The sequence below is a fragment of the Molothrus ater genome, chromosome 1 (assembly GCF_012460135.2).
Source record: "Molothrus ater isolate BHLD 08-10-18 breed brown headed cowbird chromosome 1, BPBGC_Mater_1.1, whole genome shotgun sequence".
In the NCBI taxonomy this organism is placed as follows: domain Eukaryota; kingdom Metazoa; phylum Chordata; class Aves; order Passeriformes; family Icteridae; genus Molothrus; species Molothrus ater.
The window spans coordinates 1,497,451-1,639,319 of record NC_050478.2 but is presented as its reverse complement, the minus strand read 5'-3'; the positions used below and the strand labels follow the sequence as shown (position 1 = coordinate 1,639,319).

The window sequence follows — 141,869 nt, the reverse complement described above, 5'->3', positions numbered from 1 at the left end:
AGATGCCCGAGAACATGGAAAAGGTGGGTGAGAACATGGAGGAGATCCCAGAACCACAGAATCGTTTCAATTGGAAAAGACCTCCAGGATCTTGGAGTCCAAAACTCTGACAGGACAGAGGAGAACATGGAGAAGGTGGATGAGAACTTTGAGGAGATCACAGAATCACAGGATCACTTCAGTTGGAAAAGATGTCCAAGATCATGGAATCCAACCTGTGACAGAAGATGGATGAGAACGTGGAGAAAGTGGCTAGAGAAATTTGAGGAAATCACAGAATCATTTTGGTTAGAAAAGATCTCCAGGATCATGGAGTCCAACCCGTGACCAAAGATGGCTGAGAACATGGAAAAAGTGGATGAGAACATGGAGATCACAGAATCACAGGATCAAAGGATCATTTTAGTTGGAAAAGAGCTCCATGAAGTCCCATCTGTGACGAAGATGCCTGAGAACATGGAAAAGGTGGATGAGAACATGAGGAGATCCCAGAACCACAGAATCGTTTCAGTTGGAAAAGACCTCCGGGATCCTGGAGTCCAAACTCTGACAGGACAGATGAGAACATGGAGAAGGTGGATGAGAACTTTGAGGAGATCACAGAATCACAGGATCACTTCAGTTGGAAAATACGTCCAAGATCATGGAATCCAACCTGTGACCGAAGATGGATGAGAACATGGAGAAGGCAGCTGAGAACATGGAGGAGGTGGCTGGGAACATGGAAAAATCGGCTCTTCTGCTGCCAAACCCAGTCTTGGTGTCACTCCTACACCTCAAGACCATGGAGATGCCTTTCCAGAACATTCCCCCAGGCAGGGCCATTTTCCAGCCAGGAAATTCAACTCCCAGCACTGCCAGTTTGAGTGAGCTCCTCCAAAGCCACCCAGGCGTCCCTACTCCAAATGCCAGAGGAATTTGGACACCAGCTCCAGGAAAAGTCACTCCGGGATCCCTGCTCTTCAGTGGACTGGGAAGGAGCTATCCCAGGAGCTGGGACAGATCCCACTGGCTGTGGATCTGCCTGGAGCTAAAGGGAAGTGTCTGCTGCCTTTGGGAAGGGCCTAATCCTGAAATTCCTGTCAGAGGCCTCATTCCCTGTGTGCTTGGGGCCTGTCAGAGAATCGGGGAGTACAGCTGCTCTGAGAGCTCCGATGAGGGGAGAGAGAATGATGCATCTGACTCCGTGGATATCAGAAGGATAATTAATTACTTTATTATACTATGTTATTCTATACATCTAAAACTGGATCTGCCAAGCGCTCAACCCTGCGCACCCTGCACAGAATCTCGTGGCTGTCACTGACAGTCCCAACTCACACACACACAGACCTGGGCCTGACAGGCCAAGGAACCCAAACACCCAAATCACTGCGGGTGAACAATCTCCACATTGCATTCTGCTTTGGCACAAACGCAGGCACAGCAAATGAGATAAGAATTGTGTTTCCTTTCTCTGAGGTTCGGAGAAGGTGAAAGCCAGAAATATTCTTGGGAAGAATTGTGCCTTGCTTTTCTCTGTGAAGAGAAATGTGGGGCTGCAATGGAATATCCTGAGTGGGAAGGGACCCGCAAGGATCATCCAGAACACAGACACAACAATCCCACCCTGTGCATCCCTGGCCGTGCTATCCAAATGCTCCTGGAGCAGCATTGGGAATGTGCCCCGGGGAACCTGGGCAGTGCCCAGCACCCTCTGGGGGAAGAACCTTTCCCTAAGCCTGGAGCTAAAGGGAAGTGTCTGTTGTCTTTGGGAAGGGCCTAATCCTGAAATTCCTGTCAGAGGCCTCATTCCCGTGTGCTTGGGGTCTGTCAGAGAATCATGGAATATCCTGAGCGGGAAGGGACCCACAAGGATCCTCCAGAACACAGACACGCCAACATTCCCACCCTGTGCATCCCATTTATCCAAATGCTCCTGGAGCAGCCTTGGGAATCTGCCCATTCCCTGGGGAACCTGGGAATTTCTGGAGTGCCCAGCACCCTCTGGGGGAAGAACCTTCCCCTAAAACCCAACCTAAATCTGGCACAGTTTGGTAACAAGATGTGGGACCTCGATCTTGGCTGGTCCTTGAACAGCATCTGCATCTGGCTTGGATGCATGGATTGGCTCCAAGGAGTTTTGATGCCATTCCTGCAGGACGGGTGCTGGGGTGTTCATGGACTGTTGGAGCTGCTGCTCCCCAGGCTTGGCTCTTCCAGGGACAGCTGGCTCCTGGAATGTTGTCACCAGGCCATGGAGCCAGCAGGGCTCAGCTGAGGGAGGTTTGCCACCACCTGGTGAAGGAACCTCACCTCATCCTTCCTTTGTTCTCTGCAGGGAGTGACAGCTTGGAGATTCCCTTCTCCCTGACAATTCCAGACACTGGGAAAGACTCGAAGGAAAATCAGAAAACTCAGAGGGAGCCCAAAGGAAGAGCCAGCCACGTTCTTCCCACTCGATGTGTGAACCTCAACAAATCCACCTTGGATAATCATTCCATTTGCTCCCGCACCCAGCACACCCCAATTCCAAGCCTTTCCCAGCGGCAGGAATGTGCTGTGATCCTCTTTAGGACCAATCAGGGACGGAAACAAAGCTGAAATCCCATTTTCCAAGGGATGGGGACCTACCTTTTGAAAATTCCCAAGGTCAGCCGGACAGCCAGAGTCGAGGATAAGGAGGTGGAACCCAGAGGGAAAGAGGGAATTCCTGCAGGAGTGAACTCACGGGCTGTAAAGCAGCAAGTGCTTAAGGCCAGACCCCATAAATCCCCTAAATGAGATGCTGGTGACATTATAGACCCGGCCTGTTGGTTTTTCCAGCTGAGCTGCAGACCACAGCAAGTGATTTATATTCCAGGAGTTGGGATGGGGGGAAAGCGAGAGCAGGAGGAGGGAAGGGGAAAAGGGGAGTGACTGGTGGTGGTTAAATTCCTAATTGATTCTTTTCTTCAGAAGGAGGAGAAAAAGGAAAGAGTGACTTGGGTCTTGGTGCCGGAAGTGAAAATTGCAAACTGGGGATGAGAGGGGGAAAAAAGAGCTACAAATCCTCTTTTCCAAGCTGCATCCAAAGGGGAGAGAGGCACCAGCTCCTGTGGGAGGGGTAGAGCACAAACTGGGAAGGAGAATGGAAAGAGAATGGGAATATGTGTGAAAGGCTGGGAAATTTGGGATTCTTCAACCTGGAGAGAGCTCCAGGAGAGCTGGAGAGGGACTGGGGACAAGGCACGGAGGGACAGGAGCCAGGGAATGGCTCCCAGTGCCAGAGGGCAGGGATGGATGGGAGATTGGCAATTGGGAATTCCTGGCTGGGCTGGAATTGCCAGAGCAGCTGTGGCTGCCCCTGGATCCCTGGACAGTGCCCAGGGCCAGGCTGGACACTGGGACTGGAGCAGCCTGGGACAGTGGGAGGTGTCCCTGCCATGGCAGGGGTGGGATGGGATGAGCTTGAAGGTCCCTTCCAATTCCTCCTCCTTATCCCAAAACCTGGGAACAGTGGTGGGTATGGAGAAGATTCTGGAAGGGGAAAAAAAACCCTTGGGTTAAACTTGACCAGAAAACCGAACTCTTTACAAAAAGCAACGGTTTGAGAAGAACTCCAGAAATTCATCTGAGCACTTTCTCCGGGATTTGATGGACAACAAAGGATTCGATGATCTTGGAGTCTTTTCCAACCTTAGGATTTGATTTTAGGATCAATGGGCTCATTCCTAAATCATTCCATTTTAGGATGGATGGGATTCTACTCATCCTGAGGCCACACTGACAGGGAAGAAAACAGATTATTAGGAAAATGTAGATGTCTGTATTTAATCCGATCCCTTTCATGCTGGAATTCTGATCCATTTCATGCTGGAATTCTGATCCTGACAGTTGCAAAGAGGGAAAATATATTTAGGAATATTATGGAAAATATATTTAGGAATATTATGGAAAATATACTCAGGAATATTATGGAAAATATATTTGGGAATATTATGGAAAAACATCCTTAGGAATATTCTGAACTGTATTTATTTATATCCTCTGATGCACACAGAGAAATGGAACATGAAAATGGCCAAACCAGAGCCAAAAATCACTGAGATTTCCTCATGGAATTCCCAGAAACTTCCATAAATTTTTTTGAAATCCAAGGAATTGTCCTTGTGACTGAAATTTGCCTGGATGACAAGGAAGAACAAACAGAATTTGAAAGGTGGGGTTTTCCTTGACAGAGGAAAGGGAACAGCATTGAAAGGAAAGGAAATATTTCCCTCCTGGCTGTTTGTAAATATCCCAAGGGAACATTTTGCCCTGATTTGAAGGATTCTGACGAGCTGGGGTCGGGTTTTCCAGCGATACCAATCCATACATGGAATTAGGTGGGATCCTGCTCCGGGAACACCTCCAGGTGGAAATCTGGGCTGTATCCTGTGCCCAATCCAGACTCAATGGATTTTGTAGATCCAGGAAGAAGCACTGGCTTTTATGAGGTGAAATATTTAATCCCAGGGCTTCAAACAGGAAATATCATTTTAAAAATGGCTTTTAATTGTTATTTGTCCAATGATTTACAGCTCATTTCACCAGGAAAAAGTTTATCCCTGCTGTCACCAACTGAAATATTCCTTGGATGTCACCAGGGTCCCCATTTTCCTCTTTTCCCTCCTTTGTTCCTTACCTTGGATCTTCTCTTTAGGTTCTTCTTTTAGGATCTTCCCCCTCACTGCAGCAATCCAAGGATTTCCACATCGATTCCATGCCCGCTTTTCCAATCATTCCACCCACCAGGGTGGCTTTCCAGGGATTACAAGCTCAAATTTGGATGAGACACCAGTGGAAAAGAGGAGAGATGGAATTACAGAGTGAAGGTTCCAGGCTCTTCCCCAAATTTTGGGAATCACCCCAGGATCGGCTTTTAAAGTTGATCCCAGCATTCACAGGCTGTAAAAGTATAAATCCAGAGGGATGGATCCCTATGGGATTTGGGACAGAAACCCAGGAATGGGATAGGGAAAAGAGCTGCTAGAGCAGGTGGAAGGTCCCGGTGTTTTTACAGCTGGAGAACCAGGATGCTCCCACTTTTCCCCGGCTTCGAGGCAGAATTCAGATTTAATAATTCCACAACTGCTCTGGAGGGCCCACAGCTCCAGGAGATTCTCCCAAGATCCATCTTTGCTGCCAGAGTTGGACTTTTCCAGAACTTCAGAGCAGGGAAAAGGATTTTCCTGGTACAGCACCCGAGAGGAGATTTAGGGGGAGAAGTGGGAACGTTGAGCGCTTTTCTGAGCACAATATTCCCATCTCACCCCCACTTCTCATTCCAAGGCAGTGCTAATTCCCACATTCTGGAATTCCTGAGCACAATATTCCCATCTCATCCCCCTGTTTGCTCCAAGGCAGAGCTAATTCCCACATTTTATGATTCCTGAGTGCAATATTCCCATCTCATCCCCTGCTCACGCCAAGGCAGAGCTAATTCCCAAATCCCGGGATTTCTGAGCACAATATTCCCATCTCACCCCCACTTCTCATTCCAAGGTAGTGCTAATTCCCACGTTCTGGAATTCCTGAGGACAGTATTCCCATCTCATACCCCTGTTTGCTCCAAGGCAGAGTTAATTCCCACATTCTGGAATTCCTGAGCACAACATTCCCGTCTCATCCCCTGCTCATGCCAAGGCTGATTCCCACATCCTGGGATTTCTGAACACAATGTTCCCACCTTGTACCCCTACTCGCTCCAAGGCTGATTCCCATATTCTGGGATTTCCAAGCACAATTCCCATCTCATCCCCCTGTTTCCCTCCAAGGTTAATTCCCAGGAATTTGAGGTCAGCTGAGTTCCCACTTGCACTGAGCTCGGCTTCACCTGAGGCTGCAGCTGCTCCTGCTATTCCCAGATTTTACCCATCCAGGCACTGTGTTTCCCTTCGGAAGAGTTAGGTAATTCCCCACAAATCCTTGGGAAAGACTGACCCCTTCTGGGAAACCAACCCACAGCTGCTCAGGGAATCTGGAAACTGCTTCTGTGCCCTGGGATTTCCCCAGGAATTTTGGGCAGCAAAGCCTCTGCATTGGCCATGAAACCTTCCCAAGGAATTTTCTGGAGATGTTTCCCTAAGGATGCTTTTTCCTGCTGGCTTCCACCAGTTGATTTCATATTCTCCCTCACATTCCCGGATTTTTAAGCTCAGTGATGTCCCCTCAAATTATCCAATTCTGCATCACCCTTCAGCCTCTCCCTCCTGCTTCTTCCCTAACATTCCAACCCTTTTTCCTAGTGTTATTTGGCATAATCCCACATGTCCCATGGGATTTCCCCCATGTTCCCGTCTCCAGGGCAGCCAGATCTGGGATAGAGCTGGGGGATGGTGTGGGATTTGTGTGGGATCAGGTCCTTGGCCACACCAGTGACTGGGAATTGTCCTTTCCACCCCCTTTGGAGATGATCTCATAGCTCAGGCTGAGCAGGAGCAGGATTTAGAGTTCATATCCAGCTCCAGGATTATTGGGCAGATATTTAGGGATATTAAAATCCACTGGTGAATTCCTGGCCTTGGGAGTTGTCCTGCGAAGGATTCCCAAGCAGGGATTTTAGGAAAGACTCAGATTCTTTGTGGATTTTCCTTTGCAGGATTGACCACCAAAATCAAAGAATTTTAGGATAATTTAGTTTGAAAAAGACCCTTCAAATCCTCAACTCAACATTCCCAAGGGCCTGAAGGATGTTTGGGAATCAAAGTGTCCCCCTGACCCTCCAGAACCTCCAGATTTTTGCTCTCCAATACAATGAGGAGAAAATCCCGAGTGCTGCATAAATTCCCAGACATGACTTGAAATGATTTCACACCTCATGGATTTTAAGCGCCCAGATTTGATGTTCCATTGTCCCTTTTGGACACAGACTCTGCAGGGGGACAAATGTCTGCTCTGGGAATGTGCTCCCTCTCCAACTGGGAGAGGAGCAGTGCCAGCTCTTCCAGACATTATGGAAAAATCCATGACCTCCGAAGGCTTCTCCCAGGCTGCTCGTGGATGAAGATTCCCTCAATCCTAAAGCCTTTCAGTCCGCTCGTATTTAGTGATGGAGTGGCTCTTTTTGCTGGACAGGGAAAATCCCATTCCTCGAATGCTGTGGCATTCCTGTGGTGGTGCTCTCCATGCCCTGCTTCCATAGGGTGTGGAAATGCTTTTCCCTCTCTCAGGGTTTCATTTCCCCACCGTTCCATTTGCGGTGTCCTTGCCGCGGGTCAAGCGCGAGTGGTGTGTCCAGAATATTCCCTGACTCAGGCATTTCACTCCTTGTCCTAGAATCACCAAATCCCAGGTCGGTTTGGGTTGGAAGGGACCCTAAGGATCATCTCATTCCAACCCTGACACCTTCCACTGTCCCAGGCTGCTCCAAGCCTCGTCCAGCCTGGCCTTGGACACTTCCAGGGGTATCCAGGGGCAGCCACAGCTTTTCCAGAGCCTCACGAGGAGGAATTTCCCCCGAACTTCCAATCTAAATCTTTTAATTTAAAACCATTCCCATTTTTCCTATCACCACCTGCCCGTGTAAAAAAAATCCCTCTCCCTGTTTTTTACAAGCCTCCTTTAAGCACTTCCTTAAGACCACAAATCTCCCTGGAGACTCCTAATTCCATCTGTTCCCTCCAGCTCTCAAATCCACTGAGATCCTTAAATCCAACTGGAATTTTTGTCCCAGCGAGGAATTATCACCCACTGGAATCAAAAATCAAAGGGGCGGGGGGGGGGCTTTGCAGTGGATCCAAGGGGAATAGGAGGAGGGGGAACTGGCCAGGATCATCTCCGTGATCCCTCCAGGGGCACTGGGAATTCCAGTGGCATTGGACCAAGCCCCTCAGAGGCTGCAGGTGATGGGATGGGATAAATGGAATGCAATTTTTCCCTGTATGGAAAACAAACCTCCATGAAAAGCTGCTTTTTCCACATTATTGATATGAAACTCCCAGAAGTTAATTAAAACCAAAGGTAATTAAAGCCAGATGCAAGAAAGGATTTTTGTTCCCAAGACTCCCTGCATGACTCCCAGTGAGTCCAGGTGACTGGGAACAATCCCAAAGATTTTCTGGGATCATTAGTGGGGCTGGAGGGCCACAGCCATAAACTGGGAGCAGGTTCTGATGAGGAGCACAGCCCTTAACACCTCTGGAAGGCAATGGGAGCTGTAAACCTCTGTATTCCCGGGAATGCCAGGGGGATCCAGCCAGCATCCCTTCAATCCATGACATCAAGGGAAGAGGAGGGGGATCCATCCCATCCTGGAAGACCCGAGCCTCATGAAATGGGAATTCTGTGCAGGAATGAGAGAGCTGAAAAGTCAGATTCCGGTGTGAAGAATAGTAGTGGGAACCTTGAGGGATGGCACAGCATTCCAGGGATTTGCACCTCCCAGAGCAGAGCCTGGAATTTCCTGTCTCCAATGCCTGAACTTGTCCACAGCTGTCTCCTTTCCTTTCTGGACATTCCGAGTGCTCCAGAGAGGAGATGGGATGTCCATAGGGAGCCACGGTACTGGGCCGGCCTGCGGTGATCCAGGTGTCAAATCCAAGGCTGGAATGACCTCTCCAAGCAGCGATTCCCTTCCAGGTATGTGAAGATCCAGGTGTCAAATCCATGTCTGGAATGACTTCCATGAGCAATAATTCCCTTCCACGTCTTGGCCATCCAGGTAGGAAATCCTTGGCCAAGATGGTCTCCGTGTGCAGTGATTCCCATTCCCAGGTCTGTGGTGATCCAGGCAGGAAATCCCCAGGTGTGAAATCCATGTCTGGAATGACCTCCACGTGCAGTGATTCCCATTCCAGATCTGTGGTGGTCCAGGCAGGAAATCCAAGGCTGGAATGACTTCTCCATGCGGTGATCTCCTTCCAGGTCTGTGTGATCCAGGTAGGAAATCTTTGGCTGAGATGGTCTCCATGTGCAACGATTCCAGGTCTGTGGTGATCCAGGCAGGAAATCCATGTCTGGAATGACCTCCATGAGCAATGTTCCCCTTCCAGGTCTTGACCATCCAGGTAGGAAATCCTTGGCTGGGATGTGCAATGATTCCCATTCCAGGTCTGTGGTGATCCAGGTGGGAAATCCAAGGCTGGAATAATCTCCATGTGCAGTGATTCCCATTCCAGGTTTGTGCTGACCCAGGCAGGAAATCCATGTCTGGAATGACTTCCATGAGCAATGATCCCCTTCTAGGTCTTGACCATCCAGGTAGGAAATCCTTGGCTGGGATGTGCAATGATTCCCATTCCAGGTCTGTGGTGATCCAGGTGGGAAATCCATGTCTGGAATGACCTCCATGTGCAGTGATTCCCATTCCAGGTCTGTGGTGATCCAGCCTCAACCTCCCTGACTTCTAATTAGGGCTGCTCCTCTTCTCTGGGAGGGGGTGGATCATGAATATTAATTAAAATACGGTTAGTTTTCCCGAATATAAATTAAAGTTTCCCTAAGTTAAATTGCTCAGGGATGAAAAGCAGGAAGCAACCAGGAGTCAGGAATTGTTCATGGACCCTTTCCACTCTCTCTCCGAGCTATTTTGGCTTAAATCTATTTTAATTCTTGAAAATCCTGCTTTAGGCATTTCTGCAGTTATTTAAAAGCTCATTTCAGCCCAAATTAATTAGGTTAATTTAGGCAGCTAACTTGGCTCACTTAGGAGCAGCTTAAGGACGAGTTTTGCAATGCCATCCATTTGGCTGGGCACCGGGATTTCCATTTGCCTGGAGCTTTGGAATTGTTTAAAACCCCCAAATTTGAGACCTTGTGGAATTTTCCACTTTTTCCGGTCAAGCATCCCTACCCATTCCTGGTGTAGCAGCTCCTGCCTCTGGCAAGAGGAGAATTCCTGAGATTTCCTCCAAATCGTTGGTTTCAAACAGAGAACATCCCCGGAAGGGATTTCCAGCTTTTCTGGGCATGGAGCAGCAGGTCCAGAGCCATCAGCAAATCCAGGCTGGTTATGAGCTCACCACCTCTCCGAGCAATCTCCATCTAATTCCCAGACTTCTTCCCACTCCTGGAATTACCCACATTCCCCCAGTATCCACTTCCGTGAGCCATAAATCAGTTTTGTGCCTCCCTTTGTTTTCTCTGTGCCCCAAATTGTCCTGATTGAGGCCAATATCCATTTTTATCCATCCTTTATTAAACATTGATCTCCCAAGATTTTAATCTCACAAAATTCCCTTCTACGCTCAAGCCCAAATAAAAAATTCCACATAATCTTTCTCCCTCCAAAATTTTCCAGGCCACTTTCCCATTTTATCCATATTCCTTACCAAACAGAGTGAATTATTTTTCATTAAAACCTCAGACACAGTGGGTCAGTCTTGATAAACCTCAAATTTCTTCAGTTCTTTCAAGGAGCAAAAAAAACCCTTTTTTTTTTTTTTTTCTCTCTTTCTTTTGAATATTCCCAGAATATTCCCGTGATCAGGAATTGGGAAGTTCCAAAGTGATTTTGTGAAGTTTTTTATTATTTCCAAGCCCCCCTCGGTTTGCAGGATAAATAGATAATTGATTATCATGGCTCTCCCCTGCTGGCTCCCATTGGAATTGTTTTGCTTCCTGCAAAGCTCAAGGCTCTTTCCCTCAGAGTTTTAATCCTCTTTTATAAAGGTTTGGATGTTTTCACATTCCAGGAGTCGCACCAGTATTTCCTCCTTGGAGAACAAGCCACACTTTCCCTCTTTGGACCCCGCCAGTGGCAACCCTGGAATCTGTCACGCTGAGAGAGCAGCCAGGATTTGGGATTTGGAGAAAGGAGCATCAGGGACTGCGAGGATGAGATTTGTGAGTGGATAAATTCCACTAAAATTCCAGTGTGGCAGCAAAAAAATTCCTTTTCCATGTTCAAAATCTCTTCTCTCCTTTATGTTTTTGGGTTGTTTTGGGGTTTTTTTTTCCCCATTTCCTTGGCATTCCTGAATCCACCCCTTCATTCCTAATTCCACACAAACCCAACCCTGTTCAAACTTCGTTCACTTCTGCCTTAAAAAGGGGGGCTCGGATGTTCCATCCTTTCTGCTGGAAAGAAATTTCCTGGATATTCCTGGAATTCATCCCAAAAGATTGGTGAGTTTCCCTAAAAATATTGTCATGCCATGAGAGTGGCTGATGGAATTAAGGTGTCAGGCCTGAACGTGGAAAAAAATCATGGAATTGTTGGGGTTGGAAAACCCATTTTGCGTCAAACTACCCAGCACTGCCCAGGCCACCACAAAGTCCCCACAAAGTGCCACATCCACATGGATTTTCAATCCTTCCAGGAATGGGGATTCCACCACTGCCAGGGCTGGCCAACCCTTTCCATGAGAATATTCCCAGAAATCCAAACCTCCCCTTGAGGCATTTCCCTGGGAGCAGAGCCCCCAGGGGAGGCTCGGGGGTGGCTGTGCCCAGGAATTGGGATTTAGAAACGGAACAGGAGCAGGATTGTCATGGAATCATGGAACCGTGGGATTTCCTGAGCTGGAGGAGGGACCCACGGGGATCATCCAGTCCCAATCCTGGCCCTGCACAGACACCCCAACAATCCCACCCTGAGGGCATTGTCCAAATATTCCTGTAGTTCTGGCAGCCTTGGGAATGTCCCAGTTCCCTGGGGAATCCCTTCCCGTGCCTCACCACCCTCTCCCAGACATCAGGGGCTAAACCTAATCCAAACCTTTCTCAAGCGCATTTTGCTTCAGCTTCCTTAGAACAAAAAATTGGGAAGGATGTTCCTGAAGTCGGGCCTTCATCCATAAAAACTCCTGAAGTTTAACATGATTTAAAGAAATAAAAAAAAAAAAATAAATTTTTTTAAAATAGGACAAAAGCCAAAAGAAAATTTCCTTCAATTTTGGCAGAGGAAAAGGAGACAAAATGTAGAAAAAGAGACTGAAAGTTTTTGTTTCAGTGGACACGTGGGTGGCACGGGGCGGAAGGTTCTGAAATCCTTTTCAGACAGCAGAATTTATCCTCAGGTAATTTGATTTTTCCCTTTATCTTCGTTCAACAAAGCTTTTCCAAGCACGTGTGAGAGCATCAGCGTTCCCACAGAAATCCCTGGGACCACATGTTCCCAGATAAGCGAGGGTTGGAGCACTTCAAACACTCGGGATTCCAAACAGAGCAGGGACAACAAAGCAAACACAAAATAAACAGAATTTCACCCTCTTAAAAAAAATATTAAAAAAGAAAGAAAGAAATAAAAAGGTTTGGAATATTTATGTTCGCTTTGTTCTTTTTTCTGGGAGAATTCCAACTCTCAGAATCCAAGGAAAACCTCAGATTTCTTTGGGAGTCCGAAGCGTGTTCCCAGCTGGTGCAACCACCGAGGGAGTTTTGGGAATGCTGCCACCAAAGTTCAAAATCGTGGAATTTTGTTGCTAAAAATTCTGATGGTTTTAAAGACAATCTTAAGAGTTTCTGAAGAGAGGGATAAAGCAACGGAATTCCAGGACATGGAGAAGTGGAATTGGAGATTCCAGCAAACACAGGATGGTTCTTCTCCTTGAGGGAATGAAGGAATGGGAGAGATGGGAAGGAGCAGGACCTCCAGTTTCCACCAGCGTGTCCAGGGAAGAGAAGGGAGCAGGGAAGGGCCTGGGGAATTCCTGAGAAAGCTGGGAATGTTCATCCTGAAGAAGGGAAGGCTCCAGGGAGAGCTCAGAGCCCCTGGCAGGGCCTGGAGGGGCTCCAGGAGAGCTGGAGAGGGACTGGGGACAAGGGATGGAGGGACAGGACACAGGGAATGGCTTTGAGCTGAAAGGAAGGTTTGGATGGGATTTTGGGAAGGAATTCCTGGCTCTGAGGGTGGTGAGGCCCTGGCACAGGTGCCCAGAGCAGCTGTGGCTGCCCCTGGGTCCCTGAAGGTGTCCAAGGCCAGGCTGGATCCCCCTGGGATGGTGGAAGGTGTCTCAGCCCAAGGCAGGAGGCGGGAATGGATGGGATTTAAGGGATGGGATCCAAACTAAACCATTCCAGGATTCCCTGAGCAGGTTAAAGTCTCCCCCGGCTGCCCCTGACTTTATAATCAGATGAAATCTCAAATATTGCTGATCGGGGACATAACCAGCCTTGTCCTCCCCTCACCAAAGGCTCCCTGAGGTATCCACAAGGAACTTTAAGGAAAGAACAGCTGTGCTGCTCATACTCACCAAATGATGGGCCCGAGGAGACGCCGGATCTTTCCCACCCTCGGCCAAAAGTCTGGATGGCTGCACCAATTTTAGCAGATTGTTTGTGCCAAGGAATGTTCCGGACACTCAGCTCCAGCTCCCAGTAAACTGTGAGAACAATCCATGGCACCGCTCTCCCCTTGGTCAATAATCACCTCCACAAAGCGTTCCTGGAAAATCGTTGGGAATTTGTTGCTCCTGCCTCCAGGGGATTCAGGCTTGTGTACAAGCAAAGAAAACAATGGGCTTGATTGGGATGTAACATTTTCATTTAATTAAATTTAATTAAAGGGTGGGGCTTTCTGCCTGCTCCATTAATCTGATTAAAGCAGGCTGGAATTTTGGGAATAGGGGCCAGTGCAGGTGTGAGCGTGTGATGCCGACGTTGGAATGGGATGAGGAAAACATCCCCTTTCCTGTCAGGATATTGCTGCCAAACATTTCTGGTCACAGCAGCTCCAAAAGCCAAACAAGGCCTGAAAACCACAATAAGGATGGAAAAATCCTTTGGGATAGAGGCAAAGATTAAAAAAAAAAAAAAAAAAAAGGAACATGAGGAATGATAACAATGGAAGTATTGAGGATGGATTGATGGGAGAAGATGGAGGGTTACCAAATCCAGGGGAAAAAAACAAAGGGAAAAGGGATTGGTCATTCCTGGTTTCAGTGGAAGAACCAGAGAGGCTCAAATTAAATCACAAGTGGAGTTTCCAGCACAAATTCCTTGCCAGAGAATCCATGGATGCCTGAGACCAGCAGGATTCCAAAAGCAGAGGGATCTCCAGCTCCACCACCTCTGGACACAGGTTAATTGGGGGAAGAGCAATGGACACCTGCCCTGCCCCATTCCCACTTCCAGGAACCAGCAGGGAGGCAAGGAGGGACTTTGGGCCGGCCCAGCGTGGCCATTCCATGGTCAGACATGGATTTGGGGAGAGAAATCCATGCCAGGGACTGACCTGGGACAGGAAATCCCAGTCGCTCATCCTGGGTGCTCCCCACTCCTTGTCCAGGGCTGGAGAGGGGCTGGGGACAAGGGATGGAGGGACGGGACACAGGGAATGGCTCCCAGTGCCAGAGGGCAGGGATGGATGGGAGATTGGGAACTGGGAATTCCTGCCTGGGATGGAATTCCCAGAGCAGCTGTGGCTGCCCCTGGATCCCTGGCAGTGCCCAAGGCCAGGCTGGAGCAGCCTGGGACAGTGGGAGGTTTCCCTGCCCATGGCAGGGGTGGCACTGGATGATCCCTAAATTCCCTTCCTACCCAAACCATTCCATCTACAAACCCACCCATCCCACCCAAGACCTCGGATTTCCTGCAGCTGAGCATCCACCAATGAAACCCAAGAAAAATGACCCCAAAGTTGGGCCAGAATCAGAAAAACAAACATTTGAAGCTCATGAGTCCCTGTCATCCTGAACGTTACAATAAACAGGGATCAGCTTGCTTTTATTCCTAGGGCAGCAGGAATCTTTTCCAAATGGATGAGTTTTAAGCAGCTGTCACCAGCCCAAGGCCAGGCTGGACAGGGCTTGGAGCACCCTGGGACCGGGGAAAGTGTCCCTGGCTGGAGCAGGATGATCCCTAGAGGCCCTTCCAACACCACCCTGGAATTCTGGGATTCTCTGATATCCCAACACCAGCCTGGAATTCTGGGATTCTGGGATATCCCAACACCAGCCTGGGATTCTGGGATTCTCTGATATCCCAACACCAGCCTGGGATTCTCTGATATTCCAACACCAACCTGAATTCTGGGATTCTGTGATTTTCCAACACCAACCTGGAATTCTGGGATTCTCTGATATTCCAACACCAGCCTGGAATTCTGGGATTCTGGAATGTCCCAACACCAGCCTGGAATTCTGGAATTTTCTGATATCCCAACACCAGCCTGGGATTCTGGGATTCTCTGATATCCCAACACCAGCCTGGAATTCTGTGATATCCCAACACCAGCCTGGAATTCTGGGATTCTCTGATATTCCAACACCAGCCTGGAATTCTGGGATTCTGTGATATTCCCCATCCCACCAGGAACGCCATTCCCCACTCATCACCCAACCTCCTGAGCTGCTGTCCTGAGGTGACATCCCAGAGATTCCTGCTCAGCTCCCATTGGCTCCAGATCCTCCATTCCTCCACCTGCAGAGGGACAGGGTGGATCCGATCTCCTGGAAGCGCAGGAGACCCCGGGAATCAGCACCATTGGGATCTTCCCTGTCCGCTGTTTTCCCCCTCTGGATGAAGCTGAAGCCTTGAGGGAAAGGCCCCCCTGCTCCCAGAGCTCTCCATGGAGCCATCCAGCCTTCCCAGGTTTTATTTGGAAAACGTGAGCACTTTGTGGCAAACACCATTTAAAATTTCCCATTTTGTTGTCGTCGTTCCGGCCGACGCAAAAAAAAAAAAATCCCAGGATTTCTAATTCCCATTTATTAAACTCCATTAAAAAGGTAAATATAGCAACTCCCCTTCGGAATGGCTTCCTTTCCCTTTTCCCTTTTAATTGATTATTTCTCCAAGGTAAAACCTTTCATGCAATGGCCAAACATCAGTATTAATTAGATTAATTAGCGGGGGGAGCTGTTAATTATTTTTTTTTTCGAGGGCTGTAAAGCAGAAATGAAACAAAACTCACTTTATATTCCCAGACAAGTGTGTGTGTGTTTACATATTCCCTAATTCCTGCCAGTTTTCCTCCTTTTTTCTCCTTTCAAAGCACTCCAAGCAATAACCCTGGGGATGAGAGAACCCTTTCTGTTTATCCTTGTTTTCCTTCCAATGAGGAATAAGCTCCAAGGGCATTATTTTAACAAGGCCCTCGTAATCCTTTTATGGGGTTTGTTGAAAATAAGACCCAGCACTGCCAGACACCAGGCAGCAAAAAGCTGCTTAGTGCCAAACTCCTTGGCACTGGAGGAGCTGGGAACTGGCAGGGTTCTCCTCCTGTTTTCTGTCGGAATCCGCGCTTTCCTGGGAGCCCGAAAGGAGGGGGAGTTCAGGCAGCACCTGGAGCGTGGTCCCTGTGCTCCAGCAGTGACCAGGATGGAATTCGCTCCGGTTGATTCCAAGACGGGATGAGCCTGAAGGAACTGGAGGGCCTCAGTGCTACAGGCATGGAATTCTTGAAATGCCACCAAGATGTGGGTCCCAGATCCTGGTGGAAAAACTCAAGGTGCCCACGCTGCTCTCCATGGGGAAACACTGGAGAGCACAAAGCCTAAAAATCCTAAACTGGAGAGAAATTAAAAAAACATCAAACTTGATATTAAACACGATCCTAGGAGGGTCTAAGGCAACAGTTTTGTTGGAAAAATGAGGATCCAAAAGAAAGGTGCCCAGGAGATCCAGGGAATGGGGGAATTCTGCCCCTGTCCCCAGGTGAGCCCCACCTGCAGAGCTGCCCCAGCCCTGGCTCCAGCACGGGCAGGAGCTGGAGCTGCTGCAGAGAGCCCAGGGGAGGCTCCAGGGTGATCCCAGGGATGGAGCAGCTCTGCTGGGAGAGCTGGGAATGTTCCCCTGGAGAGAAGCTCTGGGGTGAGCTCAGTGAGGCCTTCCAGGACCTGGAGGAGCTGCAGGAAACGTGGAGAGAGAAAATTTCCAAGGGATGGAGGGACAGGACACAGGGAATGGCTCCCACTGCCAGAGGGGAAATTTGGATGGGATCTTGGGAAGGAATTCCTGGCTGGGAGGGTGGGGAGGGGCTGGGATGGAATTCCCAGAGCGGCTGCCCCTGGACCCCTGGCAGTGTCCAAGGCCAGGCTGGACACTTGGATCACCTGGGATGGTGGGAGGTGTCCCAGTGTGGATTTTCCCCTTTCCCAACAGCTCCAGCAGTTGGTAGCCAATAATTTCCCGGTGATCCTGGATCTTCTTCACCTCCAACCTTCCAAATCTGAGCCAAAAGTCCAAACGTGCCCTCACCTTGCCCTGGCTGCTCCTGGCCCTGATCCAGGGAGCTGCCACCTCCTCCTGATCCTTTCAATCCGAAGGAAAAGTGTCCCCAGGGGTCAGACGAGGCCCTCAGTCAATCACACCCCACACGGATAACGAGGAGCATTGACAAATTTTTACAAAATCCCCATAATCTCCCCTGGCTGCTCCCCCTCTGCCCAGAGCTCATCCCAGCGCTCCCATGTTCCATCAGGAAAAGCCACAAAGGGAAGGAGCCACCCAGGAAAAACAAACAGGGCCTGGAGATAAGAGCAGGTGGGAGAACAGGAGATAAGGGGAAGGATCAGACTCTCTGTCCCTGCTCTTTTCTTCCTCTCTGCTTCCTGCCGGGAGCAGCTCTGCCCTCCCACCTGTACCTCAGGTGACAACACAGTAAAACCACCCTGACTCATGCCAGGGTCAGGTTTTGCCTGAGGTTTTCCAGGTTTTCCAAAGGCACCAGCCCTGAAATCCTAAATTCTCATGTTCTTACCCCATGCTGGAGAGTCCCGGGTTTGTCAGGAGATGCTGCAGGAATTTTGAGCCTCGGGAACAGGTTGGTCCCTCATCCAGCTGACAAGGCCACAAAAAATGCAAATGTTTGAGGTTTTCCATGTTTTCCAAAGGCACCTGCCCTGAAATCCTAAATTCCCATGTTCTTACCCAGTGCTGAAGCTGGAGAGTCCCAGATTTGTCCCAGGAGATGCCACGGGAATTCCAAGCCTCGGGAACAGGTTGGTCCCTGATCCAGCTGACAAGGCCACCAAAAATTCCAAATTTTATCATGCCAGAAGTGAAGTTTTCCAGGTTTTCTGGAGGAACCAGCCCTGAAACCTAAACTGAGAAGTTCTTAACCCAGTGCTGAATCTGGAGAGTCCCAGATTTGTCCCAGGAGATGCCACGGGAATTCCAAGCCTCGGGAACAGGTTGGTCCCTGATCCAGATGACAAGGCCACCAAAAATTCCAAAGTTAATCATGCCAAAAGTGAGGTTTTCCAGGTTTTCCAGAGGCACCAGCCCTGCAATGCCAAATTCTCATGTTCTTATCCACAGCTGAAGGGTTCCAGGTGTGTCAGGAGATGCCGCAGGAATTTTGAGCCTCGGGAACAGGTTGGTCCCTGATCCAGCTGACAAGGCCACAAAAAATGCAAATGTTTGAGGTTTTCCATGTTTTCCAAAGGCACCAGCCCTGAAAACCAAAACTGAGAAGTTTTATCCAGAGCTGAAGCTGGAGAGTCCCAGATTTGTCCCAGGAGATGCCATGGGAATTCCAAGCCTCGGGAATAGGTTGGTCCCTGATCCAGCTGACAAGGCCACCAAAAATTCCGCTGGAAAAGCTGATCCAGGCCTCCAAAAAAAAAACCCCAGAAGAATTTCAAGCCATCCCTGTTCCCTCATTTTCTCCATCTCTCAGGGAATCTCATCATAAAATCCTGGAATTTGAATCGGAAGGGACCAACCAGGATCATAGAAGTCCAAGTCCTGGCCTTGCACTTGGGTTTTCCATCCCAATTCCCACAGCCTGGACTTCAGGAGTCTCAGGGGTGGTTTGGGATTGTCAGGGAGGTGATCCTGGCACTTCCACAGCTCCAGAATGTTCCATCCAGATTCCAAGCCAGAGTCATGAGGGGAAATGGCTCCTCCACCATCCAAATCTCCCCCTTCCTTTGAAATTCCCAGCTTTTGGGACCACAAAACCCAAAACCAGAAAAACTGGCACATCCAGGTGGCTCCAGAAAAGAGGGAATTTGGAGTTGTGACTCTCTGGAAGTGGAGCTGCTTATCCGGAGTTTGGATGAAGCCTGAAATCGATCCCGCACACTGAGACACAACACAAATCATCAAAACCACCAAAAAATGACAAATGAACCCAATTCAGAGCTGCTCCACTTTCCAACAAAGTATTTTCCCTTGGGACAGAGTTTAGGGATACAGGACTTCCCAAAAAGCCTTCCCAAGTCTTTGGAATTACTGGAGATTTTGTGGAGCAAAAAAAAAACCACGTCCCCATCATGGAATGAGGGAATCCCAGGATGGTTTGGGTTGGAAAGGACCTTGAGGATCATCCATGGGCAGGGACACCTCCCACTGTCCCAGGCTGCTCCAAGCCCTGTCCAAGCTGGCCTCGGGATCACAGGAGGGACGTTCCCGGTGGGATTCATCCCACAGAGCTCCAGCCATCAAATCCCACAGGGATACTCCAGGGGCTGGAGCCGGGCTGGGAGAGCTGGGAATGTTCCCCTGGAGAGGAGGAGGCTCCAGGGAGAGCTCAGAGCCCCTGGCAGGGCCTGGAGGGGCTCCAGGAGAGCTGGAGAGGGACTGGGACAAGGCATGGAGGGACAGGACACAGGGAATGGTTCCCAGTGCCAGAGGGCAGGGATGGGTGGGAGATTGGGAATTCCATTCCTTTCCTTTCCTTCCCTTTCCTTTCCTTCCCTTCCCTTCTTTTCCTCTTTAATTTTTTTAAGGAATTTGGCCCAAGGTATTTCCTTGTAAATTGGAACACGATTTTTTCTTTTCATGATTTCCATGGATTAAAAAAAAAAACACCAAACAAACAAACCCCAACCATGGTCACAACCAAGGAGAGAGAGGGGGAGGAAACCTCACCCCATTCTCCAGGGGTGTTTATGAGCTTAAGTCTTCCCAATTTTTTTTTTTTTAATGGAAATGTAGGAAAAAGATGCATTTCAGGAGTTTTTCCCTTTTTTTTTTTTTTCCTGCCCCCCCCCCCCTTCATCCCTCCATCCCTAATGGCTCTCCCAAAAAACATCCCGTGGGCATTTGCTGCAATAAAGCACAAAAACGAGGCCAAACTGCCCGAGAGGAGCCAAACCCAAGCCGGAACGGGATTTTTCTCACTCTGGGAATTTGCTGTGCTTGGAAGCGGCAATCCATAAAAAAAAAAAAAAAAAAAAAAAAAAAAAGTGTGGAAAACCAGGGAGCCCTAAGGACACGGAGAGCAGCTGGCATCGGGATCGAGAGTTTCGCTCCGAGGATACAACAGGGGCGGCTTCCAAGAGGTTTCCTCTCTCTTTTTGGGAAGCGTTTTCCAAGCTTGACTCACCTCCGGGAGCTGGGAAGGCTCTGGAGAGGATGTGGGCGAGGAAGAATTCCCAAATCCAGGAATCTCCTCTGATGATCCATGGGGAGTTTGGAGGTTGTTCCAGAGGGAGCCATCCCTGAGGTCTCCGGAACCTCCATTTTGGGTCCTGTTCCCACATTTGGCACCTGGGACACAGAATTCCCGTTTGGAATCCCTCAAATCCCTCAAATTTTGGGATTCCCCTATGGGATTCCAAGCTGGTGTGGGATTCCAAAGAGTTTGGGATCTACAGCCAGCAATAGGAGTCAGGAATACGGCACAAAAAATCCCAGAGAATCCCAAAGAATCTCAGAATGGTTTGGGATGGAAGGGATCTTAAGGATCATCCCATTCCAATCCACTTCTCATGGAAAAAGGAGCTTGGAGCAACCTGGGACAGTCTCTGGAACCTCCATTTTGGGTCCTGTTCCCACATTTGGCACCTGGGACACGGAATTCCTGTTTGGAATCCCTCAAATCCCTCAAATTTTGGGATTCCTCTATGTGGAATCCCACACCAGCTTGAAATTCCAGAGTTCGGGATCTGGAGCCAGCAAAACGAGCTGGGAATAAAGGGCACAAAGAATCCCAGAAAATCCCAGAATGCTTTGGGGTGGAAGGGACCTTAAGGATCATCCCATTCCAATCCGCCTCTCACGGAAAAAGGGACTTGGAGCAGCCTGGGACAGTGGGAAGTGTCCCTGGGGATGGGGCGGGATGATCCTGAGAAATCCCTTCTGCCCCAATCCATTTGGGAATTCCATCCAGCAGCACCTCCAGCTCCCGTTTTCCAGCTGGGTGTTCCCACCACGTCCAGATTCCTGGGACTGCTCCTCCCCAGGGCAGGATTTCTTCTTGTTAAATCCACGAGGATCCCACCAGCCCATTTTTCCAGGATTTTGAGGCTCCTCTGGAATATCAGCCACTCTTCCCAGCCTTGCTGAAGATCATGGAATTCCAGAATGGTTTGGGTTGGAAGCTTTAAGCTCATCCAGGGCCACCTTCCAGCAGGGAATATTTTCCATATTCTCAATCCCAAAGCCCAACCCCACAGAATCCATGAAATCCCATTCCACAGGAAAACAGGGATGGATTTTTCCCCGCAAATTCCCAGCCAAGTGATGACAGGAGAGAAAAATCACAATTCCAAGAGATTTAATAAGAAGGAATTACAGGTGGAAAATCCTTCTGGCACATGGAATTCAGCCAATGTACAGCTCCAGGATGGGTTTCCCAAGGAATATTCCAAGGTTTTTTGGGATATGTTGGACTCAACACAACCCACAAAATACGGAGTCGGTGCTAAAACCACACGACAATAAAAAATATGGCACAAAGAACACCCAAAAACCGCTCAAATCCGAAAGATTTCCTTTGGGGAATTCTGGGTTGGACTCATCCCCCTCCCAGATCCCATCCCAGCCTCAACAAACACGGATTTGGCGCAAAATCCACTCGGAAATCCATGGAAAAATGAGATGCAGGACGTTCCTTCTCCTCTCACGACAAACCAGCAGCGATTTGGGGGTGGGGAACAACAGGAGGAGCTCCAAGAGGATTTTATTCCCAGGAAATAACTGATGGATATGGAATTATCACCGGATTTTCCAATAAAGTGCATGCCAGGAAAAACTTGGAATAAATCTTACTCCAGTCCTAACTAAGCTGAAGGAATACGAACCTTGCAAACAACACCCTCGACAGGTTTCGGTGTCTTTTTCTCCCCAAAATTAGGCTGGATTCCAAAAAAATGGGAAAAATTCCCACGGAATCCAAGGATTTGAAGCTTCACTGTTTAAAAATATTGCACTGAAAGTGTCGGATTTGAAAGCAACACCAAAAATACTTAAATTAAAATAAAAAAATAATTAAAAAATAAATATTTAACAGCAGCTCCTTGGAGGTAAAGGAGCTGGAAAAGGTAGGGATTGATGAAATGGGAATTTTTCCTGTGGAATATCAAAAATTTCAGAGGGGAATCTGCTCTCAACGGAGCCAAGTGTAAACTTCAGACTTTAATTGAAAATATTCCCTTTTTTTTTAGGAATTCTGGAAAAGCCTTGAAATATTTCATCACCACTGAGTGCAAATAAATAAAAAAATCAGGATCAGCTCCAAAGGGTTTTAGGGAAAGAGCTGGAGAGGGAATTCATGGGTGGGAAAGCAGCAAAATGAAAAAGCACATTAATGAACAAATTAATTATTAATTAATTAAGTCAGGTTTTGTCACATCCCCTCCTATTTACAGGGTCTGGCAGTGGAGAATCCACGAGTTCTGTTTCATCCCAATTGGAAATTTGGATCTTTCCACCCAAAAAAAGCTTCCAAACCTCATCCAAGATCCAAACCTTCTCCAAGATCTAAAACTCATCCAAGGTCCAACCATCATCCAACACGCAAACCTCATCCAAGATCCAAACATTATCCAAGGTCCAACCATCATCCAAGATCCAACCGTTATCCAAGATCAAAGTGTGATCCAAGGCCCTCATCTAAGATCCAATCATCCAAGATCCACCCATCATCCAACATCCAAACCTCATCCAAGATCCAACTGCCATCCAAGATCCAAACATTACCCAAAATCCAAACACTGTCCAAGGTCCAAACCTCGTCCAAGGTCCAGCTGTGATCCAAGGTCCAAACACTGTCCAAGATCCAAGCTTCATCCAAGATCCAGCCATCGTCCAACACGCAAACCTCATCCAAGATCCAAACAGTGTCCAAGGTCCAACCATCATCCAAGATCCAACCGTGGTCCAAATTCCAATCATTATCCAAGATCCAAAGACTGTCCAAGATCCAACCCTCATCCAAGATCCAAACACTGTCCAAGGTCCAACCATCATCCAAGATCCAACCATCCAAGATCCAATCATTCTCCGAGATCCAACCATCATTCAAAATCCAAACACTGTCCAAGGTCCAAACCTCATCCAAGGTCCAGCAGTGATCTAAGGTCCAAACACTGTCCAAGATCCAAACTTCATCCAAGATCCAACCATCGTCCAACATGCAAACCTCATCCAAGATCCGAACATTATCCCAGGTTCAACCCTCATCTAAGATCCAACCATCCAAGATCATTATCCAAGATCCAACCATCATCCAAGATCCAAATCTCATCCAAGGTCCAACCATCACGCACAATCCAACCATGATCCAAGATCCAACGCTCATCCAAGGTCCAACCATCATTCAACATCCAAACCTTATCCAAGGTCCAACCCTCATCCAAGACCCAATCATTCTCCAAGATCCAACCATCATCCAAGGTCCAACTGTGATCCAAGGTCCAAACACTGTCCAAGATCCAAAACTCATCCAAGATCCAGCCACCATCTAAGTCCAGGAACCGCTTCAGGAACTCACTCCCAGCAGCACCATTTTCCAAACCTCATCCCAAACCCCTCCCAAAGCGTCTCTGGAAAAACCAGTCCTGAACATCCCGGCTCCCCCACCCTCCTGCTCCGGCCGGGAAGCTACGTCAGCTTCCTCATCCTGCGGTTCTGCCGCTCGATGGTGAGCGTGGCGCGATCCACGGAGCTGCCGATGGAATCCAGGGCCTCGTCCTGCCGCTCCAGCTCCGCCTCCGTCTCCAGGGCCAGGCCCTTGAGCTTCTTCAGGATCTGCCAGCGGGAAACGCGGAGAGCTCGCGGTGAGGGGTTGGGAGCAATGGGATAATTCATGGAATGACATCCCAGAATCCCGGAATTTGGGGGCTTGGGAGCAATGGGAAAATTCATGGATGACATCCCAGAATCCCGGAATTTGGGGGCTTGGGAGCAATGGGAAAATTCATGGATTGACATCCCAGAATCCCAGAATCTGGGTGGGAAGGGACCTTAAGGATGATCCAGTTCCAAGCAGGGACACCTCCCACCATCCCAGGTGGATCCAACCTGGCCTTGGACATTCCAGGGATCCAGGGGCAGCCACAGCTGCTCTGGGAATTCCCTCCCAGCCCCTCCCCAGCCTCCCAGCCAGGAATTCCTTCCCAGCATCCCATCCATCCCTGCCCTCTGGCAGGATCTTTTTCCCATTAGAAAAAAATAAAACTAAATAAATTAAAATCAAATAAAATCAAAGAAATAAAGTGTAAAAGAAAGAATAACATTTTAAAAATTAAAATAATTAAATTCGAAAAAATAAAATAACATAAATAAAATAAATAAAAATCAAACAAATGCAATTTAAAAAGAATAAAATCAAAAATTTGAAACAATTATATTTTAAAAATAAATAACATAACATAAATAACAAAAATAATAGAAATAAAATTAAAATAAAAATAAACTAAAATAAAACAAAATAAAATAAAATAAAATTTAAAATAAAAATTGGAAAATAATTATATAAAAAATAAAATAACATAACATAAATTTAAAAAATAAAAATAGTATAAAAATAAAACAAAAATTGAAATATAAATAAAATGAAATAAAATGAAATAACATTAAATAACATAAATTTAAAAATAATTTAAAAATAAAAAATAATATTAAATTAAATTAAATAAAGCCAAAATAAATTCCTGTAAAATACCATAAAATACCATCCAATAAAATAGCTGGAAAACTGCAGGCAAATGAATTAGCAAAGAATTCCAAAAAAATAAAAAGTCAAAGGGAAAAAAATAAAAAGAGGCCCCTCAGCTTGGGAAGGACCTTGGGACACTGAGCACATCCAGAGGGGACAAGGAGGCTGGAGAGGGGCTGGGAACACAAACCCTGTGAGGAAGCCCTGAGGGAGCTGGGGGTGCTCAGCCTGGAGCAAAGGAGACTCAGGGCTGCCCCCATCACTCTCTGCAGCTCCTGAAAGGGGCCTGTGCTCAGCTGGCCCTGGGCTCTTTCTGCAGCAGCACTGACACAACCAGAGCACACAGCCTCGAGCTGCACCAGGGGAAGTTTAGGTTGGTGTGGAAACCCAGGGCACTGGGAATGTTTCTGTGTCTGCTCTGGGGTGCCCTGACCCCCAGGGCAGCACTGACTCTGACCCTCATTCATGGAGAAAGTTCCCCAGACTTCAAGATAGACTGGAACCCACAAAAGTGTGAAATAGATTCTAGAGAGCAGTGCAGGTGTGTCACTGGGTGAGAAATTGAGGTTTTGGGGTTTTTAGTGTGTTGTGGATGGCAGCAAGATGGAGGGCACAGGGTGTCACCCTGGGTTTCTGCTCCATGCTTCTTCTTCCTCCTTCTCCATGGGTTTGGGTGGCATTTTGTAATTGGGCAGAAAAGTCCCCATTGCAGCTCTGTGGGATCAGTGATTGGGTTCAAAGGGAAAATAATCCAGGTGTCAGCTCTTCATTGGACAGTTTAGTCTGAGAAGGCCTTGGAACAAGAGCTTGTGGCCATTTTGTGCCTTCTAATGAAAAGCTGCTGAACTCCCAGCAGTGAGGCTGTTTTACTGATAAGAGATAATAAACACCTGAGTGTGAACATGAACTACTGTCTCAAGTGCCTTCAACCCAGACCCAGAGAAACCCACAACTGGAACCACCACAGGCTGGATAGCAGGGAAAAGTTTTTCACAGGAAGAGTGAGAAAGTTCTGGAATGGCTGCCCGGGGAGGTGGTGGAGTCCCCATCCCTGGGTGTGTTTAACAAAGCCTGGATGTGGCACTGGGGGCCAGGGTTTGGTTGAGCTGTCGGGGCTGGGTTGGACTCGATGACCTTGAAGGTCTCTCCCAACCTGGTCATTCTGGGAATTCTGGGAATTCTGGGAATTCCATCCCCATTTTTACCTGTCGGAGCTCCTTGGCTTCCTCCTGGGATATTTTCTGCAGCTGCACCTGCTCCTTGTCCGGCCCTTCGGCGCTTCCCGCCAGCAATCCGGGATTCACCGCGGCTCCCAGGAATCCCGTGGCTGCCAGAGAAATTTCACATTAAGGAAAAATTCCTGCCTGGAAAGGAGGGGGAGCTTCAGGAACTCCCAGAGAAGCTGGGGAATCCCTGGGAATGTCCAAGGGTAGCTTGGAATAATGGAATTGCTGCTCCTGGAATCCTTAAGGATCGTTCTGGAATTCTGGGATAAAAGCGGCTGAGCTGTGCTTTGCTCCATGGGAATTTGGGAATGCCCAGGATCCAATTTTTCCCATTAAATTCTGGTTTTCTGGGAATATTCAAACTGTATTCCTTACAATTTCTCTTCATTTTTCTCTTTTTAAAATTTTCTCTTTATTTTTTCTTCATTTAATTGTATTTCATTTTATTTATGTTTTGTTATTTTTATTTTTATGCTATTTATGTTATTTTATTTTCTTTTTTAAATAATTATTTTTAAATTTTATTTCTTACTTAGGGAGCCTTTGGAAAATGGGATTATTTGGAATGTGGGGATTCATGGGAATTCTCAGCTGTTTTTTGGGATAAAATTGGATCAAAGCTGTTCCAAAATTTCAGTGTTTATCCCCCAAAAAAAAAACACTGGGAAAAAGTGTAAAGCAGCTAAAAAAAATCCAGATTGTTGTTGTTGTTACTATTATTAACATTAATAAATAATTAATAATATTTTAAATAAAAATAATTCCCTAAATTACTTTTCCACACAGAAGGAAGCCAAAATGGACTTTTTTGAGAATTTCTATAAATTCAGGCATAAGCTGAAGGCAGGGTTGGTGTAAACAAAAGGTGCAAGGATCGTGGCAGTTTTGAGGGAAAATTCAGAATTTTCCCAGAGATTTCCATGCCCTGCAGGGTTATTTATCCCAAAAATCCTTGGATCAATTCCCTATTGGTAAACACAGAGAGGGGAACAGAAAAAAACTATTTTTTCCCCCTCCTGATTTGAGAAAAAGGTAAAAAATAAGGAAAAAAATCAGTTTTCCATGGAAGAATCCCAAAGGCTCCCACACAGTCCGTGAGCGCCACCTTGTGACGGAATGGGAACGGTGACAAATCCAAGGAAAACAGAGGAAAACCTGGAAAATCAGGATTTCCATCAGCTCCCCTTGCTTCCCAAGGTTTTCTAAATTAACCAGGGAAGGAGAACAAAATCCAGCTGGAAAACAGCAGGAAAACCTCTGGAAAAGGGCTGGAGATCCAATTATTTCCTGGAATTCCATCAGGAACTGGGAATTTTTTGGGGTAACAGGAAATTACAGAGGCCAGAATTTACTTCCTTAAAAATCCAACAGCTTTTCCAAGCTGGAATATTGCTCAAAACCAGGATATTCCCCTTCCCTGCTGGAATTCCAACCAGAAATTGGTGGATTTATGAATTTATCCCAATTTTCCAGTTGTTTTTGGCTGTGGATCCATCTTCTCTTTGCTCCTTTGGGATTAAAAATTAGGAAAAAAAAAAGGATTCAGGGATGTTGGGAGGAATAAATTCCAAGCTGTTGAAAATTCCAAGGCTGGGTTAAAAAAACCCCATCCTGGAATTTTAGGATTAATAGTAGGGAATATCAAATTTCTTGTTGGGAATTTTCAGTCTCCAAAGTTTTCTTAAAATTACTCCAAAATCTCAGGAATTCCCACACCTGGACTTGTCTAATATCAAAATCCTGGGGGTTTTAATATGGGAAAATCAGGTTTATCCCATGTTTTAATTCAAGATTCCAGGATATCTGGGAAAAGTGTTCAGGATTTAAGGGAATTAAAGGTTTAATATAAATATTGGATATTGTACATGAGATATTGGATATTAAATATGGGATATTGGAAATTGGATATTTGGTATGGAATATGGGATATGGAATATGGGATACTGGACATGGGATACTGGATATAGGATATTGAATATGGGATATTTGATATGGGATATTGGATATGGGATATTAGAAATAGGATGTGAGATATCAAATATTGTATATTTGATATGGGATATTAAACATTGACTATGGAATATTAGATATTACACACTGAATATTGGATATTGACTACTGGATATGGGATATTGGATATTGGATATTAAATACTGGGTATTATTTATTGGGTATTGGATATGGAATATTGGATATTAAACTTTGGCTACAGAACATGGAATATCCATTATTAAATGCTGAATACCAGATATGAAATATTGGCTATGGGATATTAAATAGGGGATACTGAATATTGGATATTGGATATTAAATACTGGATATGGAATATTGGATATAGAATATTGGATACTGGCTTTTGGATATTGAACACTGACTAGTGGATACGGGATATTGGATATTAAATACTGGGTATTATTTATTGGATATTAATTATTGGCTATTGGATATGGAATACTGGATATTAAACATTGGCTACAGAACATGGAATATCCACTGTGAAATACTGGATACCAGATATGGAACACTGGATATGGGATATTAAATATGAGATACTGAATATTGAATATCGGATGTTGGACATGGGTTACTGGATATTAAATATTGGATATGGAATATTGGATACTGGCTTTTGGATATTGAATACTGACTGCCAGATATGGGATACTGGATATTAAATACTGGGTATTAATTATTGGATAGTAATTATTGGGTATTGGATATTAAATACTGGATATTGGATATGGGATATTAAATATGGGATAGTGAATATTGAATGCTGGATGTTGGATATGGGATATTGGATATTAAATACTGGATACTGGATATGGGATACTGGATATTGGCTATTGAATATTGACTACCAGATTTGGGATACTGGATATTAAATAGCAGTTATTATTTATTGGATATTAATTATTGGGTATTGGATAGCAATTATTGGATGTTAATTATTGACCACTGAATATTGGATATTCCCTTCCAGCTGGGAATTAACTCCAGGAAAAGCAGCAGCAGTGCCAAAGGCTCTGAAGCCCCCTGCAGTTTATTCCTTGGATTTATCATGGACTCGCTCACCATGGCCTCTGGAATATTCCTTGGAAAAACCTTTGGAGCCTGGAACCCCCTGGCACTCACCTGCCTGCCAGATGGACGTTCCCAAATCCGCCTGACATTGAACATTGGATACTGGATATTAAACACTGGATATTGGACATTAAACTCTGGATATTGGACATTAAACTCTGGATATTGGACATTAGATAAGGGATACTGGATACTAATTATTGGGTATTGGATAGCAATTATTGGATGTTAATTATTGACCACTGAATATTGGATATTCCCTTCCAGCTGGGAATTAACTCCAGGAAAAGCAGCAGCAGTGCCAAAGGCTCTGAAGCCCCCTGCAGTTTATTCCTTGGATTTATCGTGGACTCGCTCACCATGGCCTCTGGAATACTCCTTGGAAAAACCTTTGGAGCCTGGAACCCCCTGGCACCCACCTGCCTGACAGATGGACGTTCCCAAATCCACCTGACATTGAACATTGGATACTGGACATTAAACACTGGATATTGGACATTAAACTCTGGATATTGGACATTAGGTAAGGGATACTGGATACTAATTATTGGGTATTGGATAGCAATTATTGGATGTTAATTATTGGCTACTGAATATTGGATATTCCCTTCCAGCTGGGAATTAACTCCAGGAAAAGCAGCAGCAGTGCCAAAGGCTCTGAAGCCCACTGCAGTTTATTCCTTGGATTTATCATGGACTCGCTCACCATGGCCTCTGGAATACTCCTTGGAAAAACCTTTGGAGCCTGGAACCCCCTGGCACTCACCTGCCTGCCAGATGGATGCTCTCAAATCCACCTGACATTGAACATTGGATACTGGATATGGGATACTGGATATCAAACACTGGATACTGGACATTAAACACTGGATACTGGACATTAAACACTACTCACTGGACATTAAACACTGGATATTGGATATTAGATAAGGGACACTGGATATTAATTATTGGGTATTCATTATTGGCTATTGAATATTCCCTTCCAGCTGGGAATTAACTCCAGAAAAAAAGGCTCTGAAGGTACCCGGAGTTTATTCCTTGGATTTACCCTCACCATGGACAAATCCACCATGCCCTGAGTCACGCACCATGACTCACTGCAGGGCCAGTTTGCCTCTGGGAATACTCCTCGGATAAAAACCTTTGGAGCCCGGAACCCCCCGGCACCCACCTGCCTGCCAGATGGACGTCCCCAGATCCGCCTGAGGGGACTTCCTGGCTCCGGCAAATCCAAGAGCATCCTCCAAGAACTGGATTTTCTTGCTGAACTGCATCTGGAGGACGGGGATGGCCTCGGGCATGCGCGCGGCCAGGAGCCGGTAGGAGGTGTCGGGTTTGCCGATGAACCTCTGCCGGACGCTGATCTCGTAGGGAGTGTGCACCCAGATGTCATCCACGTCCCGGGCCTCGAAGCGGTGCAGGAGCTGGGAATTGCAATCCTGGATCTCCAGGCCCGAGGGAAGCACCGTGAGTTTGCCGGGTTTGGCGCTGGAGTCTGTCCTGTGGGTGATGATCACGGGGATTCGCAGCAGGATTCCCTCCTGGCTTTTGGGATCCGCAGCCGCGGGGGTTTCCTTGGGCTTCGCTTCCACGGGCGTTTTCCAGAGTTTGGTGCTGAAGGGCCACCAGGAGGGAGATTCCAGCTCTGTTAACAGCCTGGAAGAGGGAAGGGAGGGTTGGGAGAGGGAAAAGCTCTGGATATCCCAGCAGCTCCAAGAAAATCCCCACAGACACGGGAATTCCTTAATCCCTCCTCAAACGCATCCACAATTTCCCAGGATGCAGGCGGTTCAAACGCCACCTTCTCCTCATAATCCATTGGAAAAACTCCCAGAATCCCAGCTGGGAATTAAGAAATGGAAGTGGATTTTTCCAGGTCCCTTTCCATGTGTGTGTTCCTCAATATTCCCACTCCGGCCCATCCATCACCACTTCCAAGGCCTTTTCCTGCTCCTTTTCCTCCAGCCCCTTAGCCTGATGCCACTTTTTCCTTTGCTCCTTACCCAAATCCCCAGATAAAACACTAAAAATTCCAGCTTGAGGCTCCAAATTCCAGCAGAAACTTCCCAGAAGTGTCCAGACCCCACCTTTCCATCAGTTTTGGGGCAGCTCCCTATGGAAAACATTCCCAGCGAACAGGGAAGGGAGCCAGGGCTGGAACTGTTCAGGTTCAGCTCCTGCACCAAGGAGAAGGAAAATATTCCCCTTTTTTTCAAAGGAAAACCGACAATAATCATCCCAAAAATCCCAATTTAATCCCCTTTTCATTCCCTGTTTTAAGTCCATTAAAACTTTGGGATACTCCCAGGAATTCCCTGCTCCTTAAATTCAATAAAACTGGGAAGAGCCCTCTGGAATTCCCTGCTGCAGCTCCGAGCTGGGTAATGTTTGGCCACCCTTGAATCCGTGGAATTCCAAGTCTCTTCCCACTCCTCTCCTCTCCTCGTGCTCCAGAGCTGCATTCCCCTCACTCCTGCTGGAATTTTATCCAGAGGGCTCCAAGATATGGAAACACTTGGCACAAATATTCCCAGGGAGCCCTGGCTGCTCCCTGGCTGTTGGAATATTGGATATTCCAATCCTGCCACGAGCTCGCCCAAAATTCCCAATTTTGGCTTCTTTCCTTCCTTCCCATTCAATCCAAGGTGTTTTAAAGGCTTGGAGATATTCCTAGAAAATCTAAGCAAAGGATTTCCAGGGAAGCTGTGGGGGAAAAGGGAGGGAAGAAAAGAGGGTGGGAAAAGGGAAAAAAGGCAGGAGAGGAAAAAAGGGAGGGAAAAAACAGAGGGAAACAAAAATGGTGGGGGAAAATCATGAGGGACAAAAATGGTGAGGGAAAAAGGGCAGGAAAGAAAAAAAGAGCAGGAAGATAGGGAAGGGAAAAAACAGAGGGAAACAAAAATGGCAGGGAAAAAATCGTGAGGGAAAAACGGCGGGGAAAAAAGGGCGGGAAGGAAAAGGCAGGAAAGAAGCTGGCACAGCTCTGGATTTCCCAGGAATGGCAGCAGGGATGGGCACTGCAGACACTGCTCTTATCCCAGTTTTATTATTCTGGAGCAGGGCACGGGCAGGAGGAAGGAGATTGGGGCACTCCTGAATTCCCAGAGCTGAATTCCCAACATCTCCTGAGCCCACGGGCACAAAGGCTTGGACTGGAAGGGATCCTAAGGATGATCCCAGTCCATGGGCAGGGAATTCCCACTGTCCCAGGCTGCTCCAGCCTGGCCTTGGGCACTGCCAGGGATCCAGGGGCAGCCACAGCTGCTCTGGGAATTCCATCCCAGCCAGGAATTCCCAATTCCCAATCTCCCATCCATCCCTGCCCTCTGGCACTGGGAGCCATTCCCTGTGTCCTGTCCCTCCATGCCTTGTCCCCAGTCCCTCTCCAGCTCTCCTGGAGCCCCTCCAGGCCCTGCCAGGGGCTCTGAGCTCTCCCTGGATTTTTCCCTCCTCCAGGTGAGCATTCCCAACTCCCTCAGTGCTTCCTCATGGAGCTGCTCCATCCTTCCAATGAAAAATCCACAGTTTCATTTCCCAAAGCCCTCCCCCAGAAATTCCAGGCCCCCCAAACCATTCCCAGCTCCGGGAACGCTCCCATTCCAAACCTGTCAGCCACATCCATGTCCCCCTCGATCTTGTGGAGTCCCCTCATGATGTTGTCGAACTGTTCCCCCTGGGAATGCAGCACCTTGGCCGTGTCCTCCAGGCGTTTCTGCGACCCCTCCAACATTCCCGTTAATTCCTTGCCCTTGCTGGATTCCAAGGCCGCTCCCGCTCCGGCCTCCTGGCTGGACAGCAGCTGCTCCCTCCAGAAATGCTCCAGGATGTTGAACACCACATTCCTGTTGGGATGCAGGGAGCTGAACCAGTGCTTGGTGCCTTTCTCCAGGATGGTGAGGGAGCTGAAGATTAAATGGGAAGATTCCTTCTTGATCTCGCCGATCCCGGAAAGATGGAAATCCACCAGGAGCTCTCCCGTTTTGTCAGCCGTGAATTTGATGGAAGCGGGAGTCAGGGAGAGCTTCCCAGGGATCCATTGTTTGCTGGTGTCCAGGTAGTAGGAGCAAGGCCAGGAGTGGATCCGGATGTCCTCGTTCATCAGCTCGCTCTTCCCGGCCTCCTCTCCCAGGGAAACGCTCTCCAATCCAGCAGGAGACACTAAAATCCAAGGGGGAAAAGCAGGAATCCTGAATAAACACACATGAATCGATCCTGGCTCTTTTCAGCTGGATGTCCAAGGAATTTGGGAAGCATTTCTAACCACAGGAATATTCCCTCTGGAAAAGCCCATCATGCATTTTCTCAGTAATTCCATTCATATCCCGGAATATTCCCATTCCTATCTCATCTCAGCTTCCCACAGATCAACAGGCACTGAGGAAAATCCACAATATCCCAAAATTCCAGATTTCCTCTGGAAAACCCCATCAACATCACCGGCTATGCATTTTCCCAATAATTTCATCCATATCCTGGAATATTCCCATTCCTCTTACCTCGGTTTACCACAGGCCAGCAAGTACTAAGGGAAATCCCGGATATCCCAAAATTCCAGATTTCCTCTGGAAAGGGCTGTCAACATCACTCGCCACAACACGTTCCCGAGAATTCCATCCATATCCTGGAATATTCCCATTCCCAGCTCCTCTCGGTTTCCCACGGACCAACAGACACAGATGAAAATCCAGGATATCCCAAAATTCCAGATTTCCTCTGGAAAGGGCTGTCAACATCACTGCCCACCCCATGTTCCCAATAATTCCATTCATATCCTGGAATATTCCCATTCCCAGCTCATCTCGGCTTCCCACAGACCAACGAGCACCGAGGAAAATCCAGGATATCCCAAAATTCCAGCTCACCCATATTTACAAATCCCCGCTCTTTCCCCTTCCCCTCTGGCATCTCAAATCCAGGCACATTAAACACACTGCAGGAATTCTCCTGGAACTGTCAATATTCCTTACAAATTCCCAGTATTCTCCAGGAATTCCCAGTATTCTCTGGGATTTGTCAATCTTCTCCAGGAAATCCCAGCATTCTCCAGGATTTGTAAATATTCCCCGCAAATTCCCAGTATTCTCTGCTAATTCCCAGTCTTGCTCAGGATCTGTCAATATTCTCCAGGAAATCCCAATATTCTCTAGGAAATCCCAAAATTCCCCAGGAATTCGCACTATTTTCTGCAAATTCCCAGTATTCCGTAGGAAATCCCAGTATTCTCAAGGATTTGTCAATATTCTCCAGGAAATTCCAGTATTCCCCGGGAAATCCCAGTATTCTCTGTCAATTCCCAGTATTCTCCCAGAATTGCCAGTATTCTCCAGGAATTCCCAGTATTCTCTGGGATTTGTCAATATTCTCCAGGAAATCCCAATATTCTCCAGGAATTCCCAATGTTCCCCAGCAATTCGCACTATTCTCTGCAAATTCCCAGTATTCCGTAGGAAATCCCAGTATTCTCAAGGATTTGTCAATATTCTCCAGGAAATTCCAGTATTCCCCGGGAAATCCCAGTATTCTCTGTCAATTCCCAGTATTCTCCAGGAATTGCCAGTATTCTCCAGGAAATCCCAGTATTCTCTGGGATTTGTCAATATTCTCCAGGAAATCCCAATATTCTCCAGGAATTCCCAATGTTCCCCAGCAATTCGCACTATTCTCTGCAAATTCCCAGTATTCCGTAGGAAATCCCAGTATTCTCAAGGATTTGTCAATATTCTCCAGGAAATCCCAGAATTCCCCGGGAAATCCCAGAATTCTCTGCTAATTCCCAGTATTGTCCAGGAAATCCCAATATTCTCCAGGAAATCCCAGTATTCCCCAGCAATTCCCAAAATTCCTCATGAATTCCCAGTATTTTCCAGGATTTGTCAATATTCTCCAGGAAATCCCAATATTCTCCAGGAATTCCCAGTATTCTTCAGGAATTCCCAGTATTTTCTGGGAATTCCCAAAATTCTCCAGGAATTCCTTCTGTCCAAACAATCCCAACTTTGGAATGGGCAATTCCACCCCTGGAATGGCTTCTCTCCACCCTTCCAGAGGTTTCTTGGGTCCAAGGGTTGGAATTTTCCTGGAATATCTTCCTCATGGCTGTGGTTTCCAGCACCAAGGCCTGCTTCCATCCCATAATTAATTTGGGAATGCTGATGACATCACTGGGAATTCATCCATGATCCGTCATCTTCTCCAAGGCTTGGATATTCCAGGAGCTCTGGAATTCTGCTGCGCCATTAATGAGATTCCCACTCATTGCCCTCCTTAATTCCACCCCAATCCTCCAAGAAAAGTTGAGGAATTCTCAGGAAAACAAAAAAATTCCTTCTGCAGGAATGCTGAATTCCTGATCCCACCCCGAGATCTCCCAGTGTTTTCAGGCTGCTCCATCCTTAATTCCTTAAAAAGTTCAGTTCCAGAGATTTTTTTTAAATTATTGTTTTTAATAAATAATTTTTAATTATTATTTTTAATAACTATTTTAAAGTTAAATAATTTTAAAATAATTGTTTATTTAAATTAAATACATTCAATATTCCCATATAATTAAGATAAATATTAGTCCATGCTATATCCCAAAAAAATCCTTTATTTGGTTTCCATCCCTTATTTCCGTGGATTTTTAAGAACTTTTTTTTTCATTATCAATGTCAGAGATGAAATGGAAAAAAAGAAATCAGCCATAAATTGGTAAAAAAATTGGAATTTAAAGTGAAAATTCTCCACCTCTTTTGATCCAATAAATCCACAACCCTCAAGAAAACTGCAGGAAAAGAGGGAGCAAAATCCCAGGAAAATTTGATTTCAAGGAGTGGTTGCAGCCAAGTTTTCAGCAAGGAAAAAAATTCCAAAGGAAAACACAATCAAGGCTGTTCCCAGCATGAAAATTCCTTTAATAATAAAGGATTTATATTTAATAAATTAAAATAAGTTCTTCCTGAGCCTTATCCCAAGTTTCTTATCTGGATTTGCATCCAGGGAATTTTCAGGGAGGAATTTTCTCCCTCAGGGATTTTTTCCGTAGTTTTCACCAAGGAAAAATTTCTAAAGACAAATACAACTGAGGCTATTCCCAAAATGAAAATTCCTTAAAATATAATGGATTTATTTAATAATAAATTAAAATAAGCTCTTCTTGATCCTTAATCCAAGCTTCTTACCTGGATTTGGATCCATGGAATTCTCAAGGAGGAATTTTTTCCCAAGTTTTCACCAAGGAAAAAAATTCTAAAGGAAAATTCAACTGAGGCTGTTCCCAAAATGAAATTCCTTAAAAAAAAAAATCAAGGATTTGTATCTCATTATAAATCAAAAAGAAGCTCTTCCTGAGCCTCATCCCAAGTTTCTTACCTGGATTTGGATCCATGGAATTCTCCAGGAGCATTTTTTCCCCCCTCAGGGAGGAATTTTTTCCCCCTCGGGGATTTTTCTTTTTTTTTCTCTTCAAGTTTTGAGAAAAACAAACTTGGAACTAAAGGAAAACACAGCGGAGGCTGTTCCCAGAATGAGAATTCCTTTAGAAATCCAGGATTTGTACAGAGTAAGGAAGGAATGCCAGGGCAGCACAGGCAGAGCCGTCACTGCCCGGGGTTTTTGTACCTGGATTTGTCTCTGGTCCTGTGACTCCTGACTCACCTGGCAGCCCCAAGCTTCACTCAGCTCCTTGCTGGGCCCCAGGGCAAATTCCCAAGGAAAAATCCAGCTGGGATTTAAATCCTTTTTTTCCCAAGGAAAAATCCAGTTGGGAACAAAATCCTTTATTTCCCAAGGAAAAATCCAGTGGGGAACAAAATCCTTTTTTTCTTTTCCAAGGAAAAATCCAGTTGGGAATTAAATCCTTTTTTTTTCTTTTCCAAGGAAAAATCCAGTTGGGAACGAAATCCTTTTTATTTTTCCCCAAGAAAAAAAAAGCAATTGGGAATTAAACCCTTTTTTTTTTCCCTTTCTCCCAAGGAAAAATCCAGTTGGAAATTAAATTATTTTTTTCTTTTCCAAGGAAAAATCCAGTTGGGAATTTAATCCTGGTTTTTTTTCCACAAGAAAAAAAAGCAATTGGGAATTAAACCCTTTTTTTTTTTTTCCCTTTTTCCCAAGGAAAAATCCAGTTGGAAATGAAATTCTTTTTTCTTTTTTCAAGGAAAAATTCAGTTGGGAAAGAAATCCTTTATTTCCCAAGGAAAAATCCAGTTGGGAACAAAATCCTTTTTTTCTTTTCCAAGGAAAAATCCAGTTGGGAACGAAATCCTTTTTATTTTTCCCCAAGAAAAAAAAAGCAATTGGGAATTAAACCCTTTTTTTTTTCCCTTTCTCCCAAGGAAAAATCCAGTTGGAAATTAAATTATTTTTTCTTTTCCAAGGAAAAATCCAGTTGGGAAAGAAATCCTTTTTGTTTACAAGGAAAAATCCAGATGAGAATGGAACCTTTTTTTTATTGCAAGGAAAAATCGAGTTGGGAATTAAATCCTTTTTTTTTTCCCCAAGGAAAAATCCAGCTGGGATTTAAATCCTTTTTTCCCAAGGAAAAATCCAGTGGGAAACGAAATCCTTTTTTTCTTTTCCAAGGAAAAATCCAGCTGAAAATGAAATCCTTTTTTTTTTCCCCCAAGAAAGAATCCAATTGAGAATGAAACCCTTTTTTTTCTTTTTTTTTTTTTCCCAAGGAAAAATCCAGCTGGAAATTAAATTCTTTTTTTTTTTTTTTTCCCAAGGAAAAATCCAGCTGGGAATGAAATCCTTTTTTTTTTTTGTCCAATTAAATGATATTTAATTGCAACAGTTCTGAAAAAGTCTTCTCTCTCCGAGAAGAAATTTAAATTTCCAATGAAAAGACAAAAGAATTTTTTTTCCAACATAAAGCAAAAGAAATGGTTGGAATTCCTGGAAAACCAAGGGGCAGGATTGTCCTGGATTTCAGGATAAGAACCAGGGAATGGTTTGGGGAGGGATCTTAAAGATGATGCAGTTCCAGCTGCCATGGGAACACCTTCCACTGTCCCAAATATTCCACAAGAAATTCCATTTTTTTCCCCCAAATGTTTCCTCACCATTTCCTCTCAGATCAGATCTGGACTCTCCCATTATCCACACTCTCTTTTTTTTTAGGTAATAATTGGATTTTTGGCCATATCTGCCCCAAAATCCTGGAATTCCATCCACAGCAACCCCTGGCAGCAAATCCATGGAATGATCAGGATTGGTGGGAAAATAAAACAAAAAAAAATCAAATTGCTTCTGAATTCTTTGTAAATTCAGGAATAGATTTGGAAAGTTGGGAATGTCACAATCCTTCACCCAGGAGACACCTGAGGGATTCCACAAGAAATTCCTTCAGCTTCTTCCCAAAATATTCCCTCACAACTTGTTCCCAGATCAGTCTTTTCCTATGGAGACTCTTCCATTATCCACACTCTTTTTTTTTAGGAAATAATCGGATTTTTGGCCAAATCTGCCCCCAAGTCCTGGAATTCCATGCCCAGCAAGGCCTGGATCAGCAGCAGGGAGATGTGGATTTAACATCTGGCAGCAAATCCATGGAAAAACTGGGATTGGTGGGAAAATAAAACAAAAAAAAATCAAATTGCTTCTGAATTCTTTGTAAACTCAGAAATAGTTTGGAAACTTGGGAATGTCACAGGTTTAGGAACTTGGGAATGTCACAATCCTTCATCCAGGAGACACCTGAGGGATTCCACAAGAAATTCCTTCAGCTTCTTCCCAAAACGTTCCCTCACAATTTTTTCTCAGCTCAAATGGGAACTCTTCCATTATCCACACTCTTTTTTTTAGGGAGTAATTGGATTTTGGCCACATCTGCCCCAAAATCCTGGAATTCCATCCACAGCAACCCCTGGGATTCATAACAGGGAGATGTGGATTTGACATCCATGGAAAGGTTGGGATCAGGGGAAAAACAAAACAAAAAAAAAATCAAATTGCTTCTGAATTCTTTGTAAATTCAGGAATAGGTTTGGAAACTTGGGAATGTCACAATCCTTCATCCAGGAGACACCCGAGGGATTCCACAAGAAATTCCTTCAGCTTCTTCCAAAACGTTCCCTCACAATTTGTTCCCAGAACAAATGGGAACTCTCCCATTATCCACACTCTTTTCTTTAGGAAATAATCGGATTTTTGGCCCCATCTGCCCCCAAATCCTGGCATTCCATGCCCAGCAAGGCCTGGATCAGCAGCAGGGAGATGAGGATTTGGTATCCAGCAGTGTCACGGGGATTTTGCAGGAATTTTTTTCCTGGAACATCATCCAGTGGCTGCTCCCATAAAAAGGAGCTGATTCACCTTTGGTGAGATCACCCAATTAACCAGGAGCGTTACTAATTAGTTAATTAGGGGGAGGAGCTGGCACCATCCCTGGGTGATGTTCCCATCAACATTTCATTCCCAGGTTTTTTGGGAATGATGGCCAGAACATTCCTGCACTTTTTGTTGTTTATTTTCTCTCCTCCTGCTCAGCTGAGGATTCCACAGGGTGGTTTATTCCCAAGAAATAAATCTGGGAAATGCTGACCTTCAAACTCCTGAGAGCTACAATCAAGAAATGAGTTTATAAATCCTACCCAGGCACTCTCCCTCTTTTTTTTTTAATTAAGACTCAATTCCAGGATTAATAAATCCACAAATTCCAAATTTAGGATTTTCCAAGCTGTGAAGTATCCAGGCCTGACCTCATTCCTTCATTCCCAAGCCTCACTGCTGTTTCCTCACCCCAAGCTGGAATTCCTCCCTCCTGCCAAGGATTTCCATCCCTTCCTCTTCCTTTTTTTCCAGGAGTTTTCCTCCTCCCCACCCCAATGGAGCAGAGAATTCCAGCGGTTTGGGATGGGAGGGACCTTGAGGATGATCCCATTAATGGATCCTCCACTATCCCAGGCGGATCCAAGCTGACCTTGGACATTTCCATGAAGGAATTTTCCAAATATCCAACCAAAAGCTCCCTCTGCTCCTTGTCCCCGTTCCCTGGCAGCAGAGCCAGACCCCAGAAGTTCCCCCTGAGCCTCCTTTTCCTCAGGCTGAACATTCCCAGCTCCCTCAGGATTCCCCAGCCCACGCTCCCACACAACTCAGCGTCACCTGCTGGGGAGGATGAAACAGGAAAGCCTTGTAAATGTGATTGTCTGGCAAAAGATTTTGAGAATATGGAAACTATCAGTGAGATTGAAATGAAAGCAAGCTTTGAGACACCTCAGTTAGTGAACAACTGGAAAACAATGGTGTGGCTGGACTGAAGGCAATCAAACAACACCCTCTGCCTGCAGACAGCTCCAAGGGTCAGAGCAGACCCTACAGCTTGGCAGAAGGGACCCAAAGAGGAGTTTTTAGGGTCTAAGATGTAACACAGGATGGTAATGTAGGAATGTGCCCCCTGATGACAGTGACAAAACTCTGTCCTTTGTCCCCTTAGAAGGAAATGAGCCCAGAAGTTTCTGTGGGAGCCCAGGGAATTCCTCTGGCTGCCCTGGAGGACTCGAGCTCCTGCCCAGGGGGCTCAGAGACCCTGGCACAGAGCCCAAGACCCCTGTGCCTTTGATTGAGCCCTTGGAAAAAACAATTACCAACCTTTATATGCAGAATTACAAGCCAGTAGAATGATAGTGAATTTATCACAAGGTGAAAAATAGATTTTTGGGGTTTTTAGAATGGGGGTTCAGGGGGCAAGATGGAGGAATCTGGGCGTGTCCAGCCTTTCTCCTTCTCCTTCTTGGCCTCCATCTCCTGCTGTGGTGGTGGCACTTTTGGGTTGGTTTAGAGCAGAAGCTCAGTGTCTAACACAGGTGATGGGTATTGGGAAGGAACTGTAAATATTGCACAGGTAGTTTTTAGTATAAAAAGATAACACAGCCCTGGGGCAGGCAGAGTGCCTCTGTCTGTGCTGCTGAGCGGAGCTGGGCTGGACAGGAGAAAGAATTTTATAGATAAGGAACAATAAACAACCTTGAGACTGAGAAATGCAGAGCTCTGACTCCTTCAACTGCTGGGCTGGGAAAAGAGACTTTCCAACACATCTCAGGGTCACTGTGAGCAGCCAGAGAACCAGAGAAGTTTCTCTCATTGATTAAGTGAAAAGGCACCTCATAGGACCTGGGGGATTGCATCTCAAACCTAAGGACAGCTAATTAGACAGAAGCCAAAAAGTCCTGCCTGAGCAATTAACTAGAAAAAGAGTGAACAAAGAAACTAATGGCTTTTGTGAGAAGCAAAAACCTCTGGCACCTGGCTCAGTTTTTCTCTGTTTGTTATTTTTGCCTTTTATTAAACCTCTTTGTTTCCAACACTGCAACAGAAGCCATCCTGCTGATTTTTATGCCTCCAAAGGTGGCTGAGCTATCTCGGGTGTGTCACAGGCCTCCTGGAGCTCATTACACCTGGCTCAAAGAAAACACTCTAACATGGATTGTACTGATTCTTACAGGCTGTATGGAAATGCTGTAGGATTTGTAGGCTGCATTAGACTGGTTAGTGAGAATTAGAATATTCAACACAGAAGATTTATTGTATTGTAACAGGAACCTCACTCTCTCATCCTCTTTTACTCTCTTCTCTCTCTGTCTCATCCTCTCTCCCCCTCTCTTCTCTTGTGCCTGCTCTGAGCTGTGCCTGGCAGCTCCCAGCAGGCCCCTGCACCCAGGCCCTTTGCAATAAACCCCAAATCCCAAAAGGCCCCTGCACCCTGGCCCTTTGCAATAAACCCCAAATCCCAAAAGGCCCCTGCACCCAGGCCCTTTGCAATAAACCCCAAATCCCAAAAGGCCCCTGCACCCAGGCCCTTGGCAATAAACCCCAAATCCCAAAAGGCCCCTGCACCCAGGCCCTTTGCAATAAACCCCAAACTCCAAAAGGCCCGTGCACCCAGGCCCTTGGCAATAAACCCCAAATCCCAAGCCCTGGCTCCAGAGATCTTGTCTCTGTCCATCCCCACTGTCCTACCTCACTTTGCTTCTACAGTTATCCAGGAATTTATTGATCTCCCCCAATCCCCTCACCCAGGTCCCTTCCCTACCCATCAATTCCCTCTCCAAATCTCTGCCCCGCTCGAGCCTTCCCCGGGTGCCAGCTCAGCCCAGGATCCAACTCATGGAGCCTCCCAGCCCCATCCCGAGCCCCTCAATTCCCGGCCCCCCCTCCAAGCCCCGGCTCGGAGCCGCCGTCGCTCCCCGGTTCCCGGTGTGGAACCTCCCCAGCCCCGGTCTGAGCCCAACCCAAGCCCCGACACAAAACCCCCGATCCGAGACCACACCGACCATGGATCAGAGCCCCCTCAAGCCCCATTTCCAACCCCGAGCTCCACCTCGAGCCCTTCTCACCCCTTTTGGAGCCAATTCCAGTCCCTCCCACCTCAGCCAGGCCCCCCGGCCCAAGACCACACCAGCCATGTTGTGTGACTCCCCCCAGCCCCATTTCCAACCCCAAACTCCACCTCGAGCTTCTCCCGTCCCATTTCGAGTCCCTCCAGCCCCATCCGGACGCTCCCGGTCCAAGACCACACCGACCACGGACTGGAGCCCCCCCAGCCCCATTTCCAGCCCCTCTCCACCTCCAGCCCCTCCCGTCGCATTTCGAGTCTCCCAGGCCCAGCCGGACCTCCCTGCCTCGGTCCAAGATCACTGCGGCGATAGATCGGAGACCCCTTTCCCTGTCCGGAGCCCCCCCCAAGCCCCAATTTGGGACTCCTCCAGCCCCATTTCCAGCCCCAAGTTCCACGCCCAGCCCCTCCCGCGCCATTTCCAGTCCCTCCAGCCCCATCCAGACCTCCCTGTCCCGGTCCGAGACCACCGCGGCCATGGATCGGAGCCCCTCATTCCCTGTCCGGAGCTCTCCCAAGCCCCAGTTTGTGACCCCCCTAGCCCCATTTCCAACCCCAAGCCCCACGTCCAGCGCCTCCCGCCCCATCTGGAGCCCCCCCAGCCCCATTTGGAGCCCCCCGGGCCCGTCGGAGCCCCCCCACGGCTCCCCACGCACCTCCCTCAGTGCGGCACCGACCCCGCTCCGCGCCTGCGCCCTCCGCGCGCTCTTATTGGCTGAGCCCCGCACAGCTGAGCGTTTCTATTGGCTAAACCCCGCGCCGCTGCGCTCCGCTTTTCACCTCCCCCCCGGCCCCCACCCCCCCGACGCAGAGGTTCCGGCGGCACCCGCCATAGCCATTCATTGTCGCTGCAGACGCCGCCATTCGCGCCGCGGGGCTGCCCTAAGGGGAGCGGAGGTGAGTGTGGCTCCCTCGGGGTGCTCCCGCTTCCTGCGGGCAGCTACGGTGCGGGTGGGACGGGAGGGCGGGGCGGGGATGGCGTGTGCGACGCCCTGTGGTGTCCGGGTCCTCCCCCCAACACTGGGGATGGCCGTGGGGGGAATCCCCTCATGGAGGTTCCCTAATCCCGGTGTTCCCATGGAAATCTCTGAGGGGGGATTTCCCTCATGGATGTCCCTTTAATCCTGGTGTTCCCTTGGAGATCTCTGAGGGAGGAATTCCCACATGGAAATTCTTTATTCCCACTGTGATATCCCAGTGCTTCCTTGGACCTCCATGAGGGAGGAATTCCCTCATGCATTTCCCTTAATTCCTATATTCTCTTGGAGATCTCTGAGGAGGGAATTCCCTCCTGGATGTTCTTTAATTTTGATATTCCCTTGTTGCTCTGTGAGAGAGGAATTCCCTCATGGAAATCCTTTAATCCCACTGCCATATCCCTTGGAGATCCCTGAGGGAGGAATTCCCACATGGAAATTCTTTATTCCCACTGTGATATCCCAGTGTTTCCTGGACCTCATGGGTATCCCATAAATCCAATATTCCCTTGGAGATCTCTCAGGGAAAATTTCCTCATGGAGGTTCCTTAATTTCAATATTCCCTTGGAGCTCCATGAGGGGAGAATTCCCTCATGGAAATCATTTTATCCCACTGCCATATCCCAGTGTTCCCTTGGAGCTCTGTGAGGGAGGAATTCCCTCAGGGATTTCCATTCATTCCAATATTTTCTTGGAACTCTGTGAAGGAAAATTCTCTCATGGATTTCCCTTAATCCCAGTGTTCCCTTGGAGATTTCTGAGGGAGGAATTCCCACATGGAAATCCTTTATTCCCACTGTGATATCCCAGTGTTTCCTTGGAGCTCTGTGAGGGAGGAATTCCCTCATGGATTTCCCTTCATTCTGATATTCTCTTGGAGATCTCAGAGGGAGAAATTCCCTCATGGATGTTCCTTAATCCTGGTGTTCCCATGGAGATCTCTGAAGGAAGAATTCCTTCATGGATGTTCCTTAATTTCAATATTCCCTTGGCACTCTGTGAGAGAGGAATTCCCTCATGTATGTCCCTTAATCCCAATATTTCCTTGGAGCTCTGTGAGGGAAAATTCTCTCATGGATTTCCCTTAATCCCTGTGTTCCCTTGGAGACCTCTGAGGGATGAATTCCCTCATGGATGTCTCATAATTCCGACACTCCCTTGGAGCTCCATAAGGGAAAATTCCTTCGTGGAGGTTCCTCAATCCCAATATGCCATTGGAGCTCTGTGAGAAGGGAATTCCCTCCTGGAGATCCCTAAATCCCCTTTTCCCTCAGCGTTTCCCAAGTCCCATCCCTGCAGCCTCTTTGCTTTATTCCCTCTGTGCTCAGCCTTCCCCTTCCCTCTTTTTTTGGTTTCTTTTCCATTTTTTTCCCCTATTTTTATTCTGCAATTGCTCCAAATCCTTGGGAAAAGCTCTGTAGTAAGTGGGAGGTGCCAGATCTGGGAACAAAGGGGTGATCCCAGAGCTTTCCCAAATATTTCAGGAATTTCTTTCCCTCCACCCCTTCAATTCATTAATTCCTTGGGAATATCCCACTGAAATTTTCTTTTCCTGCTTTTTTAGGAGGGAACCAGCTCTGACAAGAGGAAAAAACATCCATAAAAAACATCCATTTCCCAGCTATCCCAAAAACCATGAAAAATCCAAATTATCCCAACACTCATTCCCCCTCAATCTCCCCATGATTTTCCACACTTTTAAATCCTCAAATCCCATTTTTAGCAGGGATTTTTTTTGGGATTCTTTTTCCAAATTCCTTGGCTCAGCCAGGAATTTTTTCCAGCCTGCATGGACAGAGCAACCTTTGCCTGTTCCACCGCTTTTTTCCGGGATTTTGGGAATTCTTCTCCGGGTGCTCTCCCCGGGGGCCACGTGGATTTTATTGACAAAGCCGATTCCTTCACTTACTCCGATTTTTTCCGGGATTATCTCATTCCCAACCATCCCTGCATTTTCTCGGCCAAGTTCACCGAGGATTGGGGCAGCAGGAAAAATTGGGTGACGTGGGATGGGAAACCCAACTTTGAGCATCTCCTGCAGAAGTTTGGTAAGTCCTGGGATTTTTTCCAAATCCTAAAGAATTCAGTATTTTAGGACTGCATTTTAGTGATAAAAGCACTAAAAAAACCAAAATTCCATGATTTTCCTAAACTAATACAGGGGTTTTTTTTTCCATTTATACACGCCCAAATTTTATTTTTTATTTATATTTAAATAAATTTTAAATATTGGAGAATTTAATTATTCCAAATCCTAAAGGATTCAGCTTTATAGGATTGAATTTTAGGGATAAAAGCACTTTAAAAACCCTAAATTCCAAGTTTTCATCCTAAATTAATCCATGGATTTTTTTTCCATGGGAAACCCAACTCTGAGCATCTCCTGCAGAAGTTTGGTAAATCCTGGGATTTTTTTCCTAATCCTAAATGATTCGGCTTTTTAGGATTGAATTTTAGGGATAAAAGCACTTTAAAAACCCAAAGTTCCAAGCTTTTGTCCAAAATTAATCCATGGATTTTTCCCATTTCTTCACAGTCTGGTTTGCAGATTCCAAGTTGAAATTTACTCCCCCGTTTTCTTTATAATTAATTATTCAAATAAATTCAAAATCTTGGATCATTTAATTATTCCAAATCCTAAAGAATTCAGTCCTAATCAATACCTCCCTCTTAATGGATTTAAGGGGAAAATTCCCTTTAAAATAAAAAGCTGGAAAATTCAGGTCACAGCAAAGAAAAACCAGGAAAATTTGGGGCACATGGAATAAACAGCAGGAAAATCCAGGTCACTTAAAATAAACAGCTCTGGATTTGGAAGGTGTTTCCCTGGAATATTGGGATGGTTCCTTTGGAATATTTGAAGCCCGAAATTCCATGGGGATGCGCTTGAGGGAGGTGATTTGGTGAATCCTCCTCATTCCCAACGAAAATTCCTGGGGGATTTGCAATTCCTGGATTGTGTTCCCTCTGAACGATGGTTCTGGGATTGGGATGGTTCCTTTGGAATACCTAAAGGCCAGGATTCCACATGGATGAACTTTAGGGAGGTGATTTGATGGGTCCTCCTAATTCCCAAGGGATTTGTAATTTCTGGATCATTTTTTCCCTGGAATGATGGTTCTGGAATATTGGGATGGTTCCTTTGGAATATTTATAAAGTCCAGAATTCTGCAGGGATGAACTTGAGGGGGAAGTGATTTGATGGATCCTCCTCATTCCTGCAGAGGATTCCCGAGGGATTTGTAGTTCCTGGATCATTTTCCCCTGGAATGATGGTTCTGGGATTGGGATGGTTCCTTTGGGATATTTGAAGCCTGGAATTCCGCGGGGATGAGACTGAGTTGGAGATGATTTGATGGGTCCTCCTCATTCCTGAGGAAAATTCCTGAGGGATTTGTAATTCCTGGATTTTGTTAGCTTGGAGTGATGGTTCTGGGATTGGGATGGTTCCTTTGGAATATTTGAAGCCCGGAATTCCACAGGGATGAACTTTAGGGAGGTGATCTGATGGGTCCTCCTCATTCCCAAGGGATTTGTAATTCCTGGGTGGTGTTCCCCTGGAATGATGGTTCTGGGATTGGGATGGTTCCTCTGGAATATTTAAAGCCTGGAATTCTGCAGGGATGAGTTTGAGAGAGGTGATTTGATGGGTCGTCCTCATTCCCAAGGGATTTGTAATTCTTGGATCCTGTTCCCGTGTTATGATGGTTCTGGAACATTGGGCTGGGTCCTTTGGAATATTTGAAGCCTGGAATTCCGCAGGGATGAGATTGAGTCGGAGGTGATTTGATGGGTCCTCCTCATTCCTGAGGAAAATTCCTGAGGGATTTGTAATTCCTGGATTGTATTTCCCTGGAATGATGGTTCCAGGATATAGAATATTCCTGTGGAATATTTGAAGCCCAGAATTCCGCAGGGATGAACTTTAGGGAGGTGATTTGATGGGTCCTCCTCATTCCCAAGGGATTTGTAATTCCTGGATGGTGTTCCCCTGGAATGATGGTTCTGGGATTGGGATGGTTCCTTTGGAATATTTAAAGCCCGGAATTCTGCAGGGATGAACTTTAGGGAGGTGATCTGATGGGTCTTCCTCATTCCCAAGGGGTTTGTAATTCCTGGGTGGTGTTTCCCTGGAGTGATGGTTCTGGGATTGGGATGGTTCCTTTGGAATATTTAAAGCCCGGAATTCTGCAGGGATGAACTTTAGGGAGGTGATCTGATGGGTCCTCCTCATTCCCAAGGGGTTTGTAATTCCTGGGTGGTGTTTCCCTGGAATGATGGCTCCATGATTGGGGTGCTTCCTTTGGAATATTTAAAGCCTGGAACTCTGCGGGGCTGAGCTTGACGTGGAGATGATTTGATGGATCCTCCTCGTTCCTCCGGAGAATTCCTGAGGGATTTGTAATTCCAGGAGAAGCCGTGGTGCCCGTTGCCAACTGCGATGTCAAGGAATACAATTCCAACCCCAAGGAGCAGCTGCCCTTCAAGGAATACGTGGAATATTGGCGGGAATACATCAGGAACGGCTACCGCTCCTCCCGGGGCTGCCTCTACCTCAAGGACTGGCACCTGAGCAGGTCAGGGCTCATTCCCAACACTCCAGCACTGGGAATGTCCCTCTGGAGAAGGGAAGGATCCATGGAATCCTCAGAGCCTAAGGGTGCTCCAGGAAAGCTGGAGAGGGATTTGGGACAAGCATGGAATGACAGGAGCCAGGGAATGGCGGCTTCCCACTTAATTTGGGAAGGAATTCCGGGTTGGGATGGATTTTTCTGAGAAGCTGCTCCATCCCTGGAAGTGCCCAAAGCCAGCTTGGAGCAGCCTGGGACAGTGGGAGGTGTCCCTGGCATGAAGTTGGAACTGGATGTTCTTTAGGATCCCATCCAACCCTAAAAATTCCATGATTCCATGATTTTCAGTTGTGGAAAATATTCCAGCATTCCCTGAGGGAATCCAAAGTCTTGGCCCCCAGCTCCAAATAGAGCTCTGAATTCCTAAAATCCCCCCTATTCCCTCAGCCTAATTCCCAGCTTTTATTCCAAGCTCAAGATCCTTTTCAACTCAGTTTGGGAAGGAATTCCTGGCTGGGAGAGGCTGGGATGGAATTCCCAGAGCGGCTGTGGCTGCCCCTGGATCCCTGGCAGTGCCCAAGGCCAGGCTGGAGCTGCCTGGGACGGTGGGAATTGTCCTTGGCCATGGAATGGGATGATCCTTAAGGTCCCTTCCCAGCCAAACCATTCCATGTTCTCTCCCTATGGAAAGGGGCACTGGAACATCTCCTACAGCCAGACCTGGAGTGGGATTTGAGTTGGGATTATTCCATGGCCATGTTGGATTTAGGATCCTTTAGTATCCATTGGCTTTTCTGGGAGCATTCCCACTCCTTCAAGTTACCTTCCCCCAGCTCTGGAAAAGAACCTTGGGAAGGAATTTTCCCTGTGGGAATGGGGAGGGGCTGGGATGGAATTCCCAGAGAAGCCGTGGCTGCCGCTGAATCCCTGGAAATGCCCAAGACCAGCTTGGAACAATCTGGGACAGTGAAAATTTGGGATAAGCTGCTCCTTCAACTCCCTTCCACCCCAAACCCCTGGAATTCCATCCTTAAGGATCCACCTTGCCCTTCCCACTGCATTTGGGGCATCCTGTTTTCCTGAGCTGCTTTTCCAAGTGCTTTTGTTTTCCAGAGCTTTTCCAGAGCAGGATGTTTACACCACTCCCGTGTATTTTTCCTCGGATTGGCTCAACGAATATTGGGATGCCGTGGCCGTGGATGATTTTAGGTTCGTCTACATGGGACCCAAGGGATCCTGGTAAGGCTCTCATCCCAAAAAAACTCCTTTTCCAGCTGAATATCCCAGGAAATTATCCCACTATCCATCAGGAATAACCAGGCAGGTCTCCTGGTGTCCCAGCTGGCTCTGGATGGGAGGAAAACCCCAAATTGTGCCCACAAAAAAAAAAAAAAAAAAAAAAAAAAAAGGATCTGGGAGATTAGGGGAGAAATTCCCTTGGGATCAGCCACTTGGAATGTGCAGGGATAACTCCAGTGTTTTCCAGGGGAAAATTCCAGGTGAAATTTCCAGCCCGGTGTTGGTTGTAAAGCTGCATTTTGGGGTGTTTTTATCAGAACTTCCTGCCCTTAAAGGGATTTTTGGGGTAAATTAAGGAGGAGAAGCGCAGAGGATGTAAAACACTCCATTATCCAGCCAGAATTCCATCAGGAGTTTTGGGATCAGCATCTATATAAAATGGCCTTTTAATAGCCAAAACTCCATCACCCAACCAAAGTTCCATGAGGAATTTTGGGATCAGGATGGATACAGTGATTTTTTAATAACCAAAACTCCATAATCAAACTGAAATTCCATGAGGAATTTTGGGATCTGTATGGATACAGTGGCCTTTTAATAGCAAAAACTCCATAATCCAGCTGAAATTCCATGAGGAATTTTGGGATCAGTATGGATACGGTGGCCTTTTAATATCCAAAACTCCCATCATCCATCCAAAATTCCACGAGGAATTTCGACATCGGTATCCACGTCATGCCCTATTAATAACCAAAACTCCCATCATCCAACCAAAATTCCATGAGGAATTTTGGGATCAGTATGGATACAGTGGCCTTTTAATAGCCAAAACTCCCATCATCCAACTGAAATTCCATGAAGAATTTTGGGATCAGTATGGATACAGTGGCCTTTTAATAGCCAAAACTCCCATCATCCAACCAAAATTCCGTGAGGAATTTCAGGATCGGTATCCACATAATGGCCTTTTAATAACCAAAACCCCATAATCCAACTGAAATTCCACAGGGGGAATTTTGGGATCAGTATCCATATATTGGCCTTTTGACTTAGCCAAAGTCCATAATCCAACTGAAATTCCATAAGGGATTTTGGGATCAGCACCTCGGCTTCTCAGCGACTCGGATCCCTGTTGGAATTTTTTGGGATTGATTGCCGCCCATCCCTGATTTTTCCCAGGACGCCGTTCCACGCCGACGTCTTCCGCTCCTACAGCTGGTCAGCCAACGTCTGCGGCAGGAAGAAATGGCTCCTGTATCCCGCAGGACAGGAGGAATTCCTCAAGGATCGCCACGGGAATCTCCCCTTCGACGTGACGGCTCCGGATCTTCAGGATAAGAGGATTTATCCGCGCTACAGCCAGAGCCAGCCCCCTCTGGAAATTCTCCAGGAAGCCGGAGAGATCGTCTTCATTCCCAGCGGGTGGCACCACCAGGTTCATAACCTGGTGAGGGCATAGATCCCGCTGGGAATTGCTCTTGGATCGGGAAATGGGATCCCAAAGGTTTTGTTGGGATGGATGGAAATTGGGACTTCCAAGGGAAAAGGTCGATTTGTTCTCCTGGGTGATGTTGGGAAGGAATGGTTTGGAATGGTTTTCCCAGAGAAGCTCCATCCCTGGAAGCATCCAAGGATAGCTTGGATGAGGCTTGGAGCACCCTGTAAGAGTGGGAATGGGATGATCCCTAAGGTCCTTTCCCACCCAAACCATTCCAGGAACTCCGTGGCATGGAATTGGGGTGAGGAGGAGGAGGAAGATCCCAGGGAAAAGGAAGAGGAAAGGATGGAAGAAGGAGGAATTCCAGCTTGGAGCACCCTGGGATGGTGGGAATGGGATGACCCCAAAGGTCCTTTCCCATCCAAACCATTCCAGGAATTCCGTGGGATAGAATTGGGGTGAGGAGGAGGAGGAGGAAGATCCTGGGAAAGAGGAAACAGTGGAAATCCTTCCCAGGAAGGAGGAATTCCAGCTTGGAGCACCATGCACCATGGATAGTGGGAAGTGCCCTTGCCCATGGAATGGGATGATCCTTGAGATCCCTTAAGATGGGATTTTTGGAGTGGCACATTCCATATTATCATCCCTAATAACTTAATTAGTTGCTAATTACTAATTATCTATGGATTATCCAAAATTTTTCCCTCAGGAAAACACCATTTCCATCAACCACAGCCGGGTCAGCGGCTGCATTTTGGGAATTGGGTTTCTAAAGAAGGAATCAGGTTTTTGGAGTGGCAAATTCCATATTATCATCCCTAAAAATTAATTTCATGACTAATTACTAATTATCCATGGATTATCCCAAACTTTTCCCTCAGGTAGACACCATTTCCATCAACCACAGCTGGGTCAGCGGCCGCATTTTGGGAATCGGGGACATTCTGGTTTGCTCAGGAATAGGATTTTTGGAGTGGCACATTCCATATTATCATCCCTAATAACTTAATTAGTGACTAATTACTAATTGTCTATGGATTATCCCAAATTTTTCCCTCAGGAAGGCACCATCTCCATCAGTCACAGCCGGGTCAATGGCTGCATTTTGGGCGTTAGGGACATTTTGGGTTTCTAAAGAAGGAATCAGGTTTTTGGAGCAGAGCAAATTCCATATTATCATCCCTAATAACTAATTTATTGACTAATCACTAATTATCCATGGATTATCCCAAACTTTTCCCTCAGGTAGACACCATTTCCATCAACCACAGCTGGGTCAGTGGCCGCATTTTGGGAATTAGGGACATTCTGGTTTGCTCAGGAATAGGATTTTTGGAGCGGCAAATTCCATATTATCATCCCTAATCACTTAATTAGTGACTAATCACTAATTATCTATGGATTATCCCAAATTTTTCCCTCAGGAAGACACCATCTCCATCAACCACAGCCGGGTCAATGGCTGCATTTTGGGCGTTAGGGACATTTTGGGTTGCTCAGGATTTTTGGAGCAGCACATTCCATATTATCATCCCTAATCACTTAATTAGTGATTTATTACTAATTATCTATGGATTATCCAAAATTTTTCCCTCAGGAAGGCACCATTTGCATCAATCACAGCCGGGTCAGCGGCTGCATTTTGGGAATTAGGGACATTCTGGTTTGCTCAGGAATAGGATTTTTGGAGCGGCAAATTCCATATTATCATTCCTATTACCTTAATTAGTCACTAATTTATCTACGGATTATCCCAAATTTGTCTTTCATGAAGAGACAATTTCCATCAGTCACAGCCGGGTCAGCAGCTGCACTTTGGGAATTAGGGACATTTTGGGTTTCTAAAGAAGGAATCAGGTTTTTGGAGCAGAGCAAATTCCATATTATCATCCCTAATAACTAATTTATTGACTAATCACTAATTATCCATGGATTATTATCATCCCTAATAACTAATTTATTGACTATTCACTAATTATCCATGGATTATCCCAAACTTTTCCCTCAGGAAGGCACCATCTCCATCAACCACAGCCGGGTCAGCGGCCGCATTTTGGGAATCGGGGACGTTTTGGAGCAGCACATTCCATATTATCATCCCTAATCACTTAATTTGTGACTAATCACTAATTATCCACGGATTATCCCAAACTTTTCCCTCAGGAAGACACCATCTCCATCAACCACAACTGGGTCAACGGGTGCAACGTGGCCGTCATGTGGAGCTTCCTGCAGGACGAGCTGGCGGCCGTCCAGAGGGAGATCAGCCAATGGAAAGATCCCATGGACGACTGGCACCTCCAGTGCCAGGTACTGCCCAGTCCCGGATCACCCGGGGAGCCGGAATTCCGGGATTCCTGGAGTAGCTCGCAGCGGAATTTCCGTGGGTTTTTGAGGAAGCAGGAGTTGGGGACGGCTTTGTTTTGTTGGGAAATGCTCCCCCGTAAAAGTTTGGGAATGTTCCCTGTGAAAGTCCGGGAATTGCTTCTGGTTATTGGCTGTGTCCAGGTTGGAATGTTGGTTGGAAAGATGGAGAACTTCAGGATCAGAGCTGGGAATGTTCACCTGGAGAAGGGAAAATTCCAGGGGGAGACCTCAGAGCCCCTTCCAGAGCCTAAAGAGGTCCCAGAAAAGCTGGAGAGGGATTTGGGATAAGCGTGGAATGACAGGAGACTGGGAATGGCTTCCCATTGGGAAAATGGGGATTTAGGTGGGATTTTGGGAAGGAATTCCTGGCCGGGATAGAATTCCCCGAGAAGCTGTGGCTGCCCCTGTATCCCTGGAGCTGGGAAAGAATCCAGAAGACCAAACTCCATAATCCAACCAAAGTTCCATGAGGAAGAGGATGGGTGGGATTCCTTCCAATATCTTCTGGGTGAACCAAATTCCAAGTTTATATCTGGAAGCTGTTCCCTCTCCTTGGGTTGATTTCCTTCCAAAAACGAGTATTTGGGAAAACTCCCACAAATAATACTTGGAAAAAGAACTCAGTGTCTTTGGATCCAGAAGCAATTCCAATGAAAAAAATTATTAACCATAATTACTTATGATTCCAAAGAATTCCCAACTTCGTCAAATCCGATGTTAGGGATTTTTTCCTGCCGCCATTCCCATTCTCACTCCATTTCCCCCTTCAGCTGATCATGAAATCCTGCACGGGCATCGACTACAAGGAATTCTACAACTTCCTCAAAGTCATCGCGGAGAACCGGATTTCCATCCTGGAGAAGGGCCTGGATGAGGAATCCTCATCCCGGAACGATTCCAGAGCTGCCATCTCCACCCTGGGAATGCTGCACGCCGTCTTCGACCTCAAGAGGACGGTGAAGGTGCTGAGCTCGTTAAGCGCTAACGAGGATTTCCGGAAGCTGGACCTGACTGCCCTGTCCCCTCCTCCGGAGGCGCTGCTCCAGCACCTGGAGTCTGCCATCGACACGGCCCTGCTCTGAATTCCCGCTTTTCCAAGGTGTTTTCCAAAGGGTTTGGGGGAAATGGACTTGGACGTCCAAGAGCTTTACTCCAGTGGGAGGGAGGGAGAACGGAAGGAGGGAGAGCGTTTGGGAAGGAGGGACAACATCCCCAAAGATTCTCAGTGGTTTGCAGGAATTAAGGGAAAAACCACCCCAGCCAAAGGAAAATCCCAAACTTCCTTAGGATTCTGAGCATCACTCAGGGCAAAAATTCCCTATGGATCAAGTGTGGAAGTGGAATGAAGCAAATTCCCCGTGCTTAAGCTCAGCTTTGTTAAAACCTCTCCTCTTCCAGGTGCGGCTCAGGTTTTCCATCCCTTTTTCAGGGAATTCCAGCTGCTGAATTCCTTGGAAGCCTGAGCTGGAGCCCTCACCTGGAGTCAGCCATAGGCACGGCCCTGCTCTGAATTCCCGCTTTTCCAAGGTGTTTTCCAAAGGGTTTGGGGGAAATGGACTTGGACAAGAGCTTTACTCCAGTGGGAACAGGAAGAATGGAAGGAGGGAGAGCATTCCCAAACATTCTGAGTGGTTTGGAGGAATTAAGGGAAAAACCACCCCAGCCAAAGGAAAATCCCAAACTTCCTTAGGATTCTGAGCATCACTCAGGGCAAAAATTCCCTGTGGATCATCTGGTGTTGGAATGATGCAAATTCCCTGTGCTTAAGCTCAGCTTTGTTAAAACCCCTCCTCTTCCAGGTGCAGCTCAGCTTTTCCATCCCTTTTTCAGGGAATTCCAGCTGCTGAATTCCATGGAAGCCTGAGCTGGAGCCAGGATTTGGGAATGTTGATTCCGTGTCTTCCAAAGTGGGATTTCCAAAGCTGAGACGCTCAGGATTAAATTTAATTTAATTCAACTCCAAGCAAAACCTGCTTTGACTCAATCCCAATAAAAACCAGGAATGGGAATATGCTCCCAAAATCCCACGCTCTATCCCAAGCCCCAGAATTCCCTCCAGGAAAGATCAGGAAAGTTCTGAGTGGTTTGGAGGAATTGGGGAAAAAAAACGATCCCAGCTAAATGAAAATCCCACATTTTTTAGGATTCTGAGCAGGCACTCAGGGAAAAAAATTCCTTGTGGAATTTTTTTGTGGATCCAGCACCTCCTGCACGCTTCCACAGCACAATTCCCACCCAGAATATTCCCGGTGGAACCTCCCCCTCCTGCTTTTCCTTGGAAAAATCCAAAACCTGGAAGCACAAATGGCTGCACACTGTTAACCTTCAGGCCTCGCTTGAATCCTTCCCGAAATCAAAGCCAAGAAAAACTTGGAATTTCGAGAAGTTTTAGGAAGTCAAACTGAAGATCCACCTCGTTTTTCCTTGAATTCCTTGGAATTTTTACCCCCCTGCACTTTGCATGTCCTTTTGCAGTAGGAATTTTGCTTTTTTTTCCCTTCATTCTCAAAAATATCAAGGAGCCGTTTTTCCTCAATTTAGGAAATTCCTGGATTCTTGAAGATGACAAAGATTGGAATAAGGAGCACGCAGAGCCTGGAATCTTCAAAATTCCAAAGTTTTATTTAAATAAAAATTCCTGGCAAACTTCCAGTGAGATTCTCTCGTTAATATATTAATTCTGAATTAGTTAACATAGTAATGAATCTGTTATTTATTAAAGGATAAAATCTGGGGAAAATGGGAGGAAAAAAGCTGGAGGGTTTCGTTTTCCCAGAGTCACCTGGATAAGGCAAAAAAATTCCTTGGAAAAATGAAGAAATTCCTGGGAAAAATGACAAAACTCCCATTTATTTAAAAAAAAAAAAAAATCCCGTTTATTTGGACTTCCAATTCTTCATTCCCAAAAATTATCAGGGATCCACTTTTCCTTCATTTAGAAAATTCCCAAATTCCTGAAAACAAAGAAGATTGGAAGAAGGAGGACGTGGATCTTGGAAGTTCTTCAAAATTCCCATAATTTTATTAAAATAAAAATTCCTGGCAGTCTTCCCATGGGATTCTCTCATTAACACAGTAATCCTTGTAATTAATCTGGTTTTTTATTAAATGATAAAATTTGGGGAAAATGGGAGGAAAAAACCTGGGGGATTTTGTTTTCCCAGAGTCGCCTGGATAAGGTAAAAAATTCCTGGGAAAAATGAAGAAATCCCAAGGGAAAAATGACAAAAAATCCCATTTTTAGAAAGCTTTGGATTTCCAATTCTTCATTTCCAAAAGTATCAAGAAGCACTTTCCTTAATTTAGGAAATCAGGAAAACTCGGGAAAAGCAGCTGGAAAAAGCTTGGGGAGTTTTATTTTTCTGGATAAGAAAAAAAAAATCCCAGGAAAAATGAAAAAAAAAAAAAAAAGGATAAAAACTGTCAAAAATAAGATTTTTTTTAGGGCTATTTTTAAATTGTTTTGGGATCCTGGGAAGAGCATCCCAAATACCCATGGGGAATATCCCAAATATTCTTTTTCCAAAGGGAAATTCCAGCTCAGAGCACAAAGCACCTCTGGGGTGGGCAGGGCACAAATCCAGCTGGGGTTGGAGTTTTTATTCCATAATTTCTGGTTGTTTTCCCGGAATTGCCCAAAATCCGGGAGAAATCCGTGTTTTTTTTCCAAGCCCTCCAGAATTCCAAGGTGTGGGATCAGCCCTGAGGTCTCCCAAGGACAAATACAAATCTTGGAGCATGGGAAAAGCAGGAAATTTGGGAATAGCAGCTTCCAAATGGAATTGGAAAAGTCCTGAGTTGGGAAAAGTAGGAAAAGGAGTGGTGGGAAAAATCTCCTCTCATTCCAGAAATTTTTTAGGAGTTTTGGGATGAGCTCTCCTTCCCAGTCCAAGAAATCCCATTAAAAATTGGGTTTTCCCAAAGAAATTCTTTCTTTTTCTGGGAATTCTCCAGTGCAAAAAGACAAACCCCATCCTGAGCAGGGAAAGGAGATTTTTCCCGGGAATTATTTGCAGGAAAAGGGGATAAAACTCAAAAAAAAAAAAAAAAAAACCAAAAAAACCCAAAAAAACTTGGAGATGGAAATTCCAGCCCTTCCAGTGTTCTTGGGATCAGGAAAACCTCGGCTGGGGAGGAATTCTTCCCTTTGAAGGCAGCCAGGGATAAAATTCCCGCTTTTTCAAGTGGGGTTTGGTCCGGAAAATTCAGGAAAATTCAGATTTTCCCCATGGATCAGGAGCTGTGGGAGTTTTCCTTTGGATGGAGCCGGATCTTCTGGATGTGTTTGTAGCACGACTGGGGAGGGAATAGAGCAAAAATCAGGGAAAAATTTGGGAATTCTGGGATCGAATCCAAGCTCCTGCAGGCAGAGAATCCCTGCTGATCCCAAGGAGAATTCCAACAGAATCCAATCTGTCCGGAATTAAGGAATTAGGATTTTTTTCCAGCCCAACAAGGGAATAAAATCCTGAAAATTCCAATTCCTGAAAAGCTGGAATTTTGCTGGAATTCCTGGAAAAATCCCCATACCTCCAGTGCTGTCAGCAGGAAGTCAAACATTCCTCCCTGGTTGGTCGGATCCATCAAATCCCGGATCAGGTGGATTTCAGCTCCCAGGTGTTGGATCCTAGGGAAAAACACATCCCAAAATCCAGGAAAAAATCTCAGGGCATGTGGAGGGGTTGGAATTTTAGAGAGGAGGAGGAAAACTCTGGAATTCCAGTGCTGGTGCATCCGGATCTGCTGGAGGGATTTGGGATCTCCAGAATTCCAGAATCCCAGAGTCCCAGAACTCCAGAATCACAGAACTCCAGGTTTTCAGAATCCCGAAATTCCAGAATCCCGAAATCCCAGAGTCCAGGAACTCCAGATTTCCAGAATCAGAGAATTCCAGAGTCACAGAATCCAAAAATCTCAGAATCACAGAATCCCAGAACTCCAGAATCCCAGAACTCCAGAATCCCAGCATTCCAGAACTCTGGAGTGTTTGGGGTTGGAAAGTTCCTTCAGGATGATCCATGAGCAGGGACTTCCCATTATCCCCATTTTTTTCCCAAGCGCTTCCCACCGGGAACACCTAAAGGGATTCAGGAGCCACAACTGGGGATGCTCCATCCCAAGAAAATTCCAGATCCATCCATAGGAAATTCCAGTTGCTGGATGGAATTTGGGATTCCTCATCTCCCAACAGAATCCCAGTCCCTGCTGAGGGTGGAAAATTTCTGTAGAAATCCCAGAATTCCAGAGTGTTTGGGGTCGGAAAGGTCCTTACAGATGATCCATGGGCAGGGACCTCCCACTGTCCCAATCTTCTGCAGGATAAGAGATGGAGACTCTGGAATTCTGGGATTAAATGAATCTCATTTTCCATGAAAACCCTGGAATATCATCTGGGATAAGAGATGGACACTCTGGAATTCCAGAGTAAAAGGAATCACTTTTTCCATGAAATATTGTCTGGGATAATTCACAGACACTCTGGAATTCTGGGATTTCCATGAAAGCTCTGAAATATCATCTGGGATAAGAGACGGACACTCTGGAATTCCAGGATAAAAGGAATCACTTTTTCCATTAAAACCCTGGAACGTTGTCTGGGATAAAACATGGACATTCTGGAATTCCAGGATAAAAGGAACCCCATTTCCACTGAATATCCTTTGGGATAAAAGGATATCGGACACTCTGGAATTCTGGGATAAAAGGAACCTGATTTTCCATTAAAACCCTTGAATATCCTTTGGGATAAAATAAATGGAATCTGATTTTCCATGAAAACCCTGGAATATCCTTTGGGGTACAGCACAGATACCCTGGAATTCTGGGATAAAAGGAATCTGATTTTCCATGAAATGTTGCCTGGGATAAGACACGGACACTTTGGAATTCTGGGATAAAAGGAATCTGATTTTCCATGAAACGTTGCCTGGGATAAGACACGGACACTTTGGAATTCTGGGATAAAAGGAATCTGATTTTCCATGAAACGTTGCCTGGGATAAGACACGGACACTTTGGAATTCTGGGATAAAAGGAATCTGATTTTCCATGAAATATCCTTTGGGATAAAACACGAACCCTCCAGAATTCCACATTTATATCCCAAAAAACCCAACCGCGCCTCTGGGGGGAAGGAAAACCAAAAAAAAAACCAAAAAAAACCCCACCAAAACAAAACAAAAAAAACAAAACAAAAAAAACCCAAAAAAACCACAAAAACCCGACTCATCCAACCCCCCGAAATCCCAGAAGTTTTCATTGGAATTCTTCCACTTGGAACCATTCCAGAGGGAACAAACTGCGCCCACCTGGCTCGGGACACGACGAACACGAGGAGCGGCAGGAGGTCGTCCATGGGCAGGCGGTAACCGGCGCCCAGCAGCCGCGACACCGTCAGCTCCAGCTCCTCGTAGGTCTGCCGCAGGATCTCCAGCTTCTCCCTGGGATCCACCGTGGTGCTGCCGGGACAAAAGAGACATGGAAAAGAAAAGCTGCACCCGGAAAAACGGGGTTTAAAATGAAAAAAATTAGGGATGAAAGGATTGATGGATTGGGGCCAAAGGGGAGGCACCGAGGTTGGGCCAGGAGATGTTCCAGGGTGGAATGGGACATTCCTGGTGTCTCCCATATGGAAAGGGAAATTCCTGGTGTCTCCCGTATGGAATAGGATATTCCTGGGATCTCTCAAGTGGAATGGAACATTGCTGGGGTCTCTCGTATGGGACGGGACGTTCCTGGTGTCTCCCATATGGAATGGGACATTTCTGGAGATCCTCTTCCGGAGGATCTCCAGCTTCTCCCTGGGATCCACCGTGGTGCTGCCGGGATAAAAGAGCCATGGAAGAGCTGCACCCGGAAAAACGGGGTTTAAAAAGAAAAAAATTAGGGATGAAAGGATTGATGGATTGGGGCCAAAGGGGAGGCACCGAGGCTGGGCCAGGAGATGTTCCAGGGTGGAATGGGACATTCCTGGTGTTTCCAATACGGAATGGGACATTCCTGGTCTCTCATATGGAATGGCACATTCCTGGTGTCTCCCGTATGGAATGGAACATTTCTGGAGATTCTCTTCCGGAGGATCTCCAGCTTTTCCCTGGGATCCACCGTGGTGCTGCCAGGACAAAAGAGCCATGGAAAAGAAAAGCTGCACCCGGAAAAACGGGGTTTAGGAAAAAACATAGGGATGAAAGGATTGATGGATTGGCTCCAAAGGGGAGGCACCGAGGTTGGGCCAGGAGATGTTCCAGGGTGGAATGGGACATTCCTGGTGTCTCCGATATTGGATGGGACATTCCTGGTCTCTCATATGGAAAGGGAAATTCCTGGTGTCTCCCGTATGGAATAGGACATTCCTGGGATCTCTCAAGTGGAATGGAACGTTCATGGTGTCGCCCATTTGGAATGGGACATTCCTGGGCTTTCCCGTATGGAATGGGACATTCCTGGAGATCCTCTTCCGGAGGATCTCCAGCTTCTCCCTGGGATCCACCCTAGGGCTGCTGGGACAAAAGAGCCATGGAAGAGCTGCCTCCGGAAAAACGGGATTTAAAAAGAAAAAAATTAGGGATGAAAGGATTGATGGATTGGGGCCAAAGGGTGGAGGAAAGAGGAAGCACCGAGGCTGGGCCAGGGGATGTTCCAGGGTGGAATGGGACATTCCTGGGATCTCCAATATTGGATGGGACATTCCTGGTGTCTCCAGTATGGAATGGGACATTCCCGGGATCTCCCATATGGAATGGGACATTTGACGATGTGAGGAATTTCGGGCTCTTTTGGGAACTGGAGCCCAAGGCTTTGGAATCCCTCAGGGAATGTTGGAATATTTTCCCTCCATGCTGATGCCAAGCTCGTCTGCTTTGCCTCAAGACCCCAACTGGAACAATTCAAAATCATGGAATCATGGAATTTTTGGGGTTGGATGGGATCCTAAAGAACATCCAGTTCCAACCCCATGCCAGGGACACCTCCCACTGTCCCAGGGTGCTCCAAACTGGCTTTGGGCTCTTCCAGGGATCCAGGGGCAGCCACAGCTTCTCTGGGAATTCCATCCACAGAGATGGAATTCCATCCCCACGTTCCCAGCCAGGAGCTCCTTCCCAGGAAATATCTGTGGCAAGTGGAAGACACTGAGCAGGGAACTGCTGGATTTCATTATTGATGTCTCCACGAAATTTTGGAGGGAAAAATTCCATGGAATTCGCTTTGAACCAGAAAGCACATCCCAAACAACTTTTCCTTAAATAATGAACGGAATTGCCCAGGAATGCTTTTGAAACAGGTGCAAATTCCTGGCATTTCCCAAAAATAAAAAAAAATCCCTGGATTTGAGTGGGAAGAGCCAGGCAGGGACTCACATGAGCTTCTGCAGGCACTCGGTGGCAGACAGGAAACATTTATCCTTGATCAGGGAGCGCCTCTGGAAAAGAGACAGGGATACCTTTGGAATGCTGGGGGCAGAGATTCCAGAACCATCCCCCAAGATCTCCATGGAAATCCACAGGCAGCGCCTCTGGATGGGAGCTGATCATGGAGCTCGGATTCCTGGGATTCATTCAGAGAAGCTCTGTCCTCATCCAAGCCCAATTCCATGTCCCATTCCCATTCCCGGCTGGCTCCGAGGGTTTTCCTTACCTGGTTGGAGGTCAGGGTGAGATCTTTGAGAGGCCACAGGTGCCTGGAAAGGGAAAAGCGGGATTTAGGATGGATTCCATCCTGAATCCCGTCGGCTCTTCCATCTCCTCCTCCAAGGTGCTGCCAAAGCCTCGGAGGCTCCACTCGCTCCTCTCCTGGTCCTGCTCCAGGTGGGATTTGCCTCAGGAACCTGGGAGCTCCCATGCCATGGATCCACTTCCCCGGGAGCTTCCATCCAATGGATCCACTTCCCTGGGAGCCTCCATCCCCATGGATCCACTTCCCTCCATCCCATGGATCCACTTCCATTCACAGCTCCCATCCCATGGATCCATTTCCCCGGGAGCTCCCATCACAGTTTGCATTCCTCAGGGATGATCCTGGGATAATCCATGAGAAATTTTGGCACTTTTGGATCCAATTCCTCTCATTTCTTTTGGAAGGAATCCAATTGAGACCCTGGACCTGCTGTGCTCCTGAAATCCCGGAGGAAAATTCCCAAGCTGCTTTCCATCACTTCCAGAGGTGGATCCAGGAGCAGGAATGGAGGAGGGAAACATCTGCTTCCACTTCTTCCATCTTTTCCCATTTCCACATTTTAACAGGGAATACCCTAGAATGAACATTCCTTCTCCAAGACATTTATCAATTCTGGATGATTTGGAGCAAAAAATTTGGGAATTCTCCACACAAAAATGAGGATTAGCAGGGATAACAGCAGCTTTCCAGTACCAATTCTCCTTCCAGCCAAACATTCCCAAGCAGGAATTCTGGGAGAAACTCCAGTGAAAAACTGGGGAAAAACCAACGATGAACCAAAAAACTGCTCAACTCTCCCGGGATTTTCCCTGGGGATGGGAAAATCCCACTTACTTCTGCACATCCAGGAATTCCAGGAGCTGGATATCCGGGAAGAGGCTGAGCTCCACGATTCCCTGGCAGTAGAGCTCGTCCTCCCGCTGGTGCTGGAGCATGTAGAGCATGGAGAGCTCGGGATAGAATCTGGGCAGGATCAGAGGCAGCACCAGCCTGGAGCCCTTCCCGAGACTGGAAAACAGGGGGAAAAAAAAAAAAAAAAGAGATTTTCCAGGGAAATCCATGTGGATATTCCCAAACCTATGGAAGAGGCGTTTCCGAGGGGTTCTCCTTGTTTTCTGCTCTTCCGAGCTTGGCGCGGTTGGGTTGTGGTGGCCACAAGTTGATCCAAGAGGTTCTGGTGCTCCAGGAGATCTCCAGGGAATTCACTGGGAGAAACCTGGAGCTCCAGATCTCCAGAGTCATCAGGAAAAACCGGGAGCTCCAGGAGATCTCTGGGGCCACTGGGAAAAACCTGGAGCAGCAGGAGATCTCCAGGAAATTCACTGGGAGAAACCGGGAGCTCCAGATCTCGGGAGTTAGCAGGAAAAACCGGGAGTTCCAGATCTCCGGAGTCACCAGGAAAAACCTGGAGCTCCAGGAGATCTTTGGAGCCGCTGGGAAAAACCTGGAGCAGCAGCAGATCTCCAGGAAATTCACTGGGAGAAACCAGGAGCTCCAGATCTCCATAGTCACCAGGAAAAACCGGGAGCTCCAGATCTCTGGAGGCACCAGGAAAACCGGGAGCTCCAGATCTCTGGAGTCATCAGGAAAAACATGAAGCTCCAGGAGATCTTTGGAGCCACTGGGTAAAACCTGGAGCAGCAGGAGATCTCCAGGAAATTGGAAATTCACTGGGAGAAACCTGGAGCTCCAGATCTCCGGAGTCACCAGGAAAAACCTGGAGCTCCAGGAGATCTTTGGAGCCACTGGGCTCTGATCCTGGCTCAAGCAGACAAACACAAGCTCAGCACTTCCTGAATTCCAGGACCCCTGGTAAATCCCACCGGGATCTGAACACGGAACCTCTGGAGGCGCCACCAACCTGGGATCCGCATCCTCCGAGGGCGCGCGGCCCCTCCGCTCCAGGGCCACCCGGAGCAAGCCCCTGGAAGAGCAAAAGCAAGGATTAGTTCCTTCCCTGGTTTCATTTAAGGATAATTTGTTCCCAGAGGAAGAGTGGGAGATCAGTGAAAATCCCTGGAATTCTGACGGAGTTGTTGCAGTGCTTCAGGGGTTTCTGCTCGAGCAGCAGAAGCGCCAGGAATGGCTGAGAATTCCAGAATTTCCACGGATTCTAAAGAGCACAGTGGTCACAATTCCTGACCCCACTCTGGATGAGCAGCTGGGCTTTGTCTTGATTTCCCAGAGAATCCTGGAATGGTTCAGGTTGGATTTCGGGAAGGAATTCCTGGATGGGAGGGTGGGGAGGGGCTGGGATGAAATTCCCAGAAAATCTGTGGCTGCCCCTGGATCCCTGGCAGGTTGGACAGGGCTTGGAGCATGTGGGATAGTAGGAAGGGACTGGAGCTGGATGAGATTTCCAACCCAAAGCATTCCATGAACCCGTTTTTCCTTCAGTCATGGATTTCCAGCCACAGGGGTTTGTGCTCTGATTGACGCTGACGCCTCGAGGAAGCAACTCTCCCAGGAACTCCTGGAGACTCTCAAGAATTCCAAAGAATTCCAAAGAACTCCCAAGAATTCCAAAGAACTTCCAAGAAGTCTCAAGAATTCTGAAGAATTCCCAAGAACTCCCAAGAATTCTGAAGAACTCCCAAGAATTCTGAAGAACTCCCAAGAATTCTCCAGAATTCTGAAGATTTCCCAAGAATTACAAAGAGCTCCCAAGAATTCCGAAGAATTCCCATGAATTTCAAAAAATTCCCAAGAATTCCAAAGTACTCCCAAGAATTCCCAAGAATTCCCATGTCCTCCCAAGAACTCCCAAGCACACAGGACCACAACTAAGGCCCAGCTCCCAATCCCAGGGTCCCAAAGATCCATTCCATGCTCCCGCCCCATGGAAAAGCTCCAGCCTGGACTCACTGGTAGAATTCCCAGATTTTCTTGGAGTAGAACTTGACCTCCTCCTGCGCCATGGCCAGCAGGTGCCGGTTGGCCCCGATCCCGGAATACGTCGCCTGGAACGCCACGGCCAGAGCCCTGAGCAGCTTTCCCAAGGGATGCAGGGAAGATTCCAACGCCTGGAAATTCCAATTTCATGGATCAGGAGGAGAGGAAAAGCCCCCAGAGGGCACCTGGATTCCTCCCGGGATTCCCAGCTGGGATTTGGGATCTTCTGGATTCCGTAAATGCTCCCTGCTCCCTTTTCCAGTTGGGATTTGCTGGGATATTCCAGAGGGAACAAAAGGCGCTCCAAGGAAAAGTGGGTGAGGGAAAAATAACCTCGCTATTCATTAGATAAATTCTTGATCAATAATTTTTCTATTCTATAAATTCTCTGTTTTATAAACAAATTCTCTATTTATTACTAAATTCTCTATTTACTAATAAATTCTCTATTTTTAAAATCTCTATTAATTACATGAATTTATTCTTAAATTCTCTGTTAATTACTAAATTCTCTGTTCTTTAATTATCTATTATATAAATTCTTTATTTATTCTTAAATTCTCTATTATATAAATTTTCTATTATTAAATTGTCTATTCATTATTAAATTCTCCATTATTAAATTATCTATTAATTCTCTATTCTTAAATTAGTTATTATAGTAAATTCTCTATTGTTAAATTACCAATTTATTATTTAAATCTCCATAAATAAATTGTCTATTTATTATTAAACTATTTATTATTAAATGCTTTATTCTTAAATTCTCTATTTAATATTAAATTCTCTATTATTAAAGTCATTATTAGTCAATTTATTGATTATATGAATTCCCTATTTATTAATAAAGTCTCTGTTTATTATTAAATTATCCATTATTACATTCCCTGTAATAATGGATAATTTCATAAAAATAATAATGGATAAAATAAATTTCATATAAATAATTAATAATTATTAATTAATAATAATTAATAATTAATGATAACCAATAATTAATAATTTCATATAAATGATTAATTTCATATAAATAATAATTGATAAAATCATATAAATTTCTTATTTCTTATTAAATTCTCCATTATTAAATTCCCTTTTTTAATATAAATTCTTTTATTAGTAAATTCCTTATTTATAATAAAAATTCTTTATTATTCAATTATCTATTTATTTAAAAATTTTCTACTATGAAATTATTTCCTCTATAAATCCTCTGTCATTCGATTATTTATCATAAATCCTGGATTTTGACTGTTTTAATAATGAAAATTTTAATAATTTCTGATAATTTTATTAAACCATTTCAATCCTCACCTTCTCCAAATAACTCTGGAGCGACTCCGTCTCCTGGTGCTCGGTGAGATCTTCCAGGATCTCCTCAATTTTCCAGGAAATCTCCTCAGAGCCTCTGGAAAAGAAACAAGAATTGAGGGAAAACCACCCATGAACAAATCCCAGCTGGAAAATTCCGAAGGGGCATCCAAGTCATTTCAATAAATTCAGTTCCCATGGGCGCGGATCAATCCCAGCAGCAAAAATTCCCGATGAGGTGGGAAATTCCTGCTCCTTTTTCCTGAGCGGGAACAGCTGGAAAATTCTTGGAATTACACAACATTCCTGGGTGGGAATGAGGGCCCGCATTCCCAACAGGAATTCCTGGGATTTTCTCTTGGACAGAGCAGGAATTCCCAGGATTTCCTCAGCAAAAGTTCCCGTTCCTTTGGCAGAACAGGAATTCCCAGGATTTCCTCTTTGGGAGAAAAGGAATTCCTGGGATTCCCTCAGTAAAAGTTCCCGTTCCTTTGGCAGAACAGGAATTCCCAGGATTTCCTCTTTGGGAGAACAGGAATTCCTGGGATTCCCTCGTTGGCAGGACAGGAGTTCCTGGGATCTCCTCAGTACCTTGGGCAGAACAGGAATTCCCAGGATTTCTTCTTCAGCAGAACAGGAATTCCTGGAATTCCCTCAGCAAAAGTTCCCGTTCCTTTGGCAGAACAGGAATTCCCAGGATTTTCTCTTTGGGGGAAAAGGAATTCCTGGGATTCCCTGATTGGCAGAACAGGAGTTCCTGGGATTTCTTCTTCAGCAGAACAGGAATTCCCAGAATTTCCTCGGTAAAAATTCTTGTTCCTTTGGCGGAACAGGAATTCCTGCAATTCCCTCATTGTCAGAACAGGATTTCCCAGGATTCCCACATTGGCAAAACAGAAATTCCCAGGATTCTCTCTTGGCATAACAGGATTTCCCTGGATTTCCTCAGGGATTCCCGGGATCCCCTCATTGGCAGAACAAATATTCCTGGGATTTCCTCAGGAATTCCCAGGATTCTCTTTGGCAGAACAGGAATTCCCTGGTGTTCCTCAGGAATTCCCAGGATTCCCTCAGTACCTCTGGCAGAACAGATATTCCCGGGATTTCCTCAGGAATTCCCGGGATTCCCTCAGTACCTCTGGCAGAACAGATATTCCTGGGATTTCCTCAGCTCCTTGCTGGTTTGGATGTGGAATCCCGTGAAAGATTCCTCCATTTCCTCCTTGCAGCCAGAATGGAGGAATTCCAAGAATTGCTCGAAGATTCCCGTCCATCTCTTCTCCACTGGCAATTCCTTGAGGCCCAGCTGGCTGGAAAACAACACAGGACTGTGATTTCCCATGGTCTTCCCAAATTCTTGTGGATTTCCCCCTCAAATATGGGAATGTTCTCTGGGATTTGATGGAAACACAGGGCTGGGAGAGCTGGGAATGTTTTCCTGGAGAAGGGAAAATTCCAGGGGCTCCAGGAGAGCTGGAGAGGGACTTGGGACAAGGGATGGAGGGAGAGGACACAGGGAATGGCTTCCCATTGGAAAAATGTGGATTTAGATGGGATTTTGGGAAAGAATTCCTGGCTGGGATGGAATTCCCAAAGAATCTGTGGCTGCTCCTGGATCCCTGGAAGTGTCCAAGGTCAGCTTGGATCCGTCTGGGATAGTGGGAGAATCCGTGGAACGGGATCATCCTTAAGCTCCATTCCCACCAAAACCATTCCCAGATAATCCTAAATGGATTCCACGAATGGGAATTCCTAAATGGTAATTCCATAAAAACCCTTCAAGCCTCTTGTCCTGACAACAAAAATCCTTTGGGGGAAAAAAATTCCAGATGCGTGGGACACAAATAATCCGGAATTTTTGATTTCCTGCTCCATTCGCTGCTGGATACTCCTAAATATTCCTATTTAAGATTCGTTATCTCCTCAGAATTCCTGCAGAAAAGCTGGAAAAGAGTTGAGCGACCACTCCCAGGAGCTGCTCCTGCCTGGATAGCTCAGGGAAAAGGAATTTCCATCCCACAGATGCTCTGAGGAACTGGGAGTATTTTAGAGGGGAAAAAAGATGGAATTGAACTGGGATTTGGGAGGGGAACTGGGATTTGGGGGGAATTTGGGCTGGATAGCATCAAAACATCCATTCCTCCTTCCCAATGGGAATTAATTCCACGAAAATCCCAGGACTGCAGTCCAACATCAATTCCCTGCTTCCCTATTGGAATTAACCCCAATTCCAGCATTTCAGTCCAACATCCATCCCTGCTTCTCTATGGAATTAACCCCAATTCCAGGATTTCAGGAAAGCATCCATTCCTGCTTCTCTACGGAATTAACTGCATCAAAATCCCAGGATGGCACTAAAAAAATCCATCCCTGCTTCCCACATGGAATTAATCCCCGGATTGCAGTCCAGCATCCACTCCCTCATTCCCACATGGAATTAATCCCAGGACTTCAGTCCAATATCCATCCCTGCCTCCCACCGCACTGAACCCCCCGGGCTCCATCCCTCCCTGTCTCCCATTGCCCATAAATCCACACGGGGATCAATTCCCAGGAATGCCTGCGGGGCTGGATGCGGAGCATTCCCATGGCCTCCCTTCCCTAGAATCCCATCCCCAGGACCCCATTCCCAAGGCCCCGTTCCCAAGAATCCTCTTCCTGAGGATCCCATCCTGAGGATCCCGTTCCCAAGGACCCCATTCCAAGGACCCTGTTCCCATGGATCCCGTTCCCCAGGATCCCATTATGAGGATCTCAAGGATCCTGTTCCCGAGGACCCCAAGGATCCCGTTCCAAAGGATCCCATTCCCGAGGATCCCACTCCCCAAGATCCTGTTCCCGAGGACGCCTTCCTTAGGATCCCATCCCAAGGACCCTATTCCCCAGGATCCCAAGGATCCCATTCCCAAGAACCCTGTTCCCAAGCATCCCGAGGACCCCATTCCCCAGGATCCCATCCTGAGGACCCCATTCCCCAAGATCCTGAGGATCCCCTTCCCGAGGATCCCATCCTGAGGACCCCATTCCCCAGGACCCCATCCCAAGGATCCCGTTCCCGAGGACCCCAGGAATCCCCTTCCAAAGGATCCCAAGGATCCCCATCCCGAGGACCCCATTCCCCAGGGCCCCATTCCTGAGAATCCGCTTCCCAAGGACCCGGAGGACCCTGTTCCCCAGAACCCAGTTCCCCGGGATGACATCCCAAAAATCTCAAGGATCCCACCCTGAAGATCCCCTTCCAGAGGATCCTGTTGCCCACGACCCTGTTCCCAAGGGTCCCGTTCCTGAGTATCCCCTTCCCCAGGATCCCAAGGATCCCGTTCCCCAGGATCCCATCCCAAGGATCTCATTCCTGAGGACCCCAAGGATCTCCTTCCTGAGGACCCGATTCCCAAGGATCCCATTCCCCATGACCCCGTTGTTCCCCAGGACCCCGTTTCCAAGGATCCCAAGGACCCTGTTCCCCAGAATCCCATTCCCCAGCACCCCAAGGACCCCATTCCCCAGCACCCCATTCCCCAGCACCCCAAGGACCCCCATTCCCAAGGACCCCGTTGTTCCCCATGGTCCCGTTGTTCCCCATGGTCCCGTTGTTCCCCAGGACCCCGTTGTTCCCCACGGTCCCGTTGTTCCCCATGGTCCCGTTGTTCCCCATGGTCCCGTTGTTCCCCAGGACCCCATTGTTCCCCAGGACCCCGCTGTTCCCAAGGACCCCGTTGTTCCCCATGATCCCATTGTTCCCCATGACCCCGTTGTTCCCCATGGTCCCGTTGTTCCCCATGGTCCCGTTGTTCCCCATGACCCCGTTGTTCCCCAGGACCCCGTTGTTCCCCATGGTCCCGTTGTTCCCCATGGTCCCGTTGTTCCCCATGACCCCGTTGTTCCCCAGGACCCCGTTGTTCCCCATGGTCCCCTTGTTCCCCATGGTCCCGTTGTTCCCAAGGACCCCGTTGTTCCCCATGACACTGTTGTTCCCCATGGTCCCGTTGTTCCCAAGGACCCCGTTGTTCCCCAGGACCCCGTTGTTCCCCATGGTCCCGTTGTTCCCAAGGACCCCGTTGTTCCCAAGGACCCCGTTGTTCCCCATGGTCCCGTTGTTCCCAAGGACCCCGTTGTTCCCCATGACCCCGTTGTTCCCCATGGTCCCGTTGTTCCCAAGGACCCCGTTGTTCCCCAGGACCCCGTTGTTCCCCATGGTCCCGTTGTTCCCAAGGACCCCGTTGTTCCCCATGGTCCCGTTGTTCCCCATGGTTCCGTTGTTCCCCATGGTCCCGTTGTTCCCAAGGACCCCGTTGTTCCCCATGGTTCCGTTGTTCCCCATGGTCCCGTTGTTCCCCATGGTCCCATTGTTCCCCATGGTCCCGTTGTTCCCCAGGACCCCTTTGTTCCCCATGGTCCCGTTGTTCCCCATGGTCCCGTTGTTCCCCATGATCCCCTTGTTCCCAAGGACCCCGTTGTTCCCCAGGACCCCGTTGTTCCCCATGGTCCCGTTGTTCCCCAGGACCCCGTTGTTCCCCAGGACCCCGTTGTTCCCCATGGTCTCGTTGTTCCCCATGATCCCGTTGTTCCCCATGACCCCGTTGTTCCCCGTGGTCCCGTTGTTCCCCATGGTCCCGTTGTTCCCGCTCTCACTCCGGCTGCCTGTGGGGCTCGGGGGCCGTGCTGAGCACGCCGTGGGTGCTGAGCCCGCGGCCGCCCCGCGAGCTGAACGTCCCCTGCAGCACGAAGCCGTTGGCCAGGGACAGCTTCCCCTGCAGAAAGAGTCGCAAATTTAATCAGAATTGTGCATTCCACGCATTTTTAATCAAAAATTAAATTATTTATTTCTATTTCTCAATTATTATTAAATTCCCTTTTATTATTGAATTCTCGATTTATTATTGAATTCTCTATTATTAAATCCCCTTTTTGTTGTTAAATTCTCTATTAATTGTGAAATTCCCTTTTTATTATTAAATTCCAGAGAGCCTTCTCTGAGGAAAAAATTCAGAATTATAAATTAAATTAAAAACTATGAATTTTATTAATTTTTAAATTAAAAAAATTACTTAGTTCAATTTCTCTGTATCAATTCTCTATTCATTTCTCAATCATTATTTCTTTGTTGTTAAATTCTCTATTTGTTATTAAACTTTCTATTATTAAATTCCCATCTATTATTAAACTCTCTATCATTAAATTCCATTTTTATTATTGAATTCTCTATTTATTATTAAATTCTCTTTTATTGTTAAATTTTGGAGCACTTTCCCTGCAGAAAAATCTGGAATTAAAAATTAAGTTAAAATTTTTAATTAAAAAAAATACTTATTTCAATTTCTTAACATCAATTCTCTATTATTATTAAATTGTTTGTTATTAAATTCTCTATTATATAAATTTTCTATCATTAAATTCTCTATTGATTATATAAATTCTCTGTTGATCATTAAATTCTCTATTATATGAATTCACTATTATATAAATTCTTTATTATTAAATTCTCTATTTACTATTAAATATTCTACTCATTATTAAATTCTTTATTATTAAACTATCATTAAATTCTCTATTATTACATAAATTCTTTATTATTAAATTTTCTACTTATTTTTAAATTCTGTTATTAAATTCTTTATTTATTAAATTTAGTTATTAAATTTAGTTATTAAATTTTATATCCTTAAATTCTTTATTTATTATATAAATTCTTTATTATTTAATTCTCTATTTATTAAATAATTCTTTGTTATTAAATTCTCTATTAATAAAGTCTCAATTATTAATTCTTTCATTTTAAATTCTTTACTATTAAATTCTCTATTTATAATTAAATTCTCAATTATTATTCCACTCTCCATCATTCAATTCTCTATGAATTATTCCAATCCCAAACATGAAATCCAACTCAATATCCCAAATCTGGCTTGGAATTCCAGCCAGAAATGGACGCACATTCCAGCTGCACCTAAATCCCGGATTTCTCTGGATTTGCCACGAAATCCAAACAGGAATTTTGGAGGGAGAATATCCCAGCACTGGAATCAACCCCTCAAAATCCACCCCAGAGATTTCCCAGGGATTCCCAGATTTTCCCCATCTCGGGGATTCCCAGATTCCAAGGAATTCTTGGATTCTCCACCATTTTCTCAGCCTGGAATGTCCTTGGAGGAGGAAGATGATGACAAATTCTTCCTCGGCTGCCAAAGCTCGTTAGCATTAATTAACGAGCATTAATTGTGCCATCTCCCAGAATTCCTGCCAGGCTCATCCCAGATTTCTGGAAAACTCGTTTTCCCTGCCCTGGGGATTTTCTCAACCCTTTGGAGCAGGAATTTCTGTTGGAATCCAACCACAAAAGCTGGGACGTGCCAGGGCAGGGCCCGGATTGCGAAATCCCAAATTTCCGCTGCCTCGGTCTCGGCAGCTCCGGGTTCTGCATCATTTCCTGTGGCCCCAGCTCCTGGAATGGTTTTGTTTTAAAAATAAAAAAGGGATCTCAGGTGCAGCTGCAAAGCACAGCCAAAAATCCCAAAAAAACCTGATAAAAACACTCAAAAAAAAAAAAAAAGAAAAAGAAAAAAAAGTACCCAAAAACTCAACCAAAAATGTCCCATAAAACCCAACTAAAACCCCCCCAAACCCCCCCCAAAAATCCCAAAAACTCAACTAAAAATGTCCCTTAAAACCCAATCAAAACCCAATTAAAAAAAACTCCAATAGCTCAATCAAAAATATCCCATAAAGCCCAACAAAACCCCCAAAAAAAGAAAAAAAAAAATCCCAAAACCTCAACCAAATATGTCTCGTAACACCCTAATAAAACCCAAGGGAAAAAAAAAACCACAAAAAACAAAAACTCAACCAAAAATGTCCCGTAAAACCCAATGAAAACCCAACCAAAAAACCCCACTAACTCAATCAAAAATGTCCTTTTAAAACCCAATTTAAAAACCCAAAAAAAAGAGAGAAAAAACCCCAAAACCTCAACCAGAAATGTCCCATAAAACCCCTTCAAAAAATCCCATAAACTCAACCAAAAATGTCCCACAAAACCCAAAAAAAAATCCAACAAAAAACCCCAGAAAACTCAAATAAATGTGTCCCATAAACCCAATTTAAAAAAAAATCAAAAAAGAGTAAAAAATATCCCAAAATCTCAAGCAGAAGTGTCCTGAAAAACCCAAGAAAATAAACCCCAAAAACTCAACCCAAAAAACCCAAACCAACCAAACCTGAAGTAAACAAAACATGAAAATGCCAAATTATTCTCAAAATTCCCAAAATCTCCAGCTGCAGCTTTCCTTCTGTGCTAAACACTCCAGAAATTTGGAAAATGGGGTTTTTATGGAAGCTGGGGGAAGCGGAGCAGGAAGGAATAAAGTTGGGAGATGAATCCATGGAAAATTCCGGGAGAAGAGGGAGGAAATTCCAACCTTTCCAACAAATGTCAGCTCCTCCGTGAAGTTCCCTTCGTAGACGGAGTCGTCTTCCAGGAGCAAAATTCCTGAGCCCTTGGGATGAAAAGAAAGGTCAGGAATCTGTGGAATTAACTTCCCACCCGGTCCAATTGATCCCAGAAAAATTAATGGGATGCAGACTCCAAGATTTTTTTTTTTTTTTAAGCCAAACATCATCTTTCGATGTCTGGGGGAAGCTCCAGGGAAAACCCACAGAGAAGGAGGTCAGGAAACTCGGAACAATAAAATTATTCCATGGATTTTCCATGGAAAAGGAACGAAAAAACCAGGAAAAGACACCAAGGATTGTCACAGAGTCAAACTCGTGGTGCTCCCAATCCTGGGATATTTTAGGGAATTCTTTGGGAAATGATTCCGAGAAAACGGCAACTGTGTGGAATTCCCTGTGGGAAAGGGATCCAGAAGGATCAAAATCCAACTCCTGGCACAGGAGGCAACCCAAGAATCCCTGGAAAATCCCAGAGCTTTGGCAGTGTTGGGAATAGGCCCATTCCATGGGAAATTATTCCAGGGAATAATTCCTGTCCATAGGGAATTTTCTGCCCAATGGGATTTATTCCATAGTTTAAACCCAAAGGTTTCTTCATCCCCAAACCAACTGGGATCTCTTCCAGAGCTGGAATATTTTCCTCTGGAATGAAAATACCCCAAAACACTCAACCAAAAATGTCCCATAAAGCCCAATAAATAACCCAAAAAAAAAGGAGAAAAAAAAATCCCAAAAACTCCATTAAAATGTTCCATAAAACCCAATAAAAACCTCCCAAAAAGGAAAATAAAAAAATCCCAAAACATCAATCAAAAATGTCTAATAAAACCCAATAAAAATCATTTTTCCCTGATTCGGGAAGTGGGAATGGGGTTGTTGGGTTTTTCTTTAAGGATGGATTTTTTTTAGGGTTGGTTTTTCTTAAGGATGTTTTTATTCCAGTACCAATTCCCTTTGCTTTCCCCACCAAATTCCCAGCGTCCCATGGACTGGACAGGTGAATTGCCACTGGAAAAGTAAGGGTTTCGTGATTTCCAGGAAATAGGGAATGTTATGGAATTCTTGGAATGGCTTGGGTTAGAAGGGACTTTCAGGATCCATGGGCAGGGATCTCCCAATATCCCAGGGTGCTCCAACCTGTCCTTGGAGACTTCCAGGGACCCAGGGGCTGCCACAAATCTCTGGGAATTCCATCCCAACCCCTCCAATCCAGGAATTCCTCCCCAATATCCCAAAAATCCCTCTGGAAGGGGAGAATGAAACAAGACTTAACCAAGACCTTGCTCTTCCAAACCATGAAAATCATGGAATATCCTGAAGGGCCCACAAGGATCCAAATCCAACCCCTGCCCTGCAGAGAGATCCCAACAATCCCATCCTTTCCTGGAGAGTTTTCCAAACATTCCTGGAGCTCTGGCAGCCTTTGGAATGTGCCCATTCCCTTGGGAATGTCCATCCTGAGCACCCACTGGGAGCAGAACCTTTCCCTGATCTCCAACCCTCCTTGTCCTCCAGGAAGAATTCGGGGATGAAACCTCAGTCTCGCCCTCGGCGGTGGATTCCCCATCCCAGGGGTTCCCAGATTCCACGGGAATCTCGGACTCACCACCATTTTATCCGCATGGAATGTCCTCTGGTAGCAGAGCCCTGACTGGGTCACCACGATGCCTTCTCCATGTCTGTGGTCATCCAACCACATCCCGATGTACCTCTCCCCTCTGGAATGCAAGGAAATCCCAGGTGACGGATTTTTCCCTGTTTTCCCAGCTCTCAATCCATCGGATTTGTCCTGCCCAGGGTGATTTTTCCTGACACAACGCTCCAGGCTGGATGTCCCACACAAACCGAGCTCCGGGAATGTTTTCCAAGGAATTCAAGCCTTACATCCCCCCCCGCCCCCATCCATCCCAAATCTCCAGGGTTTATCCCACCAAACCCAAAGCTGTCTCATGTCACGGACACATTCAATGAAAAATCCTTTCGCCAGGATCTTTTCTCCTGAGAAGCTGGGAAGCTTCAGCTTCTCCACGTTTTGCTGCTTTGGAATGTGACTTGGAGAACCCTTTACCCAGCGTGTGAAACTGTTTTCACCTGACGACCAACGACGGCTGTGGTTATTCTGCTGAAACTATGCTCGTATTTTTGGCAAAACAAAGCTCTCCGCGCATTTGTTAAGGCCAGCGTTATAGCGGGCATTATAGCTCTGTTGGGAGTATTAATTTTGCCGTGCTTTTTGCGCGTGCCTACAGAACACGGCGCAAAGGATGGTATCTGCTGCGTTTAACCAGACCATGCTTGTTCAACAGAAAAACGGGGGAAGTGTGGAGAGCTTTGTGGACAGCTGGCTGGCTGAGAAAGGGCACATTGACATGATACCGCTGGTTAAGCAACAAGGAGACAAGTCTGGGATTCAGCAGTCAGTGTCCAACCACTGACAAGGACATTGTGCCCTTGGTGCAACAACTGGAGAGAGGAGAGGATCTCTTGCCAGGAATATGAGGATAGTTTCAGCAGAATAACCACAAGAATGTAGAAGTAGTAACAGAATAACCATGAGAATATAGAAGTAGGTGTGGTTGGCCGATAAGTAATTAACCAATAATGAGCTCAGCTTTGCAATATGTACGAGCTTCATTAACGCCAATATAAATATGCGTGAACCATCAATAAAGTTTGAGGCTTGCTGATCACGCATATTGAGAGCCGCATTTCCCACAGACAGCCCCACCTGTGCCGAGGCTGCGAGCAGTCACAGGATTTTATTGTCATTCCTTTCTATTCCTTGCCAGCCTTTCTCCTATTCTTTTAGTGTAGTTTTAATACATCATTTTCTTTTAATATATCATTTTCTTTTAATATAATACATATAGATCATAAAATAATAAATCAGCCTTCTGAAACACGGGGAGTCGAGATTCTCGTCTCTTCCCTTGTCGGGGCTGCCTGCAAAGTTCAGCAGTCCCACACCTGAGATCCATCCCACCTTTACCTCTCCTTGTCCTCCCAGACTCCGTATCCGTTCTTTCTGTCGTTTTCCCACTGTCCCGTGTATTTGAAGGGATGCTCAGCCGAGAAGTTCTCCAGGATCCCAAAGCCTTGGCGCATGTTGTCCTTGAAGTAGCCCTTGTAGACCAGGTCATTCCCATACCTGCAGGAAGAGGGATGGAATTACAGCCTGGGAATATCTGACAGCTACTCCTGGAGTAGAAAACCAGGGAAGCAAGGAGATCCGGCTCGTCCATCTCGAAATATTCCAAAGACTTTTCTGACAGCGCTGAATTTGGATCCTTGTTTGCTGTTAGGAATGCGCATCCCCCCAAACCAGACATTCCAGAGCTTCCCAAATTATCCAAGGACTCAACACATGGGCTTGGAGTTGTCCTGGGAGAGGCCACTCAGGCCTTGACCTCTCACCAGCCTGGGCACAGGAAGCTCTGGTGAATCCAGGCTGGAAAATCGGATCCGTAGGAAGGAGGCCAAGCCTGGATCCAGCTCTTTGTGGTGGCCACCAGCCCTTCCCTGGACTGGTCCCTCTGGGAAGAGCAGCTCTGAGATAAACGAAGGAGCAGAACATCCAGGCTGGAGGACAGGCCTATCCCAGCTGGAATGTTGGGTCTGTCCTACTTGGCATGAGAAATCAGGGATAGGGATGAGCAGGAACCAGGGGCAGCCCAGTGTTCCCAGCAGCCAAAGCTGGGATGACTTGGGGTGACTTCGGAGGAGAAAATTCCAGGGAAATCTCAGAGCCCCTGGCAGGGCCTGGAGGGGCTCCAGGAGAGCTGGAGAGGGACTGGGGACAAGGCCTGGAGGGACAGGACACAGGGAATGGCTCCCACTGCCAGAGGGCAGGCATGGATGGGAGATTGGGAATTGGGAATTCCTGGCTGGGATGGAATTCCCAGAGCAGCTGTGGCTGCCCCTGGATCCCTGGAATGCCCAAGGAAAGGCTGGAGCACCCTGGGACAGCAGGAGGTGTCCCTGCCCATGGAATGGCGTCATCCTTAAGCTCCCAAACAATTCTGGAATTCTAAACGCCCACAAAGCGTTTCCAGACCAGGCCGCAAAGATTTCAGGGGACATTTCCCACTCCAAACCCCTGGAGCCCGTCCTGGATTTTACTTACTCACAGATTCCATAGCCCCTCATCTTGCCCTGGTGCCAGTGGCACTTGTAGCAGTCATAGCGATCCTCGGAGCGCCGCGGCACCAGGCAGATCCCAAACCTGCCGGGGGCACATCGGAAAGGTCAGCATGGGAAAAAGAAAAAAAATCAACGTGGAAAAAAAAGTCAACGTGGAAAAAAAAGTCAACGTGGAAAAATGGCAATTCCATTGCAGTGGATGAAGTTTAAAAAACAATTTGAATTCCATGGGATTGGGTTTCTCCTGTAAAACTCCTCATTTAAGTGAGATTTGTTAAAGGATCTAAAAATAACTTTGAGACACTTCCTAGGGATAAATTCCCATGGATTTTGGGATTTGGGATCAGGTTCCAGCTGGATGGAAATGTCTGCACTGAAAGCAGCAACTCCATTGTAGCGGATGAAGTTCAAAAAACCAAGGATTGTCCAAATTCCCAACGTTTATGTGCATGGATCAGCCCTACCTGGGACACTTCTCCCAGGTGCCACTGGGCCAAAGGAAAGCTCATCCCTTTGGGAGCTGCATTCCCAGATCCTGATTGTTCCTTCTCCAGAGTTTCTTTCAGCGCTGTTTTCCCCCTCTTTCCCCCTTTCCCATTTTAGGGGCCGAGTTAAACATTCTGGGATTCCCAACACAAAGTGCTCAGGATATATTTTTTTCTCCCTTGGAAAAATGAGGAATCTTAAAGTCCTATTTCCAATAAAATTGAGATAAATAATAGTTGAATTTCATGGATTGGTTTCTTAAATCATGAGGAAAAACTCATTTAAGGTTTTAAAGAGACCTAAAAATAACTTTAAGACACTCCCTAGGAAAAAAAATCCCACAGATTTTGGAATCCGGGATCAAATTCCAGCCCCGGGATCAGTCAGTGTCAGTCCCCTCCCTCCAGGTTCCAACCTCTGGCAGGAACCATTCCCTGTTTTTCTTTTCAAAACAGGGAATATCCCGTTTTCCAAGGCTTACCCGTGCTCCAGGCCCTCCTGGAAATCCCCCACGTGGTTGCGTCCATCGCTCCACTTCAGCGTCCCCCTGGAACCCAAGGAATTCTCTCACAAGGGACATCACAACATTCCCAGATGGAACAGCACCTGCTAAAGCCCAGCCTAAATATTTAGGCCGCCTTAGATGGAGCTTGGAGTCCTGTGGAAGGTGCCCATGGCAGGGGAGTGGAATTGGATCTTCCCCAAAGTTCTTTCCGACCCAAACCATTTCCAGAATTTATGCCGAATATCCAAAATGTTCCTCGGAGGGCAGAGACACAAAAGGCGCCCCCAGGCCTTGGTTTCCAGCAGGAGGATTTAATCCCATAATGTTTTCCTGCTCTGGGCTGAGTGGGAAGAATCCATTCCATTCCCTAATCCCAAAAGTATTTTCTGGAGGTGCTGCCTCGTGCCTTTAGGACCTTGCACCTGATCCTGAATTAATTACAGGGATTGATCCAACGGGAGCGCCTGCCTGGCCCATCCCCGTGGACACGGTGACACCACAGCCTGGAATTCCAGCGGCTCAGCCACCGGGAAAACACAGAGGAAAACCATTCCCCAGGGATCGATTATCCCGTGTTTTGTGGGGGCTGGAAAAGTGATTCCAGGAGGAGATCCCACGGCAGGGAGAGCCGGGAATGGGCAATGCCAGGGAAATTCCTGCCTGGCCACGCCCGGCTCCGGAGCGATTTCCCTCCCTCCCGGAATCCCACTCCACCCACACCCACTGAGAGCTTTAATTCCGGCCTCATCCCAGAAAATCGCATCCCTGCACATTCCCCAGCCGGACACAATGGAATTACAAAATCCTGGAATGCTTTGGCTTGGAAGGACCTTCAAGATCATCTCATCCCATGGGCAGGGACACCTCCCACTGTCCCAGGTGATCCAAGTGTCCAACCCGGCCTTGGGCACTGCCAGGGATCCAGGGGCAGCCACGGCTGCTCTGGGAATCCCATCCCAGTCCCTCCCCACCCTCCCAGCCAGGAATTCCTTCCCAAATTGAGCTTAAATGGATCTTGAGCTTGAAATTAAAACTGGGAATTAGGTAGAGGAAATATTGGGGATTTGAGGAATTCTGAGCTCTTTCTGGAGCTGGGGGTCAAGGCTTTGGAATCCCTCAGGGAATGTTGGAATATTCTCTCTCCGTGCTGATGCTGAGCTCATCTGTTTTACCTCAAAATCCCAACTGGAACAATTCAAAATCATGGAAACCTGGAATTTTTGGGGTTGGATGGGATCCTAAAGAACATCCAGTTCCAACCCCATGCCAGAGACATTTCCCATTATCCCAGGGTGCTCCAGCCTGGCCTTGGGCACTTCCAGGGATCCAGGGGCAGCCACAGCTGCTCTGGGAGTTCCATCCCAGCCCCTCCCCACCCTCCCAGCCAGGAATTCTTTCCCAACATTTAATCCAAACCTCCTCTGGGTCGGTTTGCCAGGGGATGGTGCAACACCAAAACCGTGAGGGGGTTGTTTGACTTTCACCCAGGTTGTTGTTTCAAACACCTCCACGAGAGTGGCTCTTTTCCAAGTTTTCCAGAGGATTGGTTGGATGTGTTGGCAATTTCAATATTTTAATTTTAATTTAAATCTCCTTTGGCTCTGTGGGTCTGAGTAGGGAAAGGGGAGCAGCCAAAGGGGGTGAGGGAACAGCTGGAGCTGGCCCAGGTTGAGGTTGGATCTTAGGGAAAAGTTCTTCCCCCCGAGGGTGTCGGGCACTGAACATTCCCCAAGGAATGGGCACATTCCCAAGGCTGCTCCAGGAGTTTGAACAGGGTGGGGTTGTTGGGATCTGTACAGGGCTTGATCCCTGTGAGCCCTTCCCACTCAGGATATTCCATAGTTTCATGTCTGCTCCGGGCACAAGGATGTTTAAGCCACATCTGAGTGGGAGTCTGGCCTTCTCCCAGCCCAGGTCACCTGAAATTCCAGGACAGGCACTGGAGGACTCTGGAATTCCAGGACAGCCAGTGGAGAACACTGGTGTTTTTGCCAAAGAGCCCAAATTCCCACTCCCACAGCTCCGCTCCCGTGCTCCTCCCTCGGAAATCCCAGAGCGGCCACCAAGGCCAGGATGCTGCTCTGGAACCTTCCAGCAATAAAATCACAGCAGAGGAATTCCAGGAGTGGGAAGGGAACTCAAATCCAAGGAATCGAACGCCTGAAGTTCCTGAATTCTGCCAGAAATTTCCTGGGATGCCTCACCCGAGTCACTCCATGGGGCAGGAGAGGTTTGGATTAATTCCAGTTTTCCAGCCCTGAGGCAGGAGAGGACAAAATCCTGGAGATGGTTTTGAGGGAGGGAAGGTGGGGATGACCCAAAGGTCTCCTGCCCTAAACTCTCCTTTGATGCTGTTCCAGGGCACGGCACAATCTCTTCCATGAAATATTCAGGATTCAGTTTTGGACTTGGGGCTGGAACTGGATCCAAATCCCTTCCAAGCCATTTATATTCTGGATTCTTTCATCATTTTAAGGCTCTCTCAAAGTGAGTCTCTCTCCATCCTTTTTGCTTCCAGAGCAAACTGTGTAAAACTCATGGAAAATAAAATTTCCCAATGTTTTTGGTGCTGAGGAGCTTGGTCATATTCCAGGTTTCTTCCCCAACATAACCAGAGTGTTCTCTATCCTATGTCCAAGAAATTTTGGTCGGGAACCTTTGATTTACAGACATCCCCTCGCTTAAACTTGGATTTACTGAACAGTTCCCAATATTCCCATCTGAGCTCCTTTTGGATTTAAGCTTTTCTTAACTCCTGGGATAAAAGTTTGGATGTTTCAAGTTTGGATAAAGTTCAAAGAGATTTTGCTGGCGGAGAATAAAATAAAACAAATATAAATAAAATATATAAATAAAATTCTCCCCAAAGGGTTTTTATTGGGGACTTTCCTCATCACGAGGGTGAGATTTTCATATCCCAGGCTGAGATCTCGATTTTAGGCCAAGCCTAAATCCTAAGTAGAGGCACCAGCTCGTGTAGCTTCAGGGTGACCAAGACCACATTTCTGGGGCAGCCTTTAGGATTTAATCCATAAACCACCAATGAAACGCCCCCAATAAATCCCAAGTTTTAGAACTCAGGCTTTGCTAAACCTGCTCTCCAGGCCAGAATTCCCTCTGGGAATGAGTGAGGCAGGAATCAGAGAGCCGGGCCTGGATTCACATCCACAGCATCATTAAGGATCAAATTTTGACCTTATTCCCACCCTGGAAGTGCCCAAAAAAGGAGCAGACCCGTGGTGAGGTGGTTGAGTGACCTTGGAGATCATTCCCAGCCTTCAGGGAAACTCCAAACCAGCACTTCCAACCTTATTCCCGCTTGGAAAAGGTCCCCAGGAGGTTCCTTACTTGCCATGGAGTTTCCCCAAGAGCCACTCGCCCTCACAGGTGTGGCCACTCTGAGCCTGCCCAGAAAAGGAGCAGCCCCTTCATGATCTGTTTGAGTGACCTGGAGAGGTTTGGGTTGACCTTGGAGATCTTTCCCAACCTTCACAGAAACTCCAAACCAGCACTTCCAACCTTATTCCCGCTTGGAAAAGAGGCCCAAAAGGTTCCTTACTTGCCATGGGGCTTCCCCCAGGGCCATTTGCCCTCGTAGGTGGTTCCCCTGAGCCCCTCCAGAAAAGGAGCAGCCCCTTCATGATCTGTTTGAGTGACCTGGAGAGGTTTGGGCTGACCTTGGAGATCTTTCCCAACTTTCACAAAAACTCCAAACCAGCACTTCCAACCTTATTCCCACTTGGAAAAGAGGCCTAAAAGGTTCCTTGCCAGAGCCACTCGCCCTCATAGGTGGCCCCCCAGAGCCTGCCCAAAAAGGAGCAGCCCCTTCATGAGTGACCTGGAGATCTTTCCCAACCTTCACAGAAATCTCTAAGCCAGCACTTCCATCCTTATTCCCACTTGGAAAAGGGGCCCTAAAGGTGCTTCCAACCTTATTCCCACTTGGAAAAGAGGCCTAAAAGGTTCCTTCCCGGTTCCTTCCCTTGCCCTCGTAGGTGCTTACTCAGAGCCTGCCCAGAAAAGGAGCAGCCCCCTCATGAGTGACCTGGAGATCTCTCCCAGCCTTCACAGAAACTCCAAACCAGCACTTCCCAACCCTCTTCCCCCCGACTTGGAGAAGGAGCCCAGAAGGTTCCTTACTTGCCGTGGGGCTTCCCCCAGAGCCACTCTCCCTCGTAGGTGGCGCCGCGGAGCCGTCCCTCCATGCGGAAGACGTAGGTGAAGAAGCGGCGGGACGGGGCCTCGCTGCCTTCCCCGCTGCGGCCCCAGAGAGGGAAATCCCGCTTCCCGTTCAGCGCCTGGCGCACGGCCTGCTCCAGCTTCCACCTCCACACGGCCTGCGGGCACGGGGAACGGGGAATGAGCACAAACCCCTGGAAAACCAACCGGAGACAGCCCCGGGAAAGCAGCGGGGAGCTTGCGGGTTCCCATCAAAGCCCATCTGCAGCTTCCACAGGGGTTCTCCTCCTGGAAGGTGGATACTGCAGCAAGGCACAACAGCTGTGAGGGAGGAATTTCCACTTGGATGTTAAAACAAGAGGGAAAAATTCCACTTGGATATGAAAAAAAAAAAAAAAAAAAAGAAATACAAATTTCAAGTTGATTTGCCTATGGGATAGGCCTGTCCTTCAGGCAAAGCAGTAAGAAACCGATGGGCTCCCACCAACATTCCTCACCAGCCATCAACCCTGAGCCACCTCTGGCCATCTAATCCAGGATTCTTTTGGAAAAGGGAGACAAAAATCCCAACCCACCCTCACCAGAATTATTTTCCAGTTTTAAATAATAAAGAGATGGGAATATCCCAAAGCCTGACCTTCATCTGAGGGTCCTTGGTGGAGAGGATGAACGTCTCTTCCGGGGTTGTGATGCGTAGGCTGTGCCTGGGAGGGGAAAGAAAAGGATGGAAAACACAATTCCCAATCCATCAGCTCTTCCCATTCCCCTCCTGGAGATCCTGGTGCTTTCCCAGGTGGTTCTTCTGGAGAGATCTCAAGTTCTCCAGGGCTGGATTAAATAATTTTGGGATTCATTGGCAGTGAATAGGATGAGAGGGAACAGCCTCAGGTTGTGCCAGGGGAGGGTCAGATTGGACACCAGCAGGAATTTTTTAATGGAAAACATGGCCAGGCATTGGAATTGCCCAGGGAGGTTTGGAGTGCCCATCCCTGGAGCTGTCCAAGGAATTCTGGGCTGGGAACAAGGTGGGGATGGGACACAGGTTGGATTAGATGATCCCAGACAGCTTTTCCAACCTCAAAAATCCTGGGATTTCAATCAGGTAGCAAATTCCAAGCTGGTGAGATCCCATTATCCTTATCTCAACCCCATGGCTCAGAAAGGACTTGGGACAAAGCTTTGCATCATTTTCCCATCAACCTGAACATTTTTATTCCTTTTTTTTAACTCCCAGCGGGAATCTCTCACTCACAGTCCTGGAGCCGATTTCTCTCCGCAGTTTTCATCCACCCACACCAGCTTCAGGTCAAAACTTTGGAAGCTGTTTCCCTGGGAAAAAAAATGGGAAAAGATGGTCCTGTTATTGCTGGAAACATCCGTGGAATGGCAGAGCTGGAGTGGCAGCACAAATTCCCAACTTTTTGGTCCATCCATCCAACATCAGGAGGAGAGACCTTGGACATGGAAAAGCCACTGGAAAAGGAGGGAAGTTCTCATTTGAACACTCCTAAAGCTCTTCCAAAATTCCATGGCCACATCCAGGAGTAAAACACTCCCACATGACCCTGATCTCCACAGGAATTCCTTCCCTATCACACGGCAACATTCCCAAATCATTCCAGCCAATATTCCCAGAGATTTTTGGTTGCTCATCCCTGGAAGTATCCAAGGAAAGGTTGGACAAGGCTTGAAGCAACCTGGAACCATGGAATGGAGTGGGAACGGATCATCTTTGAGCTCCCTTTCCATCCAATCCATTCTGGGATTGATTTAGGATTTGGACTCCAGGTGGCACCACCAAAAGTATCCCAGAAATCCCAAATTTAAGGAGCCACTTTCAGGATCAGCAGCACCCAAACAAAACAAACTCCAACGATTGGAATAAGAGGAAAATTTTAATTTCTCATCTCCTCTCCCTGCCTCACATCCGGGTGCTCACACAGAGTTGCTGCCTGGAGGGATGGAGTTTTCCAAGGAATTCCACAGTGTTTTCCCAGATATAGGAGACCAGAAAAGGAAGGGACATCAAAATTCCCAACCAGGTCAATCCCAACTCAGTTGGAATTCCCAAACCTCCATAAAGCTCAGCAGCAGCAGGTGAGACACAGATGGAAATCATGGATTGAACATGGAGATGATTCCATGGATTTGCTGATCCCATGTTCCCATCCCAGCCACTGGCACGATCCAAGCTGGAATTCCCTCATGGGAACGCATCTCCACACCCCAAAATTCCTAAAATAGCCCCAAAACCACCTCCAATGTCTGCAGCCATGGCACAAACATGGAAAATCCTGTTTATCCCAACGCGTGGGAGCTCATGGAATGTCATCCTTGATCCATCAAATCCCTTGGGATAACCAAGGGCCAAAATTCCCTGTGGAAAAGGGTGTGGACAACTCAAAAGGTGCCTGTGATGGTGGACAATCCACATTTCCTGGGAAAATGTTCTCCGGATGTCCTTTACTCCTTCCCAGATTTCCTTTATTTTCCAGAGCCAACCACACACAGATGGCCCTGAAACAAAGTTCCCCCAACTTTTCCCAACAGCCAAACTCTGCTGTGCGTTCAACACCAAAAACCTGGAATTTTACCACCATTCCCGTGGGAATTCCTGTCATTTCTGCCATTCCGCTGGAATTTCAGGTCCGTTTGTCTGTGCTCTCTTCCCGGGAGGATCCCAGGCTCACCTGGATGAGCACCAGGACGTCATCGAAGAGCAGGAGCCGCTCGGAGCGGGCGGCGCCGGGCGCGATGGGAAGGTTCCTGCTGTCCTCCAGGAGCCTCCTCTCAGGGACACACAGCACGTCCTGGAGCAGCAGGAAAAAAACAGGACTGGGAGAGGACATGGAATTCCAGGCAGGAGTTCCTGCAGGGATCAGCTGGCTCGGGGCTCCAGTGACAGTGACACACTTGGGGCACAAACTCGGCTTTGGAACCCCGGGGAGCTCCTCCAGCTCTTCCACTCAGCTCTGCCCTGTTGAATTCCAGCCTCAGATTCCTGATCCATATGAAATTCCTGATCCACATTAAACTCCCTCTGACTCAGGGTTTCAGCGGCACCACTGGACACAAAACTCAACACTAAAGTCCCCAGGGAGTTTCTCCAATTCTTCCAGCCAGCTCTGCTACGTCAACTTCAATCCTCAGATCCTTAATCCATACCAAATTCTCAATCAAAATCAAACTCCTGATCCACATCAAAATCAAACTCCGGATCCATATCAAATTCCCAATCCCTATCAAATTCCCTCTGACTCAGGGTTCCAGCGACACCACAGGACACAAAACTCAGCGTTAAAACCCCCAGGGAGTCTCTCCAGCTCTCCCACCCAGCTCTGCTGCCAACTTCAATCCTCAGCTCCTCGATCCACACCAAATCCACATCATCCATATCAAATTCCCCGTCAAAATCAAACTCCTGATCCACATCAAATTCCCAATTCACACCAAATTCCCTCTGGCTCGGGGCTCCAGTGACAGTGACACACCTGGGACACAAACTCGGCTTTGGAACCCCCAGGGAGCTCCTCCAGCTCTTCCACCCAGCTCTGCTCTATTGAATTCCAACTGCAAATTCCCAATCCATATCAAATTCCTCATCCTTATGAAATTTGAGATCCGTACCAAATTGATGATCCATATTAAATTCCCAATCCACTTTGACTTCTTCATCCTTATCAAATTCCTGATTTATATCGAATTCCTCATCCTTATCAAATTCCCGATCCATACTGAATTCCCAATCCACCTGAAATTCCTGATCCATATCTAATTCCTGACTCATACCAAATTCCCAATCCATATCAAATTCCTCATCCTTATCAAATTCCCCATCCACTTCCAATCCCTGGTCCATATCCAATTCCTCATCCTTATCAAATTCCAAGTCCACTTCAAATTCCTAATCCTTATCAAATTCCTGATCCATACCAAATTCCTGATCCATACCAAATTCCTGATCCTTATCAAATTCCCAGACCACTTCAAATTCCCGATCCATACCAAACTCCTCATCCTTACCAAATTCCCAATCCATACCAAATTCGTCATCCTTATCAAACCCCCAGCGCACACCAAATTCCCGATCCCTGTTTCATTCCCTCGGGACTCACGGTGAATTTGTATCCCAGGGATTTCCAGAGCTCCTTGGTGAAGACGGCTTCATCCAGGACCTGGCCGATGAAGGATTCCAGCTTCCCAAATTCCTGCGCCACACTGGCCACCACATCCTGCTCCGAGCCCTGGAAAAGGACAGGAAAACTCCAGGAACGCCGCAAATTTGGGTCAAGGGAGGTCCAGGCTGGATTTTAGGGAATATTTATCCATTTAAACATTAAATTTAAATATTTATTCATTTCATATTTAGCAATGTCCAGGCAGGATTTTTGGGAATATTTAGCATCGTGTCCTTCCTGGAATGAGGGAGATCCAGGCTGGATTTTAGGGAATATTTAGCAAAGGAGTTCCAGGCTGGATTTTGGGGAATATTTAGCAAAGAAGGTCCAGGTTGTATTTTAGCAACCCAAAATACTGGGAATATTTAGCAATGTCCAGGTTGGATTTTAGGGAATATTTAGCAACGTGTCCATTCTGGATCAAAAAAGGTCCAGGCTGGATTTTAGGGAATATTTAGGAAAGGAATCCCAGGTTGGATTTTTGGGAATATTTAGCAACATGTCCACCATGGATCAAAAAAGGTCCAGGCTGGATTTTGGGGAATATTTAGGAAAGGAATCCCAGGTTGGATTTTTGGGAATATTTAGCAACATGTCCACCATGGATCAAAAAAGGTGCAGGCTGGATTTGTGGGAATATTTAGGAAAGGAGTTCCAGGCTGGATTTTAGGGAATATTTAGGAAAGGAGTTCCAGCTTGGATTTTTGGGAATATTCAGCAACACGTCCATCCTGGACTAAACCAAGTTCCAGGCTGGATTTTCAGGAATAATTAGCGAAGGAGAGATCCAGGTTGAATTTTAGGGAATATTTCTTGCCGCAAAACGCATTAAGAAGACCCCCTGAGCATTCCAGGGAATCCCCACCTCCTGGAGCTGCTCCTGGAGCTGCGAGAGGAGCTGCAGGTAGCCCTGGATGTGCTCCCGGAAGGGTTTGTGGAGCACCAGGTGCAGGGCCAGGCCCAGGGAGCTCTCCGAGGTGAAATCCCGCAGGAATTCCTTCAGCACCGCCTTGTGCAGCTTCCAGGCATCGCTGGAAAATTGGGAATGATGGGAAAGGGTCGTTAAATTATCCTGGAATTCCCACTCTTCTGTTTTCCAAACTTTCCGCGTTGGGTGAGGATGGAGAAAGCCGTGAAAAATCTGGGAATGTGCTCCTTAGAAATTCACGTTTGCAGCTGTTGCTTCCGTAAAAAATCTGGGATTAGTGGGAATTCCCAGCCAGATTCCCATCCCTTCCTTAAATCCCCAAATCCTAAATTTCCAGCTCTGGAAGGAGCTGGGGGTGGTTGGAAAGAGGGAATTGGGAAAGAGGGAATCCATCCATGGATAACAGGAGCCATGGAAAAATTGGGAATGTGCTCCTCAGAAATCCATGTTTTCATTCCCTGATTCCACAAAAAGCTGGGATTAGTAGGAATTTCCTGCTAGATTCCCACCCCTTCCCTAAATCCCTACATCCTAAGTTTCCAACTGCAGAAGGAGCCCAGGATGGTTGGAAAGATGAAAATCCAATCCTGGAATTGGACGAGGCTTGGAGCAACCTGGGATAGCGGGAGCCATGGAAAAATTGGGAATGTGCTCCTTAGAAATCCATGCTTTCATTCCCTGCTTCCATAAAAATCTGGCTTAAGTGGGAATTCCCAGCCAAATTCCTCTCTCCAATTCCATCTTTTCCCCAAATCCCAAGCTTCCAGCTCCAGAAGGAGCTGGGGGTGGTTGGGAAGAGGAAAATCCAATCCTGGAATTGTCCAAGGTCGGAAAGGGCTTGGAGCAACCATAGTGGGAGCTGGCCCAGGATAGGATGAGAGGATTTTTTTGGGGGAATTTTCCAAACCATTGTGGAATTCTGAGATTCTCCGGTGTCCCCGTATCCCAAGGATTCCCAAAATTCCCAAGGATTTTCCACCCGCTGACCTCTTGCTCCTGGCGGCCTGCTCGAAGCCCTGGACCACAACAAAGTTGGCGAAGGTGACGAAATACCTGGAAAAAATTCCAAGGAGGAGAGTTTGAGAGGGAAATTCAGGATGAATTTATGGATCCCAGCTTTTTGGGAAGTTCCCTTAATCCCATAAAAGCACCTCTGGAAAAATGCAGGCCCAGACGTTTGATGGATTGGGATCAAAGGCTGGATCAGATCTTGGAATTCTTTCCCAATCTTAATTCCAGGGTTTTTTGGCAGATTTGGATACGGCAAAAGTGCTGATAATCCTGGGATCCGCTTCCATCAGATTTTACAGAACGAAATTCCATAAAGGAATTTTCTGCTCCGAGCTGTTCATTCACAGACTCTTCACCACAGAATTCCCAAGAGAATTGGGAAAATTTGGGAATTCTGGGATGGAAATAATGGAATTGTCACACTCCGGCTCCGAGCTTTATTTTTCCAAGTAAAACTTGGAATTTTCTTTTTCCATCGCATATTTCCCAAGATTTTCTTCCAAGATCTGCATTTTCTGTACCAAAAATTCTCAGGAAATCCTATGTGTTCTCCCAGCAAATCCCATATTTTCCATGTAAATCCCACATTTTCCCAGCATTAAACCTGGGTTTAATTCCAAAAAAAAACCAGGAATAAAATCTCAGGAAAATTCCTCTGGATCATCCAAAACCTCATCCACCTGGAAAATCCCAACTGGGAAATCCCAAACTGGGAACGCTTTGGCCGCTTCCATGGAGAAGCAAAAATGCGAAATTGAAGATTTTTATGGAATTTCAGCTCTCCGTAAAATTTCATTCCCGCTGGGATCTCTGATCCAAATCCAGAAACACAAAATCCTGGAAAAATCACACCCAACCCATTTTCCAAAGATATTTTCTCTCTGTGGGCTCTCATCCCAATTTTTCCCAATATTCCCAATGGGATCAACCCAATCCCAAATATTCCAGCACTCACTGGATGTAGAGGCTGAGGAAAACCTCTCCTTTCCAGAGGATGTAAAAATCCTGGATACAACCGGAATTTTCCAACTGGGATTTCCCCCTCAGGATCCGGGAGTTCTCCTCCGTGAAATTCCAGAGGGTTTGGAAGCGATCATTGAGGAGCACAAAGAGCTGGAAGTTCTCCTTTTCCTTTGGATCCTGCGGCTCTGGGAGGGAAAAATTGGGAAAATCCTGTGGGAAAAGTGGAATTCCAAAGGGATTTTGTGGAATTTTGTTCTTGAGAAATTCTGGGAAATGAGAAATTCCAGGAATTTTCAGAGCTGTTTTGGTTGGAAGGGATGAATTGAATAATTTGGGAATGTAGAGAGACGAAAATATGGGAAAAATGAAAACCGGGGGAAATTCCAGGAATTTTCAGAGGCCAAGGAGCCGTTTTGCTGGAATAAATTGAATAATTCGGGAAAATAAAAGGGAGAAAAATGGGAAAAACGGAAAAAATTGGGATAATTCCAGAAATTTTGGAGCCCATGCAGCCATTTTTCCTGGAGGAAATAAATAATTTGGGAATATAGAGGGGGGGAAAAAAATGGGAAAAAATAGATCTGAAGAAAGGGAAATTCCAGGAATTTTTGAAGCTGTTTTGACTGGAAGGAATTCAATAATTTGGGAAAAAAGAGAGCAGAAAAAAATGGGAAGAATGGGGGAAACTCCAGGAATTTTTGGAGGCCATGGAGCTGTTTTTGCTGGAATGGGACAAACTCTATCCCAAACTCTCTGCACGCTCATCCTGCTGCCCCAGAGGGAAAATTCCCCCCTTTTCCCAAGGAACCATTCCCAGTTTCCTTGGAGTCATCCCAAAAAGAATTGCTGGAAAAGCCCCAGCCAGGAAAATCAGGGCCATGAATTTCCCTGGATCGGGAACGCTGATCCCGATGAAAACACGGATTGATCCCAAAAAACCACCCTGGCCTCGTTCCCCGTTCCCTATCTTAAGGAAAACATTCCCACAAAACATTTCCTCTTCCCAGCAGGAATTCCAGCCAGAAATCCCTTCCCAGATCAATTCCAGGGGGGAATTCCAGAGAAAAATTCCCAGAATTTACCTGCCTGGAGCAGAGGTTTGAGGATGAGGGCGTCGATCCGGGCCAGGCAGGAGGAGAAGTTTTCCTCCAGCTGGAGCAACAATCCCAGAATTCCTGAAATTCCAGCTGTGGACATGGCCTGGAAAACAGCGGGAATGAATCAAATCCCTGTAAATCCATTGGATTCTATCCCCAAGGTTTTTCCTTGGATTTCCAGCAAAGCTTCCCTGCCCTCGGCCCCACTCTGGGGTGGGGCCAATCACAAAAATCCTCAGGAAAAGTCGGAAGAGAAACTGAAACCAAACAGCTCAACCAGAGACAGCCCAGCCCAGTTTTCCTGAACTTTCCCAAATTTTCCCGGATTCCAAATGATCTCAGAGCCGGAAAAGCCTGGGATTAATTCCTTGTGTTAATCTTGATGGGGATTTTCCCATTCCAGAGGGGTTTTTCCAGGAGAAAATCCCAGAAATCCAAAAGATGAAAGAGAAATCTCTTCCCACCACTCTCATTCCTGTCCTGCTCGTTCCCAGCCCTCTTTTCCAAAATTCCCAATAATCAGGAAAAGCCTCAAATTCCTTGCGTTAATCCTGATGAATTCCAGAGGGGTTTTCCCAGGAGAAAATCCTGGAAATCAAGGGATGAAGGAGAACTCTCATCCCCATCCCACCCATTCCCAAATTCCCAATGATCTCAATGCTGGAAAGCCTGGAATTAATTCCTTGTGGTTATCCTGATGCATTCCAGAGGGGAAAATCCCAGAAATCCATGGGATGAAGGAGAAATCTCTTCCCACCCATCTCATTCCCATTCTTCTCCCTCTTTTCCCAAATTCCCAACGATCGATCTCAGGGCCACAAAACATTCAGAAAAACCTGGAATTGATCCCTTCAGGAATTAATGGAATATCCAGCAGGATTATTTGTATTTTCCCAAAGAAAGTTCCCCCAATTCCCAAAGAAAGTCCCCCCAATTCCCAGAAAGAATTCCTACAATTCCTGGATGAATTTCCCACAATTCCCTGAGAAATTCCCCCGGCGCTTTCCTGCCCAAAGCCTTTCCCAAGGGAATTCCAGGTGCTTTGCATGAGGCCTTTTCCAACACCTTTGGAATGTCAACATTCCCAAACAGGTCAGGCCTGTGGCCCAGCTAGGCCGGGATTAACTAGAGCTGGTTTTAGCAACCAGAACTAAACCCGGGAGGCTTCCCTAGGTTTATTTTGCTCCTATTCCCAAAAAAAACCAACTCCGGAATCAGGAATCTCCAAATTACCAACTTTAGTCCCTGTTCCTCCCTGTTATTCTGGAATTCCTCTGGAATTCCCAGATTTTCTGGCCTCCAAAATGCACTCCAGGCTGGATTTTCGGGATAATCCCACCCACATTCCCAAAATTCCCCATTTTCCTGCTCTTTGGGATTGAAGCCACTGCAGGGAGCAGTTGCACATTCCAAAGGGGTTTGCCCTAAACAGCCTCAGCTTTAGGCCAGGCCTACGTAAACCCAATTTAAACCCAGCTCCAAATTATACCCAAATTTAAAACATGCCCCAAACTAAACAAAAGTTGAAACCCAGCCCCAGTTTAAACCACAGTTTAAACCCAGCCCCAAACTAAACCCAAGTTTAAACCCAGCCCCAAACTAAACCCAAGTTTAAACCCAGCCTCAAATGAACCCAAAGTTTAAACCAAAGTTTAAACTGAACCCCAAAATAAACCAAAGTTTAAACCCAACATAAACCCTAGTTTAAACCCAGCCCCAAACTAAACCCAAGTTCAAACCCAGCCCCCAAACGAAACCACAGTTTAAACCACAGACTAAACCCAGCCCCAAAGGAAACCAAAGTTTAAACCCAGCCCCTCCTCTGCCTTTAATTCTTTATTATTTTTTAAAAGCCTCCAAAGCGCCGCTTTGCACCCAAAACCGAGCCTTGGATCCCGACTTCCCATGGAATTCTGGAGTTCTTGGAAGGGTTTTTTTGGGATCACCTCCCCCCGGACAGAAACCTGCTAAACCGAGCTTATCAACCCGGCTTTAATCCTCGATCTCTTGGCACCGCCGCGGCTTCTCCAGCTTTGTTTCATCCGCCCTGGAATTCCAGGCGAGGCTGGAAAATCCCTCCCTGCAGGAGCGGGATCGGGGAGTCCCGCCTGGAAAAGCCGCGGTGGGAGCAAGGACCGGGTTTAGTTCGGGGGTTTCGGTTTCGCCGGGAGTGAAATCCCTTAAAAAGACCTGGAATTCCTTAGGGAAAAGCGGGGTTTTACGGGAAAATCCGCTCCGCGATTTGGAATTTGATCCTGGTTCCACCTGGGGGAAGCATTCTCAAGTTTCCTCCGGACTAAACCAAACTGATCCCAAAACCAAGCAGGAAATCCCAGAATTTGCTGGATTTTGGGGCGACCCACCTGGAATGAGGCAGCGCAGGAAAACTCCCGGCTGGGAAAATCTCCGGGAGGCGCAGAAATCCGGGAATTCTCGGCGTTCCCGAGGCTGGAATTTTTCCCTCCCATATTTCCCTCCCACATTTGGAGGCTGAGCCCCAAATCCCAAACACCCACGGGAGCCGGGATTACAAAATCCCAAATCTTGGCTCCCCAAAGTTCCTGCTCCTCCTCTTCCCCCCGACTTTAATTTTTATTTATTTATTTATTTATTTAAATAATCCCGGATTTTGTCAGGCCGGATTTTGTCAGGCCGGATTTTGTCATCCCGGATTTCGGGGAAGTTGAACTTTCGGGAAGTTGAAATTTCGGGAACTGAAAGGAAAAAAGGGTCAGGAGGGGTTTTGGCCAAGTTTCGTTTCTCAGCCTCGCTCTGTTCCCACAGCGCTTCTCCCCCCTCCCAAAAAACAAAAAAAATTTGGGATTTTTTTTTTTTTTTCCTCCTCCTTCCGGGCTCGCTCCCATTTGCTGGGAACGCCAGGAATTCCTTGGAAAAGGAGATTTTTCCTGCCATTCACAGGCGGCGCATCCCTTCCGCGATAAAACCCCAAAAACAGCCCCAAAGTTCCCGAATCCCCCGGGCAGGAGCTCCCAGAGTTCTCTGCTGCACCCCGACCTTTAACTCTTTCCCTTCCTCCTAAAAAAAAAAAAAAAAATAAAATCCTAAAAATAAATAAAACCCTAAAATTCCCAAATCCATCGGTCAGGAGATCCCAGGCACCTCAGCCACTTTTAACTCTTTCCCCACCTCCTAAAATCCTAAACCCGACCCCAAAATTCCCAAATCCGTCGGTGAGGAGATTCCGGAGTTCTCAGTGTAGCTCAGCCAACTTCAACCATTTCCCTTCCTCCTAAAAAATTCTAAATCCAGCCCTAGAAATCCCAAATCCATCCCGGACACCTCAGCCACCTTTAACTCTTTCCCCTCCTCCTAAAAACCCTAAACCCGACCCCAGAATTCCCAAATCCTTTTCTCAGCGGGTCCCGGAGTTCTCTGCCGCACCAGAAATTATTTTCCGTCCTCCTAAAAATCCTAAATCCAACCCCAAAATTTCCAAATCCATCGGTCAGGAGATCCCAGGCACCTCAGCCACCTTTAACCATTTCCCCTTCTCCTTAAAACCCCAAACCCCGCCCCAAAATCCCTAAAAGCCTTTTCGGGAGATCCCAGACACTTCAGTCCCAGGGATCATTTCCCCGCCTCCTAAAAAAAACCCTAAAACCAGCCCCAAACTCAAATCCTGCTCTCAGGAGCTCCCAGAGTTCTCTGCTGCGCCTTAACCTTTAACTCTTTCTCCTAAAAATCCTAAATCCAACCCCAAAAGTTCCCAAGTCCTTCAGGAGTTCCCATACACCTCAGCCACCTTTAACCATTTACCTTCCTCCTAAAAAATCCTAAATCCAACCCTAAAACTCCCAAATCCATCCCTCAGGAGATCCCACACACTTCAACCCCAGGAACTCTTTCCTCACCTCCTAAAAAAATCCTAAAACCGACCCCAAACCCACAAATCCCTCTGTCAGGCGGTTCTCTGTGCGCCTCAGCCACCTTTAACCATTTCCCTTTCTCCTAAAATCCCTAAATCCGACTCCAAAATTCCTAAAACTTTTTAAGGAGACCCCGGACACCTCAGCCACCTTTAACTCCTTCTGTTTCCCTAAAAACCCTAAATCCGACTCCAAAATTCCCAAATCCATCCCTCGGGAGATCCCAAAGTTCTCTGTGCGCCTCAGCCACCTTTAACCATTTCCCTTCCCCCTAAAAAATCCCAAATGCAACCCTAAAATTCCTAAAACCTTTTCAGGAGATCCCAGACGCCACAGCCCCAGGAACCCGTTCCGCTCCTCCCAAAAAAACCCTAAAAACAACCCCAAGCTCCCAAATCCTTCTCTCAGGAGCTCCCAGAGTTCTCTGCCCCACCTTTAACTCTTTCTCCTCCTCCTAAAAAACCTCAGACCCAACCCCAAAGTTCCTAAAACCTTTTAAGGAGACCCCAGACACCTCAGCCGACTTTAACCATTTCCCTTTCTCCTAAAAACTCTTAAATCCAGCCCTAAAAATCCCAAATCCATCGGTCAGGAAATTCCAGGCACCTCAGCCTTAGGAACTCTTTCCGCTCCTCCTAAAAACCCTAAACCTTGCCCCAAAATTCCCAAATCCATCCCTCAGGAGATCCCGGAGTTCTCTGTGCAGCTCAGCCACCTTTAACCATTTCTCATCCTCCTAAAAATCCTAAATCCAACTCAAAAATTCCTAAAACTTTTTTAAGGAGACCCCAGACACCTCAGCCACCTTTAACTCCTTCCATTTCCTTAAAAACCCTAAATCCGACTCCAAAATTCCCAAATCCATCCCTCAGGAGATCCCAAAGTTCTCTGTGCGCCTCAGCCACCTTTAACCATTTCCCTTCCCCCTAAAAAATCCTAAAACAGCCCCAAGCTCCCAAATCCTTCTCTCAGGAGCTCCCGGAGTTCTCTGCCCCAGCTTTAACTCTTTCTCCTCCTCCTAAAAAACCTCAGACCCAACCCCAAAGTTCCTAAAACCTTTTAAGGAGACCCCAGACACCTCAGCCACCTTGAACTCCTTCCCTTCTTCCTAAAAAATCCTAAATCCAATCCTAAAACACCCAAATCCATTCCTCAGGAGATCCCAGGCACCTCAGCCCCAGGAACTCTTTCCGCTCCTCCTAAAATCCTTAAATCCAACCCCAAACCCACAAATCCATCCCTCAGGAGATCCCAGAGTTCTCTGCTCCCGCTCAGCCACCTTTAACTCTTACCCTCCCTCCTAAAAATCCTAAATCCGACTCCAAAACCCCCAAATTTGTCCCTCAGGATATCCCAGACACCTCAGCCATCTTTAACTCTTTCCCCTCCTCCTAAAATCCCTGAATCCAACCCCAAACCCACAAATCCATCCCTCAGGAGCTCCCGGAGTTCCCTGCTGCACCTCAGCCGCTCTTCACTCCTTCTCCTCCTCCTAAAAAATCCCAAATCCAACCCCAAAATTCCCAAACCCTTTTAAGGAGACTCCAGACACCTCAGCCCCAGAAACCATTTCCCCTCCTCCTAAAAAAATCCTAAATCCAACCCCAAGATTCCCAATTTTTATGCCTTGCAAGTCCAGAATTCCAGGATTTTCATGTTCCTGGAAAACGGGGGATGTGGAGCTGCGATCCCAAAACCCAATCCCGCTCTTTTTCACCGCGACAGCGCAAACCTTTCCCTAAAGGGTGAGGGAGGGATTGGAAAACAAATCCCGAGGAAAAAAAAAACAGGATCAGCAGTGGGAATTTCCTTTGTGGAGCTGTTGGAAACCAGGACAGAATTCCAGGGTTAACTCCAGAAAATTCCCTTTCAGGAAAATCCTGTTGGGATGAGCAGGAGGATTTAGGGAAGAGTGGGATGGGATGGAATGGGCCGGGAGAGGCTGGAATTCCATGGGAATTCCCAGGGCTGTTCCCCCACCTGGCTGCCGCTGGAATTTCTCCAGGAGGTTCCAGAACCGGTCGGGCTCGACCGTCAGGTCCCAGGAATATTTTATTCCCAGGGAATTCTCAGCCCTTGGATCAGGACCAAGGGTTTGTCCCTTCCTTTGGAGGGTTCCAGGCTGGATTCGTCCCGTTCCAGCTTTTCCAAGGGCGTTGTCCAAACATTCCTTGAGTTCCGTCACCACCGGGATGGTTTTTCCTGTGGCCTCAGGGGTTGGTGGCCTTGGAATGACCTTTCCATCCACATCCAACCTTTCCATCCACATCCACCCTTCAGAACCTTTCCCAACCCTTCCCAACCTTCCCATCCGTATCCAACCTTTCCCATCCACATCCAATTTTTGGATATGGAGAAGAGACAGAAGAGATGAAGTCTTGGAATTGGCTGCTCTGGAGAACCTTCGGAGGTGCCTTCCATGCCAAACATTCCAGGACTTTTTTCCTGTGGCCACACATGAGCTGGTGGCCTTGGAGTGACCTTCCCATCCCCATCCAGCCTTACTCATCCACATCCAACCTTTCCCAACTTTTCCATCCCTATCCAACCTTTCCCAGTCAGCTCAAACCTTTGGATATGGAGTGGAGACAGGAGAGACGAGGTTTCGGAATTGGTTGCTCTGGAGAACCTTTGGGTCCCTTCCATCCCAAACATTCCAGGACTTTTCTCCTGTGGCCACACAAGTTGGTGGCCTTGGAGTGACCTTTTCATCCCTAACCAGCGTTTCCCAACCTTCCCATCCACATCCAACCTTTCCCATCCACATCCAACTTTTGAATATGGAGGAGAGACAGAAGAGATGAAGTTTCAGAATTGGTTGCTGTGGAGAACCTGCAGAGGTCCCTTCCATGCCAAACATTCCAAGACTTTTTTCCTGTGGCCACAAGAGTTGGTGGCCTTGGAGTGACCTTCCCATCCCCATCCAGCCTTACTCATCCACATCCAGCCTTTCCCAACTTTTCTATCCCTATCCAATCTTTCCCACTCAGCTCCAGCCTTTGGATATGGAGGAGAGACAGGAGAGACAAAGTTTTGGAATTGGTTGCTCTGGAGAACCTTTGGAGGTCCCTTCCATCCCAAACATTCCAGGACTTTTTTCCTGTGGCCACACAAGTTGGTGGCCTTGGAGTGACCTTTTCATCCCTAACCAGCGTTTCCCAACCTTCCCATCCCTATCCAACCTTTCCCATCCACATCCAACTTTTGAATATGGAGGAGAGACAGAAGAGATGAAGTTTCGGAATCGGTTGCTCTGGAGAACCTGCAGAGGTCCCTTCCATGCCAAACATTCCAGGACTTTTTTCCTGTGGCCACAAGAGTTGGTGGCCTTGGAGTGACCTTCCCATCCCTATCCAACCTTTCCTATCCACATCCAACCTTTCCCAACTTTTCTATCCCTATCCAACCTTTCCCACTCAGCTCCAGCCTTTGGATATGGAGTGGAGACAGGAGAGACAAAGTTTTGGAATTGGTTGCTCTGGAGAACCTTTGGAGGTCCCTTCCATCCCAAACATTCCAGGACTTTTTTCCTTTTTACCTCACAAGTTGGTGGCCTTGGAGTGACCTTCCCATCCCTATCCAACCCTTCCCATCCACATCCAACCTTTGGATATGGAGTGGAGACAGGAGAGACGAGGTTTCAGAATTGGTTGCTCTGGAGAACCTTTGGGTCCCTTCCATCCCAAACATTCCAGGACTTTTTTCCTGTGGCCACAAGAGTTGGTGGCCTTGGAGTGACCTTCCCATCCCTATCCAACCTTTCCCATCCACCTCCAACCTTTCCCATCCACCTCCAACCTTTCCCAACCTTCCCATCCCTATCCAGCCTTTCCCAACCTTTCCATCCCTATCCAGCCTTTCCCAGCCTTTCCCATCCCTATCCAGCCTTTCCCATCCCTATCCAGCCTTTCCCATCCCTATCCAACCTTTCCCAACCTTTCCGTCCCTATCCAGCCTTTCCCAACCTTTCCATCCCTATCCAGCCTTTCCCAGCCTTTCCCATCCCTATCCAGCCTTTCCCATCCCTATCCAACCTTTCCCAACCTTTCCGTCCCTATCCAGCCTTTCCCAACCTTTCCATCCCTATCCAGCCTTTCCCGTCCCTATCCAGCCTTTCCCATCCCTATCCAACCTTTCCCAACCTTTCCATCCCTATCCAGCCTTTCCCAGCCCCATGGGGACAGCCTGGCCCTGTCCCACTGGGCCTGGACGCCACCTCCAAAGGTGAGGGACATCCACCATGATCCACATTCCCAACATTCCTTCCAGCTCAGGGATCTGGGGGAATATTTATCCCACTGTTCTGTTCCGTTCCTGATGTTCCATCCGATTTAGGGGTTTGGGGAATAATTATCCCACTGTTGCATCCCATTCCCAACATTCCATAGGAACCGGCAAGGATCTGGGAATATTTATCCCTCCATTATATCCCGTTCCCAACATTCCTTCCAATGTAGGGATTTAGGGAATATTTATCCCACTATTGGGATGTATATCCCAATATACATCCCATTCCCAACATTCCATCGGGACGGGCAGGGATTTGGGAACATTTATCTCCTTTTCCCAACTTTCCATCCGACTCAGAAATTTTGGGAATATTTATCCCACTGTTCTATCCCATTCCAAACATTCCATAGGAACCAGCAGGGATCCAGCAGGGATTTGGGAATATTTATCCCATTACCAATGCTCCATCCTTGTCCAGGATTTGGGAATATTTATCCTATTCCCAATGTTCAATCACACTCATGGATTTGGGAATATTTATCCCATTTCCAGTGTTCCGTCCAACTCCGGCAATTTGGGAATATTTATCCCATTCCTGATGCTGCATCCATCTCAAGGATTTGGGAATATTTATCCCATTCCCAATGCTCCATCCGTGTCCAGGATTTGGGAATATTTATCCCATTCCCAGTGTTCCATCCATGTCCAGGATCTGGGAATATTTGTAGGAAACGAGGCACAATTCCCATGGATCAGCATTTTCCCAAATTCCCAGCTCCCCATCTTCCCTTGCACCTTCGGATCCCTTCCTAACGCTCCAGAACATCGGCACAGACATTCCCAAATCCCAAAATTCCCGAGCTGGAACCCCTTGATCCCCACAAAATCCCACAGGAACAATTCCAGAGGCATCTCCGGGAGCCAAAAATTCCCTTTTACCTCGGGATCAGCCAGGATCCGGATTCATGGGAACGGGGATTCGGCTCTGGCTCCTTTCCAGCCCCAATTCCAAAGGGAAGGAGGCGAAATTCTTGGAATTCTTTTCTCTCAAGGTGCAGCGCAACATTCCCGGTCTCCATGGAAACCTCGGGCGCTGGAAAATTCCATCGGCTGCAACCCGAGCCGGGAAGGGCTCGGGGAGGATTTAAAGGGAAACGGCACCAAATTCCCGAAGATTTCCCGAATTCCCGAGATTCCTGGGTTTTCCCGGATTTTCCCCGTATTTAATAAAATTAAATAAGAAAATAAAATAAATTAAAATAAATTAAAATTTTAAAATGAAATACAACAAAATTTAATAAAATAATTTAAAGTAAAATTAAAACAAAAGTTTAAAACAAAAATGAAATCTAATTAAAATTTTAAAAAATTAATTTTTGTTTTGCCTCATTGTTGAAATAAAAAATAGAATCAAATCAATTAAAAATGGAATTAAAAGTAAAATAAAATTTAAAGGATAAATAAAAGTTAAAATAATTACATAGAAAGAAAAACAACAATGAAATGAAATGGAAATGAAATAAAATTAAGGAAAAGTTAATAAAAAATAAAGCAAGAATTAAATGAACAAAAATTAAAGTAAAAAAATTAAAGAATTAAAAATTTAAAAATAAAGTTTAAGATAAAATAAATTAAAAGAAAAATATAGAAAAATGTAATAAAAATTAAATAAGAACAGATAAAACAAAATAAAAATTGAATAAATAAAAAAAGAAAAATTAAATAAAAAATATTAAATACGTTAGAAATTTTAAAAATTAAAAATGAAAATAAAAATAAAGTTTAAGATAAATTAAAATAAAAATAGAGGAAAAAATAAAAACTGAATAATTAAAAATAAGAAAAAGTATAAAATAATTTTTAAAAATTAAAATCTATGAAAAAAAATTAGTTTTTAAAAAATAAAATAAATATAAATAAATAAAATTGAAATATGATAAAATTGAAAATAAAACCTCTGGGAATAAAAGGAATGACCTGGAATTCCCATCCCAGACTTCCCAGAGTTGATATTCCAGCACCTGGAATGGATTCCCGGAAAAATTCCAACTTTCATTTCCAGACCTCTGGGAATAAAAGGATGGAAGTTGGAATTCCCAACTGATGGAGAGGAATGACCTGGAATTCCCATCCCAGAATTCCCCGTTGATATTCCAAGGACCTGGAATGGATTCCCAGAAAATTCCCTGAACCAGATCCCAGGATTTCCATAACCTCTTCCCGAAGGATAAAATTCCATTCCCCAAAGCTCTGGGAATAAAAGGAAGGAGCTGAAATTCCCAACTTGTGGATGGGAATGACCTGGAATTCTCATCCCAGAATTCCCAGAGTTGATATTCCAGCACCTGGAATGGATCTCTGAACCAGATCCCGGATTTCCACAGCATTTTCCAGCATTTCATTCCCAAAGCCAAGGGAATGAAAGGATGGAAGTTGGAATTCCCAAGTGACGGATGGGAATGACCTGGAATTCCCATCCCAGAATTCCCAGAGTTGATATTCCAGCACCTGGAGTGAATTCCCAGAAAATCCTCTTATCCACATCCCGGGGTTTTCTTCCCCAAACTTCTGGGAATAAAAGCAAGGAGCTGAAATTCCCATCCCAGAATTCCCATTGGTATTCCAGCACATGGAATGCGTTCCCAGAAAATTCCCTGAACCAGATATACCAGATTTCCACAGAGTTTCCCAGAATTCCCAAAGCCCTGGGAATAAAAGGAAGGAGCTGAAATTCCCAACTCATCGATGAGACACCAGGAATGACCTGGAATTCCCATCCCAGAACTCCCAGATTCGATATTCCGAGCCCATGGGATTCATTCCCAGAAAATTCCCTGAACCACATCCCGGGATTTCCATAACCTCTTCCAAAAGGATAAAATTCCATCCCCAGAGTCCTGGGAATGAAAGGATTGAAGTTGGAATTCCCAGCTCATGGAAGGGAATGACCTGGAATTCCCATCCCAGAATTCCCAGAGTTTAAACTCCCAGCACCTGGAGTGAATTCCCAGAAAATTCTCTCATCCACATCCCGGGAATTTCCATTCCCAAAGCTCCAGGAATAAAAGCAAGGAGCTGAAATTCCCATCCCAGAATTCCCATTGATATTCCGAGCCCATAGGATGCATTCCCAAAAAACCCCCTGAACCAGATCCTGGAGTTTCCATTCCCAAAGTTCCGGGAATCAAATGGACGGACCTGCAATTCCCAACTGATGGATGAGACACCGGGAATGACCCGGAATTCCCATCCCGGAATTCCTGGAGTTTATACCCAGAAAATTCTCTCATCCAGATCCCGGATTTCCACAAAAGTCCATTCCCATTCTCCTTCATTCTGGGAATAAAAGGACGGAACTGGAATTCCCAACTCATGGACAAGGAAGGAGGAATAATTTGGAATTGCCATCCCAGAATTCCCACAATTTATACTCCAAGCCCATGGGATGCATTCCCAGAAAATCTCCTCTGAACCAGATCCCAGGATTTCTGTTCCCAAAGCTCTGGGAATAAAAGGATGAAGCTGGAATTCCCATCCCAGAATTCCCAGATTTGACATTCCAGCACTTGGAATGAATTCCCCAAAAAAATCTTCTTATCCACATCCCAAATTCCCACGGTGTTTTCCAAACGGAGAACTTCTGGAATTCCACTTTGTTGTGGATTTGGGAATTCCAGCTCCCCACGGATTGGCCAGGCCCAGAATTCCCAAACCTCTGGAAATTCAGGATTTCCCCACATTTGATCCCTTTTGCTTCCAGAGGGAATTTTTTAACCAAACCCCAAAATCCTGGGAAATCCTCAAGATCTCCCGGAGTTTTATCCCGATTTTTTGGAAGCCAGGAAATTTGGAAAATGCGGGAAAATAAAGGAGGAGAGAGCGGGAGAGGGACAAGGAAAATCTTGGATGCAGGAGCCTCATTCCAAAAAAAAAAAAGAAATTCGCTGGAAAAGCAGCTCGGGGAAGAATTCCTTAAAATCTTGGAGCGAGCCCCAGCCTGGAATTCCAGAGGAAATTCGGGAAGCGGGAATTCCCTGTCTCGCTGCTGCCACCGCGTGGCTCTTCCCGCATCCCGAATTCCCAAAGATTTCCCCGGGAAAATTCCCCCAAATCCAAAGATTCTGAATTCCTGGAATGTTCCTGGGCTGCTCCGTGATTAAACCTTGGAGCTGCTGGAATTTCCCTTCCCCATGGGAATGGTTTGATCCCGGAATTCTGTGGGATTCCCTAAAAATGTTGGGATGCACCTGGATCCTTTCTTGTGCCGCCTGAAATCCCCAAATCCCGGAAATTCTGAAATCAAGGAAGGTTTTGTGGGATTTTGGGATGGAATTCCCAGAGAAGCTGGAATATCCCTGGAATATCCCGTGGGATCCCACAGGAGCTGCTGCTGCTCATGGAATGGGATGAGCTTTAAACCCCAAAAAATTCAGGAATTCCGCAAAATGCAGGGGCAGGAACGCATCCCTGAAACCCCAGAATTCCAAACGTCCGGCTTGGCTTCAATCCCAGGGATTTGGGGTTTTTTGGGTTTTTTTTAAGGAAAAAAAAAAAATCAAGAATTTCACACCCAAAAGCAACAGGGTTTGGGAAAAAAAACTGAAAAAAACCACCAAAAACTGGGAAAAAATGGGGGAAAATAGGGGGGAAAACTTGGGAAAAAAAAACTGGGAAAAAAAAGGGAAAAAAAAAATGAAAAAAAAAACTGGGAAAAAATGGGGGAAAAATAGGGGAAAAACTTGAAAAAAAAAAAAAGTGGGAAAAAAAAAGGGAAAAAAACCTGAAAAAAAAAACTGGGAAAAAATGGGGGAAAATAGGGGAAAAAATCTGAAAAAAAAAAAACTGGGAAAAAATGGGGGAAAATAGGGGGAAAACTTGACAAAAAAACTGGGAAAAAAAGGGAAAAAAAACTGAAAAAAATGGGGGAAAATAGGGGGGAAAACTTGAAAAAAAAAAACTGGGAAAAAAAAACGACTGGAAAAAACCTGGGGGAAAGGAAGGAAGGGAAAAACCAGAAAAATCCCCCCAAACTGGGAAAAAAAAACTGGGAAAAAAACCTTAAAAAAAGAAAAGACTGGGAAGAAAAAAAATGGGGGGAAAAAAGGGGAAAAAAAAACTTAAAAAAAGAAAACACTGGGAAAAAACAACTGGAAAAAAAACTGGGAGGGGAGGAAAAGGGGGCTGGAAAACCTGAAAAAAAAATCTGGGAGAAAAAAACATTGGGGAAAAAAACCCCACAAAACCAAAAAACCAAACCGAACAAAGCAAAACAAACCAAAACACTGGGAAAAAAAAAGAAGAAGAAAAATCCCCAAAAGAACACCTAGAAAATCCTGCGGGGAAAAAAAATGGAAAAAATCCTGGAAAGAAAAAAGCTGGGAAAAAACCTGGAAAAAAAAAACTGGGGGGAAAACCTAGAAAAAAAACTGGAAAAAAAAAATGGAAAAAATCTAAAAAACAGCTGGGGAAAAAAAACTGGAAAAAATACTGGGACAAAAAAATGGGGGGAAAAAATGGGGGAAAAAGAAAAAGAAATTGGGGAAAAAGAAAATTGGAAAAAAACCCTGGCAAAAAAAAAAAAAAAGCCTGGAAAAAACCAGCAACAAAAAACCTGGGGAAAAAAAAAAGGAAAAAAAAAAACCGGAAAAATCTGGAAAAAAAACCCACAAAAAAAACAAAACCACCAAAAAAACCCCAAACCAACAAACAAAAAATAAATTAAAAAAAAAAAAAAACAACTGAGGGGAAAAAAACTGGGAAAAACCTGAAAAAAATCTAAAAAACACCTGCGGGGGAAAAAATAAAAGAAAATAATACTGGGACAAAAGAAAAGTGGGGGAAAAGAAAACCTTGGGGGAGGGAAAAAAGAAACTGGGAAAAAGAAAATTGGAAAAAAAACCCTGGCAAGAAAAAAGCCTGGAAAAAACCTGCGACAAAAAAACTTGGGGAAAAAAAAAAAAAAAAAGGAAAAAAAACCCGGAAAAATCTGGGAAAAAAAAAAAAAAAAAAAAAAAACCAACAAAAAAAAAAACCAAACCAACAAACAAAAAATACCAAAAAAAAAAAAAAAACTGAAGGGAAAAAAACTGGGAAAAAACTGAAAAAAATCTAAAAAACACCTGAGGAAAAAAAATGGAAAATAATACTGGGACAAAAGAAAAGTAGGAAAAAGAAAACCTTGGGGGAGGGAAAAAAGAAACTGGGAAAAAGAAAATTGGAAAAAAACCCTGGCAAGAAAAAAGCCTGGAAAAAACCTGCGACAAAAAACCTGGGGAAAAAAAAAAAAAAAAAGGAAAAAAAAACCCGGAAAAATCTGGAAAAAAAAAAAAAAAAACAAACACAAAAAAACCCAAAAAAAACCAAAAAAAAACCAAAAAAAAAACCCCAAACCAACAAACAAAAAATACAAAAAAAAAAAAAAACTGAGGGGAAAAACCTGGGAAAAAACCTGAAAAAAATCTAAAAAACACCTGCGGGGGAAAAAAAAAATGGAAAATAATACTGGGACAAAAGAAAAGTAGGAAAAAGAAAACCTTGGGGGAGGGAAAAAAGAAACTGGGAAAAAGAAAAAACTGGGAAAAAAACCCAGAAAAAAAACCCAGTAATGCCTTGGAGCAGCGGGAATCAGGAATTCGTCCCCTTGGAGCAGCGGGAATCGGGAATTCCTCCCCTCGGAGCGGCGGGAATCGGGAATTCCGCCCCTCGGAGCGGCGGGAATCGGGAATTCCTCCCCTCGGAGCGGCGGGAATCGGGAATTCCGCCCCTTGGAGCGGCGGGAATCGGGAATTCCTCCCCTCGGAGCAGCGGGAATCGGGAATTCCGCCCCTTGGAGCGGCGGGAAGCGCTCCCGGTGCTCCCGATCCCCCCTCCCGGGGCTCCGTCATCGACACCGCCTCATTAATTTAATTAATTAATTAACGGCTTCCAGCGCTGCTCCGCTCGGAGGACGCCGCTGGAAAAACCAGGCCGGGACTTTTCCCGAGATCCCAAAAAATTCCAGGCTCGGCAGGAGGGGGGAAAATCCCGGGAGGAGAAGAGAAGAAGAGAAGATGGCGTGGGATCCAAGCTGGGAATTTTTGGGATTTTCCTGCCTCGTCCTGCTCCGATCCCGACTTTCCCTGGCGCAGCTGATCGAGGTGAGGAAAAAAATCCCGCTGGAAAAGTGGGAATGAGGGCCGGGAATGGGGGATTTCCCTGGAAAACAACCAGCCGGGAATTTAAGGTGGATCCAAGGAGGGTTTTTTGGGAATTTTTGCTGCTTCCTGAAAGGCTGGGTTGGGAATTTCGGGTTAGAATCGCGGGTTTTTCCCGGTTTTCCAATGATTTGAGGAGCGGGGCAAAAACGATCCCACAAATTCTATTCCTGATGGATGCTCCCGTGAAAGATTTGGAAAATTTTGGGAATATTTGGGATGGATTTTCCTTCTCCCACCTTCCCTCGTTCCCAGTAATCCTGGATTTCATGGAATTGTGGGATTTCATGGAATTCCTGCCCCTCCACAGGACCTTTTCCCTGAGGATGACTCTGCATTCCCTAATTGATGGAAAACCTGGGAATTATCTGGGAGGGGAGAGCAGCTCCTGAGCCCTGGCTGCAATTCCAGAGGGAAATTCCTGCCTGGAACACAAATCCCAGCTCCCAAAAACTTTCACTTTCCCCTCTGGATCCTTTTCCCTGCTCCACCTGGGAATTCCTGCAGCAGAATCTGCCTGCGATTTTTGGGATTAGAAAATTCCAGCAATTTCCCGGGATTTCAAACTTCTCATCTTTTCCATATTTTTTTTTTTTTCCCAAGGATTTCCAGCCTCTCATCCATTCTCCTGATTTTTTACAGGATTTCCGGCCTCTCATCACTCCCTTCCCATTTTTTCCCAGAATTTCAAACCTCTCATCCCTTTCCCACATTTTTCCCGGATCTCCAGTCTCTCATCCTTTCCCTTATCCTGGTTTTTTTCCAGGATTTCCCTTTCCACATTTTCCCCAGGATTTCCAGCCTCCTCTCCCTCCCTTTCCCATTTTTCCCCCACAATTTCCAACCTCTCACCCCTGCCCTTATCCTGATTTTATTCCAGGATTTCCCTTTCCCGATTTTTCCCAGAATTTCAAACTTCTCATCCCCATCCTTGTCCATATTTTTTCCAGGATTTCTGACCTCTTCTCCCTCCTTTCCCATTTTTTTCCAGGATTTCCCTTTCCTGATTTTTCCCAGGATTTCCAGCCTCTCATCTCTCTCCCTTTCCCATATTTTTTCCCAGGATTTCTGGCCTCTCCTCCTTCCTCTTGTCCTGAGTTTTTTCCATGATTTCCCTTTCCCATTTTTCCCAGGATTTCAATACTCTCACCCCTGCCCTTATCCTGATTTTTTCCCAGGATTTCCCTTTCCCATATTTTTCCCAGGATTTCCAGCCTCTCATCTTTTCCCTTTTCCTGATTTTTTTCCCAGGATTTCCAGCCCCTCATTCCCAACCAAATCCCTGCTTTTCCCCCATCCCATCCTACCTGAGCATTCCATGAATCCAGGAATCCTCTCCAAGGCCAGGCTGCTGCTCCAGGAAGAATTCCAGGTTTTCTGAGCTGTCCAACCATTCCCAAGGGGAGAAATGAGGCAGAACTTCCCCTGACAGTGCAGAATTCCCAAATTATCCTTCCCTGAATCCCAAGGACGACCCAGCCAGCCGGAAAATTTCCCATTTTATTCCAGACGATTCCCAGAAAACAAAAATGAAACATCCAAGCCCCAAAAATCGGGATAAACAGCGAGAATTCCTGGATCTGCTTTGTTTATTCCAGGTTTGTTTTTTTTTTTTTTTCCTGGAAAAGCAAAAGCTCTGTGAGGAGTTTATTCCTGGAAATAATTGGATAATGGAATTACCCTGAAAAATTCGATTCCGGCTCAGCCAGGCTGGAGCAAACAGAGGAGGAAGAAAAAGCTGGAGAGGAAAATAATCCTGGCAGCTGGAAAAATTCCCAAAAAACCCCAAAAATAAGGAAAAATAAAGGGGAAAAAAGGCAGGGGGATATCTGAGAATGAGACAAAAATCCCTTCAGATCTTGGATTTGATTGAGGAAAACTTGTCCGGCTCCCAGGCCTTTGGATAAATTCCCAGAGCTGGAAGTTCTCCCAAAATTTGGGAAGAGAATCAGAAAATCCTGGGATGGGTCAAAATCCCCAAATCCCAGGATTAGCCCTTAAATCCCAAAAAATCCCTAAATCCCAGGATGAGCCCATGATCCCAAAAGTCCTTCCCTGCTCCTGATCCCAGAGGTCAGCAAACAATGGGATATTGAGGGATTTCCCTGGGAATTGGATCCCGGATCTGAGCCAGTCCTGGAGGATAAGTTTGGAATAATCCTTTATTCCCAGTTTGGGATAAAATTCCTGGAGGGATTTCTCAGGAATTCCACTTCTCAAAAAATCAGGATTTTTTTTTGGGCACTGGGTGTATTCCAGCTGTTTTTAAGCTGCTGTTCCAAGATCTTCCCTAAAAATCCCCTGGAATATTTTGTAGGATTTCCGTCCTTTAGGTTTAGGCTGAGTTTATCTTTCTGTTAAAAAATTCCACAACTTTTTATCCCAGAAATTCCTTGTGGTTCCATTCTGCTTCCTTCTGGATCCGCGGCTTTCCCACATCCCGGGGATGTGTTTCCATTAAAATTCATTGGGAAAAATGAATTTTTCCAGGAATTTCCTCATCCAGGCCCTCACTGGCGGAAATCCCAACCCTAAAAATCCGTTGGAAAACGGGAGAAAGGAATTCCAGAGCGAGCCAACGAATGGCCGGGAAAAGGAGATTCCTTAAAAATCCCTGCAACATTCCCAAATCCTTGAGGCCTCCCCATTTCCCGCGCCCTCATCGCCTTCTGGAGTATTTTGTGGGAATTTTTCCGTCCTGATCTGCCTTTTCCCGCCGGATTTTCCCTGTGTTTTTTTTCCCAGGCCACCACGGCGCCGCCCAAGAAGAAGCCGGACCCGGTGACGTCGGAGACCGTGGTGATCTGGGGGCTGCGCCTCTGGCAGGTGGTCGGGATCTTCGCCCTCTTCGTCCTCTCCATCAGTGAGTCCCGCAATTCCCGGGAATTTTCCTCCGGAAGGCTCCCCAGGAGGGCGCTCTCTCTGGAATCCCGGGAACGCGCAAAAGGGGGGGATTCATTGGTGGGAATCGCCAGGGATTCGTCTCGGGAGCACCCGGAGATGTTCCAGGGATGGGAATCAGCTCCAGCACCCGCGTTCCTGCCCCGGTGCAGGATGGAGCCGGGAGCTATGGAATGGTTTGGGCTGGGAATCATGGAACCATTTGAGTTGGGAATCCTGGGATTCTTTGGGTTGGGAATCATGGAACCATTTGAGTTGGGAATCCTGGGATTCTTTGGGTTGGGAATCATGGAATGCTTCAGGTTAGGAATCATGGAATGTCAGGATGGGTCGGGATTTGTGGAATGCTTCAGTTTGGGAATTTTTGAATTCTTTGGGCTGGGAATCATGGAATGATTTGAGTTGGAAATCCTGGGATTCTTTGGGTTGGGAATCATGGAATGCTTCAGTTTGGGAATAATTGAATGATTTGGGTTGGGAATCCTGGAATGTGCTGGGTTGGCATTTGTGGAATGATTCAGGTTGGGAATCATGGAATGATTTGAGTTGGAGATCCTGGGGTTCTTTGGGTTGGGAATCCTGGAATGCTTCGGGTTAGGAATCCTGGAATGTGTTGGGTCAGGATTTGTGGAATGCTTCAGTTTGGGAATCATGAAATTCTTTGGGTTGGGAATCATGGAATGATTTGAGTTGGAGATCCTGGAATTCCTTGGGTTGGGAATCCTGGAATGCTTCATGTTAGGAATCCTGGAATGTGTTGGGTTGGCATTCATGGAATGATTCAGGTTGGGATTCCTGGGATTCTGTGGGTTGGGAATCATGGAATGCTCCAGGTTGGGAATTGTGGATTCTCTTCAGGTGTCCGGGAATTCGGGATTTCCTCTGGGCTGGAATTCCCCACTGAGTGTGGGAATTCCAGAGGGAGGTCCCAGCTCTAAACTGGAAATTCCCACCCGGAATCACTTTCCAAGAAAATTCCATCCCTGGGAGCGATCCCAAAATTTCCTGGATTCCTTTCAGGTTTCCAGGAATTTGGAAATTCAAGGAGGATTCCTGTGGGATGGAATTGAGAATTCCTGAGGGATTTCCCGGCTCCAAACAGGAGATTCCCTTCTGGAATCTCTTCCCAAGATAATTCCATCCCTGGGAGTGATCCCAAAATTTCCTGGATTCCCTTCAGGTGTCCAGGAGTTTGGGAATTCCTCTGGGCCGGAATTCCCAGCTGAGTGTGGGAATTCCGAAGGATTTCTTTCAGGTGTCTGGGAATTCAAGGAGAATTTCTGTGGGATGGAATTGAGAATTCCAGAGGGAATCCAAAATGGAGATTCCCACCTGGAATCTCTTTCCAAGGGAATTCCTTCCCTGGGAGTGATCCCGGAGCTTCCTGGATTCCCTTCAGGTGTCTGGAATTCGGGAATGCTGGAATTCCAGCTGGGAGTGGGAATTCCGGAGGGATTTCTCAGTGGGAATGCGGAGCAGGAATGGCCCAAGCTCCACCCCCATCCCTGCCGGGAATGGGATTTGGGATGGAGAAAATCCATGGAAAACAGGGAACTGGGAAATGGAGTGAAATGGGAAAATAGGGAATTAAAAAATATAAATAAATATAAAAATAGGGAACTAAAAATAGCAATAAATATTAAAGTATAAAATTAAAAAAAATAAAAATAAACAGAAAACCAGAAAATGTTAAAATACAATTAAATAAGAATGAGTAAATACATTATATTGCATTGCAGTGGATGAAATGTGAAAATTGGATATTAAACAATAGAAATAAATAGAAAGGTAAAAATGAAATTAGACATAAAATAGGAAATTAACAAATAGAAATAAATACAAAAATGTAACATTTTAAAACAGAATTCGTATAGAACTATAAAATTCAAAATAGAATTAAATATAAAACATAAATTAAAAAAAGGAAATAATTGTAAAACCAAAACTAAAACAAGAACCAAACATAGATCTAAATAAAATAGAAATACAGGAATTATGCTTTAAAGGTAATTGGATGGTTAATATGATTTTAATTCATATTATTGTATTACTTTATCAATGACCTATTAATTTTAAATAACAATTTTTATTCTTATAAAGTATTTGAGTTAATAAAATTATATTAATGGAATAACATATTTCTATGTTATAAATGATAATAATTTGATTGTAACTGTAGTTGTCACTAAAAGCTTTATTTTCACTGTTATTACAATAAATAAGGAAATAAAATGAACCAATTTAAATTAGATTTGCGGAAAAACATATTAATATTTAACACATATGTTTTATGTTACGAAGAATAATTTCTATAACATTATAATTAATAAGAAATATAATTTTATTAATTGTTCTAATAATATTAATATTAACTTATTAAATATCCAATAAATACGTTTATATTAACGTTAATATTAATAAAATTAAACTAAATAAACCAAATAAATCCAGGAATCTGATCCGAGTGTGGATTCTACCTCCCGGCACATCCCACAAGGCGGCACCATCCCATAAAGAACGGGGGAAATTCCGAATTCCAGGTTTCCCCACTCCCAGGAACTCTCCCAGATTCCCGTGGTTCCTGCTCCCATTCCCAGTAACCAGCCCAAATCCTCATTTCCCGTTCCCGGCAACTCACCCAGAATTCCACATTTCCCACTCTCATTCCCAGTTAAATCCTCCTTTCTCCCTCTCCGTTCCCAGCAAATCCCTCAGATTCCCGTGTTTCCCATTCCCAGTAACTCACCCGGAATTCCACATTTCCCATTCCAAATAACTCCCCCAGAATTCCGTATTTCCCCCTCCCATTCCCAGTTAATTTCTCGTTTCTCCCTCTCCATTCCCAATAATTCACCTGGAATTCCTTTTTTTCCCATTGCCATTCCCAGTTATCCCCAGAATTCCTTGTTTCCCACTCCCATTCCCAGGAACTCCCCCAGATTCCTGTGTTTCCTGCTCCCATTCCCAATAACCAACCCAAATCCTCATTTCCTATTCCCAGAAACTCACACAGAATTGCTTTTTTCCCATTGCCACTCCCACTTATCCTCAGAATTCCTCGTTTCCCTCTCCATTCCCAGTAACACCCCCAGAATTCCATGTTTCCCACTCCCAGTCCCAAGAACTCCCTCAGAATTCCTCACTTCCCTCTCCCAGGAACTCACAAAGAATTCCACATTTCCCTCTCCCATTCCCAGTGACTCACCCAGATTCCCGTGTTTCCTCCTCCCATTCCCAATATCCAACCCAAATCCTCATTTCCCTTTTCCAGGAGCTCACCCAGAACTCCACATTTCTCATTCCCAATGACCGATGCAAACTCTCGTTCCCATCTCCAATTCCCAGGAATTCCCCCCAGATCCTCAATTCCTGTTGCCATTCCTGGGAACTCACCCAGAATTCCATATTTCCCTCTCCCATTCCCAGTTAAATCCCGGTTTCTTCCTCTCCCATTCCCAGTACCTCACCCAGATTTCTTCATTTCTCCCTCCCAGTAACTGACCCAGAGTTCCACATTTCCCATTCCCAAAAACTTCCCGAGAATTCCCGGTCTTCCACATTTCCCACGCCCATTCCCAATTAAATCCTTGTTTCTCCCTGTCCATTCCCAGTAAATCAACCAGTCTCTCATTTCCCTCTCCCATTCCCAGGAACTCCCCCAATATTCCATGTTCTCCATTCCCAGGAACTCACCCAGAATTCCGTATTTCCCACTCCCATTCCCAGCAAACAATGCAAATCTTTGATCCCCTCTCCCATTCTCTGAAACTCACCCAGAATTCCACATTTCCCTCTCTCATTCCCACTTAAACCTTCATTTCTCCCTCACCATTCCTAGTACCTCACCCAGAATTCCACATTTCCCATTTCCAGTACCTCACACAGAATTCCATATTTCCCATTCCCAGTCCCAGTTAAATCCTTGTTTCTCCCTGTCTGTCCCCAGGAACTCACCTGGAATTCCTCTTTTCCCAATAACTCACCTAGAATTCCACATTTCCCCGTCCCTCACACTGAGTTCCACATTTCCCACTCCCAGCCCCTCACCTGGAATTCCACGTTCCCACATTTCTCGTTCCCAATAACTCACCCGGAATTCCACATTTCCCATTTCCAGTAACTCAGCCAGAATTCCACATTTCCCATTCCCAGTAACTCACCCGGAATTCCACATTTCCCACATTTCCCATTCCGAATAACTCACCTGGAATTCCACGTTTCCCATTCCCCGTAACTCACCCAGAATTCCACATTTCCCATTTCCAGTAACTCACCCAGAATTCCGCATTTCCCATTCCCAGTAACTCACCCGGAATTCCACATTTCCCATTCCCAGTAACTCACACGGAATTCCACGTTTCCCACATTTCCCATTCCCAATAACTCACCCGGAATTCCGCATTTCCCATTCCCAATAACTCACCCGGAATTCCACATTTCCCACATTTCCCATTCCCAATAACTCACCCGGAATTCCACGTTTCCCACATTTCCCGTTCCCAGTAACTCACCTGGAATTCCACGTTTCCCGCATTTCCCAGTAACTTGTCAGCTGAGATGGCCGGCACACCCAGAGTGTCCCCGTTCAGCTCCAGAAGGTTCCGCCCCGCTCACGGCGATCCCGCCTCGGGAGGCTCCGGGCCCCTGCGGCTCTCCAGCCCAGCCCTTTATCCCCTCCTGTTCACACCTTGCACCCGCGTGCCCCCTGCTCCCCCTCTGATTGGTCACTCCTGGGCACGCCCTCCATGGCTCAGCTCACCTGGGCACTCACTCCAGCCCCACGGCCAATCATCACAAACTCTGTGCCTGCAGAATTCCACATTTCCCATTCCCAGTGACTCACACAGAATTCCACATTTCCCGTTCCAAATTACGCACCCAGAATTCCATACTTCCCTCTCCCACTCCCAGTTAAATCCTTGTTTCTCCCTGTCCGTTCTCAGGAACTCACCCATACTCGCATTTCCCTCTCCTATTCCCAGTGACTCACCCAGAATTCCACATTTCCCATTCCAAATAACTCCCCCAGAATTCCATATTTCCCCCTCCCATTCCCAGTTAAATTCTCATTTCTCCCTCTCCATTCCCAATAACTCCCCCAGAATTCCTTTTTTCCCGTTGCCATTCCCAGTTATCCCCTGAATTCCTTGTTCTCCACTCCCCGTTCCCATTCCCAGCGACCAACACAAATCCTTGATCCCCTCTCCCATTCCCAGACTCAGAATTCCACATCTCCCATTCTGAATAACTCACCCAGAATTCCACATTTCCCACTCCCAATAACTCCCCCAGAATTCCAGGTTTCCCATTCCCAGTGACTCACCCAGATTCCCTTGTTTCCTGCTCCCATTCCCAATAACCAACCCAAATCCTCATTTCCCATTCCCAGAAACTCAACTGGAATTGCTCTTTTTCCATTGCCATTCTCAGTCATGCCCAGAATTCCTTATTTCTCTCTCCATTCCCAGGAACTCCCAGATTCCCGTGTTTCACACTCCCATTCCCAGGAACTCCCCCAGAATCTCTCACTTCTCTCTCTCTGAGTGACTCATCCTGAATTCCATGTTTTCCATTCCTAGGAACTAACCCAGAATTCCTCATTTCCCACTCCCATTCCCAATTAACTCCTTGTTTCTCCCTGTCCATTCCCAGGAACCTCACCCAGAATTCCATGTTTCCCATTCCCATTCCCATCCCTCACACAGAATTCCACATTTCCCGATCCCATTTCCAATTAATTCCTTGTTTCTCCCTATCCATTCCCAGGAACTCCCCCAAAATTCCTCTTTTCCCATTCCCATAACTCACCCAGAATTCCCTGTTTCCCATTCCCAGTCCCTCACCCAGAATTCCACGTTTCCCACTCCAATTCCCAGTTAATTCCGAATTTCTCCCTATCCATTCCCAGGAACTCCACCATAATTCCAAATTTCCCAATCCCAGTCCCTCACCCAGAATTCCACGTTTCCCATTCCCATCCCTCACCCAGGATTCCACGTTTCCCATTCCCATTCCCAATAACTCCCCCAGAATTCCACGTTTCCCATTCCCATTCCCGTCCCTCACCCAGGATTCCACGTTTCCCATTCCCAATAACTGACCCAGAATTCCACGTTTCCCATTCCCATCCCTCACCCAGAATTCCCAATAACTCCCCCAGGATTCCCCGTTTCCCATTCCCAATAACTCCCCCAGGACTCCCCGTTTCCCGTTTCCCGTCCCTCACCCGGCATTCCCGTTTCCCATATTCCCAGTTATCACCCTGTGCTGCATTTTCAAGTGCCGGATCCCGCGCACGCGGAAGGAGATCGAGGCGCGCTACGCCCAGCGCCAGGCGGCCAAAAACTACGCGGACAAACTGGAGACGGTGCCGCCCCTCGGGGAGCTCACCGAAATCCCCGGAGGTAATTCCCGCTTAATTTTTGGGGATTCTGGGAACACAAAGTTCCTCAATGAACTCAAGAGACATTCCCAGAGGTAATTCCCACTTTTTTTGGGAGGGATTGGGGCAGTGCAAATTCCCTCAATGAGCTCACCGACATTCCTGGAGGTAATTCCCACTTTTCTGGGGATTCTGGGAATGCAAAGTTCCTCAATGAGCTCACCAACATTCCTGGGGGCAATTCCCACTTTTCTGGGGGATCGGGGCAGTGCAAATTCCCTCAATGAGCTCACTGACATTCCTGGAGGTAATTCCCACTTTTTTTTTTGGGGGGGGGGGGGGGGATTTTGGCAGTGCTGAAGCCCTCAATGAGCTCACCAATATTCTTGGAGCTAATTCCCACTTTTTTGGGGGATTCTGGGAGCACGAAGTCCCGCAATGAGCTCGGCAACATCGGCAAAGCTGAGCGAATGTTTTGGGGGATTGGGGCAGTGCAAATTTCTCCCAGTGAGTAAAGAGATTTTCTCCGATTCAATTCCCGCTTTTTCTGGGATTCTGGGAGTGCAATGTTCCTCAATGAGCTCGCTCACATTCCTGGAAGTAATTCCCATTTTTTTTGGGGATTCTGGGAGTGCACAGTTCCTCAATGAGCTCGCTCACATTCCTGGAGGTAATTCCCACTTTTCTGGGGGATTGGGGCAGTGCAAATTCCCTCAATGAACTCAGAGACATTCCCAGAGGTTATTCCCACTTTTATGGAGCGGGGGATTCGGGCAGTGCAAATTCCCTCAATGAACTCACCAATATTCCCGGAGGTAATTCCCACTTTTTTTTGGGATTCTGGCAGTGCAAATACCCTCAGTGAACTCAGACACATTCCCAGAGGTAATTCCCATTTTTCTGGGGATTCTGACAGTGCCAAGTCCCTCAGTGAGCTCAGCAACATTCCCAGAGCTAATTCCCACTTTTTTGGGGGGATTGGGGCAGTGCAAATTCCCTCAATGAGCTCACTGACATTCCCCAGACGTAATTCCCACTTTTTTTGGGGGGATTCTGGGAGCACGAAGTCCCTCCTGTGGTGCCACCACCAAGTTCAACCCTCCCAGTGTGGACTCAGGACATTGGGATAAAATCCTTTGGATAAGAGGGAACTTTTCCCTCGGTTCGAGTCAGAATCATTCCTTCATTCCCAAATTAAGTTTGGAAAAGCTTCTCAAATCCGTCAAATCCTATTTTGAACGAAATCCCACTAAAAAATCCTGTGAAATTCCACATCTCCTGGTTTTTGGAACCCTTCCAGGGATGGTGATTCCAACACTTCCCAATCCTTAATCTCTCTTCCAATCAGGAATTTTTTTTCCCTAATTTTCAATCCAAACTTTTCCTGGGACAACTGGAGGCTGTATCCCCTTTTCCCATCAACTTCCATCTCTCACCCTCCTTGGTTAGAAGGAGAACTCCATGCTGAAAATTCCCAGTGGGAATCAATTTAATCTCAGGGCCTGCCCTTGGGCTGGGGAGCACCAATGGAGTGAAATTGGAGTGGTTGGAATCCCGCATTCCCGGTTTTCCCTGCTGGAATATTTCTCCTCCGCTGCTCTCACTCTCCTTTCCTGATTCCATAGGCTCTCCCGAAAATCTCCTCCCTCTCTCTGGCCATGGCCAGTCCAGACCTCTCCACTCCCTGCCTGTGCTGAAGGAAGAGGATGAGATGGTTCTCCAAGGAATTTAGGGAATTTCGGTTCCCAGCCGCCTGTGGCTTCTCTCTTCCAAGGGGATCCGTCAATCCTTGGATTTGCTGCTTCCCCACTCCTGGATTTTTCCTGTTTCCTCAACACCTTTCGATGCCTTTTTTCCTTCTCTCTTGTGTCTCTCCGGGAGATGTAATTCCATAAAAACGGCATTTCCAAAATTTGGGATGTGCTGCTTCAGTCCGTGGGAGAAGAGGCAGATCCCAGCACTGTAGGAATTCAGGAATTCCTTGGAGAAATTCAATCCTACAACAGCAAAATTCAGAATTACCGGTTGAACAATGGGAATTTGCACAAATCCCGGGATTTCAGAGGTGCCTGAAACTGGGAATTCCCAGCCCTCCCTCTGGAGCTGAATCCAATTCCATGAATAAATCCTTTTCCTTCCACCGAATCCTTGTCCTTCCAGTTAATCCTTAGGGGATGAGATGGTTCTCCAAGGAATTTTGGGAATTTCAATTCCTGGCCGCCTGTGGCTTCCCTTTTCCAAGGGGATCCATCAATCCTTGGATTTGCTGCTTCTCAGTTCCAAAAAAAACCTCACTGGGAGCAATCAGCTGGATGGGAAAGTCCCCAGTGGGAATGTTTTCCCTTTATCCCAGATTTCTAGCAGGGAGTTGGAATTTTGACAGTCCCTGGGTTGTTGAATCCACATCAATTCCTTTTCCTTTTTTTTTTCCTCTATCCTTGGAAACAGCTCAGGCTGCAGAAGAAAAAAAAGAGGAAGAAGTTCCCACTGTGTCCGGAAAAGTGGACAAGGCTCAGGGAAAGAAGGATGGATCCAAAGACTCCAAGAAAAAGGACGGGGAGAAAGAGCAGAAGGAAGAATCCAAGAAGGAAGGGAAGGACGGAGCCAAAAAAAAAGACAGAGAAAAGGGGGAGAAAGGGGAAAAAGGAGGAAAAGAGGAAAAAGGAGGGAAAGGAGAAAAGGGGGAAAAGGAGAAGGGGGAAAAGGGAAAGGACACAAACGATAAGAAACAAGGGAAAAAGGGAGAAAAAGACGGCGAAGCTGGAAAATCTGGAGGTGCCAAAACCGATGGAAAAGCCGGCGGGAATTCCAAAGCTCCGGCAAAGAAGAAGTGACATCCCGGAAGGACAGTGCTGGAATTTTTTTTGGGAATGCTCCAGCAAATTGCTGGGGGAGGAGCACTTGGAGCAGGATGTGCTTTTCCAGATATTCCTGTGGGAAGCTGTTGGATGCACGGATTTCTTCCCATTTGGAGGTGGAGCTGCCAGGATTCGTCTCTGTGAAGGAAAACTGGGAATTTGGTTGGATAATGAAGAAAAACATCTGGTGGGAATGGGATAGAACTGACCTGAAAGCTGGAATGGGAATGAGGACTTTGGATAAACACGGGAATGCTCAGGGATAAGGATCTGAACTAAAGGAGAATGGGATTCATCCCAAATTTCTTCTCCTGGAGAGGTTGGAGAAAGATTTCCTGGCACTCAGCACCTCCTCGTGGGGAATTTTAGGGATTATGTAAATTCCCAGAAAATTCCAAAGGATGGAATTCTCCAAGGCTTGGGTCCTTTGGATTCCAAGAGGGTTTTGGACACGTGGGAATTTTTCCTTCCTTTTCTGGTGCCTCTTTTCCTGGACTGCTGCAGGAAACGCCAGGAATTCCATCTTTTACAGGAGATTAATCCACACTTTCCCCATTTTTTGCTGAGGAAAGCCAGTTCTGAGACCAGGAATTCTGCTCCGCTTCCAGGTGGCTGCTATTCCCTCCCTTCCTGGGAATTCCTGAGGGGTGGATTTATCAGGGGTGGTGTTTTCCAGCTGTTTTGGGAATATTCCAGCAATTTCTGCCTTTAAATTTCCAGCTGGGGGGATTTAACTCCAGATATTTTTTTTGGGGGGGGGGATAGCCTGGAAAATCTTGGGATAATTGAAAGTCAGGATATCCTGGAACTGTCTCCTCCACAGGGAGAATTCCCTCCAGTCCCTTATCCCCAGGAATGGGATTTATTTTCTATTGAATCGATAGAAATGATCGATTTTCCTGCTGTTTTTTTCAACACAGATTTTTCAGTGCCAAGATATTTCCCACTTTTCCCTTATCCCGATTTTCCTTTCCCTTCTCTCCCACCCAACTCCTTCTGGTGGGAAATGAGCCTGGAAAAATGAAGGGAATTTCCCGTCTGAGCGAGGTTGCTCAGCTCCAAGAAGTCCCAAAATTCCAGAGCACCTGAAAAGGTGGAAAACTCCAGGAGAGACATTGGGAATGATGTCCAGAACCATGGAAATGTTTGGGGAGAGAATTATCCAGGGAAATCTGAAATTCCAGCTTTGGGAATTCTGCCCCTGGGCACAGAGGAGTCCAAATCTTGGAATGGCACTGATGGAAAAGTGGGAATATGGATACAAAGATTGGATTTCTTTGGAATTTCCATCCCAATCCCAAATTTTCAAGGCCCCGTTTAATCAGGAATCATGACAATAAAAAGGATTTTTCTGTTGGATTCAGGCTTTGCTCCCTGGGATCTGCTGGATCCGTGGGAATTTTGGGAAGGGATATTTGTGCCTTAAAAACTCCAGGATGGGATCCAGCTGGGATTGGGGCAGGAAAACTCGGACTCCCTGTCCTGCAGTTGGAATTGTACTGGAAATTTGGGATGTGGCTCCATTTGCAGAGGGATTTATTCCCAATCCAAAGGTTTCCAGGAGGAAAATCCGCTCCTTTTCTTTTCCATGGATTTCCTTCTCCCTCATCCAACTTCCATCCCCTGCCCATTAAAATAATCAAAAACCAAAATAAAATATTCATTGAGATTGGGGGGATCCTTTGAATCCACCTCGATCCCTTTTTTTCCAAGCAAATATTCCAGATCCTGTGGATCAGATCCGAAAGATTTGTGGGAATGTCTTACTGATTTTGAAAAAGGGATTTTCTGTTTAAAAAAATAGAATTTATCCTTTGGGAATAATTGGGTTTGGAATTACCAGGATTGGGATGAATGCAGGTAATTCACTCCTGGGACAAGGGAATCCATTCCTGGGATTTGGGAATCCATTTCTGGGATCAGGGAATCCGTTCCTAGAGTTTCCAGGGATCATCCTGCCCATAAAACTCGTCCCAATTCCTGAAGAGGAAACAGAAGGAAGAAATTCCCAGTCCTGATCCGATGTTTTCCCTGTTCCAGTGGGATCTGGAAGCCAGGAAGTGAAAAAAAAGGTGGAAAATTCCAGCCCGGAGCAATTCCAGCGCTTTGGGAGTTGCTTTTCCACCAGCAGATGGAGAAATTGCCTTGGAAAAGCCACAGCCACAGAAAGGAATTTTTAGTGGGAAATTAGATTTATTGTCCTGTATTTGGGTGGAAATGGAATTCCAGAAGCCAAAAGTTGCATTTAATTCCCAGAAACCCAGGGAATAATGGCAGGATCACTCATTTCCTTGGATTCAGGTGATGCTGGTCCTGGAGGAGGAAAAATCACCCAGTCAGGACCAGGAGTAAATTCCAGGATCTCCACGTATTCCAGAAATTCCCACTAGAGGGGATCTTGTCTGGGATATTAGACCCAGTTTTGAGGAATTTGGGCTTATTTGGGATGGGAAATTAAGCCTGGATTTGGGAAATCTTCCAGCCAAAGTTGCTCCTGGTGTTGATTTCTCCCGATTTTCTCCCTGGGTTGGTTTTCCATGGAAAACAGAAGGGAAAATGGGGTGTTCCAGCATTTGTTAGACGCATTCCCAGTGCCCCTGGAAAGGGATTGTGCTGTTCCCCCTGTCCTGCCCCAGCGCCCAGGAATGCGGAGCCCATGGAAACACCTGGAAAGGGGGAACAGTGCTGGCTGAGCCCTCCGGCGGCAGCGGGAGCAGTGACCTGAGTCCCGGGCTCTGGTGGGACATTCCCAGGGCATTCCCGGGACATTCCCGGGGCATTCCCGTCCTCTGTTAAGCAGCTCCTGGAAAATCCCCCCTGGGAATACCAGGAACCTCCTGACCCCGCTTGGACTGAATCCAGGGAAGCAAATCCATGGAAAACACGCCCCAGCACGGTCCTGCTGTCACCCCGGGGAACTTCCCAAGGGCAAAGTCGGGCTTGTGCCTTTTCCAAGGTAATCCCAAGGAAAAGGAACAAGGGGTGAGTGTGGGTGAGCAGGAAAACAAACTCCATGGGGTCTTGTGGAATTTTCACCTCACCCGGATTTTGGTGTCGGGATCATGGATGTCTCCAGAGAACTCCGAGTTATCCCTCTCCGCACAGTCAATGGGAGGAATGAACATTTTGGGAGCATTTCCCATCAGCCCAGAATCTCTCCCTCGCTTTGGGAATTCTTCCCTTGATCCCATCAAGGGTCTTTCCCTCTTGGACTGAATCCAGGGAAGCAAATCCATGGAAAACACGCCCCAGCAAGGTCCTGCTGTCACCTCTGGGAATTTCCAAACATCAAAGTCGGGTTTGTGCCTTTTCCAAGGCAATCCCAAGGAAAAGGAATGAGGGGTGAGTGTGGGTGAGCAGGAAAACAAACTCCATGGGGTTTTGTGGAATTTTCACCTCAGCTGGATTTTGGTGTCGGGATCATGGATGTCTCCAGAGGAATCCACATTATCCATACAATCTATGTGGAGAAATGAACATTTTGGGAATAATTTTGCATTATCCCAGTTTTGGTGTTTGCTGTGGGAAGAGAGGAATCTCTCCCTCGGTTCAGGAATTCCTCCCTTAATCCCATCAAGGATCCTTCCCTCTTGGACTGAATCCAGGGAAGCAAATCCATGGAAAACACGCCCCAGCAAGGTCCTGCTGTCACCCCGGGGAACTTCCAAAGGGCAAAGTCAGAGGAGCTCCCAGTTTGAGGCTTTTCCAAGGAAAAGGAACGAGGTGGGAGTGTGGGTGAGCAGGAAAACAAATTCCATGAGGTCTCCTGGAAGCGTCACCTCAGCCGAATTTTCATGTTGGGATCGTGGATGTCCCTAGAGAAATTATCCATATAATTTATATTTTTATCCATTAATCAGTTGGAGAAATCCACATTATCCATATAATCAGTTGGAGAAATGAACATTTTGGGAATATTTCCCATCGGCCCAATTTCAATGTTTGCCGTGGGAAGAGAGGAATCTCTCCCTCAGTTCAGGAATTCCTCCCTTAATTCCATCAAACATCCTGGAGAAAAGGAAGCTCAGGGGGGACCTTCCGGCTGTGACAGGAGGGGAGAGCCAGGGGGAAAATTTGGGATCTGCTCCCTGGGAGCAGGGACAGGAGGAGAGGGAATGGCCAGGAGATGTTCAGGTTGGACATCAGCGGGAATTTCTTCATGGAAAAGGTGGCCAAGGATTGGAGCTGCCCAGGGAGGTTTGGAGTCCCCATCCCTGGAGGGATTTATTATCCATGTGGAAATTGGGGTTTAAAGCATGGACTTGACGATTTTAGGGGATTGAAACCAATCCATGATTCCATAAAAAAAGAAAAAAAAAGCAGGAGAAGAAGGGCTCTGAAGCCACCTGGCTTCCAGGAATGGAAGATGTAAAGTTCAGGTACTCCAGTGTTTCCTGAATATCCGTGGAATGCACTGGGTTTTCCAAAGGGTCTCCAGAACGTTTCCATCCGGATGGATCCCATGGATCCCAGAAGGGTCTGGGGAGGATAAGGGAATGCTCAGGAAAAGCCAGGAATGACACGAGAATCCCAAATCTCTGAAACTGAGGGGGATCTTCCAAAGCTTTTCCTTCTGCCAGCTGTGTGTGAATTTTATTGGAGGATTTATCCAAATCCCAATTTATTTCGGTTTTTTCATTTGGGCAAAGTAAAACACTCTTCCTATTTATGGAAACTTCTGGATCGTGCTCCCATTTTCTGTGGGAATAAGGAAGCCAAACTCTTCCAGAATCTCTTTCCTTGCACTCAGTTCAGTGTCAGCACCAGTAATGAGGTGTTTGGATTGAAATCCCAAAATCCTGGAATGGTTTGGGTTGGATCACCCCATTCCAACCCCCTGCCATGGCCAGGGACAGCTCCCACCGGAATGGAAGTATCAGGGAGCCTTATCCATGTTGGAACTATCCAAAATCAGGGAAGCACTGCAAGAAGGAGGAGCGGTTTCCATGGCAACCGTCCATCCCTGCTCCCACCATTCCTGTTTCCATTCCTGGGTTTTTTCCTTCCAGCTTCCTGCACTTCCCTGTCCCAGTCTGGCGCTTCATGAAAGCCAAGGAAAAGAGATGCTGGAATCCAAAATGCAGGGAATTCCCAGAACTTTGGGCTTAGAATGAAACCCAGGATTTGATCTGAGACCTTGGAAAAGGCTCCCAAGCTCCGAGGTGCTGGAAGTGAGAACGTGGATTTGTGGTTTAAAGCAGAGGCGCGTTAAGCTGAGAAGAGGAAAGTTTAGAGGTTTGGAGTTTGAGAAGAGCAAATATTAATTTATATTTAATTATTATAATTAACAATAAAAAAATAAAAGCAGTTACAGAGGCAAGCGAGGAGTTTGGAATGCAGCGCTGTGGGTTTGTGTGCCATGACGGGATCGGCTAAGGGAGCTCACACCGTAGCACGGGTCCGTAAGATGAAATATTTGAGGATTGGGTCAAAACCAAACATAAATATCCTTGTTGGCAGCGTTTTATTGGTCAATAAATCCTTAAAAGGTCTTTAACTCGGGGTCCTGTGACCTTGTGAGCCGCGCAGTGAAGGTGTGAGCTGAGCTCACCCTTCCCGCCCGTGTGGAAGATAAGAAAATAAATCACATCATCAAAAACAGCTCAGAGGTCCTGTCTCGGACTCATCCGAAATTCTTTCCAAAATCCCCATAAGAGGCTCCCCCAGCGCTGCTGCTGCTGCTCTGGGAGCTTTTCCCTTTTCCTTCCAGGATTTGTCGCCAGGAACTCGGGATATCGCTGCGAGCAGGGCAGGTTTAGCTTGGAGACCAAGAAAAATTCATCCCTGGGAGGGTGGGGAAGGGCTGGGATGGAATTCCCAGAGCAGCTGTGGCTGCCTCTGCTTCCCTGGAAGTGCCCAAGGATTGGACACTTGGAGCAGTCTGGATTAGTGGGAAGCGTTCCTGGCATGGGGTTGGAACTGGATGTTCCTGAAGATCCCATCCAACCCCCAAAAATTCCATTATTTCCAATTGTTCCAGTTTGGATTTTGAGGCAAATCAGACAAGCTCAGCATCAGCACGGAGAGAGAATATTCCAACATTCCCTGAGGGATTCCAAAGCCTTGGCCCCCAGCTCCAGAAAGAGCTCAGAATTCCTCAAATCCCCAATATTTCCTCTACCTAATTCCCAGTTTTAATTCCAAGCTCAAGAACCTTTTAAGCTCAATTCGGGAAGGAATTCCCAGCTGGGAGGGTGGGGAGGGGCTGGGATGGGATTCCCAGAGCAGCCGTGGCTGCCCCTGGATCCCTGGCAGTGCCCAAGGCCGGGTTGGACACTTGGATCACCTGGGACAGTGGGAGGTGTCCCTGCCCATGGGATGAGATGATCTTGAAGGTCCTTCCAAGCCAAAGCATTCCAGGATTTTGTAATTCCATTGTGTCCGGTTGGGGAATGTGCAGGGATGCGATTTTCTGGGATGAGGCCGGAATTAAAGCTCTCAGTGGGTGTGGGTGGAGTGGGATTCCGGGAGGGAGGGAAATCGCTCCGGAGCCGGGCGTGGCCGGGCAGGAATTTCCCTGGCATTGCCCATTCCCGGCTCTCCCTGCTGTGGGATCTCCTCCTGGAATCTCTTTTCCAGCCCCCACAAAACATGGGATGATCGATCCCTTGGGAATGTTTTTCCTCTGTGTTTTCCCGGTGGCTGAGCCGCTGGAATTCCAGGCTGTGGTGTCACCGTGTCCACGGGGATGGGCCAGGCAGGAGCTCCCGTTGGATCAATCCCTGTAATTAATTCAGGATCAGGTGCAAGGTCCTAAAGGCACGAGGCAGCACCTCCAGAAAATACTTTTGGGATTAGGGAATGGAATGGATTCTTCCCACTCAGCCCAGAGCAGGAAAACATTATGGGATTAAATCCTCCTGCTGGAAACCAAGGCCTGGGGGCGCCTTTTGTGTCTCTGCCCTCCGAGGAACATTTTGGATATTCGGCATAAATTCTGGGAATGGTTTGGGTCGGAAAGAACTTTGGGAAAGATCCAATTCCACTCCCCTGCCATGGGCACCTTCCACAGGACTCCAAGCTCCATCTAAGGCGGCCTAAATATTTAGGCTGGGCTTTAGCAGGTGCTGTTCCATCTGGGAATGTTGTGATGTCCCTTCTGAGAGAATTCCTTGGGTTCCAGGGGGACGCTGAAGTGGAGCGATGGACGCAACCACGTGGGGGATATTTGGGATTTTGGGTAATTTTGGGATCAGCAGTTTGTACAGGGAGGATAATTGGAATTTGGGGGAATTCTGGGATGAGCAGCTCTCACTGGGAGGATATTTGGGATTTTGGGTAATTCTGGGATCAGCAGCTCTGACCGGGAGGATATTTGGGATTTGGGGTAATTCTGGGATCAGCTGCTGTAATGGGGAGGATATTTGGGATTTGGGGTAACTCTGGGATCAGCAGTTTGTACAGGGAGGATATTTGGGATTTTTGGGGAATTCTGAGATCAGCAGCTCTCACTGGGAGGATATTTGGGATTTGGGTTAATTCTGGAATCAGCAGCTCTGACCAGGAGGATATTTGGGATTTGGGGTAATTCTGAGATTAGCTGCTGTAATTGGGAGGATATTTGGGATTTGGGGTAACTCTGGGATCAGCAGCTCTGTCCTGGGGGATATTTGGGATATTTGGGGTAACTCTGGGCTCAGCAGCTCCGTCCTGGGGGATATTTGGGATATTTGGGGTAACTCTGGGCTCAGCAGCTCTGTCCTGGGGGATGTTTTGGTGGAAAATCATTTCAGCTTCACTGTCCCACCCCCACCTGGCATTCCCAAAACTCCACCTGGGCTTTGCCGCAGCTTTTGGAGGCTGCTCCAGCAGGGAATAAAGAAGACCTTGAGAGAAGACAGTGGTGTGGCTGTGCCCCAGCTAAATCCAGTTTTAATTCCCTCCAAGTGCAGGTCCTAATTTGCAAATTGCCGCTCTGGGATCACAGTCCCAAATCCCACACGGAGCTCGAATAGAAACAAATCCCCAGGGGTCAGGTGGAAGCTGATTAAAGGCAGAAAACCACAAAATTTTGCTTTTTTTCTTGCATTCATCACTTGGGCTGAACTCTGGGTCTGGTTTTGCCTTTCCAAAAAAAAGAGGCTCCCACAGTGGCTGAGTTGAGCTTTTTATTTTTATAATTTTTTTTCCCCTCTGCCTGGAAGGATCCTCGCCTCATTTTTGGGTGGTCAAATATAGATTGAGCACCTTGGGTTGTTATTTCTTTTTTTTTTTTTTTTGGTTTGTCTTTCAGAATAGCCCAGATCTCCCCCAGCGCTGTCTGGAATTTAATTGTGGGGTGCACACGGAACATTCTTCCTGGAAAAACGAGGGAGGAGGTGGAGTAGTAAAAATGGTTCAACCAGAAAAGCAAACAAAAGCCGCCCGGGCCGTTAATTAGGACTGAAAATAGAGTTCTGTGGGATATTCTGTGGGATTGTTCCCGGGAGGGGATCAGGGGCCTTCGGAGCTGGGGTTTGGGAAGGGAGGAACATCCAGGTGGGGGAGAGCAGAGCCAAGCTGCAGCCTGTAATTTTCCAAAATGAGAAAATTTGGAGCAGGAGCCGTGGGATTTGAGGTCAATTCCCGAGGAGATGGAGGGGCTGCGTTAAGCTCAGCTCAGCATTTTCACCCGGCTTTGCTCCAGGAAGGAAATTTGGGATAAAACTGAGATTCAGCTGTTCAAAAAACTTTTTTTCTGCTTCCTTTATCCCAGCAATAATCCTGTCATTAATGAATATTTTCTTTATTAGAGAATTATTAATTAATTACGATAAATATTATAATTATTAATCATTATGTCTTATTTATTTCCTCATACAAACTCTTGGATCAATGCTAAAATCCGTGGTCTCAAAAAATAACCTGGGAAAGGACAATTTTCCTACAAACCAAAAAAAAATCACCCAAAATGAGTGGAAAAGTTCTGCCAAAAAAAAGCTTTAATAAAATTTTTGGGTGAATGCTTTTGGGTTTTTTTCCCAGAATCAAATTTGTAGGAGGTTTTGATTGAGGGGTTGATAAGAAGTGATTGTGAATTGATAGGAGGTTATTAATTGTGGATTGATAGGAGGTGATTGTGCTGTTGATAAGAGGTGGTTGGGAATTGATAAGAGGTGACTGTGAGGTCGATAAGAGGTGGCTGGGAATTGATAACGAGTTAATTGATAAGAGGTAATTGTGAGGTTATAGCAGGTGATTGTGAGGTCGATAAGAGGTGGTTGTGAGGTTGATAAAAGGTGATTGTGAATTGATAAAGGGTGATTGTGAGGTAGATGAGGGGTGGTTGTGAGGTTGATAAGAGCTGATAGTGTGGTTGATAAGAGGTGATTGTGTGGTCCGAAAGAGGTGATTGTGCTGTTGATAAGAGGTTAATTGACAAGAGGTGATTGTGCAGTTGATCAGAGGCAATTGCGAGGTTGATAAAAATGTGATTGTGAGTTTGATAAGAGGTGATTGTGAGGTTGATAGGAGGTGATTTATCTGCTCTGCAGCCAGTCTGGAGGAGGAAGAGGGAGTGCTGAGGTGGGAGAAGCCGTGGGCCAGCAGGGAGCTGAGCTGGAAGTGGGGCACACACGGGATGCAATGGCCACTTATCCTGAGGGGAAGGATCCTGCCAGCCAGGAAAAGGGAATTTTTGTGCACTCAGCGGGATTCGGGGGTGGTAGATCACTCTCCTGATGCCATAATATCCAGCTGTAACGCCTCTCTCTCCTTGAGGACATTATTCCAGGCCCTGAAACAGAGCTGTGCTTTACGGAGCCACAGATTCCCGATTTCCGACGGTGGGGAGCTGGCACCAGGGGCAGGGATTTGGGGTCGCTCTGCTTGAATATCATGGAAGGGTTTGGAAGGGACCTTAAACTCCATCCCAATCCACTGTCCCAGGCTGTCCAACCTTGGACACTTCCAGGGATTCGGGGGCAGCTTCTCTGGGAATTGGGAAGAGCAAAACGTCCTCCAGGAGCTTCAAAGCCTCCAAGGGGCAGGAGGATTTCCAACCTTTCCTTGCATTTCCCAGCTCCTGACTCGTCCCAGAAGGTTGGGAGGTTAAACTTTGTAGTCAGATGTGAGAAATGGGCTTGTAAAGAATTCTCAGAACTTGATAGAAAGTTCGTGTATGGTCTTCTACATTTTTTTATGCAAACTCTGAGATGAAGCGTGCTGGCTTGGGAAGGCCATGGAATGGAGATGACATTGCTGGGAGAGAGAGAGAGATTGAGCTGGAAATAATTTCCAACGAGTTCCAAAGCACGGCCTTGCAAACAGACCAGATATTACAGAGAATGAGAACTGTGGAAGATGCGTCGTAGCAGGACCACAAAACAAGAGGCGGGGCGGAATGGCAGGGGATCGGTGTTGGAGGTACTGGCAGCGTTGTGCGGCAAAAGCTAACAGGCTGGAAAACATTTACAGGGGTTTGCGACCAGGAAATGAGTTGGTTTCTGATGGATCGGTGTTGAGTTTTACGCCTCTCACGTCTCAGCCTTCATCGAGGCTGATAACGGAATAAAATCTTTCTAAACGCCTCCCGGTTGCTCTGTCTCTGTAAAAGCTGGGAAAACCAACAGTCTGGGATGGTCCTTTCCCTCTTCCCACTCTCCTCGCTGGGAGCCAGAGCTGTTTCCTTGGTGTCCCTCTGCTTTTTCCTTGCCCTGACATTCCATGTCTGCAGCTCTGGAAAAGGTGTTTGAATAAGTCTGACAACAGGAACAATCCAGCAGGAGCTGAAGATCCATTTTGAGGAAAATCCAAGTGGTTTTCCTCGGAGTTTCTTGGGAATACCCCATGTCCTGGCAGTCTGTGACACCACTGGAATTTATTTTGTGCCACCTGTGTAAAAGAGGCGCTGCACAATCCTGGAATTCCAGAATCTGGGTTGGGAGGGATCTGAAGGATGATCCCATTCCCACCCCTGCCATGGCAGGGACACCTCCCACTGTCCCAGGCTGCTCCAACCTGGCCTTGGACACTTCCAGGCATCCAGGGGCAGCCACAGCTGCTCTGGGAATTCCACTTCAGGGCCTCCCCCATTTTTTTTTTTCACATTTTGCAGCTTTGTTTTCTTTGATCTCCTTCCATCTCTCCTTCCATCTCCCTTTCCAAAGGGAAAATTCCCAATTTTCCCTTTGGCTTGCTCCTGCCTATCCCTTCTCCTTTGCCTCTTCTGGCCCCATTCCACAAATCCTCCATCCTCTGGGATTTTCTTGGCACTTCCCACTTGAGTAAAACCCGTGAATTTCATTCACGCCTGTGCTCAGTTCTCTCCCAGGTCACAAACAAGGATCTTATCTCCCACTGATCCATGGGAATATCCCACGGCACTGCTTCCCTGCCATGCCATGGAATATTAGGGATGATTCGTTACCCTCAGCTCTTTATTTGCAGCATTTTTGGCCTGGGCAGCTGCTCAGAGAGAGGCTGAGTTTAATTTCTGTGGCAAGAAAAAGTTTGTGGCGCAGATCAGAGATTTTTCTATCTGCTGGAATCGCTTTAATCCACTTATTCCATCATAAAAAGGGATGGGCTCCATGTGCATCTGAGTTTAATCTGTTTAAGCTCATGTAAAGTTCATCAAAATTAACTGGAAACAGCAGCTCAGCCCCGCTTCTGGCAGCAAAGATTGAGGCTGGAATTAACACGGAATCGTGGAATTGCTGAGGCTGGAAAAGATCCTTTAGGATCAACAAGCCCAAGCATTAATCCACTACTGCCAAGGCCTCCACTGAGCATGCCCCCAAGTGCCACACCCACAGGGCTTCAAATATTTCAGGGATCCCTCAGGAATTGTCTCCAGCTCTGGACAACCTTTTTAGTGAAGGGAATTTTCCTTACATCCAATTAAAACCTCTCCTGGCACAAATTCCCTCTTCCCTTTTCCCTGGGAGAAGAGGTTGACTCTGCTCAGCTCCCTGAGATTTTGGGAGATTCTTCCCAGATCTGAAAAATAAACCCGGTTCAGGGAGCCTCAGCAGCCGGGCCAGGGAAATCCAGGAATTTCTGTTTGGAAATCCAGGAATTCCACCCCATCATTGAGCAGTGTCTCTGCACCTGCCTCAGACAAGCTAATCCATAACCCCCTTTTTCAACTCTTCCCAAAGGATTAAATCCTACTTTTCAAAAGGGGATTAAATGAAATCCAGGTGAATTTTTGTGCATGGAGAGGATGGAAAGAGAGGTGAAAAAAGATAAAAGAAACCACGGTTTGTGAGGGAAAGGCACGTTAGGAATAGTTTTTAATCTCATTAAAATATCTGTATTTCTTTGTTTTTAAGGGAAAACCATTTCCTTCTGCGTATCCACACTTTTCCCTTTCCTTCAGCTGCCTCCACACAGTGTCAGGGATTGAATTTAATTTGGCACACTCTGATTTTATCAAGCTGAGCTAAATTATTTCATATACTCAGTGAAAACTGCAAAATCCCTGGGGTAACCTGCAAAAATTCCCGAGAGGAACTGTTGGTGAAAGCTTGGAGAGACAGGACAGGGGGGAATGGCTTCAGCCTGAAGGAGAGCAGGGTTAGCTGGGATACGGGGGAGGAATAATTCCCTGGGAGAGTGTCTTGGGTCGGAAATGCAGGATGTGGCCGGGGCGTGTATTTTATTTGCCGTCTCTCAGAGCTGGGGCAGTTCTCTGCTGTCCATGGGGCAGTTTTTTCTTTATTGCTTCCGACCAATCCTCCCTCCAGGAGATACCCTCTGTAAACGGGGCATTAATTATGAATTCTCTTCTGTTCATGGGCCATTAATTATTAATTATCTTCTGCCCATGGCCAGTGAGTGTCCCTGCAGGGCTGATCCAATCCCAGCATCCCATGGGGAGATGCTCCGCCCAGGGGAGGAGCCAAGCATTCCTACCTGGATCCAATCTGAGGTGCTGGCACAGCCCAGCAGCCTTTGCCCAGTGCATTCCCAGAGGAGCAGCTTCTGCTGCCCTGCATGGCCAGAGGGAGCCCAGGCCCATCTGCAGCAGCCCTGGAGCTGCAGAGGAAAACTCCCCCCTTGTGCAGGATCCCTGCTCCAGCAGAGCCACAGCTGGCACTGCAGGAGGGCTGAGCCCCCATGGGATGGGGCTGTGCCACCCCCTGACACACAGGGGACAGGGACTGCTCTCACTCTGGCAGTGCTGTTCTGTATTTTGCTGCTTTTTTTTGTTTAATTTATTTTTCCTACTAAAGAACTGTCATTCCTACTCCCATATCTTTGCCTCAGAGCCATTTAATTTCAAAATTATAATAATTTGTAGGGATGGGTTTAACATTTTCCATTTCAAGAGAAGCTCCCGCCTTCCTTAGCAGACAGACACCTGTCTGTTCAAACTGAGACAGGGAGCAGTGAGGGACTGGGTTGGCTTTCCCAGAGCAGCTGTGGCTGCCCCTGGATCCCTGGCAGTGCCCCAGGCCAGGCTGGAGAGGGCCTGGAGCAGCCTGGGATGGTGGAAGGTGCCCCTGCTGCCTCCCAGAGCCAGCAGGGATGGGATGATCCGCTGGGAGTTGTCCCTCATCCTTCATTTCATCGCCTCCTTTGCCAGCTGGACTTCAAGGGGAGAGACTTCAAGCACGGAGCTGGAGTCGGAGCCAGGAAGTTGGGAATAAAAAGCTTCGTTTTGTGATCCCAGGCCAGTGGAAAAGACATCTGTGAGTTTTGGGACGAGTCAGGTTCCTGCTGGAAGCCATTCCCAGGGAACGTGTTCCCGGTGTCTTTCTTTGCACCAGTGAGAGCGGAGGCTCTGCTGATGTCACCCTGCATCCAGGCCATCCCTGTTATCCTGATCCTGAAGTTAATCCAGGCTCTCAGCAGGGATGATTCCCAAATTTCATAAGAGCAAAAGGTCCGAAACCGCCAGACAATTCCTTTGGAGGGCTGGGAGTGGATTTAGACTCAATAAACATCTGGATTTGGAATCAAATGACATTTTTAGCAGGATTTCTCCTCAAAAAAAAAAAGAGCAGGATTTTAGGGAAGAAGGCTCCATTCCTCAGCAGCCAAGGGGGGGATTTACAAGGCAGATGGGGATGCTTAAAATAAAGAATGAAAAATGATGGAAGTTCGTGTTTCCTCTCTGTCAGTGTGAAAACATCCCCAGTCCTCCCCCTATCTCCATCTCCAGATGAACGAGTGCTCCGCCCTCATTAAAACCTTCTGCACTAATTAAACACCATTTTTAGGAGCGTTAGAAGGTTTGGAAGAGACAAAAAGAACCTCATCTTTATTAAAAAATGAAGGATAGAAAAACTGGAATGGATCCATAAGTTCTCCCTGCTGTCCCCCCTGAAATGAGTTTCTGGCTTTCATTAAAAAAAAAAAAAAAAAAAAAAAAAGGATTTAAAATGTGGGGAAAAAATAAAATAGGTTTTAAAAAAAATATCTCTGGCTCTGAGTGGCCTAGGGTTTCTATTTTCAGTTCATAGCCAATGGATTTTGGGAACTGAAATCCAAAATCACCCCTGGCTTTGAACAAAACCACCCAAACTGAAACCAGCAAACCACTGGAGAAGTCTGGCTCTCCAAATACACCTTTTTCTCCTCAAAAGTGGTTTGGGAGAAAATGCTTCATTTTACAACCACAAAATGCTGAGTTCCAAAAAAAAAAAACCAGCAAAAAAAAAATCTTCGTTCCTGACTCCCTGATTTTGCTCCCATGCGAGCACCAGGACGGGTGGGAGTGGAGAGCTCTGGGTTTTGGTGTGCGGCAAATCCAGGCTGTGGCTCCTCATGAGGGAATCGGGGGATTTGAAGCCTTGGGGAATTTAATCATATGAGGAAATGGTCTAAAAACTCCTTTTTGGCCCAGATATCTGGGAGTTGATAAAATCTCTGTGCCAATGCTGAGGGAGCCCTGTTTCCTTCCCTGAAGATTCCTGAAATTCAGCTGAAAATCCACTGCGATGTGGTTCAGGAAACCCCAGGTGTTGAAAACCCTTCCTGTGTCCAGCGGGGAATCATCCTGATGTATCCCATCCCAAATCCTGGGCGTGGCGGAATCCCTTCAGCTTTTCCCATTGATTAGAGGGATTAATGCTGGATTTTCCCAATTTAAAATGAAGGTTTGCTAAAAAATCCCAAAGTAAAAAAAAAATTCTCTGTCCCTTCCCCAGTTCCTCACCACAAGTTGGTTCCACATCCCCATCCCTGAGGAGCCAGACCTTGGAAAATCCTGGGATTTTTGAGCCTCTTTAGTGGCTGCTTTTCCTTCAGAAGACCCAAAACCGAGTTTAATCTGGAAAAAACTCACAGCTTGATCTCATCCATCCTTTGGTCTCCAAAATGAAGGAAGGGATTTTAGGAATTACAGCAGTAGGAGGGTCTGGGATCCCTCGTTTATTGGCCATTGGATCTTTCCATGGGATGGCTTGGACTTCCCAACCCTTTGGGAGGGAATCCAAAGGGCGGCTTCTCTGCCACCATCCAACCTGTATTCCCAAAAAATCCCACGGCAACAAGAAGCTTCCAGTCTCGAACAGGGAATTCTAAAGGGAAATCTGGTTGCTGCCTTCAACCACCTAAATCCCAGCCGAAAGCAGGAAAATCCCCTTTTAAAAATAGAAAATTCCCTTTAAAAATGAAGAATTCTCTTTAAAAATGGAGAATTCCCTTTATAAATGGACAATTCCTTTCTAAAAATCAACAATTCCCTTTTAATATGGAAAATTCCTCTAAAAATGGAGAACTCCCTTTCGAAATTGAAAATTCTCTTTAAAAATGGAGAATCCCCTTTCAAAAATGGAAAATTCCCTTTCAAAATTGAAGATTCTCTTTCTAAATGGAGAATTCCCTCAAAAAAAAAAGATAATCCCCTTCTAAAAATGGAGAATTCCTTTAAAAATAGAAAATTTCTTTTAAAAATGGAAAATCCCCTTTACAAATGGAGAATTCCCTTTAAAAATGGAGAATTCCCTTTATAAATGGACAATTCCTTTCTAAAAATCAACAATTCCCTTTTAATATGGAAAATTCCTCTAAAAATGGAGAACTCCCTTTCAAAATTGAAAATTCTCTTTAAAAATGGAGAATCCCCTTTCAAAAATGGAAAATTCCCTTTCAAAATTGAAGATTCTCTTTCTAAATGGAGAATTCCCTCAAAAAAAAAAGATAATCCCCTTCTAAAAATGGAGAATTCCCTTAAAAATAGAAAATTTCTTTTAAAAATGGAAAATCCCCTTTACAAATGGGGAATTCCCTTTAAAAATGGAGAATTCCCTTTATAAATGGACAATTCCTTTCTAAAAATCAGCAATTCCCTTTTAATATGGAAAATTCCTCTAAAAATGGAGAATTCCCTTTCGAAATTGAAAATTCTCTTTAAAAATGGAGAATCCCCTTCCAAAAATGGAAAATTCCCTTTCAAAATTGAAGATTCTCTTTCTAAATGGAGAATTCCCTCAAAAAAAAAAAAAAAGATAATCCCCTTCTAAAAATGGAGAATTCCCTTAAAAATAGAAAATTTCTTTTAAAAATGGAAAATCCCCTTTACAAATTGAGAATTCCCTTGAGAAATGGAGAAATTCCCTTTAAAAATGCCCACATGGAAACTTCCCAATTCCTTTGTTTTCCCTCAGCCCATGGAAATGCTCCAGCTGGATTTAAATTCCTTCTATCCATCGAATCCTGGAACGGGTTGCATTGGAAGGGACCTTTAGGATCATGTCATTCCAACTTCCCTATCTCCTCGACTTCTCCCAAGGATATTCTGCATATTGTAGCCTCTTCCTGCTTCTGGGCCCTCAGGCTCAAATCTCCAGCCTGGAAAAGGAAACCTGGATTTGCTGATAATGGCTGGAAAGAATTGTGTCTCCCCTCTCCCAGAACCCCTTTTTCCCCTCATTTTTCCCTCATTTTCCCATTAAATTCCCATCCCTCTCTGCTCCACAGCCTCCAGTTCGCTGACGGTGCCTGATTTTTGTTTGCTTTGCTGTCTTAATTTCACCTCCGGCTGCCAAAGCGCAAACTACATGAAGAAATAAATCCCAGATTTTCCCTTTCTCCCAGTGGGGAGCTCCATAAAGATTCCCTCATTAGCAGCCTCGGAGCTGCCAGAGATGCTCTGGAACAGCTCCTTCCCCTCAGAGCTTTAGGGGCTCAAATCATTCACACAAATGAAAATATCTTCTTTTCCTGATTATTCCTCTGTAGGAAAGCGATTCCAGCCATGCCAATCCAAGATAATCACTCCCAGGGCTGCAATTCCTGGGCATTGGAATGCAAAGCACTGCAAGGATCAGAGCATCCATCAAAAACCACCAGCATTACTCTGGGATTTTGTTGATTTTGTTAATTTTGTTTGTTTTGTTGGCAATGCAAGGAAATGACAAATCTGCCTCAAAAAAAAAAAAAAAAATTCAAAGCGCTGTAAGGATCAGCGGATCCATCAAAAACCACCTGGCAAATTCCCGGGCATTGGAATGCAAAGCACTGCAAGGATCAGCGGATCCATCAAAAACAACCAGCATCACTTCAGGGTTTTGTTGATTTTGTTAATTTTGTTTGTTTTGTTGACAACGCAAGAGAGGGACAAATCTGCCTCAAAAAAAAAAAAAAAAAAGCAAAGCACTGCAAGGATCAGCGGATCCATCAAAACCATCAACATCGCTTCAGGGTTTTGTTGATTTTGTTAATTTTGTTGATTTTGTTAATTTTGTTGATAATGCAAGGAAAGAACAAACCTGCCTCAGACTGCTCTGGTGGTGGGATTTGGTTGGACACAGCTTGGAGCCAGCTGGGATCCTGGGAGGTGTCCCTGCCCATGGGACGGGATGAGCTTTAAAGTCCCTTCTCATCCAAACCCTTCCGGGATTTTTTTGCTCTCCTCAGGTTTAATGAAGTCATTCCAGACAGGTGGAATTGGGCAGTGTGGAATAACAGCAGGGGTGGATTTTTGGAGTTCTGTGGAAGCACATAACGAAGCTCCATGATGGTGTCACTCCATCCTGCCCCTGTCCCAGGTGAGCCCCACCTGCAGAGCTGCCCCAGCCCTGGCTCCAGCACGGGCAGGAGCTGGAGCTGCTGCAGAGAGCCCAGGGGAGGCTCCAGGGTGAGCCCAGGGATGGAGCAGCTCTGCTGGGAGGGAAGGCTGGGAGACCTGGGAATGTTCCCCTGGAGAGGAGAAGCTTTGGGGTGAGCTCAGTGTGGCCTTCCAGGACCTGGAGGAGCTGCAGGAAACGTGGAGAGAGAAAATTTCCAAGGGATGGAGGGACAGGACACAGGGAATGGCTCCCACTGCCAGAGGGCAGGGATGGATGGGAGATTGAGGCAGAATTCCTGTCTGGGAGGGTGGGGAAGATGTGGGATGGAATTCCCAGAGCAGCTGTGGCTGCCCCTGGATCCCTGGAAGTGTCCAAGGCCAGGTTGGAGCCACCTGGGATAGTGGGAGGTGTCCCTGCCCATGGAACGGGATGGGATTTAAAGACCACTCAAACCCAAACCCCTCTGGAATTCCATGGTTTTTCAGGTCTCTGAAGAACAGGTCCATGTCCACAAGAGACTCAAGGCCATCCTACATCCCAGGTCACCCTAAGCAGAAAAAAAAAAAAAGGAGTAAAATGTAAAAACATTTTTTTGGACATTGCAATTCCCCCCATCCCTCATTTTAAATTTGATTATTTTCAGCTGCTTTTAATTAACTCTCAAATCCTTCCCTTTAGATCCTTTCCTGGCCCTTCCAAGCACCCCCAAATTAAAGAATGCTTCCCCTGTACTTAATCCATTAAAAAACAGGAATACAGACCTGAGGGTTTGGATTCCCTTTTTCAATTTTTTTTTTTTTTTAAAGCTGAGACATTCCTCATTTTATGATTTCCCCACATTTTTAAACCACCACAGAAAGGGCTCCCATTTGCAGGTCCCAAATTCTGGCTCTGAGTCCAGCTTGTAAAATATTCCCTGAGTTTTCAGACAGAGCGGTACAGTAGAGCTATTTATAGGGATTTTTTTGTTTCTCTCTTCTCATTTAGGGAGAAGGGAAAAAAAAAAAAGAGGAAAAGGGGGAAAAAGGGAATTTTTTGTGTGCAAAAAGCGTTCTGCAATAAGGAGATCTGGCAGCTCCTTCACGGATGGTTTTCCTTCAAAATCAGCACAATTCCTCTGCTTTCCACCGTGTGTGGATCCATCTGAAGGGAACACTCCATAAAAACATGTGGATTTCATTCATGTGGCTACGACGGCTTTGTTTGGCTTGGCAGCTTCCAGTCGAAAATGGACGCGTTGGATTCTCTCCAGGGCTTTCCAGAAGTGCTCCGGATGGATCAGGGTGGAAGGGCTGGAGGTTGTCCTGCATGACCTTCCCTTGCTCCTGGTTGGTCTGGGGACAAAGCCAAGCCTACAGGCTGAGCCTAAAGGCCAGATTTGCCAAAAGTTATTTGGATTTGCCGAGAATGACTCAACCTGCGCCACATATCCACGGGAAGGGAAGGGAAGGGATGGGAGTCGCCCCCGGGTGGGACATGGATTGTCCGTCAGGATCTGCTGTGGTGGGACAAGAGGAGGTGACTTCAGGGTGTCCCCATGGTGAAGCCTTTCCCGGTTTATTCCCACCTCATCCAGGGATTTGTGCTCCCTGTGCCAGCTGGGCTGCAGCCAATGCTGCATTGGAGCTCCTCGTGCTACTGGTGAAGCTCAGGAGCTGCCAGTTGGCCACCAGTGCTTGGATTTTCCCAAATTTTGGTGCCTCTGTCCAGGGATTTCATCATTGCCAGGGTTCAATGGGATTATCCCAATAGATACATAACAGATTCCCACAGTGCCCTTCCCTGCAGGTTTAGGAATGAAGGAATAGGTTGGGGATGAGGTTCTAGCCATGGAATGAAGGAATTACTGAGGTTGGAAATACTTCCAGGATCAGCAAATAATTAAAGTAGAAAAATCCTGAGCATTCCAATCCATTGATCCTTTCGAGCATTGACCTCCCAGGAAAACTGTCAGGGCAGGAATTACATCCAGAAGTTTAGAGGATCTATGGCTCTCTAGATTGTACATATTAGACATTGGATTGTCAGGGAATCCTGGAATGTTTTGGGATGGACGGGACCTTAAAGCCCATCCAGTGCCACCCCTGCCATGGGCAGGGACATCTCCCACTGTCCCAGGTTTCTCCAAGCCCCATCCAACCTGGCCTTGGACACTTCCAGGCATCCACCATTTCTCTGGACAATGAAATCTGAAAGTTTGTGTTGCACCCGGCATGAGGAGATCGCAGTCCCGAGTGGAAGCCACAAGAATCTCAGTGGAAAAGTAATAATGGAATACTTGGAAAGCCCAACTCCTTCCCCTTTCTGGCCAAGAAGTTGCTCCTTATCCAATGAATTTGCCTTTGCACCAGGACTGGGGCTGCTTAGGCGGGAAAGATTTCCCTGGGCATGGTGGGATTTGAAGGTTGGATTTTGGAAGCCTTTCCCAAGTTTAAAGATTCCAGGATGGAATCCCAGATCTCTGGGATCACCACAGCACAGAGTGCCACGTCCAGGAATTCCTGGGACACCTCCAGGGATGGGAACTCCAAACTTCTCTGGGCAGTTCCAGGGCCTGAGCCCCCTTTCCATGGGGAAATTCCTCCTGGTGTCCAACCCTGGCCCAGCCTGAGGCCGTTCCCTCTGCTCCTGTCCCTGTTCCCTGGGAGCAGAGCCCAATCCCTGCCTTGCTACAAACCTCCCTTCAGGGAGTTGTGGAGACTGAAATTCCCATGAAACAGGGTGGAAACTCTGTCCCATATTCTGGGTCTTGGATCCTTCAGTCTGTGCCTTGAAGCAGCTTTGGACAATTTGGAATCAGTTTTCTTTTGAAGGGAAAAGATTCCCGGTCTGAGGGACGGCTACTGGAATTCAGCCTTCACTCTGGGCCCTGTGTGTGGGAGAGCAGCACAGCTGGGAATTTTCTCCAGACTTCGTGTCCCAGGATAACAGGAATTCCTGGGACACCTCCAGGGATGGGCATTCCAAAGCTCCCTGAGCAGTTCCAAGGCCTGACCACTCTTTCCATGCAGAAATTTAGGAATTAAGGGATAGATTTTGGGATACCTGGACACGGCACCTTATCCTGACCCTTTCCAGGTGCCCTCCTTTACCTGAGGGGTTTCACAGCTCCAGGGCCCCCGTCACCTCCTCTCCCTGAAGATTCCCACCTGGCATTTTCCTGGCTCTAGAAGGAAAGGGCAGAGAAGCAGGAAAATATCCACAAAATTTGAATTCTCAGCAGGAATATTCTCATTCCCAGACTTCTCTCCCTGGTCTGCTGCTGCTGTTGGGGTTTGCTGAACGATTAAAGAACATCTGGAGAGCTGGAATTTGTCGCAGGGATGGTCAGTCCGTGCCTGGCTTTTCCTGTTTGTTTATGGTTTTTTGGGAATGCTCCAGGAAGATTATTTGGATGCGATTAACCTCAAATGTCATTTAATCCCTGACGTGATCCTGATTATCCAAATACTCCCCTAATCCTGTTTAAAGAAGAGTAGAGATTTAATTGGATACAAAAATATCAAATACAGGCAGGTTCAATGTTGCAAAACTTGAATTGGTTTCAATTTAATTTACTTGATTTAAATTAATTTAATTTTAATAAGTAGTTAAGGGAGCCAGGATGCAAATTTTGACTAATAATCTCAATTATGGTTGCTTAGTGCCCCAAATTTTTTAATCTAATGTTGTCCTTTGAGGGCTGTGTTGGAATCAGCCCTCATCCTGCTCTTTTTCCTGGACAGAAAGAAAGGATAATTCCCCCCCCAAAAAAACCTATTATTTTTCTGTTAATTGGAGTCTCACTGCCTCTGTTTCAGGTTTTGGTTTTTTTTTTGGTGAAGTACTTGTCCTGGAAAAGTGTGAACACGGAGGAAGGCAGATTTTTATTTATTGATTTATCACGTGGTCCCAGATTGCAAGGCAGGATGTGTTCTGTTTGCCCCCTGTGTGGCAGCTGTCTCCTGTTCCGGGGGCAGTTTGCCTTATCTCTTACACACCCACTCCTCCCTCTGGGGGGACACTGCTGATAACAGCCATGGAATGTCCCTGCATGGCTGATAAGAACTGCAGCATCCCATTGGGAGATGTGAGCCCAGAGGGAGGAGCCAAGCATTCCTACCTGGATATAATCTGGAGATTCTGGAACACCAGCCCAGCATTCCTGCCTGGATATAATCTGGAGATTCTGGAACACCAGCCAAGCATTCCTACCTGGATATAATCTGAGATTCTGGAACACCAGCACAGCTTCTGCACTGGATTCCCCAGAGGAACAGCAGCTGCCTCTTGCCCTGGATCTCCAGAGGCAGAGACTGCACCTTTCTCCAGGATCCCTGCTCCAGCAGAGCCACCCCTGGCACTGCAGGAGGGCTGAGCCACAATTCCAATGGTTCTGCTGCCCACACCCTGACCCACAGGGTGTCAGGCTGGGTTCTGACCCTGTCACTGTTGGTTTGGTTCACTGCATTGTTCATTTTATCCTTTTATTGTCTTCCCTATTAAAGAACTGTTATTCCCTGCTCCCACATTTTTTTTGCCTGAGAGCCCCTTAATTTGAAATTTATAGCAATTTTTGGGGGGTTTTACATTTTTCCATTCCTGGGGAGGATCCTGCCTTCCTTAGCAGACACCCACCTGACTTCCCAAACCGAGACAGATTTTACTTCCCTATTGATTTATTTGCGCAGGACACAGATCCATGGGATTGAAACCTAGGGATTAGGATTGATTTTCCTCCAAGGGAATCACAATCCAGCCAGAGCTGCCCTCCTCCTTCCCGTGCTCCGATCCTTCCGCTGCTCCCGCCATCCAAGGAACACTGCCAGGCAGAGCCATTCCCGGGATCTCTGCCAACCACTTGTCCGCCAGCAAGGAGCTCCTTGGGTGAATTCCAGCTGGGATGAGTTCCCCAGGCTGGAAAGAGGTGGAGCTGGATCTGTAGGATTCCTTGGATTGATCCAGAAGAGGAAGCTCCATTTGAAGCAGACTTTGTTAAAAAGCGCGGGAGAATCTCCGAAGGTTTGGGCAGAGGTGTTGACTCAGATGAGTTAATTAATGAATTAATTGACAGCATCAGCAATTATTTGGGAACAGTAAAATCAATGCTGAGGGGGAAAGGGAAGGAGAGAGAAAAGGAGGGGAAAAATGAACCTTTTTAAAAGGATTTCAGACTTTGTTATAAAGCATGGGAGAATCTCTGAAGGATCAGACGGAGAGGTGTTGACTCAGATGAGTTAATTAATTAATTAATTAATGGCATCAGCAATTATTTGGGAGGAGTAAAATCAATGCTGACGGGGAAAGGGAAATGAGAGAGAAAAGGAGGGGGAAAATGAGCCTTTTTTAAAGGATTTGGGTGACATTTTCCTCCTCTTGCTCCAGAATCTCCAAAGGATCAGATGGAGGCATTGACTCAGATGAGTTAATTATTAATTAATTAATGGTATCAGCAATGATTTGGGAGGAGTAAAATTAATGCTGAGGGGGAAAGGGAAGTGAGAGAGAAGAGGAGGGAAGAAAGGAACCTTTTTTAAAGGATTTGGGTGACATTTTCCTCCTCTTGCTCCAGAATCTCTGAAGGATTGGACAGAGGCGTTGACTCATGGAAAAATCCAAGGATCCAGATTTTGATCCAGGAGTTTTTGATCTCTCAGCATGGAAAGTCTCTGTTGAGATTTCAGGCTCTTCCATGAAAATTTGGGGCGTTTTTAGTCCTGCTTGAAGCCCATCCATCCTTCTCTGG

At 46.4% G+C, this 141,869-nt stretch overlaps 4 protein-coding genes across 7 annotated transcripts; 2 read left to right on the top strand and 2 right to left on the bottom strand.

Annotated features, from left to right (window-relative positions):
* Positions 1 to 21,314: 21,314 nt before the first annotated feature.
* SNAP47 (synaptosome associated protein 47) lies at positions 21,315 to 43,039 on the bottom strand. Of its 3 annotated transcripts, none has more exons than XM_036406873.1 (5): positions 43,003 to 43,039; positions 32,634 to 33,186; positions 30,200 to 30,684; positions 25,921 to 26,042; positions 21,315 to 23,805 (listed from the first exon to the last, which is right to left on the bottom strand). In XM_036406873.1, exons 2-5 carry the CDS (start codon positions 33,125 to 33,127, stop codon positions 23,659 to 23,661), a joined length of 1,248 nt encoding a protein of 415 aa, XP_036262766.1. In that variant the 5' UTR covers positions 33,128 to 33,186; positions 43,003 to 43,039; the 3' UTR covers positions 21,315 to 23,658. The 3 variants fall into 3 exon arrangements, with proteins under 3 accessions (XP_036262766.1, XP_036262764.1, XP_036262765.1); XM_036406871.1 differs by lacking the exon at positions 43,003 to 43,039 and adding an exon at positions 36,189 to 36,209; XM_036406872.2 differs by lacking the exon at positions 43,003 to 43,039 and adding an exon at positions 33,525 to 34,505.
* Positions 43,040 to 43,159: 120 nt separating this feature from the next.
* On the top strand, positions 43,160 to 55,591 carry JMJD4 (jumonji domain containing 4). Its single transcript, XM_036401443.2, has 7 exons — positions 43,160 to 43,243; positions 44,889 to 45,372; positions 47,736 to 47,901; positions 49,009 to 49,134; positions 50,314 to 50,581; positions 52,736 to 52,882; positions 53,710 to 55,591. Exons 2-7 carry the CDS (start codon positions 45,114 to 45,116, stop codon positions 54,019 to 54,021), a joined length of 1,278 nt encoding a protein of 425 aa, XP_036257336.1. The 5' UTR covers positions 43,160 to 43,243; positions 44,889 to 45,113; the 3' UTR covers positions 54,022 to 55,591.
* ALS2CL (ALS2 C-terminal like) lies at positions 55,540 to 99,935 on the bottom strand. 2 transcript variants are annotated; one of them, XM_036401422.2, is made up of 26 exons: positions 99,808 to 99,935; positions 90,737 to 90,854; positions 89,647 to 89,839; positions 88,668 to 88,733; positions 87,618 to 87,783; positions 86,690 to 86,818; positions 85,265 to 85,384; positions 83,827 to 83,903; positions 83,212 to 83,278; positions 82,536 to 82,732; positions 78,372 to 78,437; positions 77,388 to 77,486; positions 76,254 to 76,412; positions 74,871 to 74,982; positions 73,231 to 73,308; positions 70,448 to 70,566; positions 66,952 to 67,125; positions 65,819 to 65,912; positions 64,478 to 64,635; positions 63,474 to 63,536; positions 62,447 to 62,620; positions 61,574 to 61,616; positions 61,297 to 61,358; positions 59,248 to 59,757; positions 57,470 to 57,566; positions 55,540 to 57,235 (listed from the first exon to the last, which is right to left on the bottom strand). In XM_036401422.2, the coding sequence occupies exons 2-26, from the start codon at positions 90,849 to 90,851 to the stop codon at positions 57,173 to 57,175; spliced, it is 3,201 nt and encodes a 1,066-aa protein (XP_036257315.1). In that variant the 5' UTR covers positions 90,852 to 90,854; positions 99,808 to 99,935; the 3' UTR covers positions 55,540 to 57,172. The 2 variants fall into 2 exon arrangements, with proteins under 2 accessions (XP_036257315.1, XP_036257325.1); XM_036401432.2 differs by lacking the exon at positions 99,808 to 99,935 and adding an exon at positions 93,115 to 93,234 and having other exon boundaries at positions 59,248 to 59,397.
* A 5,905-nt stretch (positions 99,936 to 105,840) lies between these two features.
* Positions 105,841 to 117,489, top strand: TMIE (transmembrane inner ear). The gene is made up of 4 exons (XM_036406757.1): positions 105,841 to 106,004; positions 108,807 to 108,924; positions 115,217 to 115,366; positions 116,970 to 117,489. Exons 1-4 carry the CDS (start codon positions 105,918 to 105,920, stop codon positions 117,074 to 117,076), a joined length of 462 nt encoding a protein of 153 aa, XP_036262650.1. The 5' UTR covers positions 105,841 to 105,917; the 3' UTR covers positions 117,077 to 117,489.
* The last annotated feature ends 24,380 nt before the right edge of the window (positions 117,490 to 141,869 follow it).

Bases quoted from the DNA above. Each gene is read 5' to 3' on its own strand.
- JMJD4 (XM_036401443.2), top strand. From the start codon at position 45,114: ATGGACAGAGCAACCTTTGCCTGTTCCACCGCTTTTTTCCGGGATTTT. The intron at 49,135-50,313 runs GTAAGGCTCTCA...GATTTTTCCCAG, and splicing joins ATGGGACCCAAGGGATCCTG to GACGCCGTTCCACGCCGACG. The intron at 52,883-53,709 runs GTACTGCCCAGT...TTCCCCCTTCAG, and splicing joins ACTGGCACCTCCAGTGCCAG to CTGATCATGAAATCCTGCAC.
- SNAP47 (XM_036406871.1), bottom strand. The intron at 30,685-32,633 runs GTTTGGAATGGG...TCCCTCTTCCAG, and splicing joins GACATGGATGTGGCTGACAG to GCTGTTAACAGAGCTGGAAT. The intron at 26,043-30,199 runs GTGGGTGCCGGG...TTTCTCTGGCAG, and splicing joins GACGTCCATCTGGCAGGCAG to CCACGGGATTCCTGGGAGCC.
- TMIE (XM_036406757.1), top strand. From the start codon at position 105,918: ATGGCGTGGGATCCAAGCTGGGAATTTTTGGGATTTTCCTGCCTCGTC. The intron at 106,005-108,806 runs GTGAGGAAAAAA...TTTTTTTCCCAG, and splicing joins CCCTGGCGCAGCTGATCGAG to GCCACCACGGCGCCGCCCAA. The intron at 115,367-116,969 runs GTAATTCCCGCT...CTGATTCCATAG, and splicing joins GCTCACCGAAATCCCCGGAG to GCTCTCCCGAAAATCTCCTC.
- ALS2CL (XM_036401422.2), bottom strand. From the start codon at position 90,851: ATGTCCACAGCTGGAATTTCAGGAATTCTGGGATTGTTGCTCCAGCTG. The intron at 70,567-73,230 runs GTTGGAATTTCC...CTCTTTCTGCAG, and splicing joins AGCTGACATTTGTTGGAAAG to GGGAAGCTGTCCCTGGCCAA. The intron at 65,913-66,951 runs GTACTGAGGGAA...TTTCTTTTCCAG, and splicing joins GAATATCTGTTCTGCCAGAG to AGGCTCTGAGGAGATTTCCT.